The sequence below is a fragment of the Bos taurus genome, chromosome 25 (assembly GCF_002263795.3).
Source record: "Bos taurus isolate L1 Dominette 01449 registration number 42190680 breed Hereford chromosome 25, ARS-UCD2.0, whole genome shotgun sequence".
NCBI lineage: Eukaryota > Metazoa > Chordata > Mammalia > Artiodactyla > Bovidae > Bos > Bos taurus.
Genome location: NC_037352.1, coordinates 35472980 through 35607403, shown reverse-complemented (window position 1 = coordinate 35607403; position 134424 = coordinate 35472980). Strand labels below are relative to the sequence as shown.

Genomic DNA, 134424 nt, shown 5'->3' with positions numbered 1-134424 from the left:
TGAAAAAGAGGCGGGTGGCTGGGACTCAGAGAGCAAATGGGGAAAGAGGAAGAGCAGAGAGCCAAGAGGGCAGCCAGAGGGCAGGAGATGAAGAGTTGGAGGGGAGACCCAAGGCAACAACGGAGCCAGGGCTGCAGGGGTGGGAGGGGCGGGGGCAGGCCTGGGGACAGTCAGACTCAACAGAAAGCGTTGAGTCTGGCCTTGTCACGAACCACCTGCAGTTGGAAACAGCTTTCCTAGTTAGCTACAACTGGAACTTCCCTGAGCAATCCACAGCCGTGTAACTCATCCTCTTATCTCTGATTCTCCGGGAATCAGAGATCCAGTTATTTCAACAGCAGGGACTTTTGACCTCTTACAAAAGAGCCAAGGCTTAAAAGAAGTGATGGGGTCACAGCTGTTAGCTTGGGGGGATCAGGGAAAGGATAGAAAGTGACATCCCCTGAGTCAGGCTAGGTTCTAAGGAGGATATTGCTGGGACGTCTACTTTAGGGCCTGCTTCCCCGGTGGCTCAGTGGTAAAGAATTCGCCTGCAATACAAGAGTGTCAGGGGATGCAGGTTTGATCCCTGGGTCAGGAAGATCCCCCTGGAGGAGAGCATGGCAACCCACTCCTGTATTCTTGCCTGGAGAATCCCATGGACAGAGGAGCCTGGCAGGCTCCAGTCCATGGGGTCACAAAGAGTCAGACACGACTGAGCACTCACGCACGTACTGCTTTGGGACAGCGGGCCATCAGGCTGCCCCTGCAGCGGGGAAGGTCTCCCCAGGGCACACCGAGGTGTGGGTGGGGGGAGACGAGGCCATTTCACAGAGAGGAGTGGCAGGGGCCACAGTCAAGTCTGAGTTGAGATCATATGGTGGCCCCAGCTGCTCAGAAAGACGAAAGGACACCATCAGAAAACCCAGCATGGGACCCAGTTGCCCTAGACTTTGCCTCCGCTTCTAATCCACACCCAAACACTTAGATGGGTTCCCTAGTTTGGGAAACAACCCCTTAGTAAGTCAGCCCTTTCTGTTTCCAAAGTAAAAATGTGCTCCTTCTCTCCCCAGCAGGACACAGAACTGATCCCAGGCGCTGCCCAGGGACAGAATGGCTTTTCTGGAATGACCTCAGAATCATTCAGGTCCAGGGATGGGGACAGAAGCGGTCACGTCCTTGGCAGGGCCCAGGTGATCCCAGAAAACAGCAGGGCCTTTGTGGCCGAGGCCACAGTAGCCCACGGAGGGAGGGATAAGATTCAGCTGAATGACTGGAGAGGCCAGGCAGCGGGGTGCCTGGAGGGCAGGTCCCGCAGACTCTGGACCCGCTGCTCTTCCAACCTGGGGCTTGGCACTCCCAACCCAGACTCTCAGCTCCCTGTCCCCCTGTGGCCCCCAAGGGTGGAGGACAAGTCACTGGGGCCTTTCTGGGAGTCGGAGATGGCTGGGGGACTGGACTTCTGCTTTCTCCATCCGAGGGACAGCAGGCGTAACTGCTCTTCCTCCTCGCGGCTAACCACTTTCTCAGGGACTCTGAACCAGACGAAGAAAGAAAGACATAAACAAGAAGCAGTGACCGATGAACAGTCTGCTGGGAACAGGTCAGTGACCCTAACTTTCCAGCTGAGGTTTCCCTTCTCTCCCTGTTACCCGCACCCCCACCTGGATCCCAGGAGCAACGGAGAAAACAAAGGCGGGGGCACAGTGAAAGCGGGAAAGCCCTCCAGCTGTGGTTGCCCTTGGTATCTGTTTACTGAAAAAATCCAACACAAACATCCCCGACACATCCACCCACTTCAGCTTCCTGTGATGCTGCTGTCGGCTGTCTCCATGGATACCACCAGTTGAATCCCACCACCCACACAAAGCATGACAGTGTGTGGACCCTCAAGTCAAGGGCACGAGGTCCCCAGGACCCTTTCAGCCCCACCCTGTCCATGACATTCAGCTACACAGCCAAGGGTGCCCGACCCCACCAGAGCCCTAAACGCAGCAGCCCAATCCTACTCACTAGCCTCCAGCCAATACCCATCATCTGTAGAATTCTTGGGTCACTTTTCCACCCCAAACTCCAGTGCCTTAGCAGCACACTCCACACACCCCGCCATGAATGAACGCTCTTAGTCTCATCTCTGCTCTTGCCACTCCAGCCCTCCCAACGTCTGCGTCTGGAGGAAAAGGTTAGGCAGTATTCCTCCGCAGCCGCAGCAGGCAATTCAGAGAAGTGAAACCTACACCCTGAGCTCCCGATCCCCTGCCAAGGCTTTACCCTTCTGCCCCGGTAAGCCACCACCCCACCCAGCACACCTCAAAACCCAGCCAGACAGAGCTGTTGACACAAAGAGAGCCCTGGGGGCACCGGGAGAGTCTGGACACGTGGGGGAGTCAGCCGTGCCTCACCCGACGGCGGGCGGGCGCTTGGCAGAATAGAGAAAGACAGGAGGGAATCCTCATGTCCTAGACAGTCAAAACCCAGACAATCAACAAGGCACGCTGTGTGCCCTCTGGCTTCTGGGATACGGCCAAAAGGAGGGTGGGGTGTTCTTCCCAGTTTAACCAGCGCAGCGGGCTGATGGACAAGGAATTTGCAGGATCTTGAGCTTCTTTGATAACTATGCACTGATCCGATTCTCCCAAGAACAAAGAGGAAGTGTAAACTCTCCCCACGCTGAGGTCTGGGGAACGTAAACCCTGGGTGCCAGGGGTCAAACTGGCTTAACGTCCTGAGACCGAGGGCAGCAAGATCAAGGGTGGCCCTGGGCCCAGGCCACCAGGATTGGCTCAATTGTTCCAGAGCCCTCTCTCTCTCTCTCTCTCTCTCTCACGTACACACACGGATGCCTCAGCAAGTCCCACAGAGGGAGACGCTGAGAGGGCCAAAAAGTGGGCGGGGTCGAACCATGAGTTAATCGACTTCCGGCTCACATCTGGTATAAAGGGAGGCAGCAGCCTGCAGTGGAGCAGAGCTACTTCTGGTTGAAGGGCAAAGAGCACCGTCCAGAGAGAGCCACACCTCCTTTTCAGTGGAGGAAGGGCTACCACCGTCAACACCCGCAGCGGCAGCAGGAACAAACCGCCCATCCCAAGGCACTGCGAAATTCAGGTAAGAGCAAAGCAAACCCTCTCCATCTCTGTACCTCCGGCTAAGGCAGAGAGCTCCCGTCTGCAGAGTCCCTTCTGTCCGTGGTCCCCAGTGTTCCTCTTTCTTCCCTCGGCCCGGAGACCTGCAGCCCTGAGTTGACCCCCGTTACAGCGGTGATCACAGGGGAGCGGGGAAGATGGTCAGGACACCCCAACAATCCCACCACCCAGAAGCACGGGCCTCGCCTCTCTAGGACCCTCTCCATGGAAGACATTCCCCCCTTCCCAGCTCAAGAAAGGGGTTTTTCACGCCTGTTAACTTGAATAAAACAACAATTGTGAAAGCATTATAAAAGAATTAGGAAGCATCGTGTAAATCACAGATGCTATTATAATTTAGCCTTTCAGCCTCCTGGAAGGGAAGGGAGATGCCACCGGGCTCCAGATTGCCACAGGTGAAAACGCACTCAAGATTCCCCAGGGCTGAGACAGAGGGGGAAAGGCTCAGGATCTGAACCCACCGCGGTTTCTATCTTGCCCGCTTGTTCACGTTACATGCCAGCGACAAACATGGGAGCCTGGCCGTGGCTGGGCTGCCATCACCCCTACTCCCTCTCTGTCCTTTCAGAACTATCCACCTCATCCAATCTTTTCCCACTGGTTCCAGGATGCGGATGTCTCCGGTCTTTGCCTGCCTCGCCCTGGGCCTGGCCCTCATCTTTGGTGAAGGGTCTGCCTCCTACCAGCCCCAGTCTGCGGCGGCCAGCCTGGCCACAGACTTTGGAGTGAAGGTGTTTCAGCAGGTGGTGCGGGCCTCCAAGGACCGCAACGTGGTTTTCTCACCCTATGGGGTGGCCTCAGTCCTGGCCATGCTGCAGCTGACCACAGGAGGAGAAACCCGCCAGCAGATCCAAGAGGCAATGCAATTCAAGATTGAAGGTGAGAGACGACGGGGCAGAGAGGGAGGCGGGCACTCAGGGACTCTTCCCAGGACAGGGGTGTAGCTAACCAGAAGCAGAGGGAGGGCTGACCCCGGCTTAGTGAGCCAACCCCTGTCCTGCCAGCCCACAGGGATGGACCACTGCATCTCCTTCCCACCACATCTCATGTCACTTGGCTCTTGGCCAGTCACAAGGTACATGAGCCAGTGGATCTGGTGTAAAATGGCCCTGCCTCACTACTCCTGCACTTTGTGATCTTAACCCCTCTGAACCTCAGTTTTCTCATCTGCAAAAGGGGAACAGAGTATCTACCACATGGGGCTGTTGTAAGGATTAAATCCAAAATGATGCATGTGAAAGGCCTACCTAGCATAACTATTATTGTTATTAAAAGAAGAAGGTTAGGGTTTATAACTTAAAAACAGATAAAAATATTCTAAGCCAAAGCAAGGGTTAGGACCCGCGATTTTTGAGGAAAAGAGGGAGATGCAGGAGAGGTTAAGATTTGGAATAAAATCTCCCTTCAGAGACCCTTGGGGGAGCAGAAGAGTTCGTCCATGTGGGCAGGTTTGGGGGAAGTCGGCCCTGCTGGGAGCCCTGGGTTCAAGAGGAGCTTAATGTGTCTTTCCCTCCCTGTTTTGGCCCAGAGAAGGGCATGGCCCCTGCCTTCCACCGACTGTACAAGGAGCTCATGGGCCCGTGGAACAAGGATGAGATCAGCACAGCCGATGCCATCTTCGTGCAGCGGGACCTAGAGCTGGTCCATGGTTTCATGCCCAACTTCTTCAGGCTGTTCCGTACCACGGTCAAGCAGGTTGACTTCTCTGAAGTGGAGAGAGCCAGGTTCATCGTCAACGACTGGGTGAAAAGACACACAAAAGGTGAGCAGGCAGAGAAAGGCGGGCGGTCCCAGGGCCTGCAGAGACGGGGGTTCAAGTCTCAAGCGTCCTGACCCCTCCCTTCCAGCACCTTCTGCTCTGTGGACAGAAGGTCAAGTGCCTTAAGAATCAAAGCATCTTGTTTTTTCCATAATTAGACTTGCCCTCTGAACCACCTCTAAAGGCATCCCTAAAAAGTACTGTGAGATGTTATAAGAACAGTAATAACCCATGGCAGGAGGCAAACACAGCCCTTCAAGATTACAGCTTAGGGAACAAAGTAAGGGGAGACTTACATTTCCAGGTCTGATCCTAGACAGGATCCCAGGACCAAGGCAGTGTGGTGAGCTGGAAGGCTTTCTGAGACACTTAGGAAGATGGAACGGGTTGACAGCAGCTAGACTGGTTCACTAAACCTTACCCAGTCCATCTTCTGATGGGATCCCTTCTGACACATGTCCATTTGAGGACTGGGAGCTCAAGGGAACCATCTAAAAAGATTAAAACAATATCCAGCCTCCTGATCACCTGGATTTCCCATAGGCATGATCAGCGACTTACTTGGTGAAGGGGCTGTGGACCAGCTGACACGCCTGGTCCTGGTAAATGCCCTCTACTTCAATGGCCAGTGGAAGATGCCCTTCCCAGAGTCAAACACCCACCACCGCCTCTTCCACAAGTCCGATGGCAGCACCATCTCTGTGCCCATGATGGCTCAGACCAACAAGTTCAACTACAGTAAGTGCAAGACTCTCCCTTCTCCAGGTCCCACAATGACTGAACCTCATCCCTGGGGTGGTCCACTCCAAGGGAGGAGAAACCCTAGAACACACCCCAGCTGCAACAAACACTCCCCAAGTAGGAGACACGGGGATTATCGGAGCAGCAGAAAGTAGCTGTATCTTGTGCAAGATGAAGCTGAAATCCAGAAATTACCTTAGGATCCCACTTGACCACTTGATACAGTCTCTCATCTTCATGTGGTTCTGGTGTGATAACCTGGGCTTCCCAGATCCCCCTGGGGAAGAGCTATGTGAAGGCTGAGATTCAGGAGGTGGGGATCGGAATGCATTAATAGCTGGAGATTGGGGAGAAGGGTGTGAAGGTAAAGAAGGCCAACCAGAGACAGAACGCCCAGAAGACACTGAACGGGCAGAAGAGAAGCCAAGTGGAAATAAAAACACTGAACAGGAGAGTGCTGGTGGTGGTGGTGGGTGCGTGGGGAGCCTCAAAAGCCAGGATGGAGAGCTGGCTTCCAGAGAGGATGGAGGGGCCGGGAGGACTAGTGGGAAAGCCAGTGCTGGGTTAGAATCAACAGGAGCTGGAGTTATTGCCAATGCTCCATCTTGATGTCTTTCCCAGCTGAGTTTACCACCCCCGACGGCCGTTACTACGACATCCTGGAATTGCCCTACCACGGGAACACTCTCAGCATGCTCATTGCTGCCCCCTATGAGAAGGAGGTGCCGCTCTCTGCCCTCACCAGCATTCTGGATGCTGAGCTCATCAGCCAGTGGAAAGGGAATATGACCAGGCTGACCCGCCTCCTGGTTCTGCCCAAGTAAGCCATCCCTTGCTCTAGTCCCCTCTGCCTGCCCCCTCCCCCCTCCTCTGGCTCCCTGCTGTTGCCACACACGCACCCCCCACCCCACGTGGAGTTTCCCAAACCTCCTGACGTTTTCAGGGCAGCGAGCTGCTGCGTGGGTGCGGATGGGGCCCACTCTGGCCTGGGTTTGATTAAGATTCCGCTCATCTTCCCTCTTGCGGTGGAGGACAGCGGGGGTGGGGGTAGGGGGCAGCTTTTCGAGACCATGCCACGTCCACCACCCCCTGAATACCCAGCAAAAGCTAGCCAGAGGAAGAGCCGGAGAGATGATGGGAGGTGGGGGGCTGGGGAATGCATTGGTCCTCACCCTTTTATGAACACCCCTCACTCCCACCTCCATCTCTTCAAGTCGACATCCACACAATGGAGACAAAAAGAATCACTTGTGCAGATGAAACAAGCCTGAACTCTAGCTTCTAGCTGGCTTGCCATGAAGCAGATTTTTAAAATTCTTCTGCAGAAGTGAAGAGGGTGCTGGAGGCTGAGGCTAGGTCCATCTCAGAATCGTGGGGAAGCCTCCCACTATGCCGACCCCACATTTCCAGATGCCATAATGCCAGGCTTAGGGAAAGAGGACAATTTAGTTGGTTAGCACGCCCTCTCTCTCTCTCAAAGAACGGAGGTAATTAGTCGTGCCCTGGTGGGAGGCAGAGCGAGCTCCCCAGAGCCTCGCTGCTGGAGTCCTCTTTGAGCTCAACTCTCAGAAACACAAGCTACAGACCAGATTTCTGTTCAGCTAGCCTTTGCAGGGGAATTTGCCCTTCCCCACTCCCACCCCAGTCAGACTGAACACAATTGTGCTGCAACCACTGCCTCATTTGAGGAAAGTAATTAGTCACAGGTTTGAGGGGGTGGGGAGCTTGCAGAAGAAATGTTCATTAGTATCAGAATCTTCCCAGCAAGAAGAGAGACCTTGCCAACAGACCTGAAAGAAAAACAAGCCTCCCACCTCTGCGTTCACATCAGTCCCCCTCCTGCTGGTCTCTGTGTGTGTAGGGGGCAGGGACACCCGGTAAGGCTAGAGGTGGCCTGAGCTGGAGCCATGTCCTGCTGCTGTGTGTAGGTTCTCCCTGGAGACCGAAATCGACCTCAGGAGGCCGCTGGAGAACTTGGGAATGACCGACATGTTTAGGCCGAGCCAGGCGGACTTCTCCAGTTTTTCAGGTAAGAGGTTTCCCTTTCCTTTTCTTCCCCTGGTGGACAGTGGGGTCTCCCGAGGACAGAGGAGCTTCCCCCCTCACCCCCGAGGACCAAGGCTAATGCGCCCTGGGGTCCACCTCCATTTCAGATCAAGAGTTTCTGTACGTGTCGCAGGCGCTGCAGAAAGTGAAGATTGAGGTGAATGAGAGCGGCACGCTGGCGTCCTCCTCCACAGGTGAGTCAGGCTCAGGTGAGGCCTGGCGAGTCTCAGCCCCAGGCTTCCATGAGGGGCCATGATCTGGTACCCACACCCGGCGTGCACTGGAAAGACCCCACTGCTGCTGCTGTTAAGTCGCTTTAGTCGTGTCCAACTCTGTGCGACCCCATAGACGGCAGCCCACCAGGCTCCGCCGTCCCTGGGACTCTCCAGGCAAGACCACTGGAGTGGGTTGCCATTGCCTTTTCCAATGCATGAAAGTGAAGAGTGAAAATGAAGTCGCTCAGTTGTTTCTGACTCTCAGCAACCCCATGGTCTGCAGCCTACCAGGCTCTTCCGTCCATGGGATTTTCCAGGCAATTCCATGGGATTTTCCTGGTAGAACAGGGCTTCCTGTGTGGAGAGCATTACCATTACCTGATCCCACTAGAAAATGGGCCTGCTTTCCCCAGGACCCCTTTCCCTCCCCACTGGCTCTGAAGTCCCCCTGAATGGGAGGTCCTGGCTTGCTCTCAGAGTGGCCAGTCGACTTAAAGGCGCTTGCCTCCGAAATGCTTGAAAGAGTTTAGATAAACCCACCTTTGAGTGAGTGGGCTTTCCTTGTGGTTCAGCTGGTAAAGAATCCGCCCGCAATGCAGGAGGCCTGGGTTTGATCCCTGGGTTGGGAAGATCCCCTGAAGAAGGAAAAGGCTACCCACTCCAGTATTCTGGCCCGGAGAATTCCATGGATTGTATAGTCCACGGGGTTGCAAAGAGTCAGACATGACTGAGCGACTTTCACTTTCACTACTCCAGTGAGTAGCTGCTAGATCTCTACCCAACTGCCTTAGAGGACATCCTGACACTTCTGGCTTCACATTACGGGCTCGGTAGTCGTGGCACATGAGCTCAGTTGCTCCGCGGCTTGTGGAATGCTCCCGGACCAGGGAGCAAACCCATGTTCCCTGCGTTGGCGAGCAGATTCTTATGCACTATGCCACCAGGGACGTCCCTGCTATGATTATTTGGCTTCCCAGGTGGCACTGTGGTAAAGAACCCGCCTGCCAATGCAGGAGACGCAAGTTCAATCCCTGGATTGGGAAGATCCCCTGGAGTAGAAAATGGCAACCCACTTCAGTCTTCTTGCCTGGAAAATCCCATGGAAACAGAAGCCTGCTGGGCTACAGCCCACGGGGTCACAAAGAGTCGGATATGACTGAGCACACACCACCAGGAAACAACGGAGCCTCCCAAACCACCCCCCAACCCCCAGCGCTGGTGTTACTGGCTCACTTGTGATCGATGCAGGCACCAGCGCCCACACCTTCTGCTCTAAGATTCTGTCCTGTCTCTTCCAGCCCTTGTAGTCTCAGCCCGAATGGCCCCCGAGGAGATCATCATGGACAGACCCTTCCTCTTCGTGGTGCGGCACAATCCCACAGGTGAGCGGGGACCTGAGAGACCCCGCCACTCTCGGCGCCCCCTCCCCATTCTCCTGGACTCGGGTACCATCCAGGCAGGTGTAGACGCCCCCACTTCCCCCAAGAGGACTCCAGGCAGTGAATCACGGCTGTGTTCCCCTTCCACTTCTTGGAGGGGAGTGCTCTTTCTCCAGACAGGGTGCTCGTCTGTCCCTCAGTTCCAGCTTAGTCACTAGAGCAGCTGTGCCTCTGAACACTCACTCTTGTCCCCATTATCTCAGTTCATCCATAAACACTGAGCTGGGTGAGCTGTCCCCCGCCTCCCCCCACTTCTCATCTCCTGTGATGCTTCCGTCCTCAGGAACTGTCCTGTTCATGGGCCAAGTGATGGAACCCTGACCATGGGGAAGGCAGCCCTCATCTGGGACAGAATGGAGATGTCCAAGAGGAAGAAAGTCCGGAGCAAAGAATTTTTATTAATTCATTTTTCTGGAAAAAGAGAAGATGTTTATTTATTTATTTTTCCATGGTAAATTCTTTTGAATCTGCCTCTTAGACCTAACTTTGGGCTCTCTCAGGAGGGGCAAAGAGGACCTTTGAGTTAAACCCTCCAATGGAGACCCTGGGAAAGACTGGGAGGCATAACACCCAGCCGGCCTCCCAACTGGACTGTAGGACTCCCAGGACTGCTGGCCCAGCTGCTTCTGCCCATCGTTCTGCCTGGTTGGGTTTTGGGTCCTGGATCCCACCGAGGCCCTGGTAGGATGGCACCACAAGGCCTACATGAAGGAGCTTTTGTGTGTTCACTAGAAATGTGTGTTCCGGTCACGTTGCTGTCATTCTTGCACTGTCTGCCACTGCTGAGAAGGCTGGTAGCAGGCCCGAGAAGGCCAAGGCGAGAAACACCCTTTCATGCCAAGGTCCATCTGTCCCCAGCTCCGAGGTTTGAGACCCACCCAGGCCTGGCTGCTCCCTCCCCAGGAAACAGTGTGTATATATTATTTTAGAGTGTAGATGACTTGTTTACTCAGAGAAGCAGGTTTCTGCTTCCCACAAACTTTATGTTGCAGAAACGCAAGGAGAGACAAGGTGTGTGCCTGGTTCTTTGGCTCCCATCTCCTGGTGGGGAGGGTGAGATGCCAGGGGTGTGCCTGAATATTTATCACATCCTTGTCCTTGTGTGCTTGGGAGAGAGAAAGGTCTACTGAGAAAACAGATTATTTAGCCTTGTTCACCGTGTTCCCTTTGGGGGGTCTGTGTCGCCGCATCTCAGGAGAGGCCTCTTGACTGTCCTCCCCTCCACCAGGTGGCAAGCCTCCCGGGGCCCACACTGCCACCTGGCGGAGGCCCAGCGCCCCCGCGCCTCTCCTTTCCTCGATTTTCCACCCGATGGAGCCGCGTCCCTGGCAGGACCATCCAACTTCGGCTCACTTTTAGGGACCGAAAGGATGTGGTGGGTGAAGGGAGACGGAGTGGTTTCAAAATTTTCCAGTATATTTAGGAGCGGGAGTGCAAGGGGCTCCACGACCTAGCAGGACAGAACTTTCCCCAATTACAGGGTGACTCACAGCCGCACTGGTGACTCATTTCAATGTGTCATTTCCGGCTGCTGTGTGTGAGCGGTGGACGCGTGAGAGAGAGAGAGAGAGAGAGAATGAGAGAGACGGCGAGCTCGGGCTCAATTACCTCCGGCAGATAATCTTTCTGACAGCCAGCTAGCTGAGGGGGTAGAGAGAGAGGACCGATTTACTGAAGAATTGCACAGAGATGCCGAATGAATGTAACCTAATAGAACCCTAATCACCCCGCTGTGCCCTTCAGCGAAAACTCTCCCTTCTTTGTGTGTATGTTTTGTTTTGTTTTTCTTTTTTCTTGATGCACTGGACAGTGACAGCCACACTCAGTACCCCCACGTGTGGGGTCCATGGCTCTTGAAATTGCTTTTTCACTTTTGATATAGAAGCAAGTAAAAAAAAATGTTTTTTAAAAATTAATAATAAATAAATAAAAAGAATATTCCAAAATAGTCCTTGGCCATGACTTTCCTTGTTTCACACAGCACAAAATCCAGACCCTATCAGTTTACAGACTTGATGAGCTGGGATCTTTATGAAACACACACCCGCAAGGGGCAAGGCACACCGACCTGCCGTGGGTGAATCTGCAGGGCTGGCCACCGGACCCTGCAAGAAGACCCCCGGGGGGACACATTGTGTAGGATGGGCTTCTCCCTTTGGGCCTCATCCTTGAAAAGAAAAGAGGGACTTCCTCGGTGGTCCAGTGGTTAAGACTCTGTGCTTCCACTGCAGGGGGCGTGGGTTCCATCTCTGGCTGGGGAAGATCCCACATGCCGCCTGGCATGGCCAAAAAAAAAAGGAAAGAGGGTTCCCCAGACACCTGCCACCCACCCAGACACCCCTTTTCACTGTCCCTGTCACTTCCCATTCTGTTCATTTCTTTCCCCACCAAATGTTCTCATCCTCCCCGTACCTACCCCACTCTCCATTTCTCAAAACACAAACCAAATCCATTTCCTCCACCCTGGATTCCCAGTGGATCCAGTCAACATCGTCGCTCTCTACTTGGCAAGTACTCACCTTCCTTTTTCCTGGTGTGTAATGGTGCTTGCATGTACGCTCTTTAATTTGGGGTGTGTATGTTATCCTCCCCACCCCCATCGACATGTCAGGTTCTTTGAACGGAGGCTCTTTTGTTACATAGATTGTTAATATCCTCCTTAAAATGTTATCCTGAACAGTCCTTTATTGTCTTCTTCCAGTATCTTGAAGGCTCTTGCCACGGGACCTTCTTCCCCCAATTATTTTCCATTTATATATTCCACAGGAATTTTTAAATGGAAAAAATACCAAGAACTAGCTCTCAAATCAGGTGCTCTCCAGCTCCAGAGCCCTAAAGATGGGACTGATAGGCCCAGCCCCCGGGAAACTTGGATCATGTCTTAATAGGAACCCATTCTTGTCCCAGGGCTGTTGGTCAAAATATTGTCTGGTAGTTAAGCAGTAGTGAGCTTTCCATCACTGGAAGTGTTCAAGGACAGCCAAGATGACCTGCTGGTGGGCATCATTCAGCAGTCAGGGTAGAGGAGGTGAGTTTTTTTTTTAATGATAAGGAATTCCTTCTCATACTAAGACATTTGAACAGTTTGAAAGGGTAGAAGTGGATTGTTGATTGACATTTTGTTTCCTGGCTTAAAAAATATGTCATTGCTGTTACCAAGAATGCAGAGATGGACATCCTTGTACCTTCATCCCCCTGGATGTGTGCTCCCATATCCATAAGATAACTTCCTAGCAATGGGATTAAGTGTCTCTTAAGGACCTCCCAATCCCACAAGTATGTGATTCTGGTCACACAAACATCTTCAAATGGTATACAAAACAATTTAAAGTGACCATTTTGCCTGGTATGAATCTTACCTTTTCTGAAGCTTAAAAAAGCCTTCACAACTCTCCTAACTAAGTGCACCGCCATGAATAAAGACAGACTTTAGGACTTCCCTGGTGGTCCAGTGGCTAAGACTCCGAGCTCCCAATTCGAGGGGCCTGGGTTCGATCCCTGGTCGGGGAACTAGATCCCACGTGCCACAGCTAAATTTGCCTGTTGAAACTAAAAAGATCCTGCATGCCGCAACCAAAACGTGGCACAGCCAAATTAAAAAAATAAAAAATAAAAAGATAGACTTCAGATCTTGAACTAAAAGAAGCTTCACATTATAATTTTCCCTAAAATTATGTTAGCCTGCCTTGGAGCAAACTTTGATTATAATGTTCTGGAGAGTAAATCCAGAAAGAGTCTTCATTCATCGCCTCCCTCCTCAATCATTCAGCATGTACTAAGGCTTTCTTACTACCCGTGCCATTCCTGTTTCCCTCCCAAGGGTCAGTCCAGGGGCATCCTTGGGTGCCTCCAACATGATGTACCAGGATGTTCCGAGGAGATATGGTTGTCACATCTCCTTGTGGATTCCTCTCTTTACATTTCAGGCTGGCTTGTCTCCCATGAGGCTGTTGCAGTAAGAGGGGCCCCACAGTGGAATCAAGCCTGGAGGGGGAAGTCTTCTTTTCTCCTTAAAAAGCCAGTGGGAATCAGGGCAAGACCCAGAAGAAAGAGGCCAAGGGTGAGCAGCTCCCCAAACCTACTCTCAGCTTTATTTTTTTTTATTAAAATTTGTTAATAATAAGTTTATTATTTCTGGCTATGCTGGGGCCTCGTTGCTGAGCTTGGGCCTTCTCTAGTCGTGGTGAGCGGGGGCTACTCTCTACTGGCATAGCACAGGCTCTAGACCCTCACTTAGTAGTTGTGGCACATGGGCATACTCACCGCAAGGCATGCGGGATCTTCCCGGACCAGGGATCGAACCGGTGTCCCCTGTACTGCAAAGCAGATTCTTAACCACTGGGCCACCAGGGAAGCCCTTAAAATTTATTTTGTCATTTATTTGGCTCCATTGGGTCTTAGTTGGGACTTCCCAGGTGGCTCTAGTGGTAAAAGAAACCATCTGCCAATGCAGGAGACATAAGAGACGTGGTTTTGACCCCTGGGTCAGGAAGACTCCCCTGGAGGAGGGGATGACAACCCACTCCACTATTCTTGCCTGGAGAATCCCATGGACAGAGGAGCCCGGCGGGTTATAGTCCATGGGGTCGCAAAGAGTCGGACACGACTGAAGCGACTTAGCACGTACGGTCTTAGTTGTGGCACATGGGCTCTAGAGTGGGCTGGCTCAGGAACCCCACGATATAGAGGATCTTAGTTCCCTGACCAAGGATCGAACACGTACCCCCTGCATTGAAAGGCAGATTCTTAACCAGTGGGACCGCCAGGGAAGTCCCTACTCTGTTTTGGATGAGAGATGCTCTCTTTTAACCTCAGTGGCTTCTCCATCTTTCCTTTCCTATTCTCACCGTGCAATTGACAAGCCTGGAAGGGCCAAGATATGACTGCAGAACTAGTGAGGAGGAAAGGCCATAGAGGTTACTTGGCCTCTTCCGAGCTGGCTTAGACCACAGACACAAAGCCTAGACGTGGCGTCATTTAGTTAACAAGATACTTCTATAATGAGACCTGTGCCCAAAACTTCAGCTGGTGCCAAGGCATCCCTCCTACTTCCTGCCTCCTAGACAGATCCTGCTTTAGGCTCACAGCGGGTAGCTGCTCTCATGAAGGCAAAAGTCCAAGAATTCAGGGCACCAGCATCCAGATTTATCTTTTGTCCTCTTTATACCCTGAAAAGATGACCGATATCAGGTGCTAGGCTAGTTGTTGAGGAGTTACCCATCTGAAACAGATCTGCTTAGAAACCACAAGAGCCTCCTTTTTCTGCACAAGATGCTGCTTTCAAAAGCAGGACACATTGTAGCCTTAATTCTGCAGGATGTAGTTCAAACACTGTCCGTACACGCTGAGAAGGCTCAGAAGAAAAGAGTCCTTCAGAAAGGACCTCTTCACCACCGAGGGAGTTCGCTCCAGGAAGTGCCCCAGTTAACAGCCCCTTTTGCTCTTCTTGGATATTTTGAGGACAAAGACCGGGATGCAGCCTCAGAGTGCAAAGCCAGCCCTCCTTGGCTTCACCTGGGCCCCCTCCGTGGCTCTTCCAATCCACCCTTTCTTTATTTCTAGGGATGAAAACCCCACAAGACCTGCCCTGCCTCCATCGTAAAAATGCCGATTTCCTGTTCATCTCACCCAGTGGAAATTTTGTCTGCCCTCGTATAGGCAATGGCTATGGATTCTATAAATCCCTCAATAGTAAAATGACTCTATCAGAGGGAAACTCGTCAAGGAGACACCATCTGTTTTCCAAATCATTTTTTAAAGGCGGTTCCTCAAATGAGTTTCCTTGTGCTAACTGTAGCAGGCACTTCTGTAGAGACACAGAAGTTGAATCACTCGCCCCAGGCTACCAGGCATTACACTGTACCGCCCTCTCTGTGACATCGGTGAGCCCAGGTCACCCTGAACATACAGGAGGGCTCAAACGCAGCCAGGGTCAAGGGTGCTGCCCTCATGTGTCCATCACTAGGACATCCCGCCTGCACACCTGTGCCTTTCCAGCTTGAACACCAGCGTCCTGAATGCAGCCTTTTGTCCCCTGGCCACCAGAGGGCGCTTTGACTCCAGTGGAAAGTTTCTGAAGCAAAGCAACTGTGGCTTCCACCATCATCTTGCCAAGTTTGAACTCCAATAAATTTAACACGTTTTTCTTTAAACGTGTCTGTATACTGGGGGCTATGAAGCACTTTTTTTGTGTGCAAAGCACTTTTAAAACTGAGCATAAAGTGATGTTTCTTATTATCAAGTACAGGCATACCTTGGAGAGACTCACCTTTGGTTCCAGAATCTCGAAATAAAGTGAGTCACACAGATTTTTCTGGTTTCCCAGTGCATGTAAAAGTTATATTTATACTGTGCTGAAGCCTATTAGGTGTGCAATAACATTATGTCTAAAAAAATGCATGGACTTTACATAATAAAGGACATCTTGCTGTCTGTGACAACACGGATGGCAGGAAGTTGAGGGTATTCTGCTACGTAAAGTAAGTCAGAGAAAGGCTAACACTGTATGGTTTCCTTGTTTGTGGGATCTAAAAAACAAAACCAAGAATAAATGAAAGGAAAGAAAACAAGACAGCACTCACAGATACAGAATAGATTATCTGTTTATGAGAGGGGAAGGAATTCGGAGGGGAAAAAGATTTAAGGGGGTCAATTTTATGGTGGTGGGGCATTAACTAGACTTATTGTGGGGTCCTCTGCAGTGAGTGCCAATATCAAATTATTAGGTCGTACACTTGAAACTAATATAATGTTGCACACCAATTCTACCTCAAAATAAATAAGACACATGTATGGACTTTACTGCTAAGAAATACTAACCATCATAATTTTAATCTCTTTGCTGGTGGAAGGTCTTGCCTTGATGTTCATGGGTGCTAACTAGTCAGGGTGGTGGTTGCTAAAGGCTGTGACGGCTATGACAATTTCTTAAAATAGGACAACAATGATCAACTGCATTGACTCTCTCTTCCCTTCACGATTTCTCCATAGCATGCAGTGCCGTTTGATAGCACTTTACTTATAGCAGAACTTCTTTCAAAATGAGAGGCAATGCCCTCTAACCTTGCCATAACTTTATCAACTAAGTTTATGTAATGCTCTCACTACTTTCTCGTCACTTCAGCCTTCTTCACAGCAACAGCACCAGGAGTAAATTCTATCTCAAGAAACTATTTTCTTTGCTCACCTGGAATAAAAGACTCTTCATCCATTAGTTTTATCTCGAGATTACAGCAATTCAGTCACATCTTCAGGCTCCACTTCTAGTTCTCTTGCTTTTCCCACTGCATCTATAGTTACAACAGTAATGTCACAGGTCACTGATCGCAGGTCACCATAACAAAGATCATAGCAATTTCAGAGTTTTAAATTTTGCAAGAATTAGGAAAATGTGACACAGAGATGCGAAGTGAGCAAATATTGTTGGAAAAATAGTGTTAATAGGCTTGTTCAATTTGGGGTTGCTAAAAACCTTCAACTCGTTAAAAAAAAAAACAAAACTCAGTATCTGTGAAGCACAATAAAACAAAGCGTAATAAAATAAGGTCTGCCTGCTTCTACAGAGAATAGACACCAAAAAGCTGAAATGCTGTGGGTGGACTGTGTGCTCAGTAACTCGTCATGTCTGATTCTTTGCAACCCCATGGACTGTAACCCACCAGGCTCCTCTGTCCGTGGAATTTTTCAGGCAAGAATACTGGAGCGAGTTGCCATTTCCTACTCCGGGGGATCTTCCCAATCCAGAGATGGAAGCTGAGTCTCCTGCATCTCCTGCATTGGCAGGTAGCTTCTTTCAACTGTGCCACCTGGGAAGTCACTGCAAAAATGGTTGAAAGGAACATTGTAGAAATAGTCACTGGGGTCCAGACTGGAGTGCCAAGGGTCATCAGGACTGGCTGCTTGGTTCAGACTTACAGGATGGATAAGAGGGATTTGGGTCTGTCGGGAGGCCATGGCAGGGCATTCCAGAAAACAATGTGAACAAAATCACGAAGAAAAATAAATAGTAGCAAGGCAGGTTCAAGTCACCAGAGAATGAAGTCCCAAGTCACCAGGGTGGTTTCCAGACTGCTGCCTCCCTCCTCTGATAACCTAGCCAGTGGATCCCCCTTTTTCATACACATTCTCTTAGTCTAACCAAGCAGTCTGATCTTTGTCCCTTGAACAGCCATGCTTTTTGTTACCCTTCATGTCCAAGGCTTAGAGTCTGCAAACTGAGAAAAAGGTAGCTGGGAAACCAAGATATGGGATGGTTTCAGGGGAAGGGAGAAGGAAGGTCCTCATTTTTGGCAAAGGAAGTTTGAGATGACAGTGGAACTTTCCAGTCGGGGAATCCAGTACGTTTATTCAGCCAATGGCGGCACCTGCTGTGTGCCAGGCCCTGTGCTCAGCACAGGAGAAACAGATAATGAAGCCCTGGTGGTCCAGTGGCTAAGACTCCATACTCCTAACGCACGGAGCGGAACCGAGGTTCCGCCTCAGGTTAAGGAACTAGATCTCACCTGCCCCAACTAAAAATACTGCCTGCCATAACAAAGACCCGGTGCAGTCAAATCAACTATTTTTACAAGAAAAACAAAATGAAGACAGCTTGTCCTCCAGCAGGAATAATAGATATTGGATAGGTACTACTATTTAGAAATTAGAATTTAGCATATTTGGGGTGAGAAGTAAGATTTCAATATCTAGGACTTCCCTAGTGGTCCGGTAGTTAAGAGGCCACCAGCTGCCAGTGCAGGTTAGATCCCTGATCTGGGAAGATCCCATGGGCTTCGAGACAACAGCCCGAGCACCAAAATTACTGAGCACGAGCTCTAGAGTCTCTGAGCCACAACTACTGAAGCCATAACAAGAGAAGCCACTGCAATGTGCACCACAACTAGAGAAAGCTCCAGCACAGACAAAAATAAATGAATAAGCTAAAATTTAAAAAAATCTAGATGAGGTAACCATGCACACCAGTCATAACTGAAGTCAATCACCAAGCACCGTGAGAGGTGCTGTAAGGAAATAAAAGATGAGTAAGACACCATCCCACGAGGCGCTTCCAAACCAGCTGAACAGGTGGGGCCAACTCGCATGTGTGGCCAACGGACGGTACAACCTGATTACCAAGTTTACCAGTCAGAGTCCTGAGTTACTGGGGACTGAAACCAACCCTGGCTAAATGAAACACAAAAGGAAACTGGGGAGCTCAAGGAACTGTCAGGAGGGCCAGAGAACCAGCAGAAGGTCTCATGCTAGAGACAGTGGCCCACATCACAGATCATGGGATGCCTACAGGGTAGACCTTGCTAGCACAGGACGCTGCCATTGGTGCCACTCCACCTGCGCCCTAGGCTTTGTCTTCTGACCCTCTGCCAGAATTCAGAGGTATTCAAGACCCTTCAGAATTCAAATTCAATACTTTGAATTCAGAATTCAAAATATTCAGGACCCTTACCTGTCCTCATTACCCCATCCCCACCTCATTCCCTCCTGGATCAAAGTCCAGGTTGGTGGATGGACTAGCCGAGTCCAGCAGACTGGCCCATGCTGTGGGCACAAAAAGCAGATTCAAATGCTACACTTCGAGGTTGTGCTACTTCCCCCTGGTATCATCATGTGAGGATTCCCAAACCCTAGGAAAGGGGTTTAGAGCCAGTGAAGTGAAAAAGAATGGCAAACATCTACCACACAAAGTATTCAGGACTCTTAGGAACAGCACACGATAAGGTCCTAATTGCTTAGTTAAAAAAAGAAGAAGTTAAAAAAAACCCGAGATGACTCCAAATGACATCATCAGAGAACAATGATTACTTACAGAATGAGCCAAAAATGGTTGCAGGGAGCATCATCATGAGAGGGAGAAAGACAGATCACAGACTCAGAAATGAAAGGCTTCAGGGGCCATCTGGGCCCCACTTCTACCCACTGCAGGAACTGCTTCTACAACCAGATGAGGGAAGGCTCAGGGAGGTGTCAGCATGGGCATTGCCAGATAACAATACAAACACCAATCGTACCTATGAAGAAGAATCTCACCTCTTCTATTTTTCCATTTATACAAATGGCACCACTAATCCTTCAGACTCATCTTTGATTCTTCTTCCTCCTCTACTTAGATGAGTTCACAACTTCAATTGATTGGCCCATTACAGGTATCTCTCAAATTTGTCCAACTCCATGGGCTTCCCTCATAGCTCAGTTGGTAAAAGAGACCCTGGTTCTCAATCCCTGGGTTGGGAAGATCCGCTGGAGAAGGGATAGGCTACCCACTCCAGTATTCTTGGGCTTCTCTTGTGGCTCAGCTGGTAAAGAATCCACCTGCAATGCGGGAGACCTGGGCTCAAACCCTGGGATGGGAAGATCCCCTGGAGAAGGGAAAGTATTCTGGCCTGGAGAATTCCATGGACTATATAGGCCATGGGGTCCCAAAGAGTCAGACATGACTAAGTGACTTTCACTTTCACTTTTAATTTCATCTTTGTGTCTAGATTCCCAAAACTGCCTCCTAGACTGGTGGTCCCCAACCTTTTGGGCACCAGGAGCTGGTTTCATGGAAGATAATTTTTCCACAGATGGCTAGGGGTGATTTTGGGATGATTCATGCACATTATAATTACTGTGCACTTTATTTCAATTATTATTACATCAGCTCCACCTTAAGTCATCAGGCATTAGATCCTCGAGGCTGGGGACCCCTGTCCCAGATGATCTTGCAGCCTTCCATTTGTTCTTTCAAATTGTCCGCATATTACTATAAGATTAACCTTCTGAAAATGTTTTCCACCAAGTTATTCACCAGCTTGGACAATCATAATGACTCCCAACTTCCCACTGCATCAAATCCAAACTTACTTGCAGATACAAGTTTATTGGAGCCACTAACTCATAGATTATCTATGTATATCATTCACTAACAATGAAGAAATGTAGTCCACCATCTTCTAGCTAGTTTAAACCACTTAGGTCTATGATTCTACATGAGCAAAACCCATATTTCTAACAATTCTATCATGAATCTTATCTTCTCTGCAGCTAGGCACAGCATATTGAGATAAGGAATTCTAGAAAATGCCATCTTTTCAAGGAGTGTGGGCGCTTACATCTCTGGATCTTCCGCACTTCTTCAGGTTGTTGCCTAGATCTCTTCTTTGCCTCACTTCTCATTACTTCTTTATAAACAACCTTCTCCTCTCCCCCATGAGCACATTTTATTATTTTGCCTTCTGTCCTTCTTACACACTCTGATTCCTTCTTTTCACTCTGTAACAAAGTACCCTTTCTAACTCTAACAACTTACCTTATTGATATTATTTCTGACCTAAAAAAATAACACCAAGATAGTTCAGCCAACATCTATGCCATTGGCAAGCCTATGACATAGGCAGAGGAGAAAAGGACATGAAAAAAAAAGGATGAAGAAAAAGTACTAGAAGAAAGAAGTTGGGAAAAGCAAATAGTAGTAATTACTACTGATATTGCAATATCAACTGTTGACAATGTTTCAGATACTTTCTGCTATTGCTGCTGCTAAGTCACTTCAGTCGTGTCTGACTCTGTGTGACCCCATAGACATCAGCCCACCAGGCTCTCCTGCCCCTGGGATTCTCCAGGCAAGAACACTGGAGTGGGTTGCCATTTCCTTCTCCAATGCATGAAAGTGAAAAAGTGAAAGTGAAGTCGCTCACTTGTGCCCGTCTTAGTGACCCCATGGACTGCAGCCTACCAGGCTCCTCCATACATGGGATTTGCCAGGCAAGAGTACTGGAGTGGGGTGCCATTGCCTTCTCCCTCAGATACCTTCTATCCAGCCTCAAATCAGACCTGCAAGGTTGGTATTGCTATCTTCATTTTTTAAATGAGGAAATGGAGGTTTAAATGATCCACCCGAGACTGTACATCAGGTAAGGGTCAGAGACCAGATTGCATTGCAGGTGAATTAAGCCCACCCTCTTGCAACTAAAGCATATGACCTCCATAAAAAAGAGTAAGAAGAAAAGAACACAAAGGGAAGACAGGTAGGGCCTTACCAACAATTTCTTCAAGTGCTACTCAAAAATAATAGCATCATTAGTTACCAACAATTGTCTAGAAATATACCATTAAGCTTTTGGCATGACAAACTTTAAGATTTCCTCTTATCCATTTATATGCAAAGTCCTTTAGCTAGTCCTTTAGCACACACTCACACTTGCAAATCCTCTCAAAAAACATGTATTGCAATTTACCTCCGTCTCATCTTTACACTCGTGTCTGGGTTACACTGTCCCTTTTTAGCTTTGACCCATGCTAACTTTTCAAGATTTTCTTTATTTCTTCCTCTTTCTTTCCTCTTAATCATGTTTCTCCTCTTCCTTACATCACTTTTCTATCAGCTTCTCCTCTTCTCTTTTTATTTCTTGTCTGCCTCATTACCTACACCTTTCTCTTACTTTGAGTGTTGTTGCATCCAGCAGGTTCTCAGTAGGTATCTGTTTTGAGCTCCATACTTTTCTCATGCCTGCCCCACCACCACCCTTTGTCTTTGCCTTCCTCGTCTTTCCTCCTTCTCTACAGATAGTTTCCACCCTGCTCCCTCTCAATCGCCCACACCCCTTCCATTAAATCACCCTACTTCCTCACAAACTCCAGGGGTCATCTTATCCACCTCTCACCCCTTTTCCCGCCTTTTCCCCCCTAGGTTCTAAAGCGCGAGGACCTCATTGTCCTCCTCCTTCATCTTCCAACCAGCCCACAGGACAGCCTTGTTACCATGACGACAGGGCTACTCAAAGCTGAAGTCAAAGACCTGGTTGCCATGGCCACCGCTTCTCCGCCTCCGGCCCCGCCCGCGCGCCGCGCAGCGTCGGCGCCTGCGCAGTACGCAGCGCATAGGTCCCCGGCGCCCGGGCGGACGGGGCGGGGCTTCAAGCGAGAGGGAGGGAAGGAGGCGAAAGGGTAAGAAAGGGAGTGGAGTTGGCGCCTACGGTGGCCGAAGAGGGACGCGCAGGGCCGGAGGCTGCAGGATGGTAGGCTGTGTGAAGAGGGAGGGGAGGGGGGACCGAGGGGCGTGGGCTGCACCTGCAGGGGTCCTTGGGGGCTGCCCTCTGTGAGAGCCGCTCTATTCCTTCCTCCAGTTCTCAGAGGCCCTCACTTACTGGGCATGTGGGCGAGCCGGCCTCGGAAGGAAGAGCAGCTGGAAATGGCTTTCGGGAGAAGCGGCGGGGAGTGGGCGCATTTGTAGGGCCAGAGGGAGGTGACTAGGGGGCGGCGGGACCGTCCGGAGCCAGGGGGAGCGCGCGGGTCGCGATCTCAGGGGTCCGAATCACTGCCGCAGGGAACTCGCGCGAGGAACGGGGGCTCTGGGGCCTGCTGGAGGACGGAGGCGGCGGGGGTCTCCGAGACCAGTCTCCGAGACCCTCCGTCCACGTGCAGCCCAGAGTGGAGCGGCGGCCGGCGGGGAGGGCGGTGTGTGGGAGGGGATCGTTCAGGGTGCGAGGAGTGGACGTCCTGCCTCGGTTTGTCGTCCTGCCCACCTGGAGGCGGGGATGAGGTGGGGGAAGCCAGGTGGGCTCGAGTTTTGCTCTCTGGGACCCAGGCTTTGGCTTCCCGGCTCAGGTGCTCTTGGCTCTCCGCCCCTCTGCCCCATCCTCTTTCCGGAACGCAGGCCTTCCTTCTTCCTGCTCCCTGGCCCACCCTCCCATCCTAGCCTCCCTTGCACCACTCTTTTGCCCTCCGGCCACGCTAGCAGCGCTTCCCCTTCCCCGCTAGCAAAAAATACAGTTCTTTTGAATGCTGATCTGTAGCCGTCTAGACTAGTAGTGTTCCTCACACCCAGGACTCCAGCCCCGGTGGCCTACACGGAGAGAAGAGCTACAGGGGAAGGGAGATCACTCCAGGATGTGGCCTGAAGCCCCCGCCCCCTGGAAATGGGAAACTGGGCGTGCACGGGGTAGTGAGAGCTCTGCACTTCTCCCCGCTCCAACTCCTTGTGCTTGTTCCAGGAACATTCCCTAGGCGAGCCACCCACAATGGCTGTGTCCAAACTGAAGAACTGAAACGGAAATTGATCACCTGATATCTGGGGAGGTGTGGGCATCTTAGGGAGGCACCCTAAAAGGAAGAAAAAAAGGAATACCTCTGGCTGTATGCCTGGATGGCTGAGTAGAGTGGAGGGTGGTGGAATCTAGGGGGTCCTGGTATCATGTTATGGACTTCCCTGGTAGCTCAGACGGCAAAGCATCTGTCTACAATGCGGGAAACTTGGGTTCGATCCCTGGGTCGGGAAGATTCCCTGGAGAAGGAAATGGCAACCCACTCCAGTACTCTTGCCTAGAAAATCCCATGGACTGAGGAGCCTGGTGTCCATGGGGTCGCAAAGAATCGGACACGACTGAACGACTTCACTTGGTATCATGTGCTAACATAAAGGATACCCCTGGGCATAGGAATGGAGGGCAGTGTGTTGGGGACATTGGCTAGGGTGTATGGCTAGGATGGGGCAGAGGGCTGAAGTAGCTTCTTGGAAAGAAAATACCTGATTTTAGGATGGTGGTGGGTAGAAAGAGCAGGAAAGAAAGCAAACATCTCTTTGCCATCAACTAAGGGGCTGCTCATCACTGTGCTAGCATTTTACCCACCTTTGGAAACCAGGTTTAGGAAACAGTAAGTCAGGGAATAATAATAATGTGTTCCAAGGTGTTATAGCACTTACTTCATGCCAGGCACTATTTCCTATGTCAGTTCCACCTAACAGCTCTGTAAGGTAGGTACTTTTATTATTTCCATCTAACACACGGGGGAACTGAAGCCCAGAGAAATGAAGTAATGCCCAGGGCAAATTTCTCAACTAGTAGAGCCAGGATTCGAATCCACACGACAGACTCAGAAGCGCTGATGCTCCCTCCAAGGAAGGCACTTGCTGATGGAAATACCCAGTTGACCAGAAGGGCTGATGTTTTGAAGAAAGTAGGATCTGTGAGGGAGAAGGCAATGCATCCCACTCCAGTACTCTTGCCTGGAAAATCCCATGGACGGAGAACCTGGTAGGCTGCAGTCCATGGGGTTGCTAAGAGCCGACACGACTGAGTGACTTCACTTTCACTTTTCACTTTCATGCATTGGAGAAGGAACCGACTCCAGTGTTCTTGCCTGGAGAATCCCAGGGACGGGGGAGCCTGGTGGGCTGCTGTCTATGGGGTCACACAGAGTCGGACACGACTGAAGTGACTTAGCAGTAGCAGCAGCAGGGTCTGTGAGGAGAAAAGAGTTGAATGGGAGGAGTTTGGGACTGTGTGGTTTTGGAGGAAACAAGCTCAGAGAATCAAAGCTCTAAACCTTGGCTCTGACTCCTCCTTCCTCTCCCTATCCCCCACCCCCAGATGCGATTCATGCTGCTGTTCAGCCGGCAGGGGAAGCTGCGGCTGCAAAAATGGTACCTGGCCACCTCAGACAAGGAGCGGAAGAAGATGGTTCGGGAGCTTATGCAGGTGGTTCTGGCTCGCAAGCCCAAGATGTGCAGCTTCCTGGAGTGGAGGGACCTCAAAGTTGTCTATAAGAGGTGACTCCTCACCTACTTTCAGACCTGCCTGGATCCTGCCTGATTGGGGTCTGGGATGGGTTCACCTGGCTGGGAAATAGGCAGTCCCTTAGTCTGGCAGAGGTTCCCTGGTGGCTCAGACAGTAAAGAATCTGCCTGCAGTGCAGGAGACCTGGGTTCTATCCCTAGGTTGGGAAGATCCCTGGGAGAAGGGAATACTTATCCGCTCCAGTATTCTTGCCTGGAGAATCCCATGGAAAGAGGAGCCTGGCAGGCTACAGTCCAGAGAGTCGCTAACACTAACTAACTAGGTCTGGGAGAGCCGAGAGCTAAGGACTTCTGGAAGGCAGTGATGAACTCCAGCCAGCCTTTACTTTCCAAATTCACCTTGAAGAGAGTCTTGTTCCCTCTTGGTTTTGCTCAAGCCTGGTGCCTACTTCACGCACCTACCTCTGTCCCAAAGGCCCGATCTTACCGATTGCACACATCTCTTGCAGCCTCACTGAACAGTCGTAGACCCTGGGCCACTTTCCCAATACACACACCCACAGACACACAAACCTTTTGTGGTTCCTTCTCTGAGCAGGTGAATTTGTTGGCTCAGGTTTTGCTGAGTCAAACTGAATGGGTCAGAGGGAAAGAGCTTGTGTCTTTGCCTGTGTTTATGAGAGGCACTAAGAGACAGTGAGTTACTATTTGCTTACCCGGGAGCCACCCCACCTGTGTCCAGTAAGGACACAGATCAGGAATGGGGGAAATGGGAGGTTCGGGCACAGAATGCCTGGGTCCCAAAGCAGCCCCAGCAGCACTCCCAGCCATCCATCTCTCTTGTGTTCCCGTCCTCAGATACGCCAGCCTCTACTTCTGCTGTGCCATCGAGGGCCAAGACAATGAGCTCATCACGCTGGAGCTGATCCACCGATACGTGGAGCTCCTGGACAAATACTTTGGCAGCGTAAGTCTCTCCACCCACCCCAGTTTCCGCGCCCGGCAATCCCCTTTTTCTTCCAGACTCTGGGACCCTTCCAGTCTCTGTCCTGATTCAGGAAAGGGGAAGTTGGAACAGTGAGAACAGTAATTAATCTCCCTCTTTAAGCCTTAAGCCTATTAGCCATGCGTCTTAATCAGCCCTCCGCGGGAGAAGGGTAGGAACCAGAATCTGCCGCTTAATCATTCCATCTAGAGCTCAGCTCAAACTTCCCACACAAGGACAGAGGCCATGTTCAGATAGTATCAGTGGTTCCTGACCTTGACTTTGCTTTGGAGACTTCTGGAGAGTTTTTTTTTAAACAATAGCGATGCCTGGGAATCACCCCCAGAGATTCTGAATGAACTGATCTGGGCTACAGCCTGGGCACCGGCAGTGAGTTCATATCTTAGATGGGGAATAGTAATAACTCCGTAATTTGTGTTTCACTTAACAGTTTACAAAGAGCTTTCAGGTTCTCCTGTTCCTCATTCCATGAGTAGGTGTTGGTGTCTCCATTTTTGGAAGAGAAAATGGACTCAAGAGAAGTTAAATGGCATGTACAGTTAGCTGGTTTCCTTCTAGGCTTTCCTGGCTCGGTGATAAAGAATCCACCTGCCAATGCAAGAGGCGTGGGTTCAATCCCTGGGTTGGAAAGATCCCCCGGAGAAGGAAATGGCAACCCACTCCAGTATTCTTGCTCGGGAAATCACATGGACAGAAGAGCCTGGTGGGCTACAGGATATGGGGTCACAAAAGAGTCAGACACGAGTTAGCGACTAAAACAAGAGTTAGCTGGTTAGTGTCAGAGTGTGGCCTAGAATTGAAGTCATTTACTCTGTGATCCAGAGTCTCCTTCCCTGCCCTGTCACAGCGCCTGGGGGTGCAGGGAGTGGGGTGGGGATGGGCAGAGAAGCTGACCCAGCCTCTGGTAGGATTTGTGTCATAGATTTAGGGGAGAAGGCAACAGGAGTCAGGGTCAAGGGCAACTAATATCTCATGATCAACTTGAGCAACTAATATCTCATGATCAGAGGAAGAGGCAAGAGAAGGAGAAGGAAAAGCCGAACCCCGGACGAAAGCCTAGGGGTCGGGAGGACATAGAGCTGGGGCAAGAACCCAAGGTGGAGAGTGGTCATGAAGGCCACGGAGCCAAGGTGGGGAAAGAGCTGGGGAGGCTGGGGCTCAGGTGAAGGGGAGAATGCACCTTGACCCTCACGTCTGCCTCCTCTCCCACCCCCCAGGTTTGCGAGCTGGACATCATCTTCAATTTTGAGAAGGCCTACTTCATCTTGGATGAGTTTCTGATGGGGGGAGATGTCCAGGACACCTCCAAGAAGAGTGTGCTGAAGGCCATCGAGCAGGCGGACCTACTGCAGGAGGTACGGGTCCGGGACAGTGAGGAGGAGGAAGAGGACCGTGGCCGAGGGCACCCTCCCTACCCTGGAGCCCTCACCTGTGGACCCCAGCTGCCCTCTTCCCGCCGATACCGAAACGGCCCCCCTCCATGTGGCGTCTGGCCCCCACGCTGCCAGGTTGGCCAGCTGGCCCTCAAGCCCTGACTGCTCAGGGTAGGAGGCAGTGGGGATGGCAGACAGCCCGCCTGGACCAAGTCTTCCCCCTCCTTCTCCTGAGACCCAGAGTGTCTCATCCCCGCCAGATTGCCTTTGTCCCACGCTTCTCTTGGCGTTTAGTGTTGCCCGGAGAATTGGAGAAGGGGCACTCAATAGGTCATTCTTTTTCTTCCCTGGTGTCTTCCCTTTTTTTAAAACACACACACATACTCAAAGCCTCTGCTGCTGAGAAGCAGAATTTTGCCCTGGGGATTTGGGGGTTGGGGTCGAGGGCACCTGGTTGTTGATTCTCTCTTCTGTCCAACACCCCCGCCCTCACCCCGTTACTGCCTGCCCCCTCTCTGCTGTGCCACTGCTGAGCCTTGGTGCAAGGAGATGAGTCACCGGAACCTGCAGTGATGAGCAAGCGGCCTGAGCTGGCTCTGAGGAGGGGGAGAGGGGAGGGGGGCTCATCCGTGCAGCAGGAGCAAGGGTAAAATCCAACTTGCTACCTCACTGGTCTAGCTCCCCCATCTCACACACACACACACACACACACACACACACACGTGCCCTGGCACTCGCACACCCACCCTGTTACTAGTGCTCTGCTCAGACCCTTATGACTCATCTCTCTGCAGTCTGGTCCACTTTCCTCAGGGACCCTTTGCCAACTTCTTAATGCCTCCCCCGACTCTGGAGAAAAAAAAAAAGGTCCCACCCAACCATCTGCCACCTCCAGTCCTGGGAAAGCAGGTTTCACAGCTCCCAAGCCCCCATTTTACACCCTTCCCTTCAGCTAGTAAGGTCGAGCCCCCTGCTCACCAAGCTCCTGGCTTTGGGTTCTCTGGGTGGTGGTGGACTCGATCTGGTTGCCTCAGTTGGCTCTACAGGGTGGTCTCAGGAGGCTGGGGAGCTCCCCTAAAGGGTCCCCAGCCATTCCAGCCTTGGGCTTACTTGGGCTTCTCTCTCCCCTCTCCCCCGTGTCTCTGTGTCCGCCCCCCCCCCCCAACCCTGGTCTGCCCCTGTGATTGCTGCCCTCCCCGCCCCCCTTACCCTTACCCCGTCTCTCCTGGTGTCTCCCCATCACCCTCTGTCTGTCTCTGCCTTAGGAGGATGAGTCGCCACGCAGTGTGCTGGAGGAGATGGGTCTGGCATAGCCCTCGCCCTGGGGCCGAGTGGAGATGTGGGGATCTGGTGGAGAGGTGGGGCATCGGTGGCCCTTTTCCTCTTGGTGGGACCCAGCTGCGCCTGCTCTGCTGCCTCACCTTTTTCTGCAGTGAGCTGTGGGCTCAGGACCCTCAAGCATTCCCTCCTTCCACCCCCTACCTCCTGTTTCCCCTTTCTCACTGAAGGTTTTAAGGAGCTAGGAGGCAGGAAAATGTGACCAAGTCGGGGGTGCTATTTGGCTTTCATTCCCTGCCTTTGAAGAACCAGTGTCACCCCAAACTTCCCCCACCCACCCTTATAACTGTAAATATATAAATATGTCAGGTTAAAGGGAAAAGGTTTTCAGGGCTCTTCTCTTCTCCCTGCCCCATAACCTACCTCCAGCCCTCCCCGCAGCCAGCTGGGGGCGGCCTCTCTGCCTGGGAGGGGGACTTCTGTGTCTCCAGAGGGAAGTCCTTTTCCCTCATCTGCCCCTCCCCTTCCTTCTTGGCTGCAGTGGGGCCTCTGTCCAGTGCCAGGGGAGGAACAGCATAGTTAATTTTTTTCTAACCTTGCTACTTTGAGGGAAGGGAGGGCTGGGGGGAGGGCAGGCTTTACAGAAGACTGGGCCCTGTCCCTCCTTCACTCTTCTTAAATTCTGGGTGAGGCAGGAGCTAAGGGGGTGGGGTGGGGGAAGTGTCTGATTCTTTTTCCTTCTCTCTGAAATAAAAGGAAAAGCATTTCTGGACTTCGGCTTGCTTAGGCTCTGTGAAGGAAGGCAGGGCTGCTGGAATCAGTGAGGACAGAAACAGAACCCTGCCCATTCCATTCCACTCTTCCCTGGAACTAGGATTGCCAGATTTAGGGCAAAAAAAAAAAAAAGAGACACCCAGTTCAATTTCTTATAATAATGAATAATGATTTTTTAGGATAAGTATGTCCTATGCAGGGCTTCCCTGTTGGCTCAGTGGTGAAGAATCCGCCTGCCAGTGCAGGCGACTCAGGTTCAATCCCTGAGTCACGAAGATCCCCTGGAGAAGGGAATGGCTACCCACTCCAGTATTCTTGCCTGGGAAATCCCATGGACAGAGGATCCTGGCAGGCTACAGTCCACAGGTTTGCAAAAGAATTGGACACGACTGAGCATGCATGTATATGCTTAGAAAAGGTTTGACAAGCAGCTAAAACCAGGATGTTTCTTTAGCTGCCAACACCTCCCCATAGGAGGTGTTGATCATATGAAGAAGGTAGGACCAGGGAATTTAGGGAGCAGTTAAGGAAGGTAGGTGGGTAAGGTGGAGCAGGGGTGGTGGGGAGCCACCCATACTGCCTAAGTGGCCCTGAGATGGTTCAAAGAGCTTAACTAGGTGGCTCAGAGCTGCAGTTCCTTATTCACTCTGCATCTCTCTGCCCAGGGCCTGGGGTCTTCTGACTAATGGTCAAGCTGGTAGTGGAACTTAGCGCTTTCTAAAGGATGTGAACCCATTCTACCGCAGCCCCTCAAGTATGGTTGAAAGAGGTTCTATCACTCAACCCTCGCTTTTGAGCAGGAGGTGGCTGGCGCTTCCCTCACCGCCCCTTGGGAAGGACCACACAGGCCCAAGGGGACGGGTGAATAACCGAGAACAAAGTCCTAATAAAATAGTCACTTTTATTTCTTAGCAAAACTATTTCCTCCGTGAGGGGTATTTACAACAGAGTAGGGAAAGAAGGGGTAAATTCACAGCGATCCAGAGAGGGCAGAGTGGCTCTTGGGAGGCCCAAAGGGCGGGAGACAAGACATTTCACATAGTTAACTGGAAATGCTTTTTCCGGTTTCAGATCGGGACATCCCGAGAGAGGGACTAGGTGGGGACTGGGTCCCGCATGGGGAGTCGGGGGGGTGGGGGGCAGGGACTCGCACAAACTACCCGTCCGCCCATGCTGGCCCCGAGATCCCCGCGAGTGAGTTTGAGGATCTCGGGCTTCCCACCAGCGAAGAAGTCTTGACCGGTCTGTGCGCAGCGCGGGGGCGGGGCGGCCCGTGGGCAGAGGGGGGGGCGGGGGCGGGGCTGAGTGGCGGCCGAGGGCGGGGCCGGGCGCATGCAAACACCAAGGGGTAAAGGAACGACACGGAGGGGGGCGCGGGGGGCGGGGCCGGGGCGTGTCACGGGCGCCGGAGCAGCACGTGCTCGATGTAATTCTCCAGCTCCTCCTGCTCCTGCAGCCGGCGCTCCTCGGCCTCCGCCTCCTCCTGCGCACGCCGCGCCTGGGCCTCCCGGTCGGGATAGTGGCGCGAAGGCGGCAGGGCGTGGTGGTAGTGGCGGCGGCGCGAGGCGGCTGGCGGCTGCAGCGTCCGCGGCCGGATGTAGTTGGGGAAAGGGTGGTAGGGCCCCGGGGAAAACACCTCGTCCTCCTCCCGATCCCACGGCGGAAGCACCTCGTTCCAGTCGGGCAGCTCTTCCCGGGCGGGGGCGGGGGCGGGGGGCGGGGGCTGCGGGGAGCGGGCGTGAGTGGGGGCCGGTGCGGCTCGGGGGGGCGGCACAGGCTCGGGAGGGGCGTTCTTCTTCCGCTTCCGCTTCTCTTCCACCTCCTCGATGATGCTGACCACGTCGTCCGCGGGCAGGTGGAGTTTGGTGGACAGCTCAATGAGGCTATCGATCGTCTGCGGGTCCATCTCTTCGTCGTCGTCCTCGTCCTCCGCCCCGCCCTCCTCTGCCCCCTCGGCCTCTTTGCGTCGGTGGCCGGGCGTCTCCTCCTGGGAGCGCTTGTCTTCGGCTCCGGCTTCGCCTTCCTCCTCCTCGGCGAACAGGAGCGCGTTCTGTCGCGCCCTCTCCGCCTCCTCCGCCTCCGCCTCCGCCTCCGCCGCCTCCTCATCTTCCTCCCCCACCCTCTCCTCCCCGCCGCGTCTCTCTTGCTCCGCCTCCTCCTGCTGCCTCGCGGTCTCTCGCCCGCCCCCCTCCTCCTCTTGCAGCCCCCGACCCCCCAGGCCGCGCTGCCGAGCCCCGCCCTGCAGCAAATACTGGAGCAGCAGGTCAGAGGCGAGGTCGGCCAGCCGCTCTTCCTGCGCCGCCGCCTGCCGGGTGGCCTCCGCCTGCCGCCGCCCGGCTTCTACCTGCGCCAGCCCTTGCTGTAGAAGGCGCTCCCCCGCCTCAGTGCCGCCCAGGAGGGAGGTCTCCGGCCGGCGCGCCTTGGGAAAGGGAGCAGCCAGGCCTTGGTACGCCTTGGACAAGGGTGCCAATGCCTCACCTAGGTGTGTTTTGGGGGAGGACCCTCCTCCGAACTGGTGGGCTTCGGGAAGGGGTCCGCTCTCTGGCACACGCGCCTGGAATTGCGGGGGAGCAGGGGGCGGCAGGGGCGCGCGCTCCGGGACGCGCGCCTGGAACTCTCCCCAGGAAGCGCGCCACACACGCTCCGGCCCGGGGCTCTCCAGGTTGACTCGGGTCAGCGTGTGCGTGCGGGTTTCCGTCTCTGCTGCTGCCGTCTCTTGCTGGCGTTTGGCGCTACTCGGACTGAAATCTCTCAGTTCCTGAAGCAGGGAAGCTAGCGCCTCGAGCTCCTCCGAGGGATCGGGCGCCTCGGCACCATTCTCCTGAGTCTGAGGACGAGGAGGGGCCGCGGGCGCCTGGGTCTCTGGCACTGGGAGACTGTGGGTCTGGCTGCGCACGGTCTCGGTCAGCAGAGATTCTGCTGTTTCTTCCTCTGGCCGCTGCTGGGAGCCGCCGGGCGCCGGGGGCGAGGCCGGGCGGTCGAGTGCCTGCAGCAGCACCGCGGCCAGCGCCCGGGGATCCACGCCCTGGAAAAGCTCTCCCTCGTCCTGCGGCTCTGAATTTCGAGCGGCTCGGACCTCTAGGGCGCTAACATCCTTCGACCCGAGCACTGCGTCCCCAGCTACCGGCTCTTTATGCTCAGAGCTGGGAGGAGGTGGCTGAGCCTCAGGGTGCCCGGGGGGCGCTGCTCCCAACCCCTTGATCAGTAGAAGCAGGCAGAAGAGGACAGTAGCCGGCAACCTGAGCGATTTCATGACCGAAGGACTGCCGGAGACTGTGGGGGGGAAAAAAAAATAGAAGGGACCAAAGAAAGAGAGGGTTTCTGTAAGAATTTTTCCGCTCTCTGATTTTATATCCCCTTCCCCCATATTTAATCAGGAAATCCGGGGCTTCCCTTGTCTCCCTGACCTTACCCAGAAAAGGGACGTTTAGGAGCAAAGGAGGACGATGTTGTTCCGATCTCTGGAATCGTGTAAATGGGGAAACGCCTGCAACCCTTGCTCCCCCAGTGCCTCCTCGCCCCTTTCCCTGAGCCATCTCACTGCCAGCGCCCACATACTAAGCAGCAAGGATGCAGGGGGAAAAAAAAATCTGCTCCCTCCCCGCAGGACTCCCCGGATGGTGCGTGGGCGACTTCAGCAGCAAGAGAAAAGCGGCGACTCCCCCATTTACAGGGACCCTTCCCGGGGGCTCCCCGCTGTGTTTTCAACACTCCCATCTGTGGGGAGAGAGAACCCTCCCTTCACGCCCACGACTGCCGAGGGTTTGAGGGACGGACAGCAGAGTATTTACCAGCTGGTGCCACGACGCGGGAGGTGGAGAAGAGGGTCGGGGCGGGGTGGGGACAGGGGAAGATCGGGATGCGTCCGCCTCGGCTCCGAGCGGTGGCTAGGATACGAGCGATGGTCGAGGTCTGGCGTCCAGTGCGCTGGGCTCAGCTGGGTCCGCGCGGCTCCGGGAGACTCGCTCGCTCAAGCTTCAGCACGCTGGACAGCGCCCGCGCCGCCACCGCCTTATAAAGAGGAGCGCGCGGGGTCACGTGGGAATCGCCCCGCCCCATTGACGTCAATGTTCATTCATGGGGAAGCGGGCGGGCGCCTAGAGGCGGGAGGACGCCCAACGATTGGAGGATGCGTGCCTCTCCCGGCCCGCGCCTGCGCGCTGCAGGCCTCGGTTGGAGGGGCGTGCGCTAGCCTAGCACCCGGGAAATGAATGAATGAAGGAATGAATGAATGAAATGCTGAGGCGGGCGGGGCAGGGGGCTATGAATGAATGAAGGAGGGACAAGGAGAAAAGGATGAATGAATGAATGGAAGAATGAATGGAAGGGTGAATGCAGAGCCGCTGCAAGGCAGGAGGGTGGGTTACAGAGCAACCTGCAGCGGCGGGAACCCGGCGAGTGGAATAGGGTGGGGGCACTCTCAGCGTCTGACTGGGCCCCAGTAGGAGATCCATACTGGGAAGGGGGAAGATAAGACTCCAGAACTGAGGAGGGAGCCAGACTCCCCGTCTCCTGACTGCAGGGTCCATGGGAAACACGCCCAAGGACGGCGTGAACCTGAAGAGGAGGGATGGTTCTGCGCGCCTGCGGGCGCTGTCCGCGGACCTGCGGTGCGGGGTGCGTGCCCTGGGCTGGGGCACATGGGTGAATCTTGCGGTTTGAATGATCTGGACGCAAAGGATCCGAGTTGGAACAGACAGGGGAAAGACTGAGGATATGTGTGCCTCTGTGTCGTGTCTGTCCGTGGTCGGTGCGTGTCTGGAGAAAAAGGTGTGTCTGCCCTTCTGTCCAGTTGACTCTGTAGCGTGTGTTGGCGCCCCCGCTGTGCCCTTTTTCAGACCACCTCTCCTCACCACCTTCTTGCTTCTTCCCCTCCCGCTGCTACCCCCCAAAGGACGTTTGGAGGACGAGAGCAGACCTGGTGGGGAGGGGGTTGTGCAGGTGGGGGGGTGGTGACTCAGTTCAATCTCTCTTCGTTGCTTAAAGGGAAGATTTGAACGCGATGCGGGTGGGGGGTGGAGGGTGGGAGTGCAACGTCAGAGATCACCTCTCTCTGCCACCAGACCCCTTGTCCGAATCTCCTGTCAGAGGGGTTGGGGTTGGGGTTGGGGGCTTGGATAGTTAGAGGTTGCGGCGGGCGGGGGACGGTGGGGGGCGATGACGCACAGATTGCGCAAAGAGAATCCATCAGCGAGCCGGGTCCAGTGAAGGGAGACCAGCCGTAGGCGGGGGTGCGGAGGGGGGACGGAAATGAGGAGGGGGCAGGGAAAGGGGAGGAGGCGAGGGGAGCAGCCACTGCAGGAATGAAGGGGAGGGAGGGGAGCTGGAGGGGGCTGCGGTGCAGGCAGAGAGCTGTGCGGGGGTGTGGGCAGGGAGAGCGGGGAGTGGAATGACACATGCCAGACACACAAGAACTGCGGACACAGGGCTGCCCATGGGCACATACAGGGCACCCTCGCCCTAAGACTCTGGAAACCAGGATTGGGGCTGCCTGCCAGGAGCTCAGAGACTCTTTCAGAGCCAGTCCTCACCCCCTTCCTCATCTTCCTAGTATTGACCCTCATCCTCTCCTCTCTCTCTCTCTCTCTCTCTCACACACACGCACACTCACGTGCTTTCCCTCTATAGCCAGCAGTGGCTTCTCGGGTCCATCACTGGCTCCACTTTCCCAGAAGAAAGCCCATCAGCTCTGCGGGGAAAAAGGTGGGGAGGAGTAGAGATAGAGGAAAGAGAAGAGATGGGGGCAGGAGAGGGAGGCAGGGAGGCAGGCATCTGGAACAGGTAGAAGGATCAGGCTAAAGAAAAAAAAAAAAGAAAGGAGAACCAAGGTGACTGTGAAGATGCCAAAGAAAGGAGGGAGAGGAGGGGGCAGCAGACCTGAGACTGGGCTTCATCCCCCTCCCCCCAAACTATCTCGGGCCTCCGCCTACCCCTGTGGGTTCCCCTTATTCCTCTTCCTCTTCATCCCACCTCCCCTTTATCCTCCCTGCCTGGTTACTGAGAGCAGTGGAATGGGGAGGGGGGGGTCACGTTACCTTCTTGAGGAGGATGAATCAGAGAGAGATGGCTCAGACATCTGGTGGGGGGAGGGGAAGCCATCCAAGAGAGAAGGAAAGAGGGAGGGAGGCAAGGGGGACAGAGTGAGAGGCTGATGGGGCTAAGAGACCAAGTATGAGATGAAGGAGACAGGCATCTAGAGAAACTGTGTTCTCGCGGGCTTGTGTATGTGCATGTACATATGTATGCATTGTGTTTGTGTGTATAGAGATTAATGAAACAGGGGTGGAAAGAAAGGGAATGGGGAGGCCAATTATGCGTTTAATCAGATAGAGAATGGATAGGCATGGGAGCGTTCCAATTTAAATACGTAAATTTTCTCTTTCAATCTGTGGGGCTGTGTTTTTGCCTGTTTCCAGGTGTCTGTGTGTGACTATTAGTGTTTGTGGGTCCTGATTCCTCTGAGTGCCTGTATACCTGTGCCGTTGGGAGTCTGAGTGCATCCACTCTGGGCATCTGCTGGTGTCTGAAAAGCATCAACTGGCTTGGTGCGTCAACAATGTGTGTGTACCCCTGTGTCTGTGCATTTCTCTGGATCCTTCCGTGCTTATTGATATATGTTGTTCTGTGACTTCCACATGCCTTTGATCTGTCCTACCCCTCCCCCACATTTACCTTCATCTCTAAATTTCTGTGCAGGCAAGTCTCAGTGTCTTAGCCACTCTTCTGCAGCCCCCAAGTTCAAGCTTCCCCCCCCCCTTTCTTTTGCGTGTTCCCTCCTTCCCTCATTCTTCTCTAACCTTTTCTTCCTCCACTCAGCCCAGAAGTCCAGGGGAGCTTCAGTCATTATGGCATGGGGGAGGGGACAATGAGGGAGAAGCCAAGGGCAACAGTGTTGGTGATTCCACCATCTAGAATATGTCTGCATGGGCTCTGAATCTCTGGGTCTGATTGTGCCTCTCTCCATCCCAGTTCCCTGCCTGGGGTCAGTTCATTCACACGCACCCCACCTCGCAAAGATGTGCTGTGCCTTTCACATCCTACTGCCTCTAGGGGCTTCTGGAAAAGAGCTGGACTAGGGACAGGTTCCTGGAATTGGAGAGAGGAAGGAGATGGCAGGAAAGAAGGAGCAATGAGAGAGACAGAGCTGGAAAAGGCAAAGCTGAGACGGGGAGTAGGAGGAGATGCCTGTTTGCTCTGAGATACTTGTACAAATCCATCTCTGTGTCTTTGTTTCTGAATCTCTCATACTCTCCAGGTGGGTGCTAAGAGAAGATGGGGTCCAACCAAGTAGAGATCCAAGCTGAAGGTTTGGAAAACCAAGGAAGAGGGACAGAGCACTGGGTCTTTTCCCTGAGAAGGTTTGGGAAAGAAGAGGGTAGGGGGTTGGGTCCCCCTCCCCACAGTGCAGCTCACTCCCCTCTCTTCTTCCCTTCCCCCCAACCGGTGACTCACCTCTGCAGCCTTTAATGCGTCATCGATGGGGGGGGGGGACCGGCAGGGAGGGGCACTTTATGAGGGAGGCTGGGGTCTTCACTTTGAATTGAAAGAAGGTGCTTTAGAACCCCCTGGAAATGACCCCATTAGAATGCATCATTGCCTATCCCCTGCCCACCCCAGTTCAGGAGGGTTTGGAGTCCTGGGAAGGGGACTGAAAGAGGGCTAGGGGCTACTGGTGGGTCTGGGAAAGATGAATAATAGGAAGGGGGTCCTCACCCTGATTTTTAATCCCAGGGTCCTATTACCTCATACCCCCACCCACTCCTGGGTGGGGGAGGGGAGACCCAGCAAGCCGGAGGAGGGCAAAGCCGCAGAGATGAGTCACCAAGACAGGAAAAGAGAGAGAGGAAAAGAGACAGAGATGAGGAGAGACACAAAGAGAGACAGCTACTGGAAAGACTGAGAAAGGAAGACACACACACACACCATCACACCATCACATCATCACACCATGAAGATGGTATCCACAAACTAACAAGAGAAAGGAGACTGTGTGTTTCCATAATCCTGAGCCAGACTTCTCCAACATCCACTTGCCACACACACCACTATCATTCACAGTTACACTGATATCCTGAGACACACCCTCTTACACAAACACAATGTCACACCTAGTCTAGCAGAGTCACCCAGACACATGTTGAAGATGTAACCAAGACAGTGGAATGGAGGTTCAGGTTGAGAGCCCTCGATGTCTTTTACACGGGATGATGGGAGGGGGTAAAAGCGCTAAAGGGATATAACTTCAAAAATCCAAGGCTCACAGGCTATGCCTTGCACACGCAACAATACAGAGTCCCCCACCTCCCCATGCCCACATACATGGTAACCTATCAAGAATCCTCCTTATCAAGAAGCCACTTGAAGTGCCTGGTTGTTGGGTACGCCAGGCGCGTAGCCCCGAATACATCCCACCCAGACACCCCCTGACTCGTACACACATGTACAGAAACACAGACACACAAAGACTCCCATGGACACACTCACACGGACGGAAACCACCTTGCGCTGCCTCGCCCGCGTCCGCGCAGGTCCTGGCGCCCCCGCGTGGTACTTTTCGGGATCGCAGTCCCCGCCGCTCCGGAGCTCGGCTCCCGCGGGGCGGCGCCCAGGCTCCCTCCACCTCTTGCCCCTCCGGTGCGGTGCCCACCCAGGAACGGGGAGAAGGGGAGCGCACTGGCCACGAGAGAGCCGACAGCTGGGAGTTAGACCCCTGAGTCGTGGGGATGAGGCAGGCTGGTTCCGGATGCCACGGGGAACTTGCGAGAAGAGCAAGAATTTGAAACAGCAGTGGACCACCCCTCCACCGCCCCACGCCGGCCAACACACACACACCCGCCCCCGGTCCAGGGGAAAGCGAGGCCCGGGGCCGGTCCAGGCGCCGCGCCGCTGCCCGCCTCGGTTCTGAGCAATCACTTCTTTCTGCCGCTTGGTTGGGGTGGGGGTGGGGGCGCGCCACGGCCAGCAGCCCTCCCCAGCTCCCCTCCAGGAAGTCATTAGCCCCGTTGCCACAGGGCTTAGAGATCCTCTCTAATACAGGCTGCTGGGGAAGTGGGGGAGGACAATGCATCTCAGCCCTCCTCACTGACAAGAAGTGAAACAGACACAGAAGGTGGGCTAAGGGGCCCGTTTTATTGCAACACAGCCACGGTTGAAGTGGCAAGGAGGCTCGGCAGCTCGACCAGGCACAGGAAGCCGAAACGGGGGAAAGTGGGGAACAGAGGCTGTCCCCTTGGTCCACCCCCGTGCACCCCCTGTCGCCCTCCTCTGTCCACGCCTTAGATTCCATCCCCCCCACTCCCCCACCCCGCCGTGCCGGCTCTCAATGACTCCCTTTGGACAATGACTGTCCATTGTCCAACAGGAAGCTCCAGCTACAGTGAGGTTCTGACATGTGCTCTGGTCTGGGGACACCTGGTTTCTAGTCCCTGCCAGGCTCCCAGCTATTGTGAGCCACTTGGAAGTCACTCGGGTCTTTCGGAGCCTCCGTGTCCTCCCTCTGCGGGAGACGTCAGAATCCCGTGTTGGAGACAGCGCTGTGCAAGTGCAGCTGTTACTACTTGTATTTAAATAGAAGACTGTCAAAGTCCACAGAAAGCGTAAAGAGGATGGGAGGGGTGTCCAGAAATATCTGGAGGTGGGGGTTCCAGTTGTGCTAAAAGGGAGCCCCGCTAGAAGGACGAGATAGCCTCGCACCAGGCTCTGGGACCTGCCCTCCGCTATACCAGACCTCCCCACCCGGAACTCTCTGATTCACAGGCCTGGTTCAGGCTCCCGGTTGGTGGCATAGGGAAGGGAGCCAGCAAAATCCTGCAAAGCTGGGGGAAACCCCAGTCAGGGGAGGCAGCCTCAAAACGGTGCATCGCCAGAGCATAAGCAGGGGCCAGATGGAGGTGGAGCATTATAAATTTATTTCCTTTACAGAGTCTTTCTCCATATTACACACAGAGGGTGAGGAAGGGTTCATGGGGAACGGCAATGAGAAATGGAGAACTAAGAGAGGTCCAGGCACAGGAGGCTAAGACTAGGCGAGGCAGGAGCGCGAGGCAAGCTCTGAGGGCCTGAGAAAGATGGGGAGGAAGAAAACAGTATGAATTGAGCTGTCGGCTGGGCGCGGGGGCGTCGCGCGTACTTCTGACAGCTTCCCTCCACGAGGGGGCAGAAGGGAGAAGCCGGAAAGGGCAAAGTACATTCCTAGGCCGGGGCATCGACTGGGAAAGGCTCTGAAGCTGTGAAGGAACTCATTCTTTGGCCGGGAAAGGGGATGGGGGGACAATAGCAGTAAGTGGCTCCCCCAAACTCGGCGGTTCAGATCAGGGTGTGGGCAACTGCGTTTGGGGGCGCTAGAGTCCAGATGGCAGAGAGGTAAGGGGGATAGGGAAGGGAGGAGCAGACCGCGGGTAAGTGTAGGCGTCAGAGCAAGGAAGAATTGATGCTTTGAACTGTGGTGTCGGAGAAGACTCTTGAGAGTCCCTTGGACTGCAAGGAGATCCAACCAGTCCATTCTAAAGGAGATCAGTCCTGGGTGTTCATTGGAAAGACTGATGCTGAAGCTGAAGCTCCAATACTTTGGCCACCTGATGCACAGGGGCGACTCATTGGAAAAGACCCTGATTCTGGGAAGATTGAAGGTGGGAGGAGAAGGGGACGACAGAGGACGTGATGGTTGGATGGCAAAACCGACTCAATGGATGGACATGAATATGAGCAAGCTTGGGGAGATGGTGATGGACAGGGAAGCCTGGCGAGCTGCAGTCCATGGGGTCGCAAAGAGTCAGACATGACAGCGACTGAACAACAGACTGAGGACCAAGAGCAGGGGTAAGGGGCGGAACTTGAAGCAGTAGGGCCAGGGCTTGGTGGGGGCGGGGATCCGCGGAAGGAGGTGGGTCTAAAGTGCATCTTCTCTCCTCTCCAACTCGACTGGAGAGGCCTTAGTTGTCGGCCTCCAGCAAGTACTGTTCAGTATAACCCTTGACCAGTGCAAGCCCCCAGCCAGCCTGGTGGAAGTCAGCCACCAGTTGTGACCACAACTGGGGCGCAGGGAAGAGTTGGCACACGACGTTGAGACTGAAATGGGCTCTGGAGCTGCAGATGCTACAGAAGCTAGCTCTGCCTCTGCGCACCGTCGCTGCTGAAGGCATCGATGCGGAGGTAGCGCCACGTGCTGTCGCCGCGGTGCGGGATGTGGAAAGGGCGCATGCACAGCGTGAGCACCGCGCGGTTGCGCGCGGCTGTCCATGCGCCACTTCAGGCCTTTGGCCGCCAGGAGGCGCAGGTTACTCTCACTCGGCCAGTAGGGCGGCCACTCCTGGGATGGTTTCTTCTGTCACGCTGCAAGGAGGGCGACAGCAGAAGGCGTGCCAGGTCGCTGCCAGCCTTCCACACGGCCTCCCCAGGCAGCTGCGAGAAGACGCCGGAGGCCTAGCAGCGCCTACGAGTTGAATTGGACCAAAAGGATGCCCTGCGTGGGGCACGAGCAAGCACGGCTCTGGGCGGTGGGAGAGCTGAGAGCCTGGCGCCTCTTGGCATCTTCACTTCCACAGTCACACGCATGGGCTCCCATCTGCGTCCCTGGGGAGGGCCGACGGTGCGAGGCTGGGTGGAGTAAGGTATGTGAGAGCATGGAGGAACCAGGGGCAACGCCTCCGAATACCTGGATCCCCGAGAAGAGCGGGGATCGACGTGGAGTAGTCAGGGAACTGGGGATGTGGGCGTCAACAGTGGAAGCAGGGGAAGCTGATCGCGGTAGGCCCCTGATCACGGTAGGATGGGGGAGGCGGAGGTAAAGGACAAAGGCTCAGATTAGGATGTTTTGGTTCCTGGACTGAGGCGGGATCCATGTAGGGGAGGCAGGGTCACGAAGCCTGGACGCCTGGTCTCCAGCCTCCCAGAGTAAGGATCCAGGGCTTAAAGATTGGAAGTGGAAGCTGTTTGATTTTCCCTGGACAACAAGGTCTGGGTAAGGACTGGGATTCCCAGGGCAGGGCTCATGGGCGCCTCCACCGGGCAGAGCGGGCAGTGAAAGAAAGGCGGTGACTGACTGCAGGAAAGGGGGGACAAAGCCCGGAGGCCCCTTGAGGAGAGGCCCGGCCCTCCGAGCTCCTTTGTTCTGCTTGGTAATTAGGCGGAATTTCTTCAGCTCCTGGGGCCCTAGCTGATCGTCCCTGGTGAGTTGTGCCACTTTGATCCCCCAGGTGCTGTCTCTTACCAGCTGCGAACAGAAGGGCTCTAGCAGCCGGGCCACCCTCTTGCAGCGCTCCGGGGACGCCACTGCGCAGTCCCTCCGCCAGCGGCGTCTCCCCAGCGTCGATCCGGTGTACCGACTCCCTCTCGATCTGCGACCGAGGCCATTGTGTGTGGGGGGGTTTGCTCTCCGACGGGGCTCTCCGTTCAAAGGACTCGCCTCTTCTCACACACTGAGCACTCCGTTGTCATTCCCCCGGGGCGCCAGGCCAGACCCGTGACCTGCCCAAGGAGCTCTCCTCAGCACCCGGGTCTCGGATTCGAAAGCCTGCAGAAAGATCATTCCCGGGCGTCTCTTCCACCGCTTGAGATGCTCCAGACCCGGGGCGAGTCAGGTCCCTGCCCGTTCGCCACGCCCCCTCGCATTGGCTCCACCCCAGGCGCTTGCCACGCCCCACTGCCTCTTAGCCCCGCCCCCAGCCATCTCTGAGCCCACCCTGTATCCAAGCAGGCTCTGTTGCTGGGAGAGTTAAGTCTACTCAGGGGTCTGGACCCCATTTTAGCTGCTCCCATCCCCAGACTCCTCCTTCTTGACTGCTCCCCTCTTTCTGTGTTCTTACCCCCAGAAACTCCTCAAAAGAATCCTAAAATACTGAAGCTGTCATCCTTCTCTTGGGTTCCTCCGCCATTTCAAGCTCTACACACCCCTCACCCACCCTCACTGACCAGGCCCCTGGAGTCACACGCCCTACTCTTTGGTTCCAAAAGCCGATTCTATTTCCTCAGCAACCGGACCAGGGCTGAGGAGAGGCTCCATTCGTCCTCTCCCAAAGACCCATGCACCCAAATCCCTTTTCACCTGCCTCCCGAACCCTCGGCTCTCACCTGTTCCTCTGTTGCACTTGGCCGGCACTGCTCTGTGGTTGGGATCCTAGAGCCAGCTGTGGAAGCGGCTGGGAAGGTAGTCAAGGTCACGGTCGATGCTCTCCCCGCCGCCCCACCCCCAACACACACACACACCCAAGACGGCCAACACCTCTTCAAATTCCCTTTCTGTGGCCACTATGAAGTCCAAAGGGCCGGCCTCGGCCTCAGGCCCCGATCCAGAACTGGGCTTGGACCCAGGGACTTGCCCTTGGCCTCAGGTCCTGACTCGGTCCCAAGCCCTGGGAGCTTGAACTCAGTCTCAAGCCCTGATCTGGGATTGAACTCGACCCTGGCCTCCTGGGATCTCTGAGCATACCTCTGCATCTGGCTCCATGTCTTTTTTGGGCTTAGAAACCTCTGAGGTGGCTCCATCACTGCTGGCTTCCAGCTTCATGATCCTGAAGAAAAGAGAAAACCCAGCGCAGGGGTCAGAGCACCCCATTTCCACAGCAGGCCCCCTCCACGCAATCCACACAAGCCCTTCCTACTTAAAAACCCCTTCTCTTCTCACAGACCCTGGGAATAGAGGGCTGGCAGCTCCCCTCCCACCACCAGCTACTAGAACTCCCAATCTTGTGCTGTTCCACCCTCTGGGATGCTCTTCACACACTCATTACCCCTTGAATTCCTTCATCCCTGATCACCCTGGTCACCCCCAGAACTGAGATTAAGAACAGAAGGCCCCTGGGGGGATAATAGAGGGACCCCACCCCCTTCAAGGGCTGCACCAACTCTCTGCAGAACGACAGGTGAAGAAATTCCCATCACCTCCACTCCTCCCAGGAGGGTTCCCAGAGCCCTCTTTCCCAGCTGTCAGAAAGAGGGGAAGGAGAGGGTTCAACTGCCCGGACTCCTACTACTGCTCATCCCAGAACAAAGAGTGGGGGTGTAGACATCAGATCTCTCCATATCGCTGCCCCAGTGCCCTCCACCCCACATATTCAAACATAAACTAAGGAGTGGACAGATGGACAGTTCTATTAGAAAATGTCAAGCCGTTCCTCTCAGGGTAATCAAAACCGCCCTTTCCTTTTTGAGTCTGTTCCCTCCTTTTCCAGAGGGAAACTTGGCTTCATTCCAGGGCTAGGTGATTATTTTGAAAAAAGCTCTGTTGGAGCTTCAGCAAACATATATCCGCCAAGATTACCTACGCCCTCTCCCCACTGACTTCACCTGTAGAGATGCAGTCCCTTCCCTTCTCTCTCTCTTCTTTTTTGGAAATTTCTTCCTGTAATCCTTGCTTCATGTCCCACTCAGGCTGCCCCTGCTCTTCCCATTCCTCCAAGTCTCCTTTTTGGGTCAGTACCCTGTGTATCTGCTACCCCTTTGGCATCCAGTTCTTTTCCCCTGCTGCTCAGAGACAGGGCCAAAGAGAAAGCTCCCTGACCAAGCCCAGATGACTCCTCATTTCTAGACCTCTCTTCTCCAGATCAACAAAATAAACCAATCAAATCCCCTCCTCTCTCTTTCAGCCAGGTAGAATTGTTCCCTTGTGTAACCTACATAAGCCTCAGTAACCAACATCCCAGGGGACACACATGCCAGCTATTTTGTGGGCGGCAATATTAATTTGAGGTTGAGAGAATGAATACAAGGATGATAAGGAAAATGCTGCCCCCTTTCCTGGAACCTGGCCCAGGGGGTGCTTGAACTACATCTCCCATAGTGCCCTGGGGCACAGGGCTGCCTCAGCCTTATAGAACATGACATGGGTTTGAGAGATGGGACCAGCAAGGGCAGCAAGGGGTGGCTTAAGGATGATTTCCTGGTGGCTCAGCTGGTAAAGAATCCGCCTGCAATTCAGGAGACCTGGGTTCTATCCTTGGGTGGGAAGGTCTCCTGCAGAAGGGAACGGCTACCCACTCCAGGTATTCTGGCCTGGAGAATTCCCTGGACTGTATAGTCCATGGGGTCACAAAGAATTGGATAGGACTGAGCGACTTTCACTTTCAGTTTAGTTTCCATATCGCAAACATGGCTTATGTAAACACAATGTCCTTCCTATACCAGCAAGTTTCAAACAAGGGCTCCATCTCCCTTTTTTTTTTTTTCAGTCTAATGTTGATTCTCAAGGCTCTGCCACATAAGCTGGGGTGAGGTCAGATAGTTCAGGCCGGTATCATAAGAGGGGGAGGGGAAGCACAGGCTCAGAGGATCTTAGGCTCTTAGGGCCATCAGGGACCATCTGGCTCCATCCTTTCATGGAGATAAAATCAATCAAGGCCCAAGATGGTTAAGATCTTGCCTAAGGTGACTCAGCTTGGGCAAAGCCAGGCAAAAAGTTCCATTTTCCTGACTCTGAGGCCAGTGGGGAGATCTCTGACCCCAGCCTGAAGAATAAGAATAGGAATGACTGGGTCCTTGGCAGGAGTCAAAGGTTCCGAGTGCTAAGGGCTAAGCTGACTCAGAACCAGAGATGAACTTGCGAGAGGAACCCCCACTGCCATCTCTCCACTGTCAGCAATTTCTATGCCAAAAATGAGCTCAATGAGACTCCTCGTGCCAGGCTCTAGGAATGACGGTCCCAGAGATAAGTAGGTTAGCTTGAGGCTCCCATTTGGATTTCCAGACAACCTCACTAGCAGTTCCTGAATCCCTGGAAGATACAAGCTGGCAGTTCAGGGATAACTCCAACAATTCTCCACTGCTGCCCAAAGCGGGCAGAATGTGAGCAACCTGAAGACTGCCACACATGCAACTAGATGTTGGTTTCCCTCTCTCTTTCAAGATGGGGAGACTAGTTCCAAAGAGTGTGTCTACATCTCAGATATGGATAGGTATAAGGGGAGGGGATTCCCAGAGCCACAGGAAAGAAGAGGGAGCTTGCCAATTCACTCTGTGTCTTTTCTTCCCCGGCACTCTCTACTCCCATTCCCTTTGCAGGAGATGGAAAGGTTCCAAGGTCTGTAAGCCCTGGGAGAGGTGGGTGCTGGGATCAAAGTACGTTAGGGGTTCCAGGCCAAGTCAAAACAACCAGCTGGCCCCCACAACTCTTGTTACACACTCTGATCCATTCCCACCCTCCAACCTGGCTCCTTGAGTTACAACTTCCATTAGGTGTGGAGGCAGAGGCGGAGGCAGCCCTATGCCCCAGGGCACTATGGGAGATGTAGTCCAAGCACCCCCTATGGGCCAGGTTCCAGGAAAGGGGGCAGCATTTTCCTTATCATCCTTGTATCCATTCTCTCAGTCTCATAAATACGAATGATCCACTCTGGTGAGAGGGTAAGTGTAGTCATCCCTGGGCATGCCGGGAGCCCAACTCTCCCCTCCTTCCTCACCCCACACACCTGAAATATTAATGCCCCTGAGGTCGCAGCTTCTCTGAGCTGGAAGACAAACGGAGAGAGGAAAGGCAGGGACAAAGAGACGGCGGCTATACGAAGCACCCAAAGAGAGAGACAATGATCAGAACTGAGGCAGAAAGGAGACAAAGGCCATCAAGAGAGGATCTGGAGGGCATGGATAATAACAGACATGACACCTGGTGATTCAGAGCCCAGTAGATGCCAAAAAACCCCACAAAACTTCCTAGCTTGCACCCCCTCCCCAAGGAGGCCAGAAATAGAAAGCAGAGTGACACACCCACCCCCTTCTCCCAGCGGGTGTGTGGTGGGGAAAGGGGTCAAGGAGGGAGAGGAGAAAACCAGGGAAGAGGCTCAAAGAGAACGGACTTGACAGAAGAGGCAGGGGAGACAAGGTCAAGTGGGGCAGAGGCAGGGGATGAGGAAGACCGTGGAGCTGGGGAGACGGGGGTGCCCGGGGGCCCCAGAGGGCCAGAATCATGGAGAGGGGGTGCTGGAGGGTCGTCCCGGTCTGTTGGGGAAGCAGGAGGCAGGGAGATCCCAAAGGAAGCTGTCTACTTGGCAAGGGTCTCCCGGGACACTGCCAGACTCTGGGGAACGGTGGGAGCCAAATGATGATGGGGTGAAGGAGGGAAGGCGCCTCTCAACATCTGAACAAAGTCGGGTCTCAAGTTACTATCATCCCCGGGACTTGCAGGGGTTGGGCAGTAGGGGGCGCGGCGGTTGCTTCTCCTGGGGGGGCGGGGGCGTGGCCTTCCGCTGTCCCCATCCCGCGGGGGAGGAGCACTCCAGCCTCCCGCCCCCAGGCCCCGCTGCATACCCCTACCTCTCCCGAGCCAGGGCCAGGGCCGGGATGCTGAGAAGCCGATCGAGGCCGACAGCGCAGAGAGGGGTCACCTCGGAGCTCCGAGGGTCAAATTCCGATGAGGCGCGGGGACCCGGCCGCGCCGTCCGGTCCCGACTCGGAGTTCTGATAGAAGGCGGGGTCAGCACCGCCGCTCAGACCCGCTCGCGGGCTCGGGCTCCTAGTGCTTCGGGATTCGGGAGGTGCGCGTGGCTCCCGCAGCTACGCTCCGGCTCGGCTCCGGCGGCGGCGCTCGGAGGGGCGGAGACCCCAGCGATGCGAAGGAAACCTGGCGCGGATCTGGAGCGGACTGTGCTGTGGCCGGGGGCTGGCTGGGACGCGGGGCAGGAGATGGGGTGGCGGGGCGCGGGGGAAAGCGGAGCTGCCGTGGGCGGTGAGGTGGGCGCAGCTGGGTGGCCTCTAGCGTTGCAGATGAGACCCCTCCCCTTGTCCCCGGTGGGGAGCGGGACTGAGGGTGGGGAGATGTCTTGAGTTTTGGTGGAATGGAGTGACAGAGTTATCGCATCGTGCCCGCAGCGTCTTTTAAGTTCGGTCCCGGGAGTTCGCCCCGTCGCTCAGTTCCCCTTCTCCAGGGCCCCTAGCAAAGTCAGCCAGGCTCTCCGATCTCCGGCCGCCAGATTAGTAAGAGCAGCTGGAAAGGGGACACGGAGCCGAACACCCTGCCCCGGTCGGAGAAACTGATAGGGGAAACGGGAAACCCAAGACGGTTGGGAAGGGAGGAGACCCCAAGAGGCAGAAGCGGGACGCTGAAAGGAGCAGAGCGAGGCCTACTCTGGGCCAGATGACTCCCGCGCCCCGGGGTCGCCGAGCAGACTCGCTCAGCTCCGCTCAGCCGCGGGCATCTCACCCGCCGTCAGGCCGCAAGGCCCCCGCGGGGCAGCACGAGTGCACGGGGCCATACACCTGTGAACTTCCAGGGACACCTGTGGACATCCGAGTACACGAACACAGACCTCTGTGCACACGCCGGGCTCCTGTGCTGACCCCGGTGGGTGGAAGGAAGGGCCCAGCGCGCCGACCGGAACTGGAGGGACTGCAGGGCCGCCTCTGACTCTAACAAGCTAGTGGCCCAGACTCTTAACTCCTGGTGGGGGCTCCCCACCCCCATGAAGTGAGGTGAAACACCTGCAGTTATACCTGCAAGGAGCCGGGAAAGTGATGGATGTGAATGTCCTTTAAAACCCGCAAAGTGCTACTGAGGCTGGGACACCCTCCCTGTCCCCCTCTCACCTCCTGCCCAGCTCCCATGCTCCCTCTTCCCACCAAAGCTGACCTCTCACCTACCTCTTTCTAGTTTTATGCTTTCCAAGGTGTTTGCTCCACAACCTGATAATCGGATCCCATTGGCTGAGCTAATGTGACACGATGGAGGATTTGAAGTTCCCGGACTCCCGCAAGCAAAGCCACCCCAAGAGTTAAAGGGATCAGAGCCATCTCTTCAGTTCAAAGCCAAGCAGGCCAATAGGTAAGTTCCCCATTTCTGATTTTTGAAACTGCTAATACACTATGCATCTCATAAAGCTGCGGTTATGGTGGAATATGTTCATTCGTGGGAAAAGACCTCAAAAAGCTAAAAGACGAGGAAAAAGTCACCAGTGGCCGAAAGGAGAGGCAATTGTACTCTCATTCCTCGCCTTTCTCCCGAAGCCTCCCCTCTGTGATCAGAAATGCTTGGATTGGTCCAACTTTCACCCACCTCCAGTTCTGTCAACCAATCAGAATGGAAAGTTTCCCAAAGTTCCAGTTCTCTCCTGTCCAGTCTATAGGTGGTGCTGCATTCTTCTATAAAAGGCTCAAATATGGTTGCATTATTGGAATTTTCTCAGATTTGAATGCTCAAGATTTAAATCCAATCAGTTGTTAGGGGCTGCAATAGTGATATTCTTGTTCTTTCATTTTTTTTTTCTTCTTTTTTCCCTAACTGGAATATGCCTATAAAAGGAAACTTGTTCTCTTTTACTATGATTACTCTCAGAGATAGTTTGTGATGGAAAGACCGGATAAATGCTTGAATTTCCCCCATTATTTATTAACTTTTAAAATAATGTGATAGTTCCCCAGCATCCTTCAATGGTGATCAATTATTAACTTTTAGGACCATTAAGAACTCATGGATTTTAAACAAGCTTAATGTAATGCATTAGGACTTCCCAGGTGGCTTAATGGTAAAGAATCCACCTGCCCATGCAGGAGATACGGGTTTGATCCCTGGCTCGGGAAGCTCCCCTGGAGTAGGATATGGCAAACCCACTCCAGTATTCTTGCCTGGGAAATCCCAAGGACAGAGGAACCTGGTGGGCTACAGTCCATGGGGTTGCAAAGAGTCAGACATGACTTAGTGACTAAAACACAAAATATTGTGATGCAACCCAACGCAGTTATTGTTCTTCTTAACGCTGAAGCTATCCAATTCTTTTGATAAATTGATATTTTAAAGCGACACAGAAGACAGTGCTAGGTCTTCAGGAAGTGCAGTGTGGATGCAGAGGGGAAGGTGTCCTGGACCAGCTTGGCAGGTTGGCAGGTACAACGATATATCCTGGAAGTGAGACCCAAACTGAAACTCAAAAATTCCTCACCAGATAACAAAGGGCAGGGTCCCTCCTGTGGGTGGGGAAACCTGAGCTAAGCCCAGAGCTAAGAAACAGCCTGCTTTGCAAGAACAAGCAATGCTGGGTTACTCCCATCCTGTAGACTGGGACTGGCCAGTCAGCCAAGGGCTTTAAGCAGGAAAGTGACAGATTTGCCTTGTGAGTAGAGGTCGCCCTCTGGTGGCTACACGCAGAATGGCAGGGAAGGAAGACGTCCTGCCAAGAGGCTGTGCTTACAAGGCAAAGGGATCAAACCAGTCAATCCTAAAGGAAATCAACCCTGAATATTCATTGAAAGGAATACTGCTGAAGCTGAAGCTCCAATACTTTGGCCACCTGATGCAAAGAGCCAACTCATTGGAAAAGACGCTGATGCTGGGAGAGACTGAAGGCAAAAGGAGAAGGGGGCGGCAGAGGATGAGATAGATGGTTAGATAGCATCACAGGCTCAATGGACATGAATTTGAGTAAACTCTGGGAGACAGTGGAGGACAGAGGAGCTTGGCATCCTCCATGTAGGACATGGAGGATATGGACTGGCATGCTGTAGTCCACAGGGTTGCAAAGAGGCGGACGTGATTTAGTGACAGTACAACAACAATAAGGCTTAGATTCACAAGTTAGACTCTTCCAGATCAGAGGAGAACTCACACAGTTCAGGGAGTCATTATTGAGATACATGGGAGGAGAAATGGTGCAGGGAAGCTCCTTAATGGCTCTGAGAATAGATCCTTTAGGAAGTCTAGTGATCCATCTTCTCTCCATGCACCTGGCATGTACATTTCCCCAAAGAAATGCTCACACACCAAATGTTTGTTATGCCCAACCAGGAAAATTCCTTTTCTAGTTTGCACAAAGACCACCTCTCAGTGGATGCAACCCCAGACACACGCAGACAGTACTTTTGTGTGTCTGGGTTGGGCTCTGTTTGTGGAATGTCTCATATGCTGTGCCCAAGAGTTCATACCTTCTAACAATGAGGATCCAGCGCCAGTGAGTGGGAACAATGACATGATGAAAGCAGTGTTTTAAGAAAAGCCATCTCTCATCTTGTCAGCATGAGAGAAAGTTAGATGGGAGATGAGAGGCAAGACCTCTGCTCACTGAAGAGTGGTCACAGAGGAAGTCCACGGGAGGGATGGGGGCCTGGAATAAGAGAAGAAGTTAAGAAGCACATAGAAGGAAGCCAGGAGGCCAGGAAGTGTGACTGGGGGTCTGGAAGGTGCGGAGAGAGGAAGGAGGTGAAGGTGATTCTGGCATCCCCAACATGGAACCAGGGAATGATGTTGTCTGGTGGCAGCAGGTAGTACAGGATATAGAGCTCGTTGGATACAAAGATTCTAGGCTTTGCCAGTAGATAGGTTGGCTTTTTCAGCTTCCTTGATGGCTCAGATGGTAAAGAATCTGCCTGCAATGCAGGAGACCAGGTTCCATCCCTGGGTCAGGAAGATCCCCTGGAGAAGAGAATGGCAACCCACTCCAGTATTCTTGCCTGGAGAATTCCCCAGACAGAGCAGCCTGGCAGGCTGTAGTCCTTGGTATCACAAAGAGTTGAACATGACTGAGTAACTAACACACACACACACACATATGCACAGGTTGGCTTTTCAGGGCCAGAGGGACGAGCAGTTGGGGAGGACACACAGGGGCTAGAGCTCAGGTGAAAGGACCAGTAGAAGAAGTGGGGAGAAGCCCACATCAGGATCTGCATGCACAGTGGTTGAGTGGGCATGGCGCCGGCCACAGGGCTGAAGTCTGACCCAGTGGGATTCTGTCCGGGGCTGGAGCTTCCCAAACAGCTGTAAAGATGCTCTAATCTCCCTTAACCTCCTCCAGCCTCCTGGGTCAACTCCTCTACCATTTCTAAAGGCTCCGCCCCAGCCAAGCCCTTCCCTGTGCTGACCCATCTCTGCTTTCTCTCAAAAGTCTTCCAGATGTTTGTTCCTGGCTCCCTGCTGGGTGAATGGGCAAGCACCCAGCAGAGAAATCCAAGGGTTGTGTAGCGGGGGAGCCAGTGGGTGACAGTTTCCTCAATCCACACACAAAGACGCCAGAGCTGCTGTCCTAGAAGCTTGAGTACATCTCATTCACTTCCCAGGACTATCCTGTGTAAGTTCAGTTGATGAAAAACTCGACTAGTGCCCTTGTGACTCAGGTCTCCCTGGTGAGGGGCTTCCTTGATGGATCAGATGGTTAAAAAAAAAAATCCGTGTGTAATGCGGGAGACCCAGGTTCGACACCTCAGTTGGAAAGATCCTTTGGGGAAGAGAATGGCTATCCACTCCAGTATCTTGCCTGGAGAATTCCATGGACAGAGGAGGCCTTGCGGGCTACAGTCCACGGGGTCTCAAAGAGTTGGACATGACTGAGGGACTAACACTTTCACTTCACTGTGTTATATTTCAGTAAAAAGTTTAAAGATCCCACAACTCTGAAGTAAGTAGCTCCACAGTACCAGGGGGAAACTGAGGCTTGGAAGGTTAAGTGGCTTGGCCAAGGTCATGCTCAGTTGCTGGTGCAAGGTCTGTGGGACTCGCTGCTGGATGCTCTTTCTGTGCTGACCACTCAGTGGCCCTTTCTCCCTAGTGCTTCCCCATCGATGCTGAGATGGTCCGTGGCCCACTCTGGGTCCACAAATCCAGGTTCTCTGTCAAGCCTCTCCTTGGAAATATATGTCATCCAACGTTGTCCTATCTCTGCTCCCCCAAAATGACCAGTGTCACAGCACCAGGGCAGCCATGTGGCACACTTCTCTTTGAGGACCCAGGATCTGGAGGCTGGAACCAGAAGGAACAGGCTGCCTCCTCTGAGGCCTGGGCTCAAACTCGTCCTGTTTCGTCTCGATTCCTGTGAGGGCCTGGGTCTGGGTCTGAATCCATCGGCCAGGCTGACAGTTGAGTTGAGGGGCTTTAGTTCCAAGTTTGGAGCCCACATGACAGCAGCTCCTGGGACTGATGTGCAAAATGCCATTCTGGGGACTCCCCTGGTGGTCTAGTGGTGAAGAAGCCACTGTGCAATACAGGGGACACAAGTTGGATCCCTGGATGGGGATCTAAGATCCCACATGCTGCAAAGCAACTAAGCCCACACAACTCCTGAGACTTGCGACTCTGGCCTGGCAGAGCTCATGTGCCACAGTTGGAGAGCCTGAGCGACAGAACTGCTGAAATCGACATGCTGCAACTAAGACCCTGCACAGCCAAATAAACAAATAAATATGCATATTTTTTTAAGAAGACAGTGAGCACATCCATCACTCCCCAAAGTGTTCTAAAAAGAAAGGCCATTTAAAATGATTTGCCTGGTACCTCAGTCCAGCGGGCTGTGCCCCTTGCCCGGATGTGGTCTGTGGTCAGCATGGACCAGAGGGAGATTGTGCCAGGGCCCTGCCACCAGGACTCTCTACCCTTCTCCCTGCCAGGCTGCGGCTCCTTAGACCAAGTCTCACTCAAGACAGATGTCTGCTGCGGAAGGGCTAGAAAGCCAGATGACAGGAGGGAAAAGGGAGGGAGGGGACATTTCCTGTACCCTTAGAGAGGCTGGGGTCAGAGCATGGCAGCAGAGCTTGCCTGGGGAGGCTCAGCAGTGGGTGAGAAGCATGGCCCATGGCTTCCTCCCAGTTTTAGACGGCTTCCTGCAGAGAAGTGTACCCTTAGAAGGGGGATGGTGGTGAGGGAGGCTGCCTGTGGCCGGTCACATGGAACAGGAAGGCTGCCAAGCTGACAAGTCATTAGCAAGTGGGATTTACCTGACTCAAGTGGGCCCTGGAGGGACATTAATGGGAGCGGCACACCTGTCGTGTTTCCAAGTTTTGCGACCCAGCGCACTTCCCACAACCCTCAGCAGTAACAACACCTCCTCTTTGGCCCACTCACCTCTGGATGCCAAGTCTCCCTTCCAGACCCAGAAGCCTCATCTTAACCTTCCTGTGCTTTTCTGCTTCATGTAGCGGCCCCTCCCCAACCCAGATGCTTTCCATGGGGGGTCATGTCCCCTTCAGACTCTTGTCTCTCCATTGGGATCAAATCTGGCCCCTTTTCTAAGAAACCTGCTCAACTGGCATCACAGGTCTTGGGAACACTTTTCCCCTTTGATTACATCTCTGCCTCCGGGGCTTGTCTCACTTTCTCACTGGACTCCTTGACTTCTTCTACTCCTCTCCAGACTCGGGCCATCGCCACCCACCCGCCATGCCTGCAACCCCAGTTTTGTTGGGCTTGGATTTCAGACAAAGAACTGATGGGAGATGAAGTCCCCGCCTCCCTCCCCCACCCCTACTCCTATACAAAGGTCTCATTACTCACCTACAACCTGGCACAACCCCACTGCTCCAGAGAAAGGCATCTACTGCTCACAGGGAAGAAGGGCAGGGGGCTTCTTGGAGGAAGATCTGATCCTCGCACCCTAGCTCTTGGTAGCTGGTTCTCACTGATGAGAGTCCATTTGCCCCTCAGGGTAAGAATCCAGGGAAAAACACACATAATGCTGATCTTGAAGTCTGGGCTCTTCATAAACATACAATAACTAGGTCCTGCTTTCCAAAAAGGGCCAGACCAGATCACATGCAGCGTTTTCCAAGCCAATGGTTGAGAAAGCAACTCTTAAGCCCCTTCCCCCTCATAAGATCAGAGTTGGGAGAAGAAAGAGAAAGAGGTTTGGGGAGGACTTTTAGAGCCCTACCTGCAAAGGGGAAGTCAACCAGGTTGGTGGTGAAAGGCTTTAAGACTCAAAGGACCTTGCGATGTCCCCAGTGTTTAGGGGCTGTGCTTGTGCGAGAAATGGAGTGACTGACTAGCTATGCCCATCCATGAAAGAAGGGTGGACAAGTGGATGCCCTCCAAGTGTATCTAGGCCAAGGATGCCCAAGCCTGGAGCTGTTTTTGTTTTTTTTTCCCCATCCCTCTCTCCCATCTCTCTTTTCATCCTCTGACCTGGGAGAGTGATGGAGTTCCTACAGGGAAACCTACATGGAATCCATGGGCAGAAAACCAGGGCCCAATGCTGAGGTATGGAAGTTCCCAGGGGACCTTAAGGGAAAACTCCAAAGAAGCCATGAGAAGACTCACAAGGGAAAGAAATTAGCTTCAAAGACCTGGAGCCCAGAGAACACAGGACAGAGCAATCAAGAACTTGGGGGCTCCCTTTCCACTGGTGAGTGAGGGGGTGGCGTGACATCCCTCCACTGCCTCTATTTCTGGCCAAGCAGGTGCCCCCCCGCCAACTCCCACCCCCTGCTTGCAGCCAACTCACCCTCACTCTAGACAGGAAATTTCTGTCCGTGATGAAGATCGAAGTGTTGATTGCTAATCCCACTGAGGTTTTCTAGGTACCAACATTAGTGAATGTAGAACTCATCTATCACCTGAGAAGGGCCCAGATAAGTTACAGGACTGCCAAGATTTTTATCTAGCGACAAAAGAAAAATTCTTCCACTGAATAAACTCTGAGATGGCAGAAGACAGAATTGCACTCAGTTACATTCAAACAAGTTCTTCTCGTTTAAGTTATGGATCCAGACAAAGCCAGTCAGCAAATAGGATGGACACAAGTCAAAGGATGCTATGACCTCGTAAGGTCACTCTGACTGTTTCAGTTGGCCATCTCCTTTCCTTCATGCCCTGACTGTGATGATCATAATAAATTCATTGGCTCATATAACCAACCTCTGTACTAACTCCTTAAATCTTAATAATTTAATCCTCACAACAGTTTTCTCTATTTGAGCAAATGATTTTACGTGGCCCTAAGGCTAGGCTTAAGGATCTAAGGAGCGGTGGCTGCATGGGTGCAGGAGGGCCGAGAGGAGCTACTCCATGTTCAAGGTCAGGAGGGGCGGCCGTGAGGAGATACCCCTCATCCAAGGTAAGAGAAACCCAGGTAAGACAGTAGGTGTTGCAAGAGGGCATCAGAAGGCAGACACACTGAAACCATAATCACAGAAAACTAGTCAATCCAATCACACGGACCACAGCCTTGTCTGACTCAATGAAACTAAGCCATGCCGTGTGGGGCCACCCAAGATGATGGGTCATGGTGGAGAGGTCTGACAGAATGTGGTCCACTGGAGAAGGGAATGGCAAACCACTTCAGTATTCTTGCCTTGAGAACCCCATGAACAGTATGAAAAGGCAAAATGATAGGATACTGAAAGAGGAACTCCCCAGGTCGGTAGGTGCCCAATATGCTACTGGAGATCAGTGGAGAAATAACTCCAGAAAGAATGAAGGGATGGGGCCAAAGCAAAAAGAATACCCAGCTGTGGATGTGACTGGTGATAGAAGCAAGGTCCGATGCGGTAAAGAGCAATATTGCATAGGAACCTGGAATGTCAGGTCCATGAATCAAGGCAAATTGGAAGTGGTCAAACAGGAGACGGCAAGAGTGAACGTTGACATTCTAGGAATCAGCGAACTAAAATGGACTGGAATGGGTGAATTTAACTCAGATGACCATTATATCTACTACTGCAGGCAGGAATCCCTTAGAAGAAATGGAGTAGCCCTTGTACAGAACAAAAGAGTCCAAAATGCAGTGCTTGGATGCAATCTCAAAAACGACAGAATGATCTCTGTTCGTTTCCAAGGCAAACCATTCAATATCACAGTAATCCAAGTCTATGCCCCAACCAGTAATGCTGAAGAAGCTGAAGTTGAACGGTTCTATGAAGACCTACAAGAACTTTTAGAACCAACACCCCAAAAAGATGTCCTTTTCATTATAGGGGACTGGAATGCAAAAGTAGGAAGTCAAGAAACACCTGGGGTAACAGGCAAATTTGGCCTTGGAATACAGAATGAAGCAGGGCAAAGACTAATAGAGTTTTGCCAAGAGAACACACTGGTCATAGCAAACATCCTCTTCCAACAACACAAGAGAAGACTCTACACTTGGACATCACCAGATGGCCAACACCGAAATCAGATTGATTATATTCTTTGCAACCAAAGATGGAGAAGCTCTATACAGCCAGCAAAAACAAGACCAGGAACTGACTGTGGCTCAGATCATAAACTCCCTTATTGCCAAATTCAGACTTAAATTGAAGAAAGTAGGGAAAACCACTAGACCATTCAGGTATGACCTAAATCAAATCCCTTAGGATTATACAGTGGAAGTGAGAAATAGATTTAAGGGACTAGATCTAATAGACAGAGTGCCTGATGAACTATGGACGGAGGTTCATGACAGTGTACAGGAGACAGGGATCAAGACCATCCTCATGGAAAAGAAATGCAAAAAAGCAAAATGGTTGTCTGGGGAGGCCTTACAAATAGCTGTGAAAAGAAAAGTGAAAAGCAAAGGAGAAACGGAAAGATATAAGCATCTGAACGCAGAGTTCAAAAGAATATCAAGGAGAGATGAGAAAGCCTTCCTCAGCAATCAATGCAAAGAAATAGAGGAAAACAACAGAATAGGAGAGACTAGAGATCTCTTCAAGAAAATTAGAGATACCAAGGGAACATTTCCTGCAAAAATGGACTCGATAAAGGACAGAAATGGTATGGACCTAACAGAAGCAGAAGATATTAAGAAGAGGTGGCAAGAAGTTCTTCATGACCAAGATAATCACAATGGTGTGATCACTGACCTAGAGCCAGACATCCTGGAATGTGAAGTCAAGTGGGCCTTAGAAAGCATCACTATGAACAGAGCTAGTGGAGGTGATGGAATTCCAGTTGAGCTATATCAAATCCTGAAAGATGATGCTGTGAAAGTGCTGCACTCAATATGCCAGCAAATTTGGAAAACTCAGCAGTGGCCACAGGACTGGAAAAGGTCAGTTTTCATTCCAATCCCAAAGAAAAGCAATGCCAAAGAATGCTCAAACTACTGCACAATTGCACTCATCTCACACGCTAGTTAAGTAATGCTCAAAATTCTCCAAGCCAGGCTTCAGCAATACGTGAACCATGAACTTCCTGATGTTCAAGCTGGTTTTAGAAAAGGCAGAGGAACCAGAGATCAAATTGCCAACATCTGCTGGATCATGAAAAAAGGAAGAGAGTTCCAGAAAAACATCTATTTCTGCTGTATTGACTATGCCAAAGCCTTTGACTGTGTGGATCACAATAAACTGTGGAAAATTCTGAAAGAGATGGGAATACCAGACCACCTGACCTGCCTCTTGAGAAATTTGTATGCAAGTCAGGAAGCAACAGTTAGAACTGGACATGGAGCAACAGACTGGTTCCAAATAGGAAAAGGAGTTTGTCAAGGCTGTATATTGTCACCCTGCTTATTTAACTTATATGCAGAGTACATCATGAGAAACACTGGGCTGGAAGAAACACAAGCTGGAATCAAGATTGCCAGGAGAAATATCAATAACCTCAGATATGCAGATGACACCACCCTTATGGCAGAAAGTGAAGAGGAACTAAAAAGCCTCTTGATGAAAGAGGAGAGTGAAAAAGTTGGCTTAAAGCTCAACATTCAGAAAACTGAAGATCATGGCATCTGGTCCCATCACTTCATGGGAAATAGATGGGGAAACAGTGGAAACAGTGTCAGACTTTATTTTTGGGGGCTCCAAAATCACTGCAGATGGTGACTGCAGCCATGAAATTAAAAGAGGCTTACTGCTTGGAAGGAAAGTTATGACCAACCTAGATGGCATATTCAAAAGCAGAGACATTACTTTGCCAACAAAGGTCCATCTAGTCAAGGCTATGGTTTTTCCAGTGGTCATGTATGGATGTTAGAGTTGGACTGTGAAGAAAGCTGAGTGCTGAAGAATTGATGCTTTTGAACTGTGGTGTTGGAGAAGACTCTTGACACTCCCTTGGACTACAAGGAGATCCAACCAGTCCATTCTAAAGGAGATCAGCCCTGGGATTTCTTTGGAAGGACTGATGCTAAAGCTGGAACTCCAATACTTTGGCCACCTCAGTGAAGAGTTGACTCATTGGAAAAGACTCTGATGCTGGGAGGGATTGGGGGCAGGAGGAGAAGGGGACAACAGAGGATGAGATGGCTGGATGGCATCACTGACTCGATGGACATGAATTTGAGTGAACTCCGGGAGTCAGTGATGGACAGGGAGGCCTGGCGTGCTGCGATTCATGGGGTCGCAAAGAGTCGGACACGACTGAGCGACTGAACTGAACTGAACTGAAGGCTAGGTGTGCAGTAGGGCCGCATGCTGGTAAAATAAATTCGTGCTTCATCTGGTCTTCCATCCCCCAGGGAACATGAAGGACGGAAAGAGATGCAGAAATAAGCTATGTACTTAACTCTATCTTTCTGTCACGGGGGGTCAGTCCAACACTCCCTACAGTCAGGCACCCCTGACCTTTATCAGCTTTTGTTTATAGTATTTCACCATCTACCCTATTGACTCTTCCTACCTAACCTTGTTCACTCTTAAAAGCCAAGCCCTCTGGGAGCTTTCCTCCCCAACAGCTCTTAGCTAAGTACATGCCTTTATTTATAGAGGGAGAAGGGACCCCACCAAAGGAAGAGACTTTAGCAAATTCATGCAGCAGAACTAAGTTTCTGGGAGGAGAATGTATGGGTCTGATACTCGGTCAAAGGCAGAAACTGTATCCGTTAGAATGGAGGTGGATTACATGTGGACATGCTCACACGCAGAGGGAGAGCCTGAGTTCTGCAGGCATCTGACTCTACCAAGCAGTGGAGAGAGAACTGGCTCTTATTGGCACAGTAGCACGGCAGTAGGTGGGGGTCTCAGGCACTGGGATCAGCGGCTGGAGGCAGGGGGAAGGCTGGGAGGTGGCGAGGGGTGAGGCCAGGCTTAGATGAAGGTGAGGTGAGTAGAAGCCGGGAGGCCGCAGCTCTCCTTGTGCTCCTCAAACAGTTGCTCCAGAGCCTTCATGTACAGCGTGTGATAGTGGTCCACCTGCTCCTTGGTGGGCTGCGGGCACTGGGGCACCGGGATGGGGAGGCCCACTGCAGGGACAGGGGGACACAGGTCAGGGGAGGGGCCTCGGCTGCACCCACAGCAGATAGCGGCCTTCTTCCCTGGACACGGGCACTCACCCACAGTGGTGATGGGTCTGGAGAGGGGCACCAGGCCCCAGGACTTGGCTGAGAAGAGACCACGGCCGCAGAAGATGCAAGGAGAGAAGCTCAGGAGCTTCTTGATGGTGATCTGGAACAGACGCTGCCTGGATTCTGGGGCAAAAATCTTAACTCTGAAGATGTCATTCTCCCCAAAGGAGTACACGGGCACCAGGGAGGCGCTGGGAAGGGAGGGAAATAAGATAGAAGAGGGCTGGTCAGGTCAGGGGCTCTAGGAGTGCCCCCACATTCCTCCCCCACAGGTTCCCACTTCCCAAGGCCATCTGAAGCAATGACACGGGCTATGAAGAAAGATCTGGAAGAAGGGAATTATATTTCTTAAGAGGAATGTGATCTGGGCAGTCCTATAAACATTTTCTTATACAGTCTCAACAAGGTGGCAAAGTGAATATTAACTCTTTCGCAAGTAAAGAAGCATGCAAGGTCTTGCCTGTGAGAGGGCGTCATAAAAGAATGTGAGCTGAGGGAGACTGAGCCCCAGGGTCCAGCGATTCGCACTGTGATCCTGTGTCTCCCTGTGTGGGAGGAAGCCTGGGGAAGGGGCTCAGGGCTGAGCACAGAGCACACTCTGAAGGGCTGGCCACAGCGCCCTTTAGAGGTGGTCACCGTGTAAGCTCTGGGGACACAGTCCATGTCCAGGGGGCAGGTGTGTAGGGATGGAGTGCAGGTCCCCAGAGACACTGTGAGGTTCTGACCATTGAAGGCAGCCCTGGTTGGGCCCCCACTCATCCATGCCTCAGTGCCAGGAAGACGAAGCCTTTACGATTCCGGAGAGTGAGGCAGTGCTCCCCTGGGATGGCATGCAGGGCCTCATGGGCTCCGCCGACCAGAATGAACAGCCTGGCCCAGCTGCGGCTGGGACAGGATAAAATCCAGGCTCTGGTGGTTTGCAGAACACAGTCCTGTGGACAAGAGAGGGTGCAGGGACAGTCAGTATCCGCTCCTTGGCTCCCTAGTCCCTCACCCCACCCTTTAGCACACAAAGTATTAGACATCATCCCTTTCTTCCCAAACTCCCCACCCCTGTCCCTCTGTCCATGCGCCCTACAGCACCTCTCCCAGCAAGAATACAGGACACTTGCCCCAAAGCCACTCCCTGACCCCCACTTGACGAGTGTTCAAGCCAAGCGCTTGTGATGGGTGGTGAGTGGGTGCCACTCAGGTCGGGGTGGGGTTGAGTTGCCTTCTGTCACTCAGCTCAAGACTCACCACAGGACATAACATGGTCTCGATAGCCTGGGAGGTGGATCTGGCCATTCAACCCGGCCACTAAGAATCAAAGCCCTGGAAACTCCTGAGAGAAGCCAGTGCTCTCCGTGGCAAAGTTTCAGAAGCATCTGATGCCCGCGGTCCTATGTGGAGGGGGGCTAGCACACAGATCCACTCTGGGGACAGCTGTTTTCACCAGCTGTGGGGGCAGGAGGCAGGATGAAGGAAACAGCAGTATTGGATACCAGGATACCAGCTGAAAAGACTTCCCTCCCGAGCAACAGACTTCGGAGTTCAGGATCTAAGATGGGGTCAAGGGCACAAGGGTCCAGAGGGTTCTGGAACACCGCCCTACTCCCTCCCCCATTGCTTGAACTTAAGAAGTGAGTGGTCAAAATTCATCATAGGGAGGGGTGGAGCATCCCTTGAAGGGTGACCTGGTGCCTTAATGGGGAAATAATCCCTTTGGTGTTTCCAAACCTCCCAGTTCCTCGCCCACTCATTACGCCTTCCTACCTGGGCAGAGTAATAAGGGTGGAAGAATTCCTGGAGATAACCATTTGTCACCTCTCACTGCCTGGACTCCTTAGCACTCACCTTGCTGGGGTGTGTCCCGGTCCAGAAATAACCACACCAAGTAGAGGACAGAGAAACACCAGAGCGAGGTACAGAGGAGGAAGATGCCAACAAGGGAAAAGAGAGTGCCTGGAAGAAAGATGAGAAAGAAAAATGACTTCTATCTTGAAACCACAACAACTGCTCCTTTCCTTCTCAATGAGATCCCTGGTCCTCTCCCAGCTGGACCTCTGGCCCTTCCCTCCTTTTGCCCTGGTGTCCAGGTAAGTGGGGTTCCTACTTTCCCCCACCAGTCTCTCCCCTCCCTCCCTCCCTAGAGGACTCCTGCCCAGCTCCCCTCACCCATGAAGAGGAAACAGCATGTATTGGAGATGCTCAGTACTTCTAGCCATTGTAGCCATTGTTTCTTCAGGGTTTCCATGCTGTGGGAGGGTGGAGGGGTGGTGGAGACTTCCCATTGCTCCCCTTCCGCCAGCGGGGCTCCAGGACTCGGGGGGGATAAAAGGATGAAGGTTACAATAGGAGCCCAGGAAGCCTTTCCAGTCTGAGTGGACAACCCCTGGGGCCTCCTGGGATGGCTTGTAGGGCTGTGTGTGGGCAGAGACTCTTGATCGGGAGCCCCAGAGGTCTTCAGCCTCCTCACACACTGATCACTGAACCTCTCCCCTGAATGGGGCTGGGAGGTGGGTTGGGGGCTTGCCACTGAGATGGCCCTGAGGTGCATTAAAGATCTTATGGGGGAGGGGATCCTGAAGGAGACAGAGAGCCCACTTCTGAGGTCCCAGGCGAGACCATGTGATCTGGTGTGTGGCCAACTGATTGTGGACACGAGCCCTGGGTCTGTTTTCAGATCTCTCGGAGTATCTAGGCTACTGGGAGGCGCCTAGACACTTGGACCTCACCTCCAAGCACAGACACATCAATACCACATCCATTCCCACCTTTAATTTCAGTCTCCTCCATAGTCATCAAAGGGGCTGATAGCAACCTAGGTGAGGAGGAGGTGCCTGCTGGGGACCCTGTAGCGAGCCTCATGCTCTTCAAACAGCTGTGTGAGCCGCTCCACCTGGACAGCATGCAGTGCGCCCACCCGCCCTGGAGTGGACCACCTGATTCCTTGTACCAGAAGGGGTGCCCCACTGTACGGGAATAGGAGATAAGAGGTGTGGTTGCCGTTTTTGTTGTCCAGTCAACAAAAACTAAGTCATGTCCGACTCTTTGTGGTCCCATGGACAGCAGCACGTCAGGCCTCCCTGTCCTTCACCATCTCCCAGAATTTGCTCAAACTCAGTCCATTGAGATGGTCATGCCATCCAACCATCTCATCCTTTGTCACCACTTTCTCCTCCTGTCATCAATCTTTCCCCAAATCAGGGTCTTTTCCAATGAGTCAGCCTTTTGCATCAGGTGGCCAGAGTATTGGAGTTTCAGCCTCAGCATCAGTCCTTCCAATGAATATTCAGGATTGATTTCCTTTAGGACTGACTGGGTTTGATCTCCTTGCAGTCCAAGGGACTCTCAAGAGTCTTCTCCAACACCACAGTTCAAAAGCATCAATTCTTTGGCGCACAGCCTTCCTTATGGCCCAGCTCTTGCATCTGTACATGACTACTGGAAAAAACTATAGCTTTGACTACATAGCCCTTTGTTGGCAAAGTAACGTCTCTGTTTTTGAATACGCTGTCTAGGTTTGTCACACCTTTCTTTCCAAGGAGGAAGTGTCTTTTAATTTCATGGCTGCAGTTACGGTCCGCAGTGATTATGGAGACCAGGCTCCCTTCCTCCCAACCGATCAACTGGGACAGAGTTCATGGCTGGCACCTTAGCCAAACGCCAGCCAAGGCTTGAGGGCCACAGCAAGGATTTCAGGCCCCAACAGTGGACCTTCACCTCCTGATGAGGGGAGGATGCAGGGCGTCTTGAGCCCATTGTAGCGGGTGGGCGAGTGGGCCGGGGAGCAGGGCAGGTAGAGGCTGGGTCTCACTGACTACTCACCAACGACGGTGTGGATGGGCCGGAGGAAGGGCAGGAGGAGGCCCAGCAGGGCCACCCTCAGCACCTACTGCAGTGCTTCCCGTGCCCATCTCACCCAGGAGCCTGGCAGGCTTGGAAACTGCTGGAAGACCTTGTTCTCCACACAAGAGAAGATGGAACCAGGGATGCGCTGGGAGAGCAGGGAGCGCCTGATTTCCGGCCCTGTGGGCGCTGGGCTCCGGGCTCCTCCCCACCAGCGCCACCCCCGAGGCCCCCACAACGGACACCTCACTCGTGTTCGAAGGCCAACTTGACAAATTCCTTCTTCTTGTGGATCAGCAAGCTCTGCTTTGCCTCCAGGGCGCCCGCCTCCCCCCGGCTCCCTGGACCTGAGGTCGGGTCAAGTGATAGGAGGTGCTGGCTTTGTTAGAGGACACCAAACCTGGTTGGGAGGGAGGGGGCAGGAAGACCTGAGCCAGAGTCTTCCAGAAAAGAGGGAAGAAGGCACGGGGAAAGGACAGTGATTCTTCACCAGATGGGGACACAGGGTGCACACCCCAGGTGGGGGGGCGCTAATGTTGGATTTTGGGGGTGACGGTCCCAAGAGTCTACTCGGAAGCCCAGCTCCCACGCAGCACAGAGTTCCAGATGGGGAGAGTGTCCCGGACATGCCTCCAGATGGCCTGGTAAGGACTCAGGCAGAGCCACAGCCTCCTGCCTGAGATATGTTTCTGTCTCCATAGAGCCCGTCCAGGTTGAGGACCGCTGGGATCCAGGCCCCGCTCAGGAGTACAAGGAGCAAGGCAGCCAGACACCCCTGAGCTGGAGGTGGGGTGTGTGTGTGAGGACCCTGACTCCAGAGGTTTCGGAGTCCCAGGTCCCCCCTTTACCCTCTTTGCTGCTCCATGGCTTCAGGCCCATCTGTCCTGAAGGAAATCACTGCTTTTCTCACTCCTTGAAGGATCCCATGCCAGGGATCCCAGCCCCGCCTCCCTCCCACCTTGGCATCAGGAAGCAGAGAGACAGGCCCAGGGTCCTCAGGGCTTCAGGGACTCACCAAGCTCCAAAATGGAGAAGATCCATTGCAGGAGGCACACACCTGGAGAGCCAAGCGGAGAAGACTGGAGGAGACTGGCCTTCTGCAGAGGGGAGTCACGACACTCTGTCTCTAAGCTTTCTGTCTTTTCGCCCAATCCTCTGGCCCTACCCCTGATCTGGGTTATGCCTTCTTTTCTGCCTCCTCTGATGATGAGCACACTGGACAACGGTGAGCCCTGGCAAGGAAGGTTAATCACTATTTGGCTTCACAGAGCTGTGACCAAAAGGGGAGGCCAGGGGTGTGACTGGGGAACCTGGGGGTGAGGAAAGTGCTTGGATTTTGTGGAGGTCAGGACTGGTTCCCTGTTATGACAGGCTGGGCCAGTGGGGGATGACCTGTGTGTGTGTACCCTGAACAGCAGGGCTCCCCATTTGTCACCCGGGCCTGACCCCTGAGGGGTAGAGGGCCCGCAGGATGAGTTATTCCCTAAGGAGCAGCTTAGGCCTCTGTGGGGAGACCTCCAGAAGGAAGGGCTTTGTGTGAATGGCTAAGAATTGGGGAGCCCCTCCAAGAGAGAGCCCATCACTCCAAATGACCCAAATCCATTCATTTTGATGGCTGAGAGTATTCCATTGTATACACGTACCACCTGTTCTGTATCCATTAATCTGTCAGTAAACATTTACGGTGCTTCCATATCTTGGCTATTGTAAACAGTACTGCAGTGAATATTGGGGTGCATGTGTCCTTTCTGACGATGTTCTTCTCCTGATAAGGAGAGGGTGTGCAGGGACATATGGTAGCTCTATTTTTAGATTTTTAAGGAAACTTCATGGTGTTTTCCTTAGTGGCTGGACCAATTTACATTCCCACCAACAGTCTAGGAGTCCCTTCTTTCCAAAAAACTCTGAAAAATCCTTGAAAGGACCCAAGAGGGAAAGAAACTGACTTCAAATATCTGGAGTCCATTGCTGTCTGAGGCCAATGCAGTTAAGAACTTTGGGGGCCATTTCCCCTCCTCTGCCCCACACACCAACCCACAGGGGACCAGTCACAGAAGCTGGAGAGGGAGGGAGAGAAAACACTTCCCTCCTTCCCTTTCTATTCTCTCTTCCCCCAACTGCCACTTGTGGCCAAGCACGCACTCTGGATGCAATTAGTTGGCCCTTGCTGGGGATGGGAAATTGCTATCCTCAGATGAAGATACAAGTGTTGATTGATACACCAACTAAACATTTCTAGGTACCAACATAAAGTGAATGTAGAACCCATCACCTGAGAAATACCAGGTAAGTCACAAGAGTGGCAAGATTTTTTTATCCAGAGACAAGGAAAACTCTTCCGCTGAATGAATTTTTAAAGACAGCGGAGGAGAAATAGACTTGCATTTAGTTATGCAACAAGTTCCAACTTAGTTCCAACAAGACTTTCTCATTAAGCCATGGATACAGGAATAAAGCCAATCAGGAGACAGGACTGACACAAGGCAAAGGGTGCTATCACCACATAAGGACTCTCAGAATTTTCGACTGACTCTCTCCCATCTCACTGGGCAGGTGCCTGTAAATACGGTGGTGGTGATGGTGATGATGGTAGTCGAGTCATTGGCTCTTATTTTGTTGGTCTCCAGTTTTTAAAATGTTAAATGTTGGTAATTTACATAAGGATGGGAAGAGATAGAGAAGCAGGTATGTTCTTAACTGTATCACTGTTATTTTCTATCACTGGGGGTCATGCCAACCCTCCCTGCTGTTAGGTACACTTGATGCTTGCCAGCAGTATTTCACCATGTACTCTATGAAAGTTGCTCAGTCGTGTCCGACTCTTTGTGATCCCATGGGCTATACAGTCCGTGGAATTCTCCAGGCTAGAATACTGGAGTGGATAGCTGTTCCCTTCTCCAGGGGATCTTCCCAACCCAGGGATCGAACCCAGGTCTCCCACACTGCAGGCAGATTCTTTACCAGTTGAGCCACTAGGGCAGCTCATGTACTCTATGGTCTCCCCCTACTTAAATCCTGTCCACTCTGCAAGCTTACCTCTTGGGGGAACTCCCCTCTCCAACTCCACTATGATGCTCAAGAACTCTTAGCTAAGGAGATGCATTCATTTACAGAGGCAAAAGGGAACCCAGCCAAGGGAAGAGACTCATGCAAGTTCATGTAGCAGGATTCGATCTCTGGGAAGAGAATTCAGGGCCCTGCAGCAAGTCTAAGGCAGCAAGTCTGTATCAGTTAGGGTGGAGGTAGAGCAAAAGTGGGCAGGCTCACTCCTAGAGAAAGGTTCTACCAAGCAGTGGTGAGAAAACCGGCTCTTATTTGCACAGTAGTGTGGAGTCAGTGGGGGCTCAGACACTGGGATCGGGGGCTGTGGGGCAGGTGGGTGGGTGGGTGGGGCTGTGAGGTGAGGAGGGGTGAGGCCAGGCCTAGAAGAAGGTGAGGTGAGTAGAAGCCGGGAGGCCGCAGCTCTCCTCGTGCTCCTCAAACAGTTGCTCCAGAGCCTTCATGTACAGCGTGTGATAGCGGTCCACCTGCTCCTCGGTGGGCTGTGGGCACTGGGGCACCGGGATGGGGCGGCCCACTGCAGGGACAAGGGGACACAGGTCAGGGGAGGGGCCTCGGCTGCCCATGCAGCTCACATTGGCCTTCTTCCCTGGACACGGGCGCTCACCCACAGTGGTGATGGGTCTGCAAGGGCACCAGGCCCCAGGACTTGGCTGAGAAGAGACCACGGCCCCAGAAGATGTAAGGAGAAATGCCCACGAACTTCTTGATGGTGACCTGGTGACCTGGAACAGACGCTGCCAGGAGTCTGGGGCAAAAGCCTTAACTCTGAAGATGTCAAGAGACGAGAGAAGAGGGCTAGTCACATAAGGGGCTCTGGGAGGGCCCCCACATTCTTCCTCCACAGGTTCCCACTTCCCAAGGCCATTTGAAGCACTTTGTAGGCCAAATGATGTTACTACAAGGAAAGATCTGGAAGAAGGGACTTATGTTTCTTTTTTTAAAAAAATATTTTTATTTAGTTGTTTGGTTCTGCCATGTCTTTGCTGGGGCATGTGGGATCTAGTTCCCTGATCAGGGATCAAATCCAGGTCCCCTGCATTGGGAGTATGGTGTCTTACCCACTGGACCACCAGGGAAGTCCGGGACTCATGGTTCTTAAGACGAATGTGTACTGGGCCACTGTATATACATTTTCTCATACAGTCTCAACTTCAACGCCGTGGCAAGGTGGGTGTTCACCCTATTTCACAAGTAAAGAAGCCTGCAAGGTCTTGCTTGAAGGATTTCATAAAGCAATGAACTATGGGCATCCAAGACACTGGGTCCAGCGATTTGCACTGTGATCCCGTCTCTCTCTGCGTAGGAGGAAGCCCAGGGAATGGGCACCAGGGCTGGGCACAGAGGAAACACCCAAGGTCTGCCTAGAGCGCCCTCTAGCGGTGGTCACGGTGGAAGCTCTGGGGACACACAGTCCACCTCCAGGGGGCGGGTGTGTAGGCATAGAGTGTAGATCCCCAGACATACAGTGAGGTGGGCCACCGCTCACCCGTGCCTCAGTGCCAGCCGGACAAAACCTTTACAGTTCTGGAGAATGAGGCAGTGCTCCCCTGGGATGGCATGCAAGGCCTCATGGGCTGCCCCGACCATAATGATCAAAGCCTGGCCGAGCTGGGGCTGGGACAGAATAAAATCCAGGCTCTGATGGGTCATGGAACGTGCTCCTGTGGACAAGAGGGGGTGCAGGAACAGATCTTACCCACTCTTGGCTCCCTAGGCTCTTCTCCCTTTAGCACAGGAAGAGTGAGATCCCACCCCTTTCTTTCCAAACTCCTTACCCCTGTCCCCCTGCCCCTCAGTCCGTGAACCCTACAGCACCTCTCCCAGCAAGGATCCGGGACCCTTGCTCCAAAGCCACTTCCTGACCCTACACTGTGAGTTCAAGCCGAGTGCCTGTGGTAGGCTGTGAGTGGGGACCACTCCAGCCAGATGGAGTTGCCTTCTGTCACTCGACTCGAGACTTACCATAGGACATAACATAGTCTCAGTAGACTGGGAGGCTGAAGAGCCTGTTCAATATCGCCACCGAGAACTGAAGCCCTGGGAACTGTTGGGAGGAGCCAGTGCCCTCCGTGAGGAAGTTACAGAAGCTTCCGATGGCCAAGATCCCATGTGGGTGGATGACAAGTACATAGTCCCATCTGAGGGCAGCTCTGCTGTTTTTATCAGCTGTAGGGGGCAGGGGACAGGGTGAGGGAAATAAGCAGAGAAGCCTTACGGGAGAAGACCTCCCTCCGCACTAACAGACGTCAGAGTTCAGAATCAAAGATGGGGTCAAGGGCACACGGTTCACTCTTGAAACACCACCACACTCGCTGCCCCATTGACTGAACTGAAGCAGCCGTCATAGGGAGAGGTGAGGAGGGGTGACGAGGTGGCGGGGTAGGGGAGAGGGAGGGGGAGAGCATCCATTGGAGGGTGTCCTGTTACCTTAATGGGGAGATAATCACTCAGGTGTTTCCAAAGAGCCCAGTTCCTCGTCCACTGACAACACCTTCCTCCTTGAGCAGAGCGATAAGGGCGGGGGAAGAATTCCTACAGACAGCCTTTATCACCTCTTCTGCCCGGGCCCTTGTTTAAGCACTCACCTCGGTGGGGTGTGTCCCTGGTCCAGGAATAACCACACCGAGTAGAGAACAGAGAGCCACCAGAGGGAAGTGAAGAGGAGAAAGGAGGCAAGAAAGGAAAAGAAAGGGCCTGGGTACAAAGGAGAAAGGAGAATGATTTAGATTCTGGAACTGCAGTGACTTCTCCACCCTCACCAATGAGACCCCTGCCGGTCTCCCAGCTGGACTTCTGGGCACCCCCTCCCTGGTCCTAGAGGTCCGAGTGACAGTGGGCTCCAGCCTTTCTCTTCCACCCTCCCCTCTTTCCATCTTCCCTAGTGGACCCCAGCTCGGTTCCCCTCACCCATGAAGAGGAAACAGAACACGTATTTGTAGATGCTCAGTACTTTAGGGTTTTCATGCTGGGGGAGGGCAGTGGGGCGGTGGAGACTCCCAGGTGCTCCCCTTCTGCCAGCCGGGCTCCCGGACTGGATGCTGGAAGCCTTTCTGGTCTCAGTGACCAAGCCCTTGTGGCCTCCAGGGATCGCCTGTGGATGTGGAGACTATGTTCAGAGCCCCAGAGATCTCCAGCCTCCCTGCACTTATCATGAACTTCTCCAGTGGGTTGGTCTGGGCTGGCCACTACCTGGGGCTGGGAGGCAGGGAGGTGGCAGGGGACATGCCACCGAGGTCCACCCCTGGGTGCAGTAGAAATCTTGTTGGAAAGGGTTGCGGAAGAAGCCAGAGAGTCCACCCACTGGATCCCAGCCCTGACTGCATGATATCACAGATACTGGACGAGCGCACCCTAGTGTTCGCAGGTCTGGGAGTGTCTAGGCTACTCGGAGGCGTTACTCGGCACGGGGGTCTCAACCCTAAGGACAAACACAGTAATACCACATGTATATTCCCAGTGTGAAGTTCAGTCCCCACCCACACTCCTCCAGGGCCCTGCGGCTGCCTAGGTGATAAGGAGGTGTCTGTGCGCAGGGACCCCGTAGCACAGGGTGTGCTCTTGGAACAGCTGCCTGGGTGGCTCCACAGTGACCCCCTGCACCATGTCCACGTGTGTTGAGGCGGGCCACCTGGTTCACTGTATGTGGATCGGGGCCTGCAGTGTGGGCAGAAGAGGAATAAGACAGGTGGTCACTGAGACCCCTTCAGGTAAGTCCCTCTCCCTCCTGAGGGATCTAGTGGGACAGAGTTCAGGGCTGGTGGGTTTGCCAAATGCCAGCCTGGGGGTGGGGCTGGCACCAAGTATTCAGGTCCCAACTTAGGACCTTCACCTCCCAACCATGCGGGGGGCCTTGAGCCCAGGAGTGGGGAGCGGGCTGGGGAGCCTGGGAGCAGAGCAGGCAGAGGTTTCAGGTGTGGAAGGGCAGGAGGCCCTGGGGCCTGGAACATTCGCAGGGCCACTCTCAGCAGCAACCCAGTATTTCCTGCATCTTTCCACCCAGGACCCCGGCAGGTTCAGAAACTGTGGGAGGGCTCGTTCTCCCTCAGAGAGAAGACTGGCACTGGGGAGGCTCGGGGCACAGGGGACCCCTGACTCCAGGCCTTGGGGGCGGGGCTCCTCCCCAGCAGTGCTGCCCTAGAAACCCTGCCTGACCACCCCCGGGGTCCTCACCGGTGTTCCAGTGCCAGCTTGACAAATCCCTTCTGACTGCAGATCTGCAAGCTCAGCAATCTGATCTGGGATCTGGGCATTGACTCCAGCTGGTACCAGGGCCCATCCAAGGCCAGAGGTCTGGGCCAATGGGGCTCACCATGTGGGTGTGTACCCTGAATAGCAGGGCTCCCCGTTTTTCCCCGGGGCCTGGCCCTGAGGTGTAGAGGATGTGCAGGAAGCTTTAATCCCTAAGGAGTAGCTTAGGCCCCCGTGGAGAGACCTCTGGGGGCATGGCTTTGTGGGAAATGCTAAGGATTGGGGAGCCCCTCCAAAAGAGAGTCCACTGGGCTGTGGGCACATGCTCCAAGTGGTCGGGGGCCAGTGTTCACCTTGACCAGAATCTTGTTCAAGCCTGACCAGAGGCAGTGAGCCAGCATTTTTTCCAGGTTACTGGAAGTCCCCTTTCTTCGTGTTGTTATTTGGCCATACTTGGCTTTGTGGGATTTTAGTTCCCCAACCAGGAATTGAACCTGGGCCCTAGGTAGTATGAACTGAGTCCTATTCATTGTACCACCTGGGAATTCCTGGATCATCACTTGAAAAAAAATTAGACTTCCCTGATAGTCCAGCAGTTAGGAATCTTCCTGGCAAGTCAGGAGACACGGGTTCGATCCCTGGTCTGGGAAGATTCCACATGCCGTGAGGCAATTAAGCTCATGCAGCACAGCTACTGAGCTGCAGCCACAGATACTAAAACCCAAGAGCTCTGGAGTCTGTGCTTGGCAACACAGAAGCCACGGCAATGAGAAGCCCACGCACTGCGAGTAGAGTGTAGCCCCGGCTTGGTGCAACTAGAGTAAGCACTGCATGCAGCCAGAAAGATTCAATGCAGCCAAAAATAAAATATAAAAAAGAATTAAATTTAAAAAGTTATTGCAACTATTTAAAATTATTTACTTATTTATTACTGGCTGTGCTGGGTCTTTGTTGCTGTGCAAGGGCTTTCTCTGGTTGCAGTGAACAGGGTCTACTCTGCCTTGCTGGGCATGGACTTCTCATTGTGGTGCCTTCTCTTGTTTCAGGATACAGGCTCTGAGCTCATGGCTTCAGTAGTTGCGGCATCTGGGCTCAGTAGTTGCAGCACCCAGGCTTAGTGGCTGAGGCTCTTGGGCTCTAGGCATCCCAGGCTTCAACATTTGTGGCCCTCGGGTTCAGTTGCTCCATGGCGTGTGGGATCCTCTCCAACCAGAGACTGAACCTGTGTCCCCTGAACTGGCAGGTGGGCTCCCATCCATTGTACCACCAGGGAAATCTAAATTATTATGATTTTTAACAGTTACTTTCCATTTATAGTTCTTAAAAATATTGTCAATATTCCCTGTGTTGAACAAACATTATTGAGTCTACCTGGCATTCAATAGTTTGTGGTGACCTCCACTCCCCACTCCTACGTTGCCCCTGTCCTCACTGGAAGGACACTTCTGTTTTTTGTGGAGGTTACTCTTTTTTTTAATATTTATTTATTTGGCTGCATCAGGTCTTAGTGTCACACGGGATTTTCATTGCAGTGCAGGTTTAGCTGCTCTGCAGCATGTGAGACCTTACTTCCCTGACCAGGGATCAAACCTGTGTCCCCTGCATTGCAAGGCAGATTCTTAACCACTGGCCACCGGGCAAGTCCCAAGGTTACTTTCTTTTAGGAAAGTCTGATGCACACCCATGAGAAGCCTCTGTCACACATCACATTGTCTCCTGACACAAAGCACTTTCCCTCTGTCATGATGACTTTCTGATCAAAGTCTCCCACACACTATGAGCAACAAGAAGAGAATTGGGCTCATCACTGCAGCCGCCATGATGCATCCCTAGCACGTGGAGATGCTCCCTGAATGAAGGGTGGGTTAGTAGGAGACGGGATAGGCAGATTCTAGTATGGCTCAGGCTGGCACATCTTTCTCTCCCTGCGCCAGGTCTCACTCGCTTGCAGCTTCCTGGTCCAGGGACCTTTTGGCAAGAGATATTTCCTCCTGTCCCTGCTCAATCCACCTGCATCCAAGGGCAAGTGATGAGGGTGGTGGGGGCCAAGGGTGAGAGGGACTTTAGAGTCTGGCCAGAGTGATGCTCAGTCCACAAGAAATGGTGACACAGCCAGGGAGCTAGCCCCACCCACTGGAAGGAAGGCTCAATGGATGAAATTTTCATGGGAGTCTGGGTGGGAGGAAGGAAGAAGGACAATCTAGCTGTGGGTGCAAGTGGGGTGTCACAGGCTGGAAATGCCCAACGACAGTGGCTTTTTATTTTTATTTTTTCCTTTCTCAAGTTCAGTCTCACTCTGCTTATTTAATTACTTAACTGTTGGTAGCAAAACCATGAGAACTTTAGTCAAAATGAGCTGACCACACACCCAGGAGGAATCTGGAGTCTAATTATTTTGAGCGTAAACATGTGCCCAAAATGCTCTCGGGGCCGTGGGAAGGTCCAAGCGCACAGAGGGTGGAGATGACCGGGAGAGGGTGATGGGCGGGGGGCCGGCAGGGTCACTGAGTCCCCACTGCGCCTTCCGACTCGAGTGGCTCCAGCTTTAAGGGGACGAGCAAGTACACAGGGCCCAGTGGAGGCTGCACCACGGGCCTCAGAAGCAGGAGGACGTGTGGGTGACCCAGTGGGCCGATCCTCCTTGGAGGGCTTGGCAGAGTTGTGGGTGGTGAGGGAGACTTGTAAGCTTCTGACTGTTCGCTGTCAGCGATGGACCTCTTGGCGGCTTTTCGAGAAGCACTCCTGGGTGCTGCTGCACTTTTGGGAGCTGAGTTAGTTGGTCTTCTTCTCTCAAGAGTCAAGACGGGTTTCTTCGGGCTTCCCTGTCTTCATTTTTGATGGTCCTGGGGCTTCTTCACTGACACCTGATTTTGAGACAGACTCTGCTGCCTTGGGTTTCTTTGTTTTCTTCCCCAGCTTGGCTCGCAGCTGCATCTCCTCCATCCCGCTCTTCAGCAGCAGCTGCATCTCCTCCATCCCGCTCTTCAGCAGCAGCTGCATCTCCTCCATCCCGCTCTTCAGCAGCAGCTGCATGCATCTCTCCATCCGCTCTTCAGCAGCAGCTGCACTCCTCCATCCCGCTCTTCAGCACAGCTGCATCTCCTCCATCCCGCTCTTCAGCAGCAGCTGCATCTCCTCCATCCCCAGCAGCTGCATCTCCTCCATACCGCTCTCAGCAGCAGCTGCAATCTCCTCCATCCCGCTCTTCAGCAGCAGCTTGCATCTCCTCCATCCCGCTCTTCAGCAGCAGCTGCATCTCCTCCATCCCGCTCTTCAGCAGCAGCTGCATCTCCTCCATCCCGCTCTTCAGCAGCAGCTGCATCTCCTCCATCCCGCTCTTCAGCAGCAGCTGCATCTCCTCCATCCCGCTCTTCAGCAGCAGCTGCATCTCCTCCATCCCGCTCTTCAGCAGCAGCTGCATCTCCTCCATCCCGCTCTTCAGCAGCAGCTGCATCTCCTCCATCCCGCTCTTCAGCAGCAGCTGCATCTCCTCCATCCCGCTCTTCAGCAGCAGCTGCATCTCCTCCATCCCGCTCTTCAGCAGCAGCTGCATCTCCTCCATCCCGCTCTTCAGCAGCAGCTGCATCTCCTCCATCCCGCTCTTCAGCAGCAGCTGCATCTCCTCCATCCCGCTCTTCAGCAGCAGCTGCATCTCCTCCATCCCGCTCTTCAGCAGCAGCTGCATCTCCTCCATCCCGCTCTTCAGCAGCAGCTGCATCTCCTCCATCCCGCTCTTCAGCAGCAGCTGCATCTCCTCCATCCCGCTCTTCAGCAGCAGCTGCATCTCCTCCATCCCGCTCTTCAGCAGCAGCTGCATCTCCTCCATCCCGCTCTTCAGCAGCAGCTGCATCTCCTCCATCCCGCTCTTCAGCAGCAGCTGCATCTCCTCCATCCCGCTCTTCAGCAGCAGCTGCATCTCCTCCATCCCGCTCTTCAGCAGCAGCTGCATCTCCTCCATCCCGCTCTTCAGCAGCAGCTGCATCTCCTCCATCCCGCTCTTCAGCAGCAGCTGCATCTCCTCCATCCCGCTCTTCAGCAGCAGCTGCATCTCCTCCATCCCGCTCTTCAGCAGCAGCTGCATCTCCTCCATCCCGCTCTTCAGCAGCAGCTGCATCTCCTCCATCCCGCTCTTCAGCAGCAGCTGCATCTCCTCCATCCCGCTCTTCAGCAGCAAGCTGCATCTCCTCTCCATCCGCTCTTCAGCAGCAGCTGCATCTCCTCCATCCCGCTCTTCAGCAGCAGCTGCATCTCCTCCATCCCCTCTTCAGCAGCAGCTGCATCTCCTCCATCCCGCTCTTCAGCAGCAGCTGCATCTCCTCCATCCCGCTCTTCAGCAGCAGCTGCATCTCCTCCATCCCGCTCTTCAGCAGCAGCTGCATCTCCTCCATCCCGCTCTTCAGCAGCAGCTGCATCTCCTCCATCCCGCTCTCAGCAGCAGCTGCATCTCCTCCATCCCGCTCTTCAGCAGCAGCTGCATCTCCTCCATCCGCTCTCAGCAGCAGCTGCCTCTCCTCCATTCCCGCTCTTCAGCAACAGCTGCATCTCCTCCATCCCGCTCTCAGCAGCACTGCATCTCCTCCACCCCGCTCTTCAGCAGCAGCTGCATCTCCTCCACCCCGCTCTTCAGCAGCAGCTGCATCTCCTCCATCCCGCTCTTCAGCAGCAGCTGCATCTCCTCCATCCCCGCTCTTCAGGCAGCAGCTGCATCTCCTCCATCCCGCTCTTCAGCAGCAGCTGCATCTCCTCCATCCCCGCTCTTCAGCCAGCAGCTGCATCTCCCTCCATTCCCGCTCCTTCAGCAGCAGCTGCATCTACCTCCATCCCGCTCTTCCCAGCCCAGCAGCCCGCCACTCCTCCCTCCATCCCCGCCGCTCTTTCAGCAGCCAGCCTGCATCTCCTCCATCCCGCTCTTCAGCAGCAGCTGCATCTCCTCCATCCCGCCTTCAGCAGCAGCTGCATCCCTCCATCCCGCTCTTCAGCAAGCAGCATGCATCTCCCCATCCCTTCGGCATGCAGGCCTGCTCCTCCGTTCAGCAGCAGCGTGCATCTCCTCCATCCCGCTCTTCAGCAGCAGCTGCATATCCTCCATCCCGCTCTTCAGCAGCAGCTGCATCTCCTCCATCCCGCTCTTCAGCAGCAGCTGCATCTCCTCCATCCCGCTCTTCAGCAGCAGCTGCATCTCCTCCATCCCGCTCTTCAGCAGCAGCTGCATCTCCTCCATCCCGCTCTTCAGCAGCAGCTGCATCTCCTCCATCCCGCTCTTCAGCAGCAGCTGCATCTCCTCCATCCCGCTCTTCAGCAGCAGCTGCATCTCCTCCATCCCGCTCTTCAGCAGCAGCTGCATCTCCTCCATCCCGCTCTTCAGCAGCAGCTGCATCTCCTCCATCCCGCTCTTCAGCAGCAGCTGCATCTCCTCCATCCCGCTCTTCAGCAGCAGCTGCATCTCCTCCATCCCGCTCTTCAGCAGCAGCTGCATCTCCTCCATCCCGCTCTTCAGCAGCAGCTGCATCTCCTCCATCCCGCTCTTCAGCAGCAGCTGCATCTCCTCCATCCCGCTCTTCAGCAGCAGCTGCATCTCCTCCATCCCGCTCTTCAGCAGCAGCTGCATCTCCTCCATCCCGCTCTTCAGCAGCAGCTGCATCTCCTCCATCCCGCTCTTCAGCAGCAGCTGCATCTCCTCCACCCCGCTCTTCAGCAGCAGCTGCATCTCCTCCATCCCCGCTCTTCAGCAGCAGCTGCATCTCCTCCATCCCGCTCTTCAGCAGCAGCTGCATCTCCTCCATCCCGCTCTTCAGCAGCAGCTGCATCTCCTCCATCCCGCTCTTCAGCAGCAGCTGCATCTCCTCCATCCCGCTCTTCAGCAGCAGCTGCATCTCCTCCATCCCGCTCTTCAGCAGCAGCTGCATCTCCTCCATCCCGCTCTTCAGCAGCAGCTGCATCTCCTCCATCCCGCTCTTCAGCAGCAGCTGCATCTCCTCCATCCCGCTCTTCAGCAGCAGCTGCATCTCCTCCATCCCGCTCTTCAGCAGCAGCTGCATCTCCTCCATCCCGCTCTTCAGCAGCAGCTGCATCTCCTCCATCCCGCTCTTCAGCAGCACTCTCACGCCTTCCTTGGTGCTGTTGAGCCCGATGACCTCGTCCCCTCCTGGAAGGCAGCCCTGCACGTGTGACAAACTTCTGCTTCGATCTCTTTGAGGGCTTACCCGGAAAACACACAATCAAAGCACCGGAAGAAGCAATAGCTGTGTTGGCTGTTCATCTCCAAGCCCACGAGGGGGCAGATGAAATGTGCCCGCTGGAGGTCGTCATGCTTGGCACCTTTAGGGTTTCCTTGATCGCCTTCCCAGGTGGGGTTGTCCGAGAGCCTCAGTTCTGTCACATTCTTAATGCTTTTAATGTGAGAGGCTGCCTTCCCAAGAGCCTTTACAGAAGATTTGGCCAGTAAAAACTCAGTGACGGCATCTTTGTTGTAAAGTCTGCCAAGTTCACAGGCAACTACTGGTCATCTTAACATTTCCTGACTTAGAGTATAGCAGTTCCACTTGGCCACTAATTCAGCATCCTTGTTGACCTTCTCAACCTTCTTTGGCCCCTTCACCGGTTTATGACTCTTAGGGACTGTTCCCTGTTGCAACCCACCCGCAAGCCAACAGAGTCCAGAGCAATCACCTACACCAGCAATTTCTGGAGCCCAGCAATTTCCGGCCCTGTTTGGTTTTTAAAAGGACTTCTGCAAGGGAACATTGGGAGGTAAATTCAGGAAAGCAGCTGGTGCAAGGCTGGGGAGGACCAAGCTAAAGGGGCCTGCTCTGCTGTCCTCAGGGCATCTCCAGGGGTCTCTGCAAGGCTCTGATTGCCTCGTTGGGACTGGAGGCAAGACCAACTCAGGAGGTTTACTTTTTTCAAAGCTGCTTTCCATCCCCCACTTACAGGAAGCTCTCATGTGTTGACCCTCCGGATTCCCCTTCTCTGGATCCCATGGCACTAAAGCTTAGATCCAAGAAGCCACAGTAAGCTTCCAATCTGTCTTCCCTCCTAGAACACATGGTCCAGCACCGTCCCTGGACCCCAGCCAGGGCTATGCCTCCCTCATCCTTCCTGCACGGGAGAAGATGCCATCAGGTGAGGAGAGAACTGGGAATGGGAGACGGTGACTGTGCTGGGGTGGGAGGCTCTCATCTTATCCTGACAAGGGAAGTCCTTCTTTGGGTCCGGCCTTACACAAGCCCTTCTTGTCTCTAGCAATATTACACATGGGATCCAGGAATGCTTCCAGGCTCCTGTGTGCAAGCCTACTAAGTCACTTCAGTCATGTCTGACTCTTTGAAATCCTATGGACTATAGACTTCCAGGCTCCTCTGTGCATGGTATTCTCCAGGCGAGAACACTAGTGTGGATTGTCATGCCCTTGACCAGGGGATCTTCCCGACCCAGGGATCAAACCTGAGTCTCCTGTGTCTCCTGCATTGCAGGAAGATTCTTCACTGCTAAGCCACCAGGAAAGCACTTCCAGGCTCCTCAGTTTAGTTTGGTCACTCAGTTGTGTCTGACTCTTTGTGACCCCCATGTACTGCAGCACGCCAGGGTTCCCTGTCCATCACCAACTCCTGGAGCTTGCTCAAGCTCATGTCCATGGAGTCAGCAATGCCATCCAACCATCTCATTCTCTATTGTCCCCTTCTCCTCCTGCCTTTAATCTTTCCCAGGATTAGGGTCCTTTCCAATGAGTCAGTTCTTCACAGCAGGTGGCCAAATTATTGGAGCTCTGGCTTCGGCATCAGTCCTTCCAATGAATATTCAGGACTGATTTCCCTTAGGATGGACTGGTTTGATCTCCTTGCAGTCCAAGGGACTCTCAAGAGTCTTCTCTCCAACACCACAGTTCAAAGCATCAATTCTTCAGCGCTCAGTTTTCTTTGTAGTCCAACTCTGACATCTATACATAACTACTTGAAAAACCATAGCTTTGACTAGATGGACCTTTGTTGGCAAAGTAATGTCTCTGGTTTTTAATATGCTGTCTAGGTTGGTCATAGCTTTTCTTCCAAGGAGCAAGTGTATTTTAATTTCATGGCTGCAGTCACCATGTGCAGTGATTTTGGAGCCCAAGAAAATAGAGTCTGTCACTATTTCCATTGTTTCCCCATCTATTTGCCATGAAGTGATGGGATCAGATGCCACGATCTTCATTTTTTGAATGCTGAGTTTTAAGCCAGCTTTTTCACTCTCCTCTTTCACTTTCATCGAGGCTCTTCAGTTCCTCTTTGCTTTCTGCCGTAAGTGTGGTGTCATCTGCATATCTGAGGTTATTGATATTTCTCCAGGTAATCTTGGTTTCAGCTTGTGCTTCATCCAGCCTGGCATTTTGCATGATGTACTCTGTATATGAGTTAAATAAGCAGGGTGACAAAATATAGCCTCGATATACTCCTTTCTCAGTTTGGAACTGGCCTATTGTTCCATGTCCGGTTCTAACTGTTGCTTCTTGACCTGCATACAGATTCTTAGGAGGCAGGTCAGGTGGTCCAGTATTCCCATCTCTTTCAGAATTTTCCACAGTTTGTTGTGATCCACACAGTCAAAAGCTTTGGCATAGTCAAAAAGCAGAAATAGATGTTTTTCTGGAACTCTCTTGCTTTTTTGATGATCCAACGGATGTTGGCAATTTGATCTCTGCTTCCTCTGCCTTTTCTAAACCCAGCTTAAACATCTGGAAGTTCTTGGTTCATGTACTGTTGAAGCCTGGCTTGGAGAATTTTGAGCATTACTTTGCTAGGGTGTGAGATGAGTGCAATTGTGCGATAGTTTAAACATTCTTTGGCATTACCTTTCTTTGGGATTGGAGTGAAAATTGACCTTTTCCAGTCCTGAGGCCACTGCTGAATTTTCCAAATTTGCTGGCATATTGAGTGCAGCACTTTCACAGCATCATCTTTTAGGATTTGAAATAGCTCAGCTGGAATTCCTTCACTTCCACTAGCTTTGTTTGTAGTGATACTTCTTAAGGCCAACTTGACTTTGGACTCCAGGATATCTGGCTCTAGGTGAGTGATCACATCATTGTGATTATCTGGGTCATTAAGATCTTTTTTGTAGAGTCCTTCTGTGTATTCTTGCCACAGTTTCTTAACATCTTCTGCTTCTATTATGTCCATACAATTTCTGTCCTTTATCGTGCCCATCCTTGCATGAAATGTTCCCTTGGTATCTCTAATTTTCTTGAAGAGATCTTTAGTCTTTCTCATTCTATTGCTTTCTTCTATTTCTTTGCATTTTCACTGAGGAATGCTTTCTTATCTCTCCTTGCTATTCTTTGGAACTCTGAATTCAGGGTATATCTTTCCTTTACTCCTTTGCCTTTCGGTTCTCTTCTTTTCCCAGATATTTTTAAGGCCTCCTCAGACAACCATTTTGCCTTTTTGCATTTCTTTTTCTTGGGGATGATCTCGATCACTGCCTTCTGTACAATGTCATGAACCTCCATCCATAGTTCTTCAGGCACTCCTTCTATCAGACCAAATCCCTTGAATCTATTTGTCACTTCCACTGTATAATCGTAAGGAATTTGATTTAGGTCATACCTGAATGGTCTAGTGGTTTTCCCTACTTTCTTCAATTTAAGTCTGAATTTTGCAATAAGGAGTTCTTGATCTGAGTCACAGTCAGCTCATAGTCTTATTTTTGCTGATTGTATAGAGCTTCTCCTTCTTTGGCTGCAAAGAATATAATCAATCTGATTTCAGTACTGACCATCTGGTGATGTTCATGTGTAGAGTCTTCTCTTGTGTTGTTGGGAGAGGGTGTTTGCTATGACCAGTGCGTTCTTTTGTCAAAACTCTGTAAGCCTTTGCCCTGTTTCATTTTGTACTCCAAGGTAAAATTTGCCCGTTACTCCAGGTATCTCTTGACTTCCTATTTTTGAATTCCAGTCCCCTATGATGAAAAGGACATCTTTTTCGGGGTGTTAGTTCTAGAAGGTCTTGTAGGTCTTCATAGAACCATTCAACTTCAGCTTCTTCAGCATTACTAGTTGGGGCATAGATTTGGATTACTGGGATGTTGAATGGTTTGCCTTGGAAACGAACAGAGACCATTCTGTCGTTTTTGAGATTGCATCCAAGTACTGCATTTTGGACTCTTTTGTTCTGTACGAGGGCTACTCCATTTCTTCTAAGGGATTCCTGCCCATAGTAGTAGATATAATGGTCATCTGAGTTAAATTCACCCATTCCAGTCCATTTTAGTTCACTGATTCCTAAAGTGTTGATGTTCACTCTTACCATCTCCTGTTTGACCACTTCCAATTTGCCTTGATTCATGGACCTAACATTCCAGGTTCCTATGCAATATTGTTCTTTGCAGCATCCGACTTTACTTCCATCACCAGTCACATCCACAACTGGGTGTTGTTTTCCCTTTGGCTCCATCTCTTCATTCTTTCTGGAGTCATTTCTCCACTGATCTCCAGTAGCATTTTGGGCACTACTGACCTGGAGAGTTCATCTTTCAGCATCATATCTTTTTGCCTTTTCCTACTGTTCATGGGGTTCTCAAGGCAAGAATACTTTAAGTGGTTTACCATTCCCTTCTCCAGTGGACCACATTTTGTCAGAACTCTCCACCATGACCCGTCCGTCTTGAGTGGCCATACACGGCATGGCTCATAGTTTCACTGAGTTAGACAAGGCTGTGGTCCATGTGATCAGATTGGTTAGTTTTCTGTGATTGTGATTTTCACCCTGTCTTCCCTCTGACAGATAAGGATAAGTCAGAGGAAGCTTCCTGATGGGAGAGACTGACTGTGAGGGAAACTGGGTCTTGTTCTGATGGGCTGGGCCATGCTCAGTAAATCTTTAATCCAATTTTCTGTTGATGGATGGGGCTGTGTGCTCTCCCTGTTTTTTGACTGAGACCAAACTATGGTGGAGGTAATGAAGATAATGGGGGCCTCCTTCAAAAGGTCCTGTGCCACACTCAGTGCCCCTGACTCTGCAGCAGGCCACTGCCAACCTAGGCCTCCACCGGAGATTCCTGGCACTCACAGGCAAGTCTGGGTCAGTCTCCTGTGAGGTTACTGCTCCTTTCTCCTGGGTCCTGGTGCACACAGGTTTTGTTTGGGCCCTCCAAGAGTCTGTTTCCCCAGTCCTGTGTAAGTTCTGTAATCAAATTCCACTGGCCTTCAAAATCAAATTCCCTGGGGGTTCTCGGTCCTTTTTGCCAGATCCCCAGATTGGGAAATCTGTTGTGGGTCCTAGAACTTTCTTAACAGTGTGAGAATTTATTTGGTATAATTGTTCTGTAGTTTGTGGGTTATCTGCTTGGTGGATTTATTGGTAGGGTTAATGGCAACCTCCAAAAGGGCTTATGCCACATGATGTGTGACCCAGGTCTGCTGCATCCAGAGTCCCTGCCCCTGTGGCAGGCCACTGCTGACCTCTACAGGAGACATGCAACACTCACAGGCAGGTCTGGCTCAGTCTCTGTGGGTTCTCTGGGTGCTGCTGTGCCCAAGGTGTTGTTTGAGCCCTCCAAGCATACCTGGTGGGTGTGAGGCTTGGTTCTAAAGGCAATTATGGCCCTCCTACCATCTTGCGAAGGCTTCTCCTTTGCCCTTGGATGTGGGGTATCTTTTTTTCGTGGGATCCAACATTCTCCTGTCAATGGTTGTTCAGCAGAGAGTTGTAATTTTGGAGTTCTTCCAGGAGAAGATGATTGCACATCCTTCTGCTACGCCATCGTGACCTCAGCCTGTGTGCAGGAATAGAGTGTAGATCCCCAGAGACACTGTGAGGTTCTGACCACTGAAGGCAGCCCTGTCAGGGCACCCATTCACCCGTGTCTCAGTGCCAGGTGGACGAAGCCTTTACGATTCCGGAGAGTGAGGCCATGCTCCCCTGGGACAGCATACAGGGCCTCATTGGCTCCCCAACCACCATGGGCACAGCCCTGCTGAGCTGTGGTTGAGACAAAATAAAATCCAGGCTCTGACAGTTCACAGAACATAGTCTTATAGGTATGAGGAGGTTCAGGAAGAGTTAGTGCCCCTCATGGGCCCGATAGTCCCTCACCTCTCCCTTTAGCACACTGAATATTAGACATCACCCCATTCTCTCCACATTCCCTACCCCTGTGCCTCTGTCCACATGTCCTACAGTGCCTCTCCCAGCACGGATGCAGGACACATGGGCCAAGCCACCCCCTGACCCCCACTGTGAACCTGGCCAATTCAAGCCAAGTGCCTGGGGTGGGTGGTGACTGGGGGTCACTCTGGCCAGATTGGGGTGGGGTCACCCTCTGTCACTCAACTCAAACTCACCACAGGACATAATGTACTTTTGACAGACTGGCATGTACAAGAGGCCATTCAACACGGCCAGTAAGAACCAAAGCCCTGGGAACTGCTGGGAGGAGCCAGTGCTCTCAGTGCAGGAGTTACAGAAGCTTCCGAAGCCCATGGTCCCATGTGGATGGGACACTAGAACGTAGCTCCTGTCTGGGGGCACCTCTACTGTTTTCACCAGCTGTGGTAGCAGGGGGCAGGATGAAGGAAAGAAAGCAGAGAAGGCAGGCCCCCAGCTGAAAGGACTTCCCTCCCCACCAAGAGACCTGAGAGATCAGGGTCTAAGATGCGGTCGAAGGCACAAGGGTCCACTCTGGAACACCATCCCACCCCCTGCCCCATTACCTGAACGTAAGCAGCCAGAGGTGAGAGTCCATCGTGGGGAGGAGAGAGGAGGTGGGAGGTAAGGGAGCGGGAGGAGTGGAGCATCCCTTGGAGGGTGACCTGCTACCTTAATGGGGAAATAATCGCTCAGGTGTTTCCACACAGTGCAGTTCTTCAACCACTGATTACGCCTTCCACCTTGGGCAGAGGGATAACGGGGGAAGAATCACTACAGACACCATTTATCACCTCCTTCTACCCGGGCCTTGTTTTTGTTGTTTACCTGCTAAGTTGTGTCTGACTCTCTGTGACCCCAAGGACTGCAGCATGCTAGCCTTCCCTGCCCTTCACTATTTCCCAGAGGTTGCTCACACTCATGTCCATTGAGTCCATGATGCCATCCAACCATCTCGTCCTCTGTCACCCCCTTCTCCTCCTGCCCTTGTTTAGCACTCACCTTGCTGGGGTGTGTCCCAGTCCAGGAATAACCATACCAAGTAGAGAACAGAGAGATACCAGAGCGAGGTGAAGAGGAGGAAGAAGCCAACAAGGGAAAAGAAAGGGCCTAGGGGAAAGTTGAGAAAGGAAAATGAGTTAGATTGTGAAACCGCAGTGACTTCTCCCCTCTACCCTCAGCAGTGAGATCCTTGCCCATTTCCCTGCTAGACTTTGGCATGCCCCTCCCTTTGCCCTGGTCCCGTAGCGGGTGCTCCAGCCTTCTTAGCCTACCTTCCCTTTTCCCACCTTCCCAAGTGGGCCCCTGCTCCCCTTACCTAGAAAGAGGAAACAGAGCACAAATTGGTAGGTGCTCAGTACTTCTAACCACTGTTTCTTTAGGGTTTTCATGCCGGGGGTGGGTGGTGGGGTGGTGGAGACTCCCAGGTGCTCCCCTTCAGCCAGCAGGGCTCCTGAACCAGGAAAAATGGGATGCAGGCTATGGTAGGAGCACAGGAAGCCTTTCTGGGCTGAGTGGTCAAGCACTTGAGGCCTCCCAGGATCACTTGTAGGGGGCTGTGTGTGGGGGGAGCCTCTTTGATCAGAGCTCCAGAGGTCTCCAGCCTCCACACACTTATCATGAACTGGTTGGTCTGGGCTGGTCTCTTCATGGGACTGGGAGATGGCCTAAGGGGTGTGCCATGGAGATCCAGCCCTCGGTGCATTAGAAATCATCGTGAGGAGGGTTGCAGAAGCCAGGACCTACTGGGTCCCAGCCCTGACTGTGTGATCTTGCGGATCCTGGAAGAGCGCGCACTTGTCTTTTCCGGTCTGGGAGTGTCTAGGCCACTCGGAGGCTGCCCACATTGCTCATAGCAGCCTTCTTCCCTGGAGCTGGGCACTTACCCACAGTAGTGATGAGTCTGGCCAAGGGCACCAGGCCCTAAGACTTGGCTGAGAAGAGACCACAGCCCCAGAGGACGCAAGGAGAAAAGTACATGAGCTGCTTGAAGGTGGTCTGAAACAGATGCTGCCAGGAGTCTGGGGCAGGAGGTTTAACTGTGAAGGCTTCATTCTCTCCAAAGGAGTACACGGGCACCAGAGTGACACTGGGAAGACAGAGGCGAGAAGAAGACATCAGGGGCTCTAGGAGCACCTCCCAGTTATCCCCCACTGGTTACCACTTCCCAAGTTCATTTGAGGCAAAGAGAGTTCTACTAAGATAGATCTGGGAGACGGGAATTACATTTCTTAAGAAGACTGATGCAGGGCCTTTCTGTATATAGTTTCTGATACTGTCTCTGTTACAACATGGTGGCAAGGGGAATACTAACACTATTTCACAAGTAAATGAGTTTGGAAGGTCTTACCTTCATGGCTGTCAGCAAGAATTTCAACAGAGGGCACATGAGCCCCAGGGTCCTGTGGTTAGCCCTGTGACCCTATCTCTCTTTTCGTGGGAGGAGCCTGGAGAATGGACACCGGTGGTGGGCACAGAAAAACACTCAAGGTCTGCCAGGATCGCTCTGTAGGTGGTCACAGTAGAAGCTCTGGGGACACACAGCCCACCTCCAGGGGGCGGGTGTGTAGGGATAAAGTGTAGATCCCCAGACACACTGTGAGGCTCTGACCTCACAAGGCAGCCCCGGCTGGGCCCCGGCTCACTCGTGCCTCAGTGCCAGGCCGAGAAAGCCTTTATGATTCCAGAGAGTGAGGCAGTGCTCCCCCGGATGGCATACAGGGCCTCGAGTTCTCCCCCAACCAGGATGACCACAGCCTGGCCACGCTGGGGCTGGGACAGGATAAAATCCAGTCTCTGGTGGCTTGCAGAACATAGTCCTGGAGGAAAGAAGGTATGCAAGAATTTTACAGTCCCATACTTGGCGCCCTATTCACTTACCCTACCTGTTGGCACACGAAGGCTGAGATAACCATCCCTTTCTTTCCAAACTCCCTACCCCTGTGCCCTTGTCAGCATGCCCCCTACAGCGCCTCTCTCCTTAAGGAGGCAGGACACTTGCTCGGAAACTATCCTCTAAAGCCCACTGTGAGCCCGGCCACTGTTCAAGTCAGGTTCCTGCTCCAGGTGGTGGTTGGGGGCACCTGTGATGGACACGGAGTTAGTTTGCTGTTTCCCACTGAGCTGAAGACCTACCACAGCCCATAATGTCATCGCGATAGACTGGGATGTAGAAGATGCTGTTCCTCATGCCTAACCAGGCCCGAAGCCCCGGGGTCAGGTGGGAGAATCCTGTGCTCTCAGTGCAGAAGTTACAGGAGGTTCTGATGCTGGTGGTCCCATGAGGGTGGGCTACCAGCACGTAGTTCCCATTGGGGGCCAACTCTTGGTTGTCACCAGCTGTTGGAGGTGGAGAGGATGATAAGAAAGGAGTAGAGAAAGCAGGATACCAGCTGTAAAGAGTCCCCTCTACACTAAGAAACTTCGGGGTTCAAGGTACGACAGTAGGGTCAAGTGCATCAGGGTTCCCTCTGAAACACCATCCCAAAACCTGCCCAGTGTGGGAACTTAGGCAACCGGGGCTCACACTCCAGCATGGGGAACGGTGAGGAGGTGAGAGCGGGTGGGGGAGAGGGTGGAGAGCATCCCTTGGAAATAATCCCTCAGGTGTTTCCAAACAGTCCAATTCCTCATCCACTGAGAACGCCTTCCTCCTTGGGCACAGATAAGGGGGGAGAATTCCTGGAAACACCCTTCACCTCTCACTGCCTGGCCCTTGTTTAGTGCTCACTTTGCTGGGGTATGTTCTGGTCCAGAAAGAAACCTTATGAAATGGAGAACAGAGAAACGGCGGAGGGAGGTGAAGAGGAGGTAGCAGGCGAGAAGAGACCAGGAAGGGCCTGGGGGAAAGATGAGGAAGAAAAAGGAATTAGCTTTCGGAAGCACACTGACTTCTCGCCTCCTGCTCACCAGTGAGATCTTTGCCCATCTCCCAGCCTGCCCTGTGTCCCTTCCCTTCCCAGGGCTTCGACGCAGGTGGGCCTCCAACCTTTCTTCCCCCACCCTTCCCCTTCCTTCTGTCCGCAGTAGAAGCATGGCCTTCTCCCCTCGCCCATGAAGAGGAAAGAGAGCGCGCTTTGGTAGGTGCTCAGTACTTCGAGCCTCTGTTTCTGCACGGTTTCCATGCTGCAGAAAGATGGGGGGCGGGGCGGTGGAGACTCCCAGGCACTGCCCTTCTGCTGCAGGGCTCCAGGTCCCCGGGGGCGGGGCAGGGGGCAGGGATAAAGGTTTCCGTAGGAGCCCAGGAAGCCTTTCTGGTGTGAGTGGCCAAGCCCTTGGGGCTTCGCAGGATTGCTGGGATGGAGAGCAACGTGTGGATGGGGAGACCCTGGGATCTGGACTCCAGATGTCTCGAGCCTCCTCTCAGTGATCACTGACCTTCTCCTGGGGTCGGATTGGGTCAGAATGGGTCAGGCTGGGCAATCTGTTGGGCGGGGTATGGGGCGTGCCACCCAGGTCCAGTGCTTGGATCATTAGGAATCTTTAGGAATCTGAGGGGGTCGGGTATCTGAAGAAGCCAGAGAACACACCCACTGCGACCCAGTGGAGACTGTGCGATCTGGAGTAGACAGCTGATCCTTAACGTGAGCCCCTGCTCTGTTTGTGGGTCTCCTGGAGTATCTAGGCCACTGGGAGGTGAGGCCGGGCATCGGGACTTCTGCCAAAACAAACACACGAACACTGCAGGTGTGTTCCATCTTTTTTTTAAGCTTAATGTACTTAAAAATATTTTAAAGCATTTTTTACATTTATATAAAAGCTGTATAGAAAATAGTGTTCTAATATGGAACACATCCCCACCTATGCTTTACCCTGTTGTAAACACCTTGCATTATTAGGAATGTTTGTTACAACTGATGGAACACATTTGACACAGGACTGTCAGCTAAAGTCTGTAGGTCCCATTCGGGTTCGCTCATTCTGTCCTGAAGTTCTGTGGGTTTTGACAAATATACCTACTATTACATAAAATACAGGATATCCTAATCATCGTAAAAATCCCCTATGCCCCATGAAAGTGTTAGTCACTCAGTCGTGTCCGACTCTCTGTGACCCATGGACTACTGATTTCCACCAAGGCTCCTCTGTCCTCAGAATGCTCCAAGCAAGAATAATGGGGTGGGTTGCCATTGCCTTCTCCAGGGGATCTTCCCTACCCAGGGATCGAACCTGGGAATCTGCACTGCAAGCAGTTTCTTTACCAACTGAGCCATCAGGGAAGACCCGATGCAGCATGATCCAGCCTTTAATTTCAGTCTCCAGCACAGTCACTGAGGCAGCTGCTGGGGCCCAGAGGTGCCCCTAGGTGAAGACGCCGTGCCTGTGTGCGGGGATGCCACAGCACGCCTTGTTCTCTTCCAACTGCTGCGACAGCGGCTCCATGTAGACTGCGTACACCTGTGCGCTTCTGGGCCTCCAGTCCACTGTACTGGGGTCGGGGACCCCACGTTGCCCAGAACAGGAGACAAGAAGGGTGGTCACAGAGCCACCTGCAGGCCCCTTCCCTCCCGCCGGGATCAACTAAGACAGAGTTCAGGGCTGGCGGAGTTGCAAGAGGCCAGCCTGGGGGCGAGGCTGGCAGCCAAGAAGTTGGGCCCCAGTCTGGGAACCTTCAGCCTGGGAGTAGCTGGCGGCGGCCAGGCATGAGAGCAGGGAGGGAAAACCCTGTGGATGGGCCTGTGGAAGGGCGGGAGGAGGCCCCGGGGGATAGCGGGGCTGGGGACGGGGAAAAGCGGAGGGACCCCTCTCCGTATGTGCTGCAGCGCTTCTCACCCAGGCGCTCGGCCAGTCTGAAATTGCTAGAAGATCTCGTTCTTCCCCAAAGAGAAGATAGCACTAGAGAGACCTGGGAGAGCAGGGGCTGCCTGACAGCAGAACTCTGCGCTCCTCCCCCACAGCGCTGCCCCAGAGGCCGCAGGCAGGCTGCTCTCCCATGTTCCCACCCTGACTTGAGAAATCCCTCTGATTGCAGCTGCGAAAGCAAAGCGATCCAGGCTGTGTCTCCGGGGCCTCTAGCGGCCAACCCATGGCTAGGACGGCCACCAGCCCTGGACAGGAGACAGGAGTCACGGGCCTTACAGGCGACACCAAAGCTGGTGAGGCAGGAGGACCTACCGTCTGAGTCTTCCAGAAAGAGGGAGGAGGGCACTGGGAGATGGAGCTGGACCAGATGCCCCCAGGGGGAGGAAGACAGGGAGGAGGTGACCGCAGGGACTGGGGGTCCTGAGACCCAGGGCTCCCCTGCTCACCAGCACACAGGATGTAGTCCTGGAAGACAGGAAGATGGATGCGATGGGGCAGCTGGAGTAGGTGGGGCTGGAGGCCAGGCAAGAGGCGGGAAAACCTCTGGTCTCTGTGCTGAGGGTGCTGAAGACCCCAAGGACCAGGAACCCAAGAGGGTGGAAGCTCCACCAAGAGGTAGTTGTGGGAGGGACCCATCTCTGTGAGCCTCCGGCTGGGGACACAGGGTGCACAGCAGGGGAGTGGGGGTGCCATGTTCGGACTTTGAGGGTGACTGTCCCAAGAGTCTACCCTGAAGCCCAGCTCGCACCCAGCACAGAGTTCCAGAGTGCCTCACCGAGATGAGGAGGTGATCTTGGAAATGTCTCCAGATGGCTCAGTGTGGACCCAGGCAGAGACATGGTCTCCTGCCCAAGGTATGTTTCTGTCTCCGTCGAGCCCGTTTAGGTACAAGGAGCAAGGCAGCCAGGCACCCCCGGACTGGAGGTGGGGGCACGACGTGGGAGGACCCTGACTTCAGAGGTTTAAGTCCCAGATGCCCCTCTTGTCCCCTTCTCTCTTCCATAGATTCAGCCCCAATCTGTTCAATCCAGAGGTCCCAGGACCGCCTCCCTCCCGATTGGCATCTGTAAGCAGAGAGCCAGTCTGGGAGTTCTCAGGGCTTCAAGGACTCACCCAGCCCCAGGAAGGAGAAGATCCTTTGCAGGAGGGCAGACACTTGGAGGCCCCAGGTGGAGGTGATTGGAGAAGGCTGGCCTTCTGTAGAGGGGAGTCTCACAGGGGCCACTGTGGCTATGATACTACATCTTTTGGCTTAATCTCCTGGCCCTGATCCCTGGTCTGGGTTCTGCCCTGGTTCAGCCCCCTCTGCTGACCAGCACAATGGACTATCATGATCAGGAGCCCCACAAGGAAAGTATAACTACTACTTGGGCACACATGGCTCTCACTAGTAAGACAAAAGGGGAGATCAGGGACGTGGCGGAGCATCTAAGGGTGAGGAAGCTATTTGGAATTTGTGAAGGTTGGGACTGGCTCCCTGTGTCGTGCGGGGCTGGCAGATGTCTGTGTCAGTGGGGGTCGCCTTGTGTGTGTACCCTGAATAGCAGGGTTCCTCATTTGTCACATGGATGTGGCCCCTAGGGGGTGGAGGACCTGTACGAGGGTTTGTTACCTAAACCTAGCTTAGGCCTTTGTGGGGAGACCTCCAGAGGGAAGGGCTTTGTGGGAAAGGCTAAAGATTGGAAAGCCCCTCCAAGAGAGAGCCCACAGGGCTGTGAGCACGCCCTCCAAGTGGGCTGTGGCCTGGCCTCACCGTGATAATGAGTGTGCTCAACACTGATCGGAGCCAGCTGGTTTCCAGGTCAGGGAAAGTCACCTATTTTGTTGTTGTTGTTTGGCAGTGCCCTGCCTTGTAGATATTTAGTTCCCTGACCAGGGATTGAACCTGGACCCTGGGCACTGAGATCTGGAGTACTAACCGCTGGACTGCCAAGGAATTTCCAGAATGTGACTTTTTTTGTTTAAATTTTATTATTCTTTTAATTGAAGTATAATTGTTTTACAATAGCATGTTGTTGTTGTCGGGGAGGCAGTGTTGTCGATCACTAAATGCTGTCAGACTCTTTGTGACCCATGGACTGCAGCGCTCCAATCTCCCCTGTCCTCCACTATCTCCCCGAGTTTGCTCAAATTCATGTGCATTGAGTCAGCGATGCCATCCTACCATCTTACCCTCTGTTGTCCCCTTCTCCTTTTGCCTTCAATCTTTCTCAGCATCAGGGTGTTTTCCAGTGAGTCAGCTCTTTACCTCAGGTGGCCAAAGTACTGGAGTTTAAGCTTTAGCATCATTCCTTTCAATGGATACTCAGGGTTGTTTCTTTAGGATTGAGTAGTTTGATCTGTATGCAGTCGAAAGGACTCTCAGGAGTCTTCTCCAGCACCACAGTTTGAAAGCATCAATTCTTCAGTGCTCAGCCTTCTTTATGGTGTGCCGGGGACCTGCCCCGGCTGATCCAGGGTATTCGAAGCGGGGACGGCGTCGGCGACCTATTTATTTAAATATTTTATCAAAGATATAAAGAGTAATAGGATGAGGATAGCTCAGTAGGAAAATTCAGTGGAGAAAAGAGGCTGAGTAGCTTGGTTTACGCGGGAGACCAATAAAACTTCAAGACAAGAAGTTTGCACCACTTACGTAGGCCGCAGGCGTCCTTCCGTTCTCCCGAAGGAGAGGAGACACTGAGGCCTCCCCGGTCGGATCTTAGAAGCCCAGGCATAATTAGTAAGCATGGTGGGTTCCGCGCTCCAGATGGAGACTCAACCAGAGTGAGAGAGAGAGCGACATGGGGAGACCAGTATTTCGAGAAACTGATCCCAATTCTTTATTTTCCAGAGTCTGTTTTTATACACTGAGATGTTATACAAAAGTCACGTGGGGACAGCAGTCCTGACTTTTATTAAAGTCAGGTGCTTCACACAAATGTATACAGAGGTCTTAGGGGTGTTACATCATCTTCTGGCCAGGGGGGCCTGCTGACAATTTACGACCCTCTCCTTGTGACAGCGGTCAGTCAATCAGGACACTTATTTCTCCAGGGCTGATTATTCTCAAAACAGACGCCACCCAAGTAAAGTTACATTCCTACAGGGTGAGGGTGTAGTGGGTTTTAGCTAAGGAAAGAATTTACTTAGCCTAAGGTCTAACGTGATTAATATCAAAGGTTAATACTTATTTCTTCTATATATTCATTAATGTGTGTAAGGGCAGGGGATGTGGAGACTTAGCAACAAACATTGGCTCAACAAATGAAAAACCCTTCACCAATACAATTTCTAATCAGCCCGTTATACTTATACTAATAGTTTTCTAACTTCTCTAAAGAACCCGTTTTTAGAGGGTTTAAAGCATCTTGTGCCTCTCACGGTTGGGAGGCTGTGAGCAATCACATGTGGCCGGACGAGCCTGTCAGGCAGGCTAGAGAACCTTCAGAGGAGTTTGTAGGTTAAAACACTCTTATCACGCCCAGGAATTATTATAAACTGGAGCTCTAAATTAACTCCTTCTCCAAAAGAGGTGGTGGGGGACAGCCCCCCGTAAAGTCAGAGGTGTAGGTGAGCACAAAGTAGTAAAGTAGGCAGGCTCTGGTTATGGGGGTAGATGCTCGAGGAGTTCCAGGGGGACTCCTGAGGCTCGATCCCGCCTTTGCGTATGTCGAGCCTCCTTCCTCATGACCTTTGTCACGGGCGGAGTACCTCACTCTGGCCCCCAACAATGGTGCAACTCTCAAATCCATCCATGACTATCAGAAAAAAACATAGCTTTGAATATATGCACTTTTGTCCAAAATGTGATGTTTCTGCTTCTTAATAGGCTGTCTAGGTTTGCCAAGTTTTCCTTCCAAGGAGCAGCAGCACCTTTTAATTTCACAGCTATAGTCACTATCCCCAGTGATTTTGGAGCCCAAGAAAATAGTGTCACTGCTTCCACTCTTTCCCCTTCTGTTTGGCATGAGTGCTGGGATTGGATGCCATGATCCTAGTTTTTTGAATGTTGAGTTTTAAGTCAGCTTTTTCGCTCACCTCTTTCACTTTCATCAAGAGGCTCTTTAGTTCTTCATTTTCTGCTTTTAGGGTGGTATCATTTGCCTATGTGAGGTTGTTGATATTTCTCCCAGCAATCTTGATGACAGCTTGTGATTCATCCAGCCTGAAATATTGCATAATGTACTCTGCATATAAGTTAAACAAGTAGGGTGACAGTATACAGCCTTGACAGACTCCTTTTCCAAGTTTGAATGAATCCGCTGTTCCATGTCCCTTGTTAGTTTCTGCTGTGCGTGTGGGCTAAGTCGCTTCAGTCGTGTCTGACTCTTTGCTACTCTAGGGACTATAGCCCACCAGATTCCTCAGTCCATGGGGTCGTCCAGGCAAGAACACTGGAGCGAGTGGCCATGCCCTCCAGCAGGGGATCTTCCAACCCAGGGATTGTACCCACATCTCCTATGTCTCCTGCATTGCCAGACTGGTTCTTTACCACTAGTGCCACCTGGGAAGTTCCAGTTTCTGGTGTACAACAAGGTGAATCAGCTCTATGTATACATATATCCCCTCCCTCTTGAGATTTCCTCCCACCCCAGCTCTATCGCACGCCTCTCGGTCATCACAGAGCGCCAAGCTGAGCTCCTTGTGATATGAAGCAGCTTCTCACTAGCTATCTACTCCACACACACTAGTGTATAAATGTCAGTGCTGCCCTCTCAAGGAATCACACTCCATGAACCCTCTCCTTCTGCCCTGTGTTGCCAAGTCCATTTTCTCCAACATCATCTCTATTCCTGCCCCCCAAACAGGTCCGTCCGTACCATGCTTCTAGAGTCCATATATATGCGTTAATACAGGATCTTCGTGTTCTCTTTCCGACTTATTTCACTCTGTATGACAGACCCTAGGTGCATTCGTATCACTACAAATGACCCAAATTCACTGATTTTTATGGCTGAGCAATATTCCGTCACATACATGTACCACGTGTTCTGTATCGACTCCTCTGTCAGTAAACATTTGGGTTGCTTCCATGCTCACCGTTGTAAACAGCGCTGCAGTGAATATTGGAGGTGCATGTGTCCTTTCAGTTCAGTTCAGTTCAGTCACTCAGTCGTGTCTGACTCTTTGCGACCCCATGAATCGCAGCACACCAGGCCTCCTTGTCCATCACCAACACCCAGAGTTCACTCAGACTCATGTCCATCGAGTCAGTGATGCCATCCAGCCATCTCATCCTCTGTCGTCCCCTTCTCTTCCTGCCCCCAATCCCTCCCAGCATCAGAGTCTTTTCCAATGAGTCAACTCTTCACTGAGGTGGCCAAAGTACTGGAGTTTCAGCTTTAGCATCATTCCTTCCAAAGAAATCCCAGGGCTGATCTCCTTCAGAATGGACTGGTTGGATCTCCTTGCAGTCCAAGGGACTCTCAAGAGTCTTCTCCAACACCACAATTCAAAAGCATCAATTCTTCGGTGCTCAGCTTTCTTCACAGTCCAACTCTCACATCCATACATGACCACAGGAAAAACCATAGCCTTGACTAGACGAACCTTTGTTGGCAAAGTAATGTCTCTGCTTTTGAATATGCTATCTAGGTTGGTCATAACTTTCCTTCCAAGGAGTAAGCATCTTTTAATTTCATGGCTGCAGTCACCATCTGCAGTGATTTTGGAGCCCCCAAAAATAAAGTCTGACACTGTTTCCACTGTTTCCCCATCTATTTCCCATGAAGTGATGGGACCGGATGCCATGATCTTCGTTTTCTGAATGTTGAGCTTTAAGCCAACTTTTTCACTCTCCACTTTCACTTTCATCAAGAGGCTTTTTAGTTCCTCTTCACCTTCTGCCATAAGGGTGGTGTCATCTGCATATCTGAGGTTATTGATATTTCTCCTGGCAATCTTGATTCCAGCTTGTGTTTCTTCCAGTCCGGCGTTTCTCATGATGTACTCTGCATATCCTTTAGGACCATGTTTTTCTCTGGATATATGCCCAGGAGAGGGATCGCAGGGTCATATGATAGCTCAGTTTTAGATTTTTAAGGAACCTCCCTGCTGTTCTCCATAGTGGCTGGACCAATTTACATTCCCACTGACAGAATAGGAGGGTTCCTTTCTTTCCTCACCCTCTCTAGCCTTTGTTGCTTCCCAGAGGGACCTTAAAAGACAACTCTAAATAATCCATGAAATAACCCACAAGGGAAAGAAATCGAGTTCAAAAATCTGGAGCTCAGAGAACACATGGCTGTCTTAGGACAGTGCAACCCAGAACTTTGGGCCCCCTTTCTCCTCTGCCCCATATTCCAACACCAAGGGGACCAGTCACAGAAGCTGGTAAACGAGGTAGAAAAAAGACATTGCTCCTCCCCTTTCTATTCTTTCTTCCCCCAGTTGCTTCTTCTGGCCAAGCAAGCACCCTCCTTGCAGCTAGCTCCCCCTTGCTTGGAGATGGGAAACTGCTACCCTCAGATGAGGACACAAGGGTTGATTGATACAGCGACTAAACATTTCCAGGTACCAACCTTAAGTGAATGTAGAACTTCTCACCTGAGAAGTAACAGATAAGTCAGAGGACTGCCAAGATTTTCATCCAGGGAAAAAGAAAATTCTTCCACCGAATAAATTTTCCAAGACAGTGGAAGACAAAGAGTTGCAATCAGTTACGCTCCAACAAGTTCTTTTTAAGTTATGGATACAGACAAAAAGCCAGTTAGGCGATAGGACTGGACACTCATCAAAGAATTCTATAAGCACATAAGGTCCCATAGACCTCAGCTGACTATCAAAGTGCCATGCCTGGGGTGATGATGGTGGTGATGGTGATGATGGTAGTCAAGTCATTGGCTTGTATTTTGGAAGTCTCCATTTTTTAAGACTTTAAATGTTGATAATTCACATAGGGGTGGGAGGAAATGCCAAAGCAGGTATGTACTTAACTCTGGCATTTCTGTCACTGAGGATTATTCCAACCCTCCCTACTAGCAGGTACCCCTGGCCCTTGTCAGCATTTATTCACAGTATTCACCATCTACTCTATGGTCTCCACCCACCTATATCCTGGCAACTCTGCAAGCTTTCCTCTCCGGGGGTCTCCGCTCTCAGACTCCATCCTGATGCCCAACAACGCTTAGGTAAGTACATGCCTTTATTTACAGAGGGAGATGGGACCAAGCTGAGAGAAGAGACTTAGGCAAGCTCAGGCAGCAGAATGAATTCTCTTGAGGAGAATGCAGGGTCCTGATTCCCAATTTAAGGCAGCAAGTGTAAAACCATTAGGATTGTGGGGATTACACGTGGGTATCCTCACATCCAGAGGGAGAGCCTGAGCTCTGCCAGCGTCTGACTCTACCAAGCAGTGGTGAGAGAACTGGCCTTTATTTAAGCAGTAGCATGGCAGTCGGTGGGGGGCTCAGGCACTGGGATCAGGGGCTGGAGGCAGGGGGAAGGCTGGGAGGTGGCGAGGGGTGAGGCCAGGCCTAGATGAAGGTGAGGTGAGTAGAAGCCGGGAGGCCGCAGCTCTCCTTGTGCTCCTCAAACAGTTGCTCCAGAGCCTTCATGTAGAGCCTGTGATAGTGGTCCACCTGCTCCTCGGTGGGCTGTGGACACTGGGGCACCGGGATGGGGCGGCCCACTGCAGGGACAGGGGGACACAGGTCAGGGGAGGGGCCTCGGCTGCACGCACAGCAGATAGCGGCCTTCTTCCCTGGACACGGGCACTCACCCACAGTGGTGATGGGTCTGGCGAGGGGCATCAGGCCCCAGGACTTGGCTGAGAAGAGACCACGGCCCCAGAAGATGCAAGGAGAGAAGCTCAGGAGCCTCTTGATGGTGACCTGGAACAGACGCTGCCAGGAGTCTGGGGCAAAAGCCTTAACTCTGAAGACGTCATTCTCCCCAAAGGAGTACACGGGCACCAGGGAGGCACTGGGAAGGGAGGGGCAAGAGAGGAGAGAAAATGGCTGGGCACATCAGGGGCTGGAGAAGCACTCCCAAATTCCTCCCCCACAGGTTACCACCTTCCTAGGCATTAGGAGCAAAGGATGGTTCTACTAGAAAGATCTGGATGAAAGGATTTTCTTTCTTAAGACCAATGTGTCCTGGACTTTCTTATATACATTTTCTCACACAGTCTCAACTACAGTGTGGTGGCAAGGCGGGCGTGAGCTCTGTTTCACAAGTAAGAGGGGTGCAAGGTCTCGCCTGTGAGAGGGCATCATAAAAGAATGTGAGCCGAGGGCATACGAGCCCCCAGGGTCCAGCGCTTCGCACTGTGGTCCTGTCTGTCTCTCTGCGTGGCAGGAAGCCTGGGGAATGGGCACCAGGGCTGGACACAGAGCAAACACCCAAAGTCTGCCTAGAGCGCCCTCTAGAGGTGGGCACGGTGGAAGCTCTAGGGACACACAGCCCACCTCCAGGGGGCGGGTGTGCACAGATAGAGGGTAGACGACCAGACACTGTGAGGTTCTGACCATTGAAGGCAGCCCTGGCTGGGCCCCTGCTCACCCGTGCCTCAGTGCCAGGCGGACGAAGCCTTTACGATTCCGGAGAGTGAGGCAGTGCTCCCCTGGGACGGTATGCAGGGCCTCATTGGCCCCTCCGACCATGATGACCACAGCCCTGCCGAGCTGTGGTTGAGATAGAACATAATCCAGGCTCTGACGGTTCACAGAACATGTTCCTGTGGGCATGAGGAGGTTCAGGAACAGTTAGTGCCCCTCATGGGCCCGACAGTCCCTCCCCTCTCCCTTTAGCACACTGAGTATTAGACATCACCCCATTCTCTCCACATTCCCTACCCCTGTGCTCCTGTCCACGTGTCCTACAGTGCCTCTCCCAGCACGGATGCAGGACACGTGGGCCAAGCCACCTCCTGTCCCCCACTGTGAACCCGGCCAATTCAAGCCAAGTGCCTGGGGTGGGTGGTGACTGGGGGTCATTCTGGCAGGATTGGGGTGGGGTCACCCTCTGTCACTCAACTCAAACTCACCACAGGACATAATGTACTCTCGACAGCCTGGCACGTACAAGAGACAATTCAACACGGCCAGTGAGAACCGAAGCCCTGGGAACAGCTGCGAGCAGCCAGTGCCCTCCGTGCTGAAGTTACAGACGGTTCCAAAGCCCATGATCCCATGTGGGTGGGACAATAGCACGTAGTTCCTGTCTGGGGGCAGCTCTACTGTTTTCACCAGCTGTGGTGGGAGGGGGCAGGATGAGGGAAAGAAGGCAGAGAAGGCAGGCCCCCAGCTGAAGGGGCTTCCCTCCCACCAAGATCTTGAGAGTTCAGGATAAGATGGGGTCAAAGGCACCAGGATCCACTCTAGAACACCATCCCACCCCCTGCCCTGTTACCTGAACTTAAGCAGCCAGAGGTGAGAGTCCATCATGGGGAGGAGAGAGGAGGTGGAGGTAAGGGAGCGGGAGGAGTGGAGCATCCCTTGGAGGGTGACCTGTTACCTTAATGGGGAAATAATCGCTCAGGTGTTTCCACACAGTGCAGTTCTTCAACCACTGATTACGCCTTCCACCTTGGGCAGAGGGATAAGGGGGGAAGAATCACTACAGACACCATTTATCACCTCCTTCTACCCGGGCCTTGTTTTTGTTGTTTACCTGCTAAGTTGTGTCTGACTTTCTGTGACCCCAAGGACTGCAGCATGCTAGCCTTCCCTGCCCTTCACCATTTCCCAGAGGTTGCTCACACTCATGTCCATTGAGTCCGTGTTGCCATCCAACCATCTCGTCCTCTGTCACCCCCTTCTCCTCCTGCCCTTGTTTAGCACTCACCTTGCTGGGGTGTGTCCCAGTCCAGGAATAACCATACCAAGTAGAGAACAGAGAGATACCAGAGCGAGGTGAAGAGGAGGAAGAAGCCAACAAGGGAAAAGAAAGGGCCTAGGGGAAAGTTGAGAAAGGAAAATGAGTTAGATTGTGAAACCGCAGTGACTTCTCCCCTCTCCCCTCACCAGTGAGAGCGTTGCCTGTCTCCCTGATATACTTTGACACGTCCCTCCCTTTGCCCTGAGCTTCCCTAGTGGCTCAGATGGTAAAGCATCTGTCTGCAATGCAGGAGACCCAGGTTCAATCCTTGATTCGGGAAGATCCCCTGGAGAAGGAAATGGCAGCCCACTCCTGTATTCTTGCCTGGAAAATCCTGTGGACGGAGGAGCCTGGTCGACTACAGTCCATGGGGTTGGGAAGAGTGGGACAGGGCTGAGACTGCACGTCCCTCCCTCTGCCCTGGTGGTCCAGTAGTGGGGGCTCCAGCCTTCCTCCCTCTACCCTCCCCTTTTCCCACCTTCCCAGTTGGACCCCTGCCCGGATCCCCTTACCCAGGAAGAGGAAACAGAGCACATATTGGTAGGTGCTCAGTACTTCTAACCACTGTTTCTTTAAGGTTTTCATGCTGGGGGTGGGTGGTGGGGTGGTGGAGACTCCCAGGTGCTCCCCTTCAGCCAGCAGGGCTTCCGAACCAGGAAAAATGGGATGAAGGCTTTGGTTGGAGCGCAGGAAATCTTTCTGGTCTGAGTGGCCAAGCGCTTGGAGCCTCCCAGGATCGCTTGTAGGGGGCTGTGTGCGTGGGGAGACTCTCTCATCAGAGCCCCAGAGGTCTCCAGTCTGCTCTCACTTATCATGAACTTCTCCAGTGGGTTGGTCTGGGCTGGTCCCCTCTTGCGACTGGGAGATGGCCTAGGGGGCGTGCCGTGGAGGCCCAGCCCTCGGTGCATTAGAAATCATTGTGGGCAGGAGTTGCAGAAGAAGCCAGAGAGCCCACCCACTGGGTCCCAGCCCTGACTGTGTGATCTCGCCGTTCCTGGACGAGCGCGCCCTAGTGTTTGAGTCTAGGAGTGTCTAGGCCACTCGGAGGCGTTAATTAGCGCCCAACCCCGAGGATAAACACACCAACACACAAGTTTATTCCCAGGTGGAATTTCAGTCGCCAGCCACACTCCTCCAGAGGCTTGAGGCCAACTAGATAAAGACGAGGTGCCTAGGGGCGGGGACCCGGTAGCACACGGTCTGATCTTGAAATAGCTGCGAGAGCCGCTCAACTGAGGGGAGACTGAGAGCAGCGCGTGCGCATGCGCTGAAGTACCCCTTCTGCCCCCACTGCCCGCACAGTTGTACCGGGGTGGGAGCCCCCAGTGTGGGCAGAAGAGGATCAAGAGGGGTGATCGCTGAGATGCTTTGAAGTCCCCTTCCCTCTTAAGGGATCCAGTGGGACAGAGTTCAGGGCTGGTGGGTTGGCCAAATGCCAGCCTGGGGGCGGGTCTGGCACCAAGTATTCAGGCCCCAACCTGGGACCTTCACCTCCCAACCATACGGGGGCCTTGAGCCCTGGAGGGGGGAGCGGGCTGGGGAGCCTGGGGGCAGAGTAGGCATAGGTTTCAGGTGTGGAAGGGCAGGAGAAGGCCCTGGGGCCTGGAACATTCGTAGAGCCACTCTCAGCAGCGGCCCAACGTTTCCTGTGTCTTTCCACCCAGAACCCCGGTGGGTTCAGAAACTGTGGAGGGCCTCATTCTCCCCCAAAGAGAAGACTGGCACCGGGGAGGCTCTGGGGGCACAGGGGACACCTGATTCCGGGGTCCTGGAAGCGGGGCTCCTCCCCAGCAGCCTTTCCCTAGAGGCCAGGCCCAGCTACCAACCATCCCCCCCCAACCCCCCGCCACCTCCGGGGTTCCTCACCGGTGTTCCAGTGCCAACTTGACACATCCCTGCTGATTGCAGATCTGCAAGCTCAACGATCTGATCTGGGATGTAGGCATTGACTCCAGCTGGTCCCTGGGCTCACCCAAGGCCAGAGGTCTGGGCCAGTGGGGCTTGCCATGTATGTGGTACCCTGACTAGCAGGGGTCCCCGTTTAACCCCGGAGCTTGGCCCTGTAGGGTAGAGGATGTGCAGATCAGATCAGATCAGATCAGTCGCTCAGTCGTGTCCGACTCTTTGCGACCCCATGAATCGCAGCACGCCAGGCCTCTCTGTCCATCACCAACTCCCGGAGTTCACTCAGACTCATGTCCATCTAGTCAGTGATGCCATCCAGCCATCTCACCCTCTTTCGTCCCCTTCTCCTCTTGCCCCTAATCCCTCCCAGCATCAGAGTCTTTTCCAATGAGTCAACTCTTTGCATGAGGTGGCCAAAGTACTGGAGTTTCAACTTTAGCATCCTTCCTTCCAAAGAAATCCCAGGGCTGATCTCCTTCAGAATGGACTGGTTGGATCTCCTTGCAGTCCAAGGGACTCTCAAGAGACTTCTCCAACACCACAATTCAAAAGCATCAATTCTTCGTAGCTCAGCCTTCTTCACAGTCCAACTCTCACATCCATACGTGACCACAGGAAAAACCATAGCCTTGACTAGACGGACCTTTGTTGGCAAAGTAATGTCTTTGCTTTTGAATATGCTATCTAGGTTGGTCATAACTTTCCGTCCAAGGAGCAAGCGTCTTTTAATTTCATGGCTGCAATCACCATCTGCAGTGATTTTGGAGCCCCCAAAAATAAAGTCTGACACTGTTTCCACTGTTTCCCCATCTATTTCCCATGAAGCGATGGGACCGGATGCCATGATCTTCATTTTCTGAATGTTGAGCTTTAAGCCAACTTTTTCACTCTCCACTTTCACTTTCATCAAGAGGCTTTTTAGTTCCTCTTCACTTTCTGCCATAAGGGTGGTGTCATCTGCATATCTGAGATTATTGATATTTCTCCCGGCAATCTTGATTCCAGCTTGTGTGTCTTCAAGTCCAGCGTTTCTCATGATATACTCTGCATATAAGTTAAATAAGCAGGGTGACAGTATACAACCTTGACGTACTCCTTTTCCTATTTGGAACCAGTCTGTTGTTCCATGTCCATTTCTAACAGTTGCTTCCTGACCTGCATACAGATTTCTCAAGAGGCAAACCCTACAGCTCTTAGCTAAGCACTTGCCTGTATTTATAGTGGGAGAAGTGACCCAGCCAAGGGAAGAGACTTATGCAAGCTCATGCAGCAGAATTAAGTCTCTGTGAGAGGAGAATTCAAGGTTGTGATACTCAGTTTAAGGCAGCAAGTCCATACCCACTAGGATGGGCTGGAATATACATGGCATTGGTTACACCCGAAGCGAGAGTCTAAGCTCGGCTGACATCCATTTCTAGGAAATGGTAGTGTGGGAGAACTTTAGCTTTTATTGGCACAGTAGCATGGCAGTGGGTGGGGGTCTCAAGCACTGGGATCAGGGGCTGGGGGAGTGGTGGTGTGAGGTGGGGAGGGGTGAGGCCAGGCCTAGATGAAGGTGAGGTGAGTAGAAGCTGGGAGGCCGCAGCTCTCCTTGTGTTCCTCCAACAGTTGCTCCAGAGCCTTCATGTAGAGCGTGTGATAGTGGCCCACCTGCTCCTTGGTGGGCTGCGGGCACTGGGGCACCGGGTTGGGGAGGCCCACTGCAGGGACAGGGGGACACAGGTCAGGGGAGGGGCCTCGGCTGCCCACATAGTTCATAGAGGCCTTCTTCCCTGGACATGGGCACTTACGCACAGTGGTGATGGGTCTGGCCAAGGGCATCAGGCCTCAGGACTTGGATGAGAAGAGACCACGGCCCCAGAAGATGCAAGGAGAAATGCCCACAAGCTTCTTGAAGGTGATCTGGAACCAGGAGTCTGGGGCAAAAGCCTTAACTCTGAAGACATCATTCTCTCCAAAGGAATACATGGGCATCAGCGAGGCTCTTGGTTGGGGGGCAGGGGGCGGTGCAAGGGGGCAGAGGGCTGGTCAGGTCAGGGGCTCTAGGAGTGCCCCCACATTCTCCCCAACAAGATACCACCTCCCAAGACCATTTGAAGCGAATGACAGTAGCTACAAAGAACTCTCTGGGAGAAGGGACTTATGTTTCTTGAGAAACAAGTGTGTACTGGGCCGTCCTCTATACATTTTTCTGCACAGTCATCAACCACCATATGGTGGAAAGGTAGGTGTTAACCCTGTATCACAAGTAAAGAAGCGTGGGGCCCTCGTGGTTGTCCAGTGGTTAAGAATCCACCTGCCAATGCAGGGCACAGGGGTTTGATCGCCGGTCACCGAAGATCCCACATCCAGCAGGGCGACCAAGTCAGTGTACTCAACTGAGCCAGTGAGCCTAGAGCCTGTGCTCTGCAACAAGGGCAGCCACCACAAGGAGACCCCGCGTACCACAGCTGGAGACTAGACCCCAGTCACTGAAACTGGAGAAAGCCCACACGGCAACGAAGACCCAGCACAGCCAAAATAAACACATAAATAATAGATGGGTTTTTTAAAAAAAGAGAAGTTTGCAAGTTCTTGTCTGTGAGATGGTGTCGTGAAAGATTGTGAACCAAGGGTGTCTGAGTCCCAGGGTCCAGCGATTCGCACTGTGATCCCGTCTGTGTCTCTGTGTGGGAGGAAGCCTGGGGAAGGGGCACCAGGGCTGGGCACAGAGGAAACACCCAAGGTCTGCCAGGAGCGCCGTCTAGAGGTGGGCATGGTGGAAGCTCTGGGGACACACAGCCCACCTCCAGGGGACCGGTGTGTAGGGATAGAATGTGGATCCCCAGACACACTGTGAGGTTCTGACCACTGAATGCATTCCTGGCTGGGCCCCTGCTTACCTGTGCCTCAGTGCCAGGCGGATGAAGCCTTTACGATTCCGGAGAGTGAGTCAGTGCTCCCCTGGGATGGCATGCAGGGCCTCGTGGGCTCTCCTGATCACGATGACCACAGCTTGGCTGAGCTGGGAGTGGGCAGAATAAAATCCAGGCTCTGGTGGTTCAGAGAACATACTCCTGTGGACTAGAAGGCGTGCAAGGACAGTCAGTACCCGCTACTTGGCTCCCTAATCCCTCACCCTGCCCTTTAGCACAGGAAGTATGAGCTCTCCACCCCTTTTCTTCCAAACTCCATATTCCTGTGCCCCTGTCCCTGTGCCCCACAGCACCTCTCCCAGCAAGGATGTGGAACGCTCGCTCCCAAACCAGTCACTGACCCACACTGTGAGCCTGGCCAATGTTCAACTCAGGTCCCGGGGCTGGGTGGCGCGTTGGGGGCCACTCTGGCAGGAGTGGGGGGGCCCCTCCTCCGCCTCAGGTCAAGACTTGAAAGAAAAGTGAAGTCAGTCAGTCATGTCTGACTCTTGCAACCCCATGGACTGTAGCCCACCAGGTTCCTCTGCCCATGGGATTTGGAGTGGGTTGCCATTTCCTTCTCCAGGAGATCTTCCAGACCCAGGGATTGAACCCAGGTCTCCCACATTGTAGGCAGACACTTCACCGTCTGAGCCACCACGGACAAGACTTACCATAGGACAAAAAGTAGTCTCGATACACTGAAAGGTAGAAGAGGTCGTTCAGACCGGTGGTCTAGGGCCGAAGCCTGGGGAACTGCTGGGAGAAGCCAGTGCTCTCAGTCGCGAAGTTACAAAAGTGTCCGAAGCACATGCGGGTGAGTGACCAGCAGGTAATTGTGGTCTGGGGGCAGCTCTGCCGTTTTCACCGGCTGTGGGAGCGGGGTGGGCAGAATGAGGGGAAGAAAGCAGAAAAGGCAAGATACCAGCTGAAAAGACCTCCCTCCCCACCAACAGACGTGAGAGTTCAAGGTCCTACTAGGGTGTCAAGGGCACAAGGGCTACCCTCTGGATCACCATCCTACTGCCTGACCTGTTGCCTGAACTTAGGCAGCCAGGGCTCAGACTCAGCCTGGGGAGGGGCAGATAAGGGACAGAGAAGGAGCAGAAGGTGGAGGGTGACCTGTTACCTTAATGGGAAAATAATCCCTTCAGTTCAGTTCAGTTCAGTTCAGTTCAGTCACTCAGTCGTGTCTGACTCTTTGCGACCCCATGGATCGCAGCACGCCAGGCCTCCCTGTCCATCACCAACTCCTGGAGTTCACTCAGACTCACGTCCATCTAGTCAGTGATGCCATCCAGCCATCTCACCCTCTGTCGTCCCCTTTTCCTCCTGCCCCCAGTCCCTCCCAGCATCAGAGTCTTTTCCAATGAGTCAACTCTTCACTGAGGTGGCCAAAGTACTGGAGTTTCAGCTTTAGCATCATTCCTTCCAAAGAAATCCCAGGGCTGATCTCCTTCAGAATGGACTGGTTGGATCTCCTTGCAGTCCAAGGGACTCTCAAGAGTCTTCTCCAACATCATAGTTCAAAAGCATCAATTCTCCTGTGCTCAGCTTTCTTCACAGTCCAACTCTCACATCCATACATGACCACAGGAAAAACCATAGCCTTGACTAGACGGACCTTTGTTGGCAAAGTAATGACTCTGCTTTTGAATATGCTATCTAGGTTGGACATAACTTTCCTTCCAAGGAGTAAGCGTCTTTTAATTTCATGGCTGCAATCACCATCTGCAGTGATTTTGGAACCCAAAAAAATAAAGTCTGACACTGTTTCCACTGTTTCCCCATCTGTTTGCCATGAAGTGATGGGACCGGATGCCATGATCTTCATTTTCTGAATGTTGAGCTTTAAGCCAACTTTTTCACTCTCCACTTTCACTTTCATCAAGAGGCTTTTTAGTTCCTCTTTACTTTCTGCCATAAGCGTGGTGTCATCCGCATATCTAAGGTTATTGATATTTCTCCTGGCAATCTTGATTCCAGCTTGTGTTTCTTCCAGTCCAGCGTTTCTCATGATATACTCTGCATATAAGTTAAATAAGCAGGGTGACAATATACAGCCATGACATACTCCTTTTCCTATTTGGAACCAGTCTGTCGTTCCATGTCCAGTTCTAACTCTTGCTTCCTGACCTGCATACAGATTTCTCAAGAGGCAGATCAGGTGGTCTGGTATTCCCATCTCTTTCAGAATTTTCCACAGTTTATTGTGATCCACACAGTCAAAGGCTTTGACAAGTTAATAAAGCAGAAATAGATGTTTTTCTGGAACTCTCTTGCTTTTTCCATGATCCAGAAGATGTTGGCAATTTGATCTCTGGTTCCTCTGCCTTTTCTAAAACCAGCTTGAACATCAGGAAGTTCATGGTTCACATATTGCTGAAGCCTGGCTTGGAGAATTTTGAGCATTACTTTACTAGCATGTGAGATGAGTGCAATTGTGCGGTCGTTTGAGCATTCTTTGGCATTGCCTTTCTTTGGGATTGGAATGAAAACTGACCTTTTCCAGTCCTGTGGCCACTGCTGAGTTTTCCAAATTTGCTGGCATATTGAGTGCAGCACTTTCACAGCATCATCTTTCAGGATTTGAAATAGCTCAATTGGAATTCCATCACCTCCACTAGCTTTGTTTGTAGTGATGCTTTCTAAGGCCCACTTGACTTCACATTCCAGGATGTCTGGCTCTAGGTCAGTGATCACACCATCGTGATTATCTGGGTCATGAAGATCTTTTTTGTACAGTTCTTCTGTGTATTCTTGCCACCTCTTCTTGATATCTTCTGCTTCTGTTAGGTCCATACCATCTCTGTCCTTTATCGAGCCCATCTTTGCATGAAATGTTCCCTTGGTATCTCTAATTTTCTTGAAGAGATCTCTAGTCTCTCCCATTCTGTTGTTTTCCTCTATTTCTTTGCATTGATTGCTGAGGAAGGCTTTCTCAGCTCTCCTTGCTATTCTTTGGAACTCTGCATTCAGATGCTTATATCTTTCCTTTTCTCCTTTGCTTTTTGCTTCTCTTCTTTTCACAGCTATTTGTAAGGCCTCCCCAGACAGCCATTTTGCTTTTTTGCATTTCTTTTCCACGAGGATGGTCTTGATCCCTGTCTCCTGTACAATGTCACAAACCTCATTCCATAGTTCATCAGGCACTCTATCAGATCTAGGCCCTTAAATCTATTTCTCACTTCCACTGTATAATCGTAAGGGATTTGGTTTAGGTCATACCTGAATGGTCTAGTGGTTTCCCCTACTTTCTTCAATTTAAGTCTGAATTTGGTAATAAGGAGTTCATGGTCTGAGCCACAGTCAGCTCCTGGTCTTGTTTTTGTTGACTGTATAGAGCTTCTCCATCTTTGGCTGCAAAGAATATAATCAATCTGATTTCGGTGTTGACCATCTGGTGATGTCCATGTGTAGAGTCTTCTCTAATGTTGTTGGCAGAGGGTGTTTGCTATGACCAGTGCAGTTTCTTGGCAAAACTCTTCACCCTGCTTCATTCCGTATTCCAAGGCCAAATTTGCCTGTTACTCCAGGTGTTTCTTTTTTTTTTTTTTTTCTCTTTTCATCCTCAAACCTTTATTTATTTATTTTTTTAATTAAAAAAAATTACACATGTGTTCCCCATCCTGAACCCTCCTCCCTCCTCCCTCCCCATACCATCCCTCTGGGTCGTCCCAGTGCACCAGCCCCAAGCATCCAGCATCGTGCATTGAACCTGGACTGGCATCTCGTTTCATACATGACATTTCACATGTTTCAATGCCATTCTCCCAAATCTTGCCACCCTCTCCCTCTCCCACAGAGTCCATAAGCCTGTTCTATACATCAGTGTCTCTTTTGCTGTCTCGTATACAGGGTTATCGTTACCATCTTTCTAAATTCCATATATATGCGTTAGTATACTGTATTGGTGTTTGTCCTTCTGGCTTACTTCACTCTGTATAATAGGCTCCAGTTTCATCCACCTCATTAGAACTGATTCAAATGTATTCTTTTTAATGGCTGAGTAATACTCCATTGTGTATATGTACCACTGCTTTCTTATCCATTCATCTGCTGATGGACATCTAGGTTGCTTCCATGTCCTGGCTATTATAAACAGTGCTGCGATGAACATTGGGGTACACGTGTCTCTTTCCCTTCTGGTTTCCTCAGTGTGTATGCCCAGCAGTGGGATTGCTGGATCATAAGGCAGTTCTATTTCCAGTTTTTTAAGGAATCTCCACACTGTTCTCCATAGTGGCTGTACTAGTTTGCATTCCCAACAGTGTAAGAGGGTTCCCTTTTCTCCACACCCTCTCCAGCATTTATTATTTGTAGACTTTTGGATCGCAGCCATTCTGACTGGTGTGAAATGGTATCTCATAGTGGTTTTGATTTGCATTTCTCTGATAATGAGTGATGTTGAGCATCTTTTCATGTGTTTGTTAGCCATCTGTATGTCTTCTTTGGAGAAATGTCTATTTAGATCTTTGGCCCATTTTTTGATTGGGTCATTTATTTTTCTGGAGTTTAGCTGGAGGAGTTGCTTGTATATTTTTGAGATTAGTTGTTTGTCGGTTGCTTCATTTGCTATTATTTTCTCCCATTCTGAAGGCTGTCTTTTCACCTTGCTAATAGTTTCCTTTGATGTGCAGAAGCTTTTAAGTTTAATTAGGTCCCATTTGTTTATTTTTGCTTTTATTTCCAATATTCTGGGAGGTGGGTCATAGAGGATCCTGCTGTGATGTATGTCAGAGAGTGTTTTGCCTATGTTCTCCTCTAGGAGTTTTAAAGTTTCTGGTCTTACGTTGAGATCTTTAATCCATTTTGAGTTTATTTTTGTATATGGTGTTAGAAAGTGTTCTAGTTTCATTCTTTTACAAGTGGTTGACCAGATTTCCCAGCACCACTTGTTAAAGAGATTGTCTTTAATCCATTGTATATTCTTGCCTCCTTTGTCAAAGATAAGGTGTCCATATGTGCGTGGATTTATCTCTGGGCTTTCTATTTTGTTCCATTGATCTATATTTCTGTCTTTGTGCCAGTACCATACTGTCTTGATAACTGTGGCTTTGTAGTAGAGCCTGAAGTCAGGTAGGTTGATTCCTCCAGTTCCATTTTTCTTTCTCAAGATCGCTTTGGCTGTTCGAGGTTTTTTGTATTTCCATACAAATTGTGAAATTATTTGTTCTAGCTCTGTGAAGAATACTGTTGGTAGCTTGATAGGGATTGCATTGAATCTATAAATTGCTTTGGGTAGTATACTCATTTTCACTATATTGATTCTTCCAATCCATGAACATGGTCTATTTCTCCATCTATTAGTGTCCTCTTTGATTTCTTTCACCAGTGTTTTATAGTTTTCTATATATAGGTCTTTAGTTTCTTTAGGTAGATATATTCCTAAGTATTTTATTCTTTTCGTTGCAATGGTGAATGGAATTGTTTCCTTAATTTCTCTTTCTGTTTTCTCATTATTAGTGTATAGGAATGCAAGGGATTTCTGTGTGTTGATTTTATATCCTGCAACTTTACTATAATCATTGATTAGTTCTAGTAATTTTCTGGTGGAGTCTTTAGGGTTTTCTATGTAGAGGATCATGTCATCTGCAAATAGTGAGAGTTTTACTTCTTCTTTTCCAATTTGGATTCCTTTTATTTCTTTTTCTGCTCTGATTGCTGTGGCCAAAACTTCCAAAACTATGTTGAATAGTAATGGTGAAAGTGGGCACCCTTGTCTTGTTCCTGACTTTAGAGGAAATGCTTTCAATTTTTCACCATTGAGGATAATGTTTGCTGTGGGTTTGTCATATATAGCTTTTATTATGTTGAGGTATGTTCCTTCTATTCCTGCTTTCTGGAGAGTTATCATAAATGGGTGTTGAATTTTGTCAAAGGCTTTCTCTGCATCTATTGAGATAATCATATGGTTTTTGTTTTTCAATTTGTTAATGTGGTGTATTACATTGATTGATTTGTGGATATTGAAGAATCCTTGCATCCCTGGGATAAAGCCCACTTGGTCATGGTGTATGATCTTTTTAATGTGTTGTTGGATTCTGATTGCTAGAATTTTGTTTAGGATTTTTGCATCTATGTTCATCAGTGATATTGGCCTGTAGTTTTCTTTTTTTGTGGGATCTTTGTCAGGTTTTGGTATTAGGGTGATGGTGGCCTCATAGAATGAGTTTGGAAGTTTACCTTCCTCTGCAATTTTCTGGAAGAGTTTGAGCAGGATAGGTGTTAGCTCTTCTCTAAATTTTTGGTAGAATTCAGCTGTGAAGCCGTCTGGACCTGGGCTTTTGTTTGCTGGAAGATTTTTGATTACAGTTTCAATTTCCGTGCTTGTGATGGGTCTGTTAAGGTTTTCTATTTCTTCCTGGTCGAGTTTTGGAAAGTTGTACTTTTCTAAGAATTTGTCCATTTCTTCCTCGTTGTCCATTTTATTGGCATATAATTGTTGATAATAGTCTCTTATGATCCTTTGTATTTCTGTGTTGTCTGTTGTGATCTCTCCATTTTCGTTTCTAATTTTATTGATTTGATTTTTCTCCCTTTGTTTCTTGATGAGTCTGGCTAATGGTTTATCAATTTTATTTGTCCTTTCAAAGAACCAGCTTTTGGCTTTGTTGATTTTTGCTATGGTCTCTTTTGTTTCTTTTGCATTTATTTCTGCTCTAATTTTTAAGATTTCTTTCCTTCTACTAACCCTGGGGTTCTTCATTTCTTCCTTTTCTAGTTGCTTTAGGTGTAGAGTTAGGTTATTTATTTGACTTTTTCTTGTTTCTTGAGGTGTGCCTGTATTGCTATGAACTTTCCCCTTAGGACTGCTTTTACTGTGTCCCACAGGTTTTGGGTTGTTGTGTTTTCATTTTCATTCGTTTCTATGCAAATTTTGATTTCTTTTTTGATTTCTTCTGTGATTTGTTGGTTATTCAGCAGCGTGTTGTTCAGCCTCCATATGTTGGAATTTTTAATAGTTTTTCTCCTGTAATTGAGATCTAATCTTACTGCATTGTGGTCAGAAAAGATGCTTGGAATGATTTCTATTTTTTTGAATTTACCAAGGCTAGCTTTATGGCCCAGGATGTGATCTATCCTGGAGAAGGTTCCATGTGCGCTTGAGAAAAAGGTGAAATTCATTGTTTTGGGATGAAATGTCCTATAGATATCAATTAGGTCTAACTGGTCTATTGTATCGATTAAAGTTTGTGTTTCCTTGTTAATTTTCTGTTTAGTTGATCTATCCATAGGTGTGAGTGGGGTATTAAAGTCTCCCACTATTATTGTGTTATTGTTAATTTCTCCTTTCATACTTGTTAGCATTTGTCTTACATACTGCGGTGCTCCCATGTTGGGTGCATATATATTTATAATTGTTATATCTTCTTCTTGGATTGATCCTTTGATCATTATGTAGTGACCTTCTTTGTCTCTTTTCACAGCCTTTGTTTTAAAGTCTATTTTATCTGATATGAGTATTGCTACTCCTGCTTTCTTTTGGTCCCTATTTGCATGGAAAATCTTTTTCCAGCCCTTCACTTTCAGTCTGTATGTGTCCCCTGTTTTGAGGTGGGTCTCCTGTAGACAACATATGTAGGGGTCTTGTTTTTGTATCCATTCAGCCAGTCTTTGTCTTTTGGTTGGGGCATTCAACCCATTTACATTTAAGGTAATTACTGATAAGTATGATCCCGTTGCCATTTACTTTATTGTTTGGGGTTCGAATTTACACACCATTTTTGTGTTTCCTGCCTAGAGAATATCCTTTAGTATTTGTTGGAGAGCTGGTTTGGTGGTGCAGAATTCTCTCAGCTTTTGCTTGTCTGAGAAGCTTTTGATTTCTCCTTCATACTTGAATGAAATCCTTGCTGGGTACAATAATCTGGGCTGTAGGTTATTTTCTTTCATCATTTTAAGTATGTCTTGCCATTCCCTCCTGGCTTGAAGAGTTTCTATTGAAAGATCAGCTGTTATCCTTATGGGAATTCCCTTGTGTGTTGTTTGTTGTTTTTCCCTTGCTGCTTTTAATATTTGTTCTTTGTGTTTGATCTTTGTTAATTTGATTAATATGTGTCTTGGGGTGTTTCACCTTGGGTTTATCCTGTTTGGGATTCTCTGGGTTTCTTGGACTTGGGTGATTATTTCCTTCCCCAGTTTAGGGAAGTTTTCAACTATTATCTCCTCAAGTATTTTCTCATGGTCTTTCTTTTTGTCTTCTTCTTCTGGAACCCCTATGATTCGAATGTTGTAGCGTTTAATATTGTCCTGGAGGTCTCTGAGATTGTCCTCATTTCTTTTAATTCGTTTTTCTTTTATCCTCTCTGATTCATTTATTTCTACCATTCTATCTTCTAATTCACTAATCCTATCTTCTGCCTCTGTTATTCTACTATTTGTTGCCTCCAGAGTGCTTTTAATTTCATTTATTGCATTATTCATTATATATTGACTCTTTTTTATTTCTTCTAGGTCCTTGTTAAACCTTTCTTGCATCTTCTCAATCCTTGTCTCCAAGCTATTTATCTGTGATTCCATTTTAATTTCAAGATTTTGGATCAATTTCACTATCATTATTCGGAATTCTTTATCAGGTAGATTCCCTATCTCTTCCTCTTTTGTTTGGTTTGGTGGGCATTTATCCTGTTCCTTTATCTGCTGGGTATTCCTCTGTCTCTTCATCTTGTTTAAATTGCTGAGTTTGGGGTGTCCTTTCTGTATTCTGGCAGTTTGTGGAGTTCTCTTTATTGTGGCTTTTCCTCGCTGTGTGTGGGTTTGTACAGGTGGCTTGTCAAGGTTTCCTGGTTAGGGAAGCTTGTGTCGGTGTTCTGATGGGTGGAGCTGTATTTCTTCTCTTTGTTCAGTCGCGCTGTGGGGAGGGAGGGAGGGATGCTGCAAACAAATAACATTGGCGTGCGCTTGCAGTGCCTCAGCCACACTGGGTCTGCCCCCGCTCACGGCGCGTGTAGCCTCCCTGCCCACACTGCTCGGGCTCTAGGTTGTTCCGCCGGGAACAATCCGAGGCTGGCCCTGGGTAGCATGTACCTCCCAGGTCCAAGCCGCTCAGGTTCAGGCACTTGGGTAGTCCTCAGAGGCGCAGACTCAGTTGGGCCTGAGTTTTATGCTCTTCCCAGGTCCGAGCAGCTCAAGTGATGAGGTGTTTGGCGAGCGCCAATGCTGCGACTTATCGCCTCCCCGCCACTCGGTTATCTGGGTGTAAAACCGGCGCACCTTCTCAGGCAGATGTTAACCGTCCAGACCCCCAAAAAGTTTTAGTTAGCAAAGAAGCCTGCTTACAGTTTTATAGATAATGTCTCTCTGGGGCTGCGATTGCCCCCTTCCGGCTCTGGCTGCCTGTCACCGGAGGGGGAAGGTCTGCAGCCGGCTATCTCTGTTCAATTCTTTGTTCCGTGCGCGGGCCTGGCGGCGTCTTAGGTTGGGGCTGGCTTTTCGCGTGGTAGATATCCCACAGTCTGGTTTGCTAGCCCAAATTATTTCGCTCAGATAGTGCTCAGGGTATTCAGGCCAGATTCTTACTCTAAGCGATGCAGCCCGCGCTGCGCCTCCCTGCCCAGCCCCCGCTTGCTAATGGCGCATGCAGGCGTCTGCGCTGCTTCTCCGCTGGGGGAGTTACCGTAGGACTCGCAATCTTCGAGTTTTAATTGTTTATTTATTTTTTCTTCCTGTTATGTTGCCCTCTGTGCTTCCAAAGCTCGGCACAGATTCTGCAGTGAGAAGGTTTCCTGGTGTTTGGAAACTTCTCTCTTTTTAAGACTCCCTTCCCGGGACGGAACTCCGTCCCTCCCTCTTTTGTCTCTTTTTTTGTCTTTTATATTTTTTCCTACCTCCTTTCGAAGAGTTGGATTGCTTTTCTGGGTGCCTGATGTCCTCTGCGGGCATTCAGAAGTTGTTTTGTGGAATTTACTCGACGTTTAAATGCTCTTTTGATGAATTTGTGGGGGAGAAAGTGTTCTCCCCATCCTACTCCTCCGCCATCTTGATCTCCAGGTGTTTCTTGACTTCCTACTTTTGCATTCCAGTCCCCTATAATGAAAAGGACATCTTTTTTGGGTGTTAGTTCTAAAAGGTCTTGTAGGTCTTCATAGAACCATTCAACTTCAGCTTCTTCAGCGTTACTGGTTGGGGCATAGACTTGGATTACTGTGATATAGAATGGTTTGCCTTGGAAACGAACAGAGATCATTCTGTCATTTTTGAGATTGCATCCAAGTACTGCATTTTGGACTCCTTTGTTGACCATGATGGCTACTCCATTTCTTCTGAGGGATTCCTGCCTGCAGTAGTAGATATAATGGTCATCTGAGTTAAATTCACCCATTCCAGTCCATTTTAGTTCACTGATTCCTAGAATGTCGACATTCACTCTTGCCATCTCTTGTTTGACCACTTCCAATTTGCCTTGATTCATAGACCTGACATTCCAGGTTCCTATGCAATATTGCTCTTTACAGCATCGGATCTTACTTCTATCACCAGTCACATCCACAGCTGGGTATTGTTTTTGCTTTGGCTCCATCCCTTCATTCTTTCTGGAGTTATTTCTCCACTGATCTCCAGTAGCATATTGGGCACCTACTGACCTGTGGAGTTCCTCTTTCAGTATCCTATCATTTTGCCTTTTCATACTGTTCATGGGGTTCTCAAGGCAAGAATACTGAAGTGGTTTGCCATTCCCTTCTCCAGTGGACCACATTCTATCAGATCTCTCCACCATGACCTGCTTGTCTTGGGTTGCCCCACGGGCATAGCTTAGTTTCATTGAGTTAGACAAGGCTGTGGTCCTAGTGTGATTAGATTGACTAGTTTTCTGTGAGTATGGTTTCAGTGTGTCTGCCCTCTGATGCCCTCTTGCAACACCTACCGTCTTACTTGGGTTTCTCTTGCCTTGGGCGTGGGGTATCTCTTCACAGCTGCTCCAGCAAAGCGCAGTCATTGCTCCTTACCTTGGACGAGGGGCATCTCCCCATTCTTAGGCTCCCCCCTTTCCCTAGTGTACCCTGGGCACTGCTCTGCTCACCCATGAAGAGGAAAGTGAGCATGTATTGGCAGGTTCTCAGTACTTCCAGCCACTGTTTCTGCAGAGTTTTCTGGCTGCGGGAAGGCAGCAGGGCGGTGGGGACTTTCAGGTGCTGCCCTTCTGCCAGCAGGGCTCCTCGCCCTGTTTCTGTTTGCGGGTCTCCGGGAGTGTCTAGGCCACTGTAGGGTGCAGCGAGGCACGTGGATATCCATGCTGAGCACAAAGCCACCAGCCAGTTCACTTCAGTTGCTGAGTCGTGTCCGACTCTTTGTGACCCCATGGACTGCAGCATGTCAGGCTTCCCTGTCCATCACCAACTCCCGGAGCTTGCTCAGACTTCTGTCCATCGAGTCGGTGATGCCATCCAACCATCTCATCCTCTGTCATCCCCTTCTCTTCCTGCCCTCAATCTTTCTCAGCATCAAACCAACCAGCACAGAGGTCAATCAGGACAGAGTCCAGGGCTGGTGTTGTTGCGAAAGGGCAGCCAGGATTTCAGGCCCCAAAAGCAAACCTTCACTTCCCAGAGCACACTGGAGCAAGCGGGAGGAGTTGGGGGCATGACACTAAGACCCACCCCCAGGTGCTTTAGGGACTCTGTGATCTCTAGTGTGGCCAGTGGATCCTGCAGGTCTTTGGCAGTGTCTAGGCCACTGGGAGGTGCAGCCAGACGTGTCAATATTCCAGCCAAGCACAAACACAGCAACACCACAGGTGGTTTCCACCTTTAATTTCAGTCCCCATGACATCCACCGAGGGAATTGTTAGGGGAAGCACACTGATTGAAACCGCCCACCCTGGCCAGGAACCATAGTAACCATTTGCATGAATTGTTTTACGACAGGAGGTCCTGCTAAGGAACACGGAACTAATAAGCCACCTTATTCGGGAAAGGTGTTCGGGAAAGGTCAAAAGGAGACACCACATGTCCAACCACCTCCCAGAATCCTCTCTGGCATCCATCTTGGCTGAATAAGGCGTGCATCACCAGGAAGGACTCTGAGTCAGAATGATTGGCCAAGGACAACCCGGAAAATAATCCCATCACCATAAAACCCGAGACTGCAAGCCATGTGGCAGAGCTGTTCTCCTGGGTTCCCTTACCCTACTGCTCTCCACCCGGGCGCCCTTTCCCAATAAAATCTCTTGCTGTGTCAGCAGATGCGTCTTCTCGGACAATTCATTTCTGAGTGTTAGACAAGAGCCCAGTTTCGGGCCCTGGAAGGGCTCCCCTTTCCTACAACAGAACCACCGAGGGCTGGGGGCCGCCTAGTGGAGGAGGAGGTACCTGTGGCTGGGGACCCCATAGTGTGTCTCGTGCTTTTGGAAAGCTGGGAGAGCCGCTGCAGGTAGTCCACACTCAGCCATCCATCAGCGCAGGGGTGAGCCTCAGGGTTTGCTGAACTGGGATTGGGGACCCAGCTTGGGCAGAAAGAGGCCAGAGGGGTGGCCGCTGCAACTCCTCTTCCCGGCGCCTGGGATCAACTGGGACAGAGTTCACGGTTGGCCCAGGTGTCAAGGACCAGCCTGGGGACAAGGCCAGCTGCCAGAATTTCAGGTCCCAAACATGAACCTTCACCTCTCAGTGCAGGTAGAGGCCTAAAGACTGACGTCTGAGTCCTCCTGAAAAGAGGGAGGAGGGCGCTGGGAGATGGAGCTGGGGCCAGGTGCCCCCAGTGGGGAAGGAGGGCAGGGAGGAAGTCACCACAGGGACTGGGAGTTCTGAGACCCAGGGCTCCCCTGCTCACCAGCACACAGGATGTAGTCCCGGAAGACAGGAAGATGACCAGGATGGGGCAGCTGGAGCAGGTGGGGCCGGAGGCCAGGGACGAGGCAGAAGCCGTTAGTCTCTGTGCTGAAGGTGCTGAAGGCCCCAAGAACCTGGACTCCGAGAGGGTGGAAGCTCCACTAAGAGGTAGTTGTGGAAGGGACTCAACTCTGTGGTGTCCACCAGCTGGGGACACAGGGTGCACACCAGTTTGGGGCTTCTAAGTTTGGACTTTGGGGGTCACGGTCCCAAGGGTCTACCCTGAAGCCCAGCTCCCACCCAGCACAGAGCTCCACAGTGCCTCAGTGAGATGGGGAGGTGGTCCGAGAAATGTCTCCAGACAGCCCAGTTGGGGACCCAGGCACAGCCGCGGCCTCCTGCCCAAGGTGTATTTCTGTCTCCATAGAGCCCATCCAGGTAGTGAATTCTAGGATCCAAGCCTGGCTCAGGAGTACAGGGAATAAGGCAGTCAGGCACCCCTGGGCTGGAGGTGGTGGGAAGGGGTGTGAGGACTCTGACTCCAGAGGTTTAAGTCCCAGCTTCCCTCTTTACCCCCTTCCCTGTTCCATGGTTTCGGGTCCATCTGTCCAACCTACATCTTTCTCGTCTCTTGAAGGAACCCCTCCTGCCCCACACCGCCAAGAGATCCCAGCCTCGGCTCCCTCCCACCTTGGCATTGGGAAGCAGAGAGCCAGACCCAGGGGTCCTCAGGGCTTCAGGGTCTCACCGAGCTCCAAAATGGAGAAGCTCCATCGCAGGAGGGCACACCTGGAGGCCAGTGGAGGTGGCTGGCCTTCTGTAGAGGGGAGTCACAGAGGGGCCACTGTGGCTCTGAAGCTTTCTGTCTTCTGGCCCAACCCCCTGGCTCTGACCCCTGACCTGGGTTCTGCCCTCTTTTCTGCCCCCTCTGCTGACCTGCACAGTGGACCATCGTGAGCTCTGGAAAGGGAGAGCTAACCTACTCTTTGGGTTCACAGCGCTGTGACCAATAGGACCCAAAGGGGAGACCAGGGACGTGGCTTGGAGTCTGGCAGTGAGGACGGTGTTTGGACTTTGTGGAGGTCAGGACTGGCTCCCTGTGATGAGCAGACTGGCAGGGTCCTGGGCCAGTGGAAGTTGCCATGTCTGTGTACCCTGCATAGCAGCATTCCCCGTTTGTCACCCAGGCCTGGCCCCTGTGGGTTAGAGGAGGTTAGACCTGCAGGAGGATTTATTCCCTGAGGAGCAGCTTAGGCCTCTGTGGGGAGACCTCTGGAGGGAAGGGTTTTATGGGAAAGGCTAATGGTTGGGGAGCCCCTGCAAGTGAGAGCCCCCTGGGCTGTGAGCACTCCATCCATGTGGGCCAGGCCAGTCCTCACTGTGACCATGGCCCTGTTCAACATGCCTAGAGGCTGCGGAGCAACCACTTTTTCCAGGTCAGGGACTGACACCTTTTTAAATTAATTAATTCATTTTTTGGGCTGCGCCTTGCCTTGTCACCAGGGATTGAATCTGGGCCCTTGGCCATGAGAGGGCAGAGTCCTAACCACTGGACCTACAAGGAATTCCTAGGATGTCACTTTAAAAATCTTTTAAAAACATTTTGATACAATTTTTAAAGATTACTTTTTCTTTTTAAAATTTTTTAATTTATTTTTTGGCCACACAGTGCAGCCTATGACATCTTAGGTCCCCAAACAGGGATCGAACCCTGGCCCCCTGCACTGGAGAGAGGGAGTCGTAGCCACTGACTGGCCAAGGAATTCCCTAAAGGTCACTTTTCGTTTCTAGTTCTTACAACACGTTGGCGCTATTTCCCATCTTGGACAAACATCCTTGAGCCCATCTTACACTCAGTATTTTATGATGATGCTGATTTCCCCACCTCTACATCCTCCACTGGTAGGACATGTCTTTTTTTTTTTTTTTTTGAATGTCACTTTATTTTTTAACTTATTCATTTGGCTGCATTAGGCAGGACCTTTCATTCCAGCACACAGACTCTCTAGTTTTGGCACAAGGGTTCCCCGTCCAGAGGAGCCAGGAGTTGAGCTGCACGGGCTTAGTTTCTCTGTGGCATGTGGGATCTTAGTTCTCCGACTAGGGATTGAACCAGCATCCCCTGCATTGTAAAATGGATTCTTAACCACTGGACCACCAGGGAAGTCCTGAGCCATGTTGAATGTCACTTCTTTTATGGAAGCCTGACGCGTAACTGTCAGAAGCCTCTGTCACGTGTCACATTCTCTCCTGGCACAGAATACTTTCCCTCCCCATCACCATGATTTTTTTTTTTTTAAACAGGGACCATTTTTATAGTCCTTATTGAATTCATTACAATGTTGCTTCTATTGTTTACATTCTGCTTTTTTGACCATAAGGCATGTGGGATCCTAGCTCCCCAACCGGGGATCAAAGCCACACCCATTGCATTGGAAGGCAAAGTCTTAACCTTTGGACCACCAGGGAAGTCTCCCATCATGGCAATTTTCTGATCAAAGTCTCCTGCACACCGTGAGCAACAAAAAAATTGTGCTCATCACTGCAGCCGTCACGATGGGTGCCCAGCACATGGGAGATGCTCCATGAATGAAGGGTGGAGACAGGATAGGCAGCTTCCAGTACTGCCTAGGCTGACACACCCTTTCTGCCCCTATTCTTGGCCTCACACCTGTGCAGCTTCACTGACCAGGGACCTTCTGTTAAGAGAGGTATTTCCTCCTATCCCTGCTCAGCCCACTCGAATCACAGGGCAAGTGATGAGGGTGGCGGGGGCCTGGGTGAGATGAACTTTAGAGTCTGGCCCTCTAGAGACTCAGTCCATGTGGGAAGGTGACCCACCCAGGGGGCCAGGAAGGATGGAAGGATGGTTTCATGGATGAAGTTTTCCTGGGAATCTAGGTAGGAGGAAGGAAGGACAATCTAGCTGTGGATGCAAGTGGACTGTTAGAAACTGGAATGTCCTAGGACAGGTGCCTGGCCTTTAAAAGGCTTCTGCCAGGGAATGTTGGGAGATCAACACAGGAAGGTAGCTGGTGCAAGGCTGGGGAGGACCAGGATAAAGGGGCCTGCTCTGCTGTCCTCAGGGCACCTCCAGGGGTCTCTGCAAGCCTTTGATGGTCCCCTTGAGACTAGCGGCAAAACCAGCTCCAGAAGGTCTTTTTTTTCAAGGCTGCTTCCCTTCCCCTTCTTCCAGGAAGCGTTCTTGGGTTCACCCTCCGGATTCCCCTCTCCTGATTCCATGTGACTAAAAGCTGAGGCCCAAGAGCTCCCAATAAGTTTCCAGCCTGTCTTCCCTCCTACAATGCATGTCCCAGCACTATCCTTGGACCCTAGCTCAGGGCTGTGCCTCTCTCATCCTTTCTGCATGGGAGAAGATGCCATCAGGTGAGGAGAGAACTGGGGATGACAGTTTGGGGGCTGTGTGGGGGTGGGGGCCTCTCATCTCATCCTGACAGGGGAAGTCCTTCTTTGGGTCTGGCCTCCAACACATCACTCCCGAGCTCTGGAATGACAAGGAAGCTTCTAGATTTCCACTCTGCTCTAATATCATGTTTCTGTCATTTCTTCTTTTCAGTTCTCCTTTGGGGTCACCCTCGGTCTCCCCTCTGCTCTGGGTGGTAGGATGGACAAGGGGTCCACAGGTAATGAAACAATAAATGGGCTCAAGAATTACAAATCCTCCTTTATTGAGAGGGATACTGAGAAACAATAATTTATCATGTAGCGAACCCCCAGAGGTCCTGTTCCCATGAGCCCTTGGGGACTGGGGAACAGGACAGGGGGCTCCCTGAGCTTCCTGAGGGCCGTGTGGTGGGGAGCGAGGCGACACATTCAGTCCCAGGCACACAGACCCCATATACCCAGGAGGTGAGGAGGCGACACCCACCCCCTCCCACCCTGAGGAGGGGGAGCACGGGAAGGCACGATGGCAGGGAAGGTTGGGCAGAGTGGTTGAGTGTCAGGGGTCGACAAAGGACACCATGATGTAGCGGGTGCCCCGAGTGGTGGGCAGCCCCTCGTGGTAGTGGGTGAGACGGCCCGGGTGCAGGAGCCCCCAGCCCTTCCGGGGGGAAGAGATCACGCAGTCATAGCGCAGGAAGCGGCATCCACCTCCCTGGAGAGACGAGAGGGGAGGGGGCTGGAGAGTGAGCGGACGTGGGGACTGGGTGGTGGGCTGCCCCGAGGCGAGAGAGGCCAACCCGGGCGTCAGGAAGGGAGGGGACAAGAGGGGTGGGCATTGGCAGATGGGAGACAGGACACAGGGGGTAGCCAGCCCAGAAGGGGTCCAGAATATGACCCTGGAAGTCACTGGGAAACGTGACGAGGTCAGACAAGGGGCAGGGAGGTGACCGTGCCTGGGAGGGGGCTGGACACAGGGCCTGGGGGAGGGGGTGTGCATGTGCGTCAGTGTGTGTGGAGGGGCCCTTGGGGCACCCTGAGTGGAGGGCAGAAGGGACTCACCTCATAATCCAGGCCCTTGTGGTTGAGGGCGACATTGAGGGTGAAGGTGGATGAGTCGTGATGCGGCCGCAGAGAGGGCTGCTCATCTGGTCGGTAGCGGACCACAAAGTTCATCACCGCCCGGGTCTGCGGACACAGGGGAGGAGAGGCTGAGGGGCATGGCCAGGAGGGTTCTCACTGCTCCCCACAGGCTGCTCCCCCAGAGCTGCCCTCCTGCGAGGTCTCACTCTGTGCTGTGCTCAGTCGTGTCTGACTCTTTGCGGCCCCATGGACTGCAGCCCGCCAGGCTCCTCTGTCCATGGGATTCTCCAGACAAGAACACTGGAGTGGGCTGCCGTGCCCTCCTCCAGGGGATCTTCCCAACCCAGGGATCTACCCAGGTCTCCTGCATCGCAGGTGCATGTGGCTTCTTTACTGTCTGAGCCACCAGGGGAGCCCGGATCTCACTCTATGGGGCCAATTTAAATGCTTCACAGGCCAAAAGGCATTGCGTGGAGCCATCCAGCCAGCACGGGTGTGGGAAGGCAGAGGAGGGAGCAGGGGTGGCGTGCAGCGGCCCACCTTGGTGTGGTAGCCGGGGAACAGGCTCTCGGTCATGGGCCCCACGTATGTCCTCAGGAGCTGCAGCCACTGGTCCTCGTAGCCCACCTGCTTCATGTGGATGTCCACAGTGGGCACGTTCTCGTAGCCTCCAGCCAGCCTAGAGTCCTGCGGGCAGTGGGTACTGAGCTGACGGGGCAGTGCCAACCTCCCCTCCTCTTGTTCCCAGGCCTTGAAGTCTGTGCTCCCTCCTTCTGAAGTCTCCACCACGTCTTAGCTGACTCACACCTCCTTTCTCTAAGTCTCAGCGAAGATGTCACCTCTTCTGTGAAGCCCTCGGTCCCCCTGCATCTGGGTCAAGGTTCCCTCCTGTGACTCCCGCAGCACCCAGGCTGTCCATCACAGACTTGAGAAGCTAGCTCCCTGCTGCTACTGACGGCAGGTGGGGTTGTGGAGGGCAGAGCTCCACCTGCACGTCCAGGTCAGGGGCTGGTGTCTAAGGACCCGCCCAGGGAGTACTTCTTGAATACACGGCAGAATGAAAGAATACAGAGGTGCCCCCTGTCTTCCCTTTCCTGCTGGGGGCCCCCTCTCTGTTCCCACTCTCCAGATGCCATTTTCCCTCAATCAGGGAAATTCCCCCTCCCTCCTCCTGGGGGCCTCCTCTTCCGCGGTCCCGGCCCCTCACCTCATGCCGGCCTCCTGACCACTGGCCGTAGTGTTCCATTTCCTCCACCAGCTCATCGCACATTTGCTCGGACAGGAGAGGGAACCAGTACACGTCTGGGCAGGGCTGAGATGGGACCGGGCAGGGGAAGAAGAAAACAGGGCTGGGTGATGCTCTAGGAGGGGACAGGCAGCCAGTGGGAGGAGACAGAAAGCAGGGAGCAGAAAGGTAAGCCAGGACATGAGAGAAGGTGGAGGAACGGGCAGCTGAGCGTGGGGATGGGCTGGTGGGGGGAGTTGGGGAGGGGAAGACTCAGCCAGAGAAGGTGAGAACAGCGCTGAGAACGTGGCACAGACAGCACGATTCCTGGAGCCCTGGGTTCTGGGACAGTGATTTTCAACCTCGTTTTAAAAAATGTCATTTCACCCATACACCAACACACCCAATGGACAAGGGAGGACCACTGGGATGAATGCTGGGCTGGGAGCTGCATGCCTATCAGCTCAGCCTTTGCCCTCATCTTGCCTGAGCAGAAAACCCCCAAGCACCTGGGCAAGGACCCTGGGAGAACCCCTCATCCAGGTGGTGGGCCCCCGGGGTGGTGGTCATCCCCTTGGGCCACAGTCCTGAGTGGGACTCACCTGTTCCACGAGCCCCTCCCCTTCCAGGGCCCGAGTGTAGTTCTCGTGAATATACTGCTCTTTCCAGTCCTAGGGGAGAGCAGGGGGCGCACCTTGACCTCTGCCCTCCTCACGCCGCTTGCTCCCACCGGGTAGGCGCCCTCCCCAGGTGGCAGGTGACCCTGCCCAGTGTGCACGTGCGCGCGATGGGGCCAGGGCATGGCATTCCCCTTCAGGGAAGGCCCGCGCCATCTGAGCCAGGGGCCGCCTACTCACCAGGGGGTTGTCGAAGATCTGCCAGAGGTCAGGGTGCAGGTGGTCTGTGTCGTACCGGGAGGTGGCCAGGAGGCGGCCAAATTCGTGCTGATTGCTAAGGTGGAGGAAGATGCCCTGGCAGTGGGCAGAGGGTGTGAGGAGGGTGATGGGGAGCCAGGGAGCTGCCTCCCAGAGCCCCCGCCAGGAGCCCCAGGACCCCTCACCTTGTCCCGCAGGCTCTTACAGAAGGCCATGTCTGGGTCGGTGTCGCTGCCCGAGAACACCTCCCGCTGGGGCAGCTCCGTCCTCAGGGTCTCCCCGCGGATCACGTAGGCCTGGGATATGTAGGGCACATTCCACACGCCCCTGGAGGCCCACACACAGGGGTCAGCCAAGTAGGCGCCTCCCTGCCCCCACATCGTCCTGCCCAGTTCACCCTGGAGCCCCTTGCCTCGGCAGCTGAGAGCTGTGAGGTACCTCTCACTTCCCCAGGGAAGCCCTGCTGGTCACCCCTCTCACACCCGGCTCCACCATCAGCCCTTAGTTACCCCACAGCCCAGCACGCCTTCGTGGTGGCCACACTGGGCCCCCGCGTTCGGGCCTTTGGGGCAGGATGGAGGGGTCTGGGCAGGCTCCTGGGTTGGGGGAGCCTCCAGGACTCACACTCGCTTCCTCTGCACCAGCTCCACGTAGTCCTCCGAGCGTGCATAGTACTCGTCAGGGCTCAGGGCCCCCCAGAAGTTAGACCACAGCTTCCCGTGGCGAGACAGCATGGGCGCTATGACCTTCCTGAGGACAAGCGCAGGTGAGGGCCAGGAGGAGGCAAGCGTGGCCAGAGCGGGAGGTGGGGGTTCCCTGGGGACTAATCTGGGGGCCCTCTGGCCAAGCCCAGTGAGAGAGACCTGTTCGCTTCGATGAGGATGCGCAGGGTCTGCGGGTTGGTGATAACGGTGTCAGCGTCCAGGCTGAAGTAGAACTCACACTTGGGGTCCTGCCGGCAGATGTCCCTGGAGGGGACAGACCGAAACACTGATGAGCAGGAGCAGGTGGGGAGAGGCGGGGGCTGAGCAGGGGATAGAACTCCGCCGACCCACGGAGGAGAGGAGAGGGAAAGTGAGTAGAAGGAAGCTGACCAGCTGGAAGTCAGGAGGGAGAAAAAAAAGACCGTGGGGAGCAGGAGAAGGGCAGGAAAGGTGCGGGCGTCCCGCCCGAGGCTCACTCACATGGCCATGTCCCTGGCCTCTCCCGGGGTCAGGGCCTCCTCGGGACCCACCAGCTTCACAGCGGAGAAGTGATCCTGGAGCTGGGGCCAGGACTCATCGATGTGGGGCTCGTGGTACACCTCCTGGAGGTACGGGGAGAAGCGATTGGAGGGGGGGGATGCTGAGAGGACAGAAAGGTGGCATCTAAGGGACAGGACGGGGCGGGGGGAGCACTTCCTGCGGGAGGAAAGGCTGCAGGAAGGAGTCTGGGGTGCGGGGAGAGGCCTGATCTGGGCAGCGGGTGGGGAGGTCCCTTGGGAGGGAGAGGCTGGCAGTCAGGGTGTCTCACGTTGTTGTGCAGGAACAGGGTGACCCTGTCGGGGGGGTAGTCCAGGAGCAGCAGCCGCTGGAGGAAGCGGGGCAGGAACGGGGTAGGTTGTTCCACAAACACAGCCAGAAGTACCCGGGGGGGAGGCTGGAAGATACGACAACATGACGGGGCTCAGAGGAAAGGCCGGCTCCCCTTACCCAGTCTGTCCTCCGCACCCTGCCAAGTTTAGTGGAGGGTGGGGGCGGATCTCCAGGGGCTTGGCCTCCACCCCTGCTGCCTAGCACCCTCCTGGTACGCTCTGCTCTGCTTCAGAGCACTCTCCCACCCGCCCCGGCACGCCCTCCTTACCTGCCCCCCCGGGAGTGGCCTCCGGCCCTGGTTGCAGAAGCCACAGCCTCCTTCGGGAGTCCAGCCGTTGGGGACGTAGTTTCCCAGGTAATTCAGCTGGAGCTGTTGGGAGAGGCGGTGAGAGGCTGAGGTGCGTCCAGGGGTGAGGGAGGTGGGGGCAGGGACCGGAGAAGGGCAGGGGGAGCGTGGGCATGGAGAACCTCTCCCAGCTCCTGCGCTTCTGGGGCTGGGGAGGTCTCATGGTTCGGAAGGGCTGGAGGAACCTGGGGGGCTGTGGGACCGGGACTGACTGGGGCAGGGGCTGGGCTGAGGGGAGAAGCGATTGGAGCACCTTTGTGGGACCGTTCCCATGGACTACAACAGGAAGCGTGTCGTAGGCCACATTCCGGATACGCACTCGATTCCGACCAAACTTTAAAACCACCTCATCTGGGGAAGAAAGTCCAGGCTTTAGACTCCCTTACTCTAGAAACTGCCAATCAGCAGGTGCTTCTAAATACAGTGGAGGTGGTGGTGGTGGGGGGAGGTACCCAGGTGTTCTAGACGATGAAGGACTGTGGTCCACGGGGCAGGGATGGGGATGGGATAACGTCTCTCTCCGAGGGCACTGGCCAGGCTGCTGCCACCTGGGGAGCCCCACCACTTACTACCTGTGCCCCCCGGGGAAGTCTCTGGCCCCGCAGGGAGGTGGTTTCCCCATATGTAACCAGTGGATAATCACAGACCGCCTTTCGTACGATTGCTGTGTTCAATGAAACTAAAGAACGAAAACCCTGACCCAGAGCCTGGCACGTAGCAATGGACATGTACAACAGGGGCTGCTGCTATTCCTGGTAGCAGAGTGCACCTTATTCTACGGGCCATTCAGACGTTTGCTGCAGTTAACACAGAGGTGAGCTGAAGTTCACCCCGATCTACTAGGAGACCCACCCACATTCAGGACCCCCAACAGCCTCTCTCATCGCCCCTTTTCTCATTGCTGTCTCCTCACCTAAAGCCCCGTTGAGGTTCTGAAAGATCCGTGATTTATGATCCAGACTAAGGCCGAGCTTCTCCTGGATGGGATGAGGTGGGGGCAGTGAATTAACGAGGGGCTGAGACATCTCTTCCTACTCTTTCCTCTCCGTGTCTTTCTGAAAGCCTCTTCACTCCTTTCCTCAGGGCCTGCCACCCCCCAGAGCTGTGGAGATGGGGGCCCTCCTTGGCCTCTCCCTACCCTCAGCCCTGGGTCCAGGTAGAGCCGAGTGTAGAAGAGCTGATCATCATCATCATCTTTGTACTTCCACTGGCGGACGATTTGGTGGATGGTGGGGGCGAAGCCGATGAATCCTGGCAGGGGGAGAGGATGCACTGACTCCCAGACTCTTCAGTGTCCCAGGGCCGGTCCCCGTTCCTTTGCCCGCCCTCAAGCACCTGGGACACTCCATTCCCCACCACTGCTGGACCCTCTGCCACTCACCACCAGAGTTGAGGAAGCGCTTCCCCGTGCCCACCTCAGGGTACTGCTCTGCTAACCCCCACTCGGGCCAGCAGAAGCTCTCTGCAGAGAAGAGCAGGCGGCTGCCACTCTGGACGAACTTCTTCAGCAGCTCTGAGGGGCTGCCAGCCAGAACTACGTCGTAGCTGAGGGAGGCGGGGGACGATGAGGAGGACGACCACTAGGAATCTCCCTATCCTCTCCCCTTCTGTCTGCCCCCTCCCCTTTACCTGTCCACAAACATGATGACCATATCTTCCCTCTCTGCGTATTTCTCCATTTCCTTTTTGAGCCACCTGACTTTCTGTCCTCCACCGACCGTTCGGGCGACATCACCCCCTCGCCACTCCTCTCCCAGGCCCAGGGTCTGTGGAGAAGACCCAGAATGCCAGGGAGGGTCTCAGGTGGCCAGGTGGGCTCATTGCCCTGACCAGGCTCACCGGAGGGTCCCAAGCATCCAGCCCTTGGCCCACTCTGGGTGGGGTGCTAGACGCCCCACCCCCACCCCTTCGAGGGGCCCAGGAGGGTGTTCCTCTCCTCACCCGCACAGTGTAGTTGAAAAACTCCGCTGACTGCAGGAAACGCCGGTATCCCTCTGTCTCCGCTGTGGCCACGGTGATCACCAGCATCTTTTCTGTCACCAGACTGGACTCAGCACCCAGCTTGCTGCCCCATGTACTCAGCTCACCGACCACCCCTCCCCCCGTCCCACGCTGCTCCTGACCCTGTGTGTGTGTTAGTCGCTCAGTATTGTCTGACTCTTCGCGGCCCCATAGACTGTAGCCCACCAGGCTCCTCTGTCCATGTAATTCTCCAGGCCTGAATACTGGAGTGCGTTGCCATTGCCTTCTCCAGGGGATCTTCCCGACCCAGGGATCGAACCCAGGTCTCCCCCAATGCAGGCGGATTCTTCACCGTCTGAGTCACCAGGGAAACCTAACCTCTTTTCCCTTATCCCTTCTTAAATTATTCTAACCCAGGGAAACGTCAACCCCAGTGAGAGCGGAATGCTAGTAACACTCAGAAATTCGCGGTCAGTGCGCGAAGGGGAGCGGAGGGGTAGCTGGACACCTCAGTTCTGGGCGAGGCACAGTGTGATTCAGCCCTAGGGAGCCCGCTGACCGAGGGAGAGGGCAGCCTAGATCCCCCTCCCCGGCCCAAGCCTGCAGACACGTCAGCCCAGCGCCGGTCGTCCCTCCCGGGGTTCTCACCTGGGTTGACGGGATCGCTGCCCCGGGGTCGATCTGAGGCCGAGGCGGCAGGAGACGGCGACAGCAGTAGCAGCAGCAGTAGCAGGGGCCGGAGTTCCGGGCCCGAGGCCATGGCGGAGAGCGGGCCGAGCTGCACACAGGCCCGCATCCGGCTCTGGCTGTCTGCCTTGGATCCCAACTCGGGAGAGGGGCTCTAGAAAAAGGACCGGGGCTGCTGTACGGCCAGCAGCTAGGAGGAGCCCGGTTGGGGCTCCGCCCTGAGGGTGAAAAAAAAAAAAAAAAGGCGTAGCCGGAGGTTACAGAAAACTCCAGATGCCGGAGCCCTAGACAAGGCGAGGATTGTCCCGGGCCGCCGGCAGAGCTGTACGAGCGGAGGGGGCGCCCGGCCCGCAGGCGGGGGAAGGGCAGGGACTGCGGCTGGCGATCCCGAGCCGAGGTTCTTTTAGAGCCAGCCCGGCCCCCTGCCAGCCTAACACTTGAGGAAACTGAAACACGGAGAGGGGAAGTGACCCCTTGAGGGTCCGGCAGGACGCGGAGGCGGGTCTTTGCCACAGCCCAGCCTGGAGCAGCCGGGCGGAAGACCCGGAGAGCTAGGCGGTGGGGCCGACCCGAAAGGGGACGGCGGCAGGGACGGAGGAGGCTGCAGCCTCAGGAGGGCTGGGGGTTGAGGTTTTGGCAGAGGATCCTCTCGGACTTTGCACTTAAGCCTGCCCATTTTCTTTCGCTACTCTGGCCCATCATCTCCACGGCCCGGGGGAGGGGCTCCAGGGGCTGCCTCTGTGATGATTCTACGTTCGGAAGGGCCAAAGGAAAATGACGTTTCTTGAAAGATCGCTGGCACAGTCTCTTTAAAATGACCCATTTCGGGGGTTCCGAAATAACACAGCTACACAGAGGAAGGAAGTAGATTTGCCCGTAAAAAATATGGCGGAAAGCTTTCTGGTCTCCAAGGGAACACCGCGTAATTAGTCAAAAACCTGTGGGATGACTCCGCGCACGCGCAGGAGCACTCGTCGCCGGAAGTCATGATGCCCTGACCACGGCAAGAGATTTAGCACGCGTGCGCAGTAGGCCCATCTTGCAGCTCTGTTGTGGAAATGGTGGAGAAGAAAACTTCAGGTAAGTGATCTTCTGGCTGTTGGCCCACTCTCTTCCTCTCAGATTCGAACCTGGCCTAGGATTCCCTCACCCGGTTATTAGTTTCAAATCCCTCCCCCAGCGCTCGGGTACTGACAGGCCCCTAAACCCGGGGCAGCTCCCTTCTGTTCACGTTTTATTCATGCCTGCTGCAAACCGGGCGCTGGGGATGAAGAAAGAAGAAAGATCCTTCGCATCCAAGAACTGGCTTTCCGGGAGCGGGGCAGACACGCAGATCTACCATTGCGTTTCAGAGTGATACGTGCTATGGTAGAGGGATGCAAAGCTCCTGGGCTCAGGGAGGAGTGGCATCCAGCCCAACTTCTGGGAAGGAGAGGACAGGGAAGGCTTGGAGGGAAAGAAAACGCTTGGACTGTGTCTTGAAAGTTACGGTTTCGCTCCGTGCAAGTGCGTGGGGACTCCTTCCCTGCAGCGGTAATCACACGCGCCAAGGTAGGAGAGCAAGAAAACGTAGATCGCTTAGGAAACCAAGTTCACAGTTCCCGGGCTTGTGGAGAAGAGACAGGCTGGAGGACAAGGGAAAGGTCCCCTTGAAAGGCATTTTAAACACTGCTGACGAGTTTAAACTCTATGGAGAGGGCAGTGAAAAGCCTTCAAGGGCTTTTAACGCAGGGATTGACGCAACAAATTTATCTCTTAGAAAAGGACTTTAGTGCAAAGGGTGGATTGGAGGGGCTACAGCCATGCTGTCCAGTAGAAATTTCTGGGATGTTGGGAATGTTTTTAATCAGCAATATTCAGTATGGCAGCCAAATAGCCGCCTGTGACTATCGAGCACTTGAAATGCGGCTTAATTTAAAATTGCATGCATTTTAATGAATTACATCTTAATTAGTCTACATCTAAACGAAAATAACCTCATGTGACTAGTGGCTGCTTTATTGTGTAGCACAGGTCTAGAGATTGGAAGGCCAGTTAGGAAGCTATTGAGTAATCCAGATAAAAAGTGATGAGGGTGGGAGCAATCTGCCAGATTGACTTGTAATGAATCCAGTCATGTCCTCTTAAAACCCCTCACTGGATCTCTGTCACCCTCACCATAATCCAAGCCCAGGAAATTCCCTGGTGGTCTAGTGGAATGGACCCTTAGGACCTTTCACTGCCAAGGTCTGGGTTCGATCCTTGGTTTGGAAACTAAGATGCCACAAGCCTTGCAGCACAGCCAAAAAATAAAATATAATTCCCCAATCCAAATTCATACAGACACATAAAGGTAATATTCTTAATGGTCTGCCTGACTTCATTGAAGGGATCCCTGGTGGCTCAGAGGTTAAAGCCTCTGCCTGCAATGCTGGAGACCTGGGTTCGATCCCTGGGTTGGGAAGATCCCCTGGGGAAGGAAATGGCAACCCACTCCAGTATTCTTGCTTGGAGAATCCCATGGACGGAGGATCCTTGTGGGCTACAGTCCACAGGGTCGCAAAGAGTCGGACAGACTGAACGACTTCACTGACTTCATATCCCCTACATACTTTATAATACCAGCCATATAGAACTTTAAAAAATGTATTGAAGACACTGCAGTCTTTCACCCAGGCCTTCTCTCATCCTGGTACCAAAGTCTAAGACACCTTCTGCTCCTCCAATCAGGCTAACTTCTGTCCATCAGTCAGGCCTCAACCTAGACTTACTTTCCCCTGGAAAATCTTCCTGACTACCCCAAGACCTGGTGGCTCAGACGGTAAAGAATCTGTCTGGAATGCAGGAGACTCGGGTTCGATCCCTGTGTTGGGAAGATGCCCTGGAGAAGGAAATGGCAACCCACTCCAGTATTCTTGCCTGGAGAATTCCATGGACAGAGGGACTTGGTGGGCTATAGTCCATAGGGTCGCAAAGAGTCAGACACAACAGAGTGACTGACACACACCCCAGGAATAGGTTATGTGTTTCTGTCGTGTGTTTCCTAGAACTTTGCACTTCCCCGTCCTAGTGTATACTGTCCTGTACCATGCTTGTTGATTCGATCATTTATATCCCCCACCTGATGTTAAACTCTGCTTATATTCCCAGAACCCAGGGCACTGCCTGGTACTAGGAAGGGAGGCAGTATAGTGCAGTGATCAAGAGGACTTTTTTTGATGCTGGGCAGTTCTGGGTTTGAATTCTGACCCAGGAGCTGCTTATTAGCTGTGTGAACTTTGGACAGGTTTCTTAACCTCTGAACTCCAGTAAACTGGGGATGATAGTGATGGTAGTGATACCTGTCTCATAGGGTTGATGTAAAGATCAAAGGATTCCATTTATGCAGAGAGATTAGTACAGTCAGACCTCAGATACGCAGGCTTGATTCTCGACCACCGTGATTAAGTGAGTATCACAATAAAGTTGAGTCACACCAATTTTTCGATTTCCCATTGCATATAAAAATTATGTTTACACTCGTCAATTAAGTGTGCAGTAGCATTTTGTCTTAAAACAATATATATGCTTTATTAAAACAGTTTTTTAAAAATTTATTTGGCTGTATTGGGTCTTTGTTGTGGCATGTGGGATCTTTTATTTTTTACTTGTGGCATGTGGGATCTATTAGTAGTTCCTTGACCAGGGTTCGAACCCAGGGCCCCGTGCATTCTAAGAACAGAGTCTTAGCCACTGTCCTATCAGGGAAGTCCCTGTGTGTGCTTTAATTAAAAAATACTTTTTGCTAAAAAGCACTAGCCATCATCTAAGCCTTCAGCACAATGTAACTTTTTTTGCTATTGGAGGGTTTTGCCTCAGTGTGGATGGCTGCTGACTGATCAGGGTGTGGTTGCTGAAGGCTCGGGGGTTGTTGCGATTGCTTAAAATAAGGCAGCACTGACGTTTGCCACATCAGTTGACTCTTCCTTTCATGAAGGATTTCTCGGTAGCCTGCAGTGCTGCTTGATTGCATTTTATCCAGAGTAGAACTTCTTCCAAAATTGGAGTTCATCCTCTCAAACCCTACCACTGCCAGGGTTTTACATCAACTAAGTTATGTAATGTTCTGAATCATTTGTTGTTGTTTCGACAATCTTTACAACATCTTCACCAGGTGTGGTTTCCATCTTAAGCACCACTTTCTTGACTCACCCATGAAAATTGTACCATAAGATTGCAGTAATTCAGTCACATCTTCAGGCTCCTCTTCTAATTCTAGTTCTCTCACTATTTCCACTACATCTGCAGTTATTTCCTAAGTCATCCTTGACGGTTGAATCAGCTTCTTCCAAACTCTGGTTAGTGTTGATATTTTTTCCCTCTCCCATGAATCACAAATGTTCTTCATGGTATCTAGAATTCTGAATCCTTTCCAGGAGGTTTTCCATGGACTATGCCCAGCTCCATCAGAGGAATCATTATCTATGGTAGCAACAGCCTTATGAAATACATTTCTTAAATAATAAGACTTGAAAATCAAAGTTACTCCTTGGTTCGTGGGCTGCAGAATAGTTTGTTGTGGTATGAAAACAACATTGATTTTGTTGTACATCTCCATTAGAGCTCTTGAGTGACTGGGTACATTGTCAATGAGCATTAATATTTTGAAAGGCATCTTTTCTCCTGGGAAGTAGGTATCAACAGTAGGCTTCAAATATTCAGTCAACCATGTTATAAACAAATGTGCTGTCATCCAGGCTTTGTTGTTCCATTTATAGAGCAAAGGCAGAGTAGATCTAGCCTAATTCTTAAGGGCCTAGAATTTTCAGACTGGTAAATGAGCACTGTCCTCAACTTAAAGTCATCAGCCACTTGAGCCCCTAACAAGAGAGCCAGCCTATCCTTTGAAGCTTTGAAGTCAGGGATGGACTTCTCCTCTCTAGCTAGGAAAGTCCTGGATGGCCTCTTCAAATAGAAGGCAGTTTTGTCTACATTGAAAGTCTATTGTTTAATGTAGCCACCTTCATTAATTGTCTTAGCTAGCTCTTCTGATTTTTATTCTTTTGGCCAGACCATGCAGCATCCAGGATCTTAGTTCCCCAACCTGGGGTCAAACCTGGGCACACAGCACTGAAAGCATAGAGTTCTAACCACTGGAGCACCAGGGAACTCCCTTAGCTCGTTCTTGCTGTAGCTTCTACGTCAGCACTTATTGCATCACTTTGCACTTTTATGTTATGGCGACTGCTTCTTTCCTTAAACCTCACAAACCAACTTCTGCTAGCTTGGGACAGCTGACTGGTGGAGCAACCAGAACTCACACCCATTTATCAGTTACATTAGCTGTCCTGAGTGTGACTGGTTCCCTTAGAGTGGGAGTTGGTTTGCTGGGGGTGAGTTTGGAGTGGAAGAGAGGTAGGGAAATAAAACATCGCATGGACTGTGCTCTCACAGCAGAGTGGCTGTGAAGTTAGACACATGAGAATTCAGCAGGTTTTGCTATGGAGGGGAGAGTACCGGTTGAGTGGGGGATGGGGGGTGTTGAAGATGCAAGGGACAGGAAGACTTGAACTCAGAGTGAAGGATTTGGGTTTAGCAGTGGGACTTGTGGGTGCATCCACTTGGAATGGAGGGAGACGGGGGTACCCACGCAGTTACGATTGAGGGTGGGCTGATGGAATAGCATCTCTCCATGGTGGCTTGTCCTTTGAGGTGGGAAATAAGATTGCTGTGCATAAAGGCTGAGTGCATCAAGGTCCCAGTGGTGCCTGGGAAACCCAAGTGCACTGCGGTCTCCACCGGCACGGTTGTGTGGTTTCTGCCAGCAACGAGAGGTCTCCAGGAGACATTTCACTGCCCAGGTCTGGGATTGGGAGGAAAGGATGGAAACCAGGCATGAATGAGTGAAACAGCAGTCTTAGGTGGCTAAGAAGGAAGCAGCCAGAATGGGCGATATATTGGGAGGAGATCCAGGGGCCAAGGGTTTGGGGACTAGGGTGAGATCAGAGAACTGTGGCTCCCACACCCTGGACATCTTCCTTCCACCCACGGCTCAGAGCCGAGGCTGCCCAGCGTCTCTTTGCTCCTGTAACTGTTGTGGCCCCATCCCATCTAGTTCGCTCCCAGGACCCTGGACAGCGGCGGGTGCTGGACCGGGCAGCCCGGCAGCGCCGCATCAACAGGCAGCTTGAGGCCTTGGAGAATGACAACTTCCAGGACGACCCCCACGCGGGCCTCCCCCAGCTGGGCAAGCGGCTACCTCAGTTTGATGACGACGCAGACACTGGTGAGGCGGGTGGAGGAGGAAGGGGGTGCCGCGGGGGGCAGTGGAAGGGGGGGTCCAGGAGGCAAGGCTGCAGGAAGAGGGAAGAGCCTGGCTGGGTCAGGGCTGTGTAAGGATGTCGGGCTGGGGGATGGATGGCCTGTGAGCTCCTCTGGCTCCCTTGAGCCAGGCCCTCTCCCAGTCTCTGCCTCAGTTTCCTTTCCTGTGTATAGAATAAAGAAGCCAGGGCAGGTGAGCCCTTGAGATCGCTTCCGGCTCTGACATGGAGCTCTAGGTATCAGGAGTGTGGAGATGGAGGAAGGCTCGGGTTGGAGAAGTGGAGGCGGGGAAGGATGGTAGACAGAGGCCGGCTTAGAACCTGGCAGGCACCTGGGCAGGGAAGGGACACAGGGGCATTGGGAACAGTGAGGCAGAGAAGCTGGTGTCTTCTGGGTGAGGGCCAAGTAACTCATCGCCCTTGACGTCTAGGAAAGAAAAAGAAGAAAACACGAGGTGATCATTTTAAACTCCGCTTCCGAAAAAACTTTCAGGCCTTGCTGGAGGAGCAGGTGAGAGGAGCTGGCAGGGAAGACCCCACGGGGCAGGGATGCACCTGCTGGGATCCCTGGGTGGGCGGAGCAGTCAGAGCCGGCCCCGCCCCCTTGTCTCTGCAGAACCTGAGCGTGGCCGAGGGCCCTAACTACCTGACGGCCTGTGCGGGACCCCCGTCCCGGCCCCAACGCCCCTTCTGTGCTGTCTGCGGCTTCCCCTCCCCCTACACCTGTGTCAGCTGCGGTGCCCGGTACTGTACTGTGCGCTGTCTGGGCACCCACCAGGAGACCAGGTGAGAGGGGCCTTCCCCCGGCCCACACCCTCCCCCTCCTCCCTCCAGCAGCCTAGGGACCCTCTGCTCATCCAGGGCTTCCTCTGCCCGCAGGTGCCTGAAGTGGACTGTGTGACTCTGGGCATCCCCAGAGAGGAAGGCCCTGTGCATCGCCCAGCCTTGGAGAGAGCGTCACCGAAGGAAAAGACGCTCCTCCTGGACCAGGAGGGCAGCCCAGCAAAGCCCATGTCCTGTCCTCCAGGGAGACCAGCCTCACTTCCAGGGCCGGAGGCAGGGCGGTGCCTGAGCCCTCGGAGTGCAGTTGTAATAAAAGGTCCCGTGCGAGGAAGAGCCTGCCCAGGTGGTTCTGTGGGATTTTGCGGGTGAGGCTGGTGGGTCCCTTGTTTCTTGAACTCGCTGCTCTGTGTCTTTTCCTCCTACCTGTCAATCACTCCTCCCACCGTCTGCCCCTCTGGGCCCCTGACCAAGAAAGATGCTGTCCTATTCTTCCGCCACCTCTATGTCGTTGCTTTTCTTGGCTGCTACTTTTTGTCACTTTTTTGGTTATTGATCTAGTTTTTCTTTTCTTTTTTTTTTCCTTTGCCTTTTGTTTCTCTAGTTCTTCTGAGTGTATTTTGAGTCCCAGGACTGGTGATGGGGAAGTGGAGTGAGGGCTGGGGACGGGGATGTAGAAGGGTAACACAGAAGGAGCCAGCCCTGTCTTTGTCT

At 52.5% G+C, this 134424-nt stretch overlaps 8 protein-coding genes, 1 long non-coding RNA gene and 3 pseudogenes across 15 annotated transcripts; 3 read left to right on the top strand and 9 right to left on the bottom strand.

Moving 5' to 3' along the window:
- The first annotated feature begins 2940 nt into the window (after positions 1–2940).
- On the top strand, positions 2941–11270 carry SERPINE1 (serpin family E member 1). Of its 2 annotated transcripts, none has more exons than XM_010819479.4 (9): positions 2941–3084; positions 3691–4001; positions 4651–4884; positions 5425–5619; positions 6244–6442; positions 7551–7651; positions 7776–7862; positions 9182–9265; positions 9606–11270. In XM_010819479.4, exons 2-9 carry the CDS (start codon positions 3731–3733, stop codon positions 9641–9643), a joined length of 1209 nt encoding a protein of 402 aa, XP_010817781.1. In that variant the 5' UTR covers positions 2941–3084; positions 3691–3730; the 3' UTR covers positions 9644–11270.
- Positions 11271–15628: 4358 nt separating this feature from the next.
- LOC101902751 (uncharacterized) lies at positions 15629–22182 on the bottom strand. The gene is made up of 3 exons (XR_001495125.3): positions 16981–22182; positions 16509–16611; positions 15629–15849 (listed from the first exon to the last, which is right to left on the bottom strand). It is a non-coding gene; the product is annotated as an uncharacterized lncRNA (long non-coding RNA).
- Positions 22183–22275: 93 nt separating this feature from the next.
- On the top strand, positions 22276–29241 carry AP1S1 (adaptor related protein complex 1 subunit sigma 1). 5 transcript variants are annotated; one of them, XM_059881448.1, is made up of 6 exons: positions 22276–24050; positions 24142–24330; positions 24667–24845; positions 25671–25779; positions 27036–27173; positions 28457–29241. In XM_059881448.1, exons 3-6 carry the CDS (start codon positions 24667–24669, stop codon positions 28502–28504), a joined length of 474 nt encoding a protein of 157 aa, XP_059737431.1. In that variant the 5' UTR covers positions 22276–24050; positions 24142–24330; the 3' UTR covers positions 28505–29241. The 5 variants fall into 5 exon arrangements, with proteins under 5 accessions (XP_059737431.1, XP_059737430.1, XP_005225296.1 ...); XM_059881447.1 differs by having other exon boundaries at positions 24139–24330; XM_005225239.5 differs by lacking the exon at positions 24142–24330 and having other exon boundaries at positions 22276–22314.
- Positions 29242–30124: 883 nt separating this feature from the next.
- Positions 30125–33235, bottom strand: VGF (VGF nerve growth factor inducible). Its single transcript, XM_015460548.3, has 2 exons — positions 33035–33235; positions 30125–32516 (listed from the first exon to the last, which is right to left on the bottom strand). Exon 2 carries the CDS (start codon positions 32494–32496, stop codon positions 30640–30642), a length of 1857 nt encoding a protein of 618 aa, XP_015316034.2. The 5' UTR covers positions 32497–32516; positions 33035–33235; the 3' UTR covers positions 30125–30639.
- On the bottom strand, positions 33166–38357 carry LOC132343873 (uncharacterized). Of its 2 annotated transcripts, none has more exons than XM_059881603.1 (2): positions 37728–38357; positions 33166–33254 (listed from the first exon to the last, which is right to left on the bottom strand). In XM_059881603.1, the coding sequence occupies exons 1-2, from the start codon at positions 38308–38310 to the stop codon at positions 33214–33216; spliced, it is 624 nt and encodes a 207-aa protein (XP_059737586.1). In that variant the 5' UTR covers positions 38311–38357; the 3' UTR covers positions 33166–33213. The 2 variants fall into 2 exon arrangements, with proteins under 2 accessions (XP_059737586.1, XP_059737587.1); XM_059881604.1 differs by having other exon boundaries at positions 37743–38357.
- Positions 38358–39128: 771 nt separating this feature from the next.
- Positions 39129–46733, bottom strand: NAT16 (N-acetyltransferase 16 (putative)). The gene is given in 10 exon segments (XM_015460547.3): positions 39129–40316; positions 40318–40457; positions 40459–40568; positions 40571–40665; positions 40667–40704; positions 41344–41514; positions 41516–41676; positions 42369–42554; positions 42642–42751; positions 46485–46733. Coding segments are annotated over 9 exon segments (1149 nt in total). The 5' UTR covers positions 42748–42751; positions 46485–46733; the 3' UTR covers positions 39129–40174.
- A 12022-nt stretch (positions 46734–58755) lies between these two features.
- Positions 58756–64384, bottom strand: LOC787770 (2-acylglycerol O-acyltransferase 3-like; annotated as a pseudogene).
- Positions 64385–66353: 1969 nt separating this feature from the next.
- LOC100336647 (2-acylglycerol O-acyltransferase 3-like) lies at positions 66354–83766 on the bottom strand (annotated as a pseudogene).
- LOC787739 (replication termination factor 2-like) lies at positions 72804–76922 on the bottom strand (annotated as a pseudogene).
- An 11487-nt stretch (positions 83767–95253) lies between the features above and the next one.
- Positions 95254–99875, bottom strand: LOC618076 (2-acylglycerol O-acyltransferase 3). The gene is made up of 9 exons (XM_059881659.1): positions 99796–99875; positions 99434–99473; positions 98442–98679; positions 97897–98004; positions 97567–97637; positions 97097–97301; positions 96613–96787; positions 95831–96033; positions 95254–95740 (listed from the first exon to the last, which is right to left on the bottom strand). The coding sequence occupies exons 1-9, from the start codon at positions 99873–99875 to the stop codon at positions 95586–95588; spliced, it is 1275 nt and encodes a 424-aa protein (XP_059737642.1). The 3' UTR covers positions 95254–95585.
- A 19288-nt stretch (positions 99876–119163) lies between these two features.
- Positions 119164–127098, bottom strand: PLOD3 (procollagen-lysine,2-oxoglutarate 5-dioxygenase 3). Its single transcript, NM_001193255.2, is given in 19 exon segments — positions 119164–119615; positions 119963–120088; positions 120524–120670; positions 121191–121295; positions 121811–121879; positions 122066–122179; positions 122269–122410; positions 122708–122833; positions 122947–123051; positions 123268–123389; positions 123596–123721; positions 123926–124027; positions 124257–124354; positions 124917–124980; positions 125142–125254; positions 125385–125548; positions 125633–125769; positions 125945–126036; positions 126614–127098. Coding segments are annotated over 19 exon segments (2256 nt in total). The 5' UTR covers positions 126762–127098; the 3' UTR covers positions 119164–119459.
- A 584-nt stretch (positions 127099–127682) lies between these two features.
- On the top strand, positions 127683–134044 carry ZNHIT1 (zinc finger HIT-type containing 1). The gene is given in 5 exon segments (NM_001046185.2): positions 127683–127732; positions 132726–132896; positions 133362–133441; positions 133547–133716; positions 133810–134044. Coding segments are annotated over 5 exon segments (465 nt in total). The 5' UTR covers positions 127683–127710; the 3' UTR covers positions 133832–134044.
- Positions 134045–134424: the final 380 nt, after the last annotated feature.

What these genes read in the sequence shown, in the direction of transcription:
- SERPINE1 (XM_010819479.4), top strand. Translation starts at nt 3,731, where the DNA reads ATGCGGATGTCTCCGGTCTTTGCCTGCCTCGCCCTGGGCCTGGCCCTC. An exon ending in GGTGAAAAGACACACAAAAG is followed by an intron (nt 4,885 to 5,424) that starts GTGAGCAGGCAG and finishes GATTTCCCATAG; the next exon opens with GCATGATCAGCGACTTACTT. An exon ending in GCTGGCGTCCTCCTCCACAG is followed by an intron (nt 7,863 to 9,181) that starts GTGAGTCAGGCT and finishes TGTCTCTTCCAG; the next exon opens with CCCTTGTAGTCTCAGCCCGA.
- LOC132343873 (XM_059881603.1), bottom strand. Translation starts at nt 38,310, where the DNA reads ATGCATTGTCCTCCCCCACTTCCCCAGCAGCCTGTATTAGAGAGGATC. An exon ending in GCAAGGTGGTTTCCGTCCGT is followed by an intron (nt 33,255 to 37,727) that starts GTGAGTGTGTCC and finishes CCTCTTTATAAG; the next exon opens with GCGGTGGCGGCGCGGGCGCT.
- AP1S1 (XM_005225239.5), top strand. An exon ending in CTCAAAGTTGTCTATAAGAG is followed by an intron (nt 24,846 to 25,670) that starts GTGACTCCTCAC and finishes TCCCGTCCTCAG; the next exon opens with ATACGCCAGCCTCTACTTCT. An exon ending in AGGCGGACCTACTGCAGGAG is followed by an intron (nt 27,174 to 28,456) that starts GTACGGGTCCGG and finishes TCTCTGCCTTAG; the next exon opens with GAGGATGAGTCGCCACGCAG.
- LOC618076 (XM_059881659.1), bottom strand. Translation starts at nt 99,875, where the DNA reads ATGCCTACATCCCAGATCAGATCGTTGAGCTTGCAGATCTGCAATCAG. An exon ending in GCGATTATTTCCCCATTAAG is followed by an intron (nt 97,302 to 97,566) that starts GTAACAGGTCAC and finishes CTCCCACCACAG; the next exon opens with CTGGTGAAAACAGTAGAGCT. An exon ending in CGCCTGGCACTGAGGCACGG is followed by an intron (nt 96,034 to 96,612) that starts GTGAGCAGGGGC and finishes CTCCCTTCCCAG; the next exon opens with TGCCTCCCTGGTGCCCGTGT.
- VGF (XM_015460548.3), bottom strand. Translation starts at nt 32,496, where the DNA reads ATGAAATCGCTCAGGTTGCCGGCTACTGTCCTCTTCTGCCTGCTTCTA.